Raw genomic sequence first — 124,633 nt, 5'->3', positions numbered from 1 at the left:
AAATTATCAAAATGTACGTAAATCACGATACTGTAGTTTATTACTTTAGATTACCAAATATACAAACCCAACTATCTTACGAGCATTCAGACTTTTCATAAATTCCCAAAATACCAACTTTTTAAGCATTTCGCTTTTCGCTTTTGCCAATCTAGTCTATGAGAGGGTGTCGATTACACACTGTTTGCGACGATATCTTGACGAGATCCACACACGAACCACCTACAATTGGATTACTAACACGTTAATCTAACTATTCAAATACGAACTACGTATTAACCCCATACAATGTAACGCCCCAATTTTCAGGAATTCAGTGAATGTTGGCATAGGTTTAATTATGTTAGTGGGCCTCTAGAAGGCCCAAGCTTAATATAGAACCCGGCAATTTTAGTTAATTTTTTTGTTCCATAAGAAAAAGGGGGTGAAATTATGAAATAGGACCTATGTGAAAATGTTTGAAAATGCTATAGGCTAAATTGAAGTGGCCAAATAAATAGAAGTGCAAAATAGGAGGATTTGCATGACAAACCTCCCATTTTACACGAAGTGGCCAGCCATCATGTTGTTGTAGACAAAATGTGCACTTGATATCCATAATTTATGGTACAAATTGATACAAATTGATAATGGGTTAGGTAAATGTTCCATGATAATGGGTTAGGTAAATGTTCCATGATGGGAATTTCATGTCTTTTGTATTAAAGAATTAAATGGATGAAATATGAAATTTTATTAAAAGAAAAAGGGGTGAAAAGAACAAAGTTTTGTCCATCTTTGTTCATCATAGCCTAAAGTTAGAGAAGAGAAAGGAGAGGAGAAAGCTCTTGAATGTTCGGTCACTTGGGGAAGAAAATTGAAGGTAAGTTCATGGTAGTTTGCTTCTATCTTGATGTTCATGAGTTCTTCTTGATTCCACCTTAACTCTTGAAGCATATTTTGGTTTTTGGTTGTGTTGTGAGCATTTGGTCATGAATTGAAATGAAGGAAATGGTTGTTGTTTCATGTTCTTTTGATGAAAAATGGAAGATAGGTGAAGTTGAGCCAAACAAATGAGCATGCATGTGCCTTAGATGCTAAGGGGAAAAATCGGCTAACATTTTGTGATTTAAAATGATGAAATGGAGAATATACTTAAGTAAACTCATAGATATGTGATGATTGATTGGTGATATACATGTTTAAATAACATGCATGCAAGTTATGTGTGAAAGAGTGATTTGACAATAAATCTGCTTGGGACAGTAGCAGTAACATGATTTTGGAAAATCACCATAAATTGTGAGAGATGAGTTAGAATATGGATAAATTATGTAATTAAAGCTTAATGAGTCTATTTTCAAATGAAATAAACAAGAACATATTTTGAATTCTGTACAATGAGAAATTTGATTCGTAATGAAGAGTGGTCAGATTAGTCAAATAGTGAAACATGGGAAACTTTAAGAAAAATCTGGTATTGATTGACTAAACCAAAAATTCTAAAAATTTTATGGATAGAAGATATATGAGTCTATTTTCAGGTAAAATTAATGGCACTTGATTTGGAGTTTCGTAGCTCCAGTTATAAATGATTTAGTGACTATTGTTCAGGAGGACAGCTTGCAGTGAGATTATGATTATGTGGTAAACATTGACAAAAATTTGTTAATGAGTTGCTTATTGATTTCTTATAAGCTTACTATGATCTGTAGGTGTGGTTGGCCGAATATTGTAAGGGGTTAATACGTAGTTCGTATTTGAATAGTTAGATTAATGTGTTAGTAATCCAATTGTAGGCGTTAGTGTGTAGATCTCACAAGATATCGTCGCAAAATGTGTGTAACTAACACCCTCTTTCTTAGTCCGGATTGGCAAAAGTTGAAAAGTCAAATGTCAAAACCGGTATTTTGTAGATTTGCGAGTGAAAACGAATGCTCGTGAGGTAAATCGATTAATGTTTTTGGTAAGCTGCAAAATTTGGACGCAAAGTGCATGATTTACGTGCCCTCGATATTTTGGTTGTTAATGGGCCAAAATTGGAATGATGGGCCAATGGGCCCAATTTGGTAAGAACCCTCGATGCGTGATTTCGTTAGTACGTGAAAAGTAAGAATATGCATGAAAAACCCTAAAATAGATAAATTATGAAATACCTTTAAAAGTGGAAAATTTACGGTTTACCTAGAAGATAAATTACCAAATATCCCTAGGGTTAAATTGACCTAAATACATGTTTGATTGTTGTTATTTCTTGTATGCCATGTTGTTATTATCGATGCATGGGATTGGGATATTGACGAGGAATCATCGAAAGTGGCTTGTCCACGTCTTGGAGGCTTTGCCTCAATTTATCGTTAATCGAGAAATAAGGTGCAAGAATCGTGGAGTGTTAAATTTGGGTGGGTTGAGCTATTCCCCACATGGAGTTTAGGCTGGGATGCAGGTGGAGTGTAGTGGTTGGTGGGTTGAGTAGTCTCCCAAATGGGCTTGCATATGTTATTGATGTTGCATGTATTTTGAAATGGGCACGTAGGCGTCATCATTATCTGAATAAAGGGCTAAGGCCCGCTTTATTATAATCTGAAAAGGGCTCGTCCAAGAACATCATATCGAATAGGTTTAGGCCCACTAGGCTTAAGTGACTTGGGCTTTGAATGGGTTTTCCTTACACACCGAGTTTCCCCAAACTCACCCTTTTATTTTCATCCATGCAGAAATCTCCAACCATAGTGGGCTTGGAGTGTGAGGGAATTTGAGTGGCCACCCGCTCGAAAGTTTGATTTTCTTCCGTGAACTGGACATCCTTTGATTTACGTTTGAAGTTTTGGGTTTTAAATGTAATAAGGTCGCTTAATTATTTTTGATGGTTTTAATATGTATTACTAAGATAGGTATTACTTATTTTAACTGTTGAAATTGGATAGCTTTAGGCGCGTTTTCAAAAACAAAGAATTGATTTCAAAATAACACGACAACAAATAAAGCTTCCGCAATGAAAGTATTTTCCAAAATTAATCACTTTTCCTAAAAATGACTTAATCAAATCGGTTTCCTAGAAATATCCATGACGTTAAGGTGTGGCAATGGCGGTATGCATGTCTAGGATTGGATCCGAAGGGAGCTTGGTACTTAAGCAGTCCGATGGACTCACCACCTATTTTTCAGTTTCCTACCTGGTGCATAGCTTCCATTCACTTTAACCTATAATGAAATTATCTTTTAAAACACTAAGTAAGTTTTTCTAGACCAACAATATAAAATGTTTTGAACGCTTTGATGTGGCATGTCAGATCCGGTCATAACGTTTGAGCCTGGTTTGGGGTGCTACATTTAGTGGTATCAGAGCCTAGGTTGCAATAACTCGGCTGTGGAATGGGTTTACAAAAAAAACAAAGATTTTCAAAAACAAATTTTTTTTTTGCGAAAAACTCGATTTTCAAAATTTAGATCTTTAGAAGGTGGCATTCCGAATCTCCGGCCCAATCCTGTAAGTATTACTCTAAACTTTTTTGAATATTTTCCTGAATTATCTGTCTGTACTGAAACCCTATTAGGATACTCTAGATAGGAAGATACTGAAACCATAGGAAAATCTAATAAGAGACTGAAACTGTAGCTAGACTTTGATTCTGCGAAAACAAACTCGACGAACTCTTTATCGATTCATAAAATATCCGTAATAAACTTTGGAATATTAATTGATGCATAAAAATTGTAATCAAGATAATACGATATGAGTACAATAGGCCGTGGACGGAGCCGAGGAAGTGCTCGAGCGAGATCTTTGTCTTGAGACATATGCGTGCGGTGGATGCACCGGTACCACCAAGCAATAGAGGTAGAGTCTCATGATCATGTGTCGAGGATGATACCTTGTCACAGGAAATGCTTCGTGCTCTGGAAAGGGTTGCCGGGGCAAGTACGGGCAACAGAATTTAGGGATCTATTTCTGAATGACTTCGGGCTAACGGAGCGGAGATCTTTAGGGGCATGTCTGGTATAGCCCCGAATGTGGCAGAATATAGGTTGTGAGGCCTATTTGGCATTTGTAAGTTAGTTGAAAGAGGAGGGATTGTCAGTGGATAAGGTTAGGACTGTAAAGGAGTTCCAAGATGTTTTTCTAGAGGAGCTTACAGGATTGCCTCTGAACCGAGAAGTTGAGTTTGGAATAGATTTGTTGCCTGGAACGGCGCCTGTGTCCATCGCACCGTATAGGATGGCACCAAAGGAGTTAGTGGAGTTAAAGGCTCAAATTCAATAGTTGTTGGAGAGGGGCTTCATTAGGCCAAGCGTGTCTCCATGAGGAGCACCGGTACTATTCGTGAAGAAGAAGGTTGGTACAATGCGGATGTGAATTGATTATCGCCAGTTGAACAAACTGACAATTAAGAATAAGTATCCACTGCCAAGGATTGACGATCTGTTTGACCAGCTTAGAGGGGCTTCTGTATTTTCTAATATCGACCTCCAATCTGGATATCATCAGTTAAGGTTCAAGGAGGTAGATATCCATAAGACGGTATTCAGGACTCGGTATGGTCATTACGAGTTTCTGGTTATGCCATTTGGACTAACGAACGCTCCTGTAGCGTTTATAGATCTGATGAATCGTGTGTTCCAACCATGTTTGGATCAGTTCGTAGTCGTCTTTATTGACGATATCCTGGTATATTCTAAAACTGAAGCGAAACATGATGAGCATCTCCGTATAGTGCTGTGAGTGTTAAGGGAGAAGGAACTCTTCGTGAAGTTCAGCAAGTGTGAATTTTGGTTGAGGGAGGTAACCTTCTTAGGATATGTGGTCTCTGTAGAAGGATTAAGGTGGACCTCGAAAGATTGAAGCAATTTTGGAGTGGAAGCCACCTAGGACGGTGTCAAAATTTGAAGTTTCCTAGGGTTGGCGGGATACTGAAGGTTTGTGGAAGGTTTTTACGTGATGGCGGCACCTCGACAAAACTCATAAGGAAAGGGTACCGTTTGTATGGTGAGACCAGCAGGAGGCTTTTGAGAAGTTGAAGAATGTTCTAATCAAGCACTGTGTTAATTCACCGAGTGCGGAAAGGATTTTCTTGTGTGCTGATGGACGCATCACACGTGGGTTTGGGCTGCGTGTTAATGCAAGAGGGTGAGATGGTTGCATATGCATCACAACAACTTAAACCTCATGAGGGGAACTATCCGACTCATGATTTAGAGTTGGTAGCAGTGATATTTGCACTTAAGATTTGGAGACATTACTTGTACGGAGAAAGGTGTATTATATACACTGACCATAAGAGTCTTAAGTATTTGTTGACTCAGAAGGAGTTGAACCTTAGGCAGAGGAGATGGATTGAGTTGTTTAAGGATTATGACTATTCGATTGAGTATCACCAAGCAAGGCTAATGTGGTAGCCGATGCTCTAAGTCGTAGAACTGTATCTGATATGAGAGCAATGTTTACTCGTCTGAGTCTGTATGATGATGGAAGTCTATTGGCTGAGTTGCAAGTGAGGCCAACCTGGATGGATCAAATTAAGGAAAATCAGTTGAACGATGAGTCTTTGGTTGCTTGTTTTCAACAAGTTAAGGAAGGGGAAACTTCTGAGTTCGGTTTAAATGGTGATGGAGTTTTGTGTTTCCGAGAAAGAATTTGTGTTCCGAGGGACTCTGATTTAAGGCAGATAATATTGAAGGAAGCTCATGGGGGACTATGTGCCATGCATCCTGAAGGGAATAAGTTGTATCACAACTTGCGAGAATTATCTTGGTGGCACGGACTTAGCGAGAAGTAACTGAGTTTGTAGGAAAATGTCGACATGCCAACAAGTGAAAGTCGAGCATCAATTACCTTACGGATTTATTATGACCGATGAAGATACCACTTTGGAAGTGGGAAAGGGTAACCATGGACATTGTGAGTGGGTTGCCTTTGACACCATCAAAGGAAGACTCGGTGTGGGTGATTTTGGATAGGTTGACCAAATCAGCCCATTTCATACCTTTACGCATCGACTTTTCGCTTCAAAAGTTAGCCAAGTCAGTATGTGGCGGAGATTGTACGACTTTATGGAGTCTCGGCCGATTGTCTCGATAGGGATCCCGATTCACATCTCGATTTTGGAAAAAGTTGCATGAGGCGTTGGGGACGCGATTGAATTTTAGTCTGACTTTCCATCCCTGCATCGATGGTCAATCGGAAAGGGTTATTCGATTCGAAGGACATGTTGAGGGATGCGTGATTGAATTTTGAGGTAGTTGGGAGGATTACTTGCCGTTGGCGAATTTGCATACAATAACAGATTACAAAGTAGTATCGAATGGCACCGTATGAAGCATCAGATGGGCCGAAGGTGTCGTACACCTAGTTGTTCAATCGAACTAGGAGAGCGACAAGTTTTTGGACCGAGTTGGTAGGCGATCTCGAGGATAAGGTCGAATAATTAGGGACCGGTTAAAGAAGCATCGATAGGCAAAAGTCGTATGCTGATTTGAAGCGTAAGGAGATTGAGTACTCGATGGGTGATATGGTCTTCTTAAAGGTTTCTCCTTGGAAAAAGATATTAAGGTTCGGTAAGAAGGGCAAGTTGAGTCCGCGGTTCATTGGGCCTTATCAGGTTTTGAAGCGAGTAGGCCCAGTGCCTTATGAGTTGGAATTGCCTCCAGAGTTAGACAGGATTCACGATGTTTTTCACGTCTCCATCTTAAGGCGTTATCGTCGACCTCGCTCATGTCCCGCCGATTCTGCGTAAATTGAAGTTCGGACTTATTTGACCTTTGAGGAGGAGCCTGTGCAAATATTGGCTCGAGATGTTAAGGTTCTCAGAAGGAAATCTGTCCCGTTAGTGAAAGTACTTTGGCGTAATCATGGAAGGGAAGAAGCTACTTGGGAATCAGAAGAAACTATGCGTCAACAATACCCTCAACTAGTTGGATCAGGTAAATTTCGAGGACGAAATTTCTTTAAGGGGGTAGAGTTGTAACGCCCTAATTTTTGAGAATTCTGTGAATGTTGGCATAGGTTTAATTATGTTAGTGAGCCTCTAGAAGGCCCAAGCTTAAGATAGAACCCGGCAATTTTAGTTAATTTTTTTGTTCCATAAGAAAAAGGGGGTGAAATTATGAAATAGGACCTATGTGAAAATGTTTGAAAATGCTATAGGCTAAATTGAAGTGACCAAATATATAGGAGTGCAAAATAGGAGGATTTGCATGACAAACCTCCCATTTTACATGAAGTGGCCAGCCATCCTGTTGTTGTAGACAAAATGTGCACTTGATATCCATAATTTATGATACAAATTGATACAAATTGATAATGGGTTAGGTAAATGTTCCATGATAATGGGTTAGGTAAATGTTCCATGATAATGGGTTAGGTAAATGTTCCATGATGGGAATTTCATGTCTTTTGTATTAAAGAATTAAATGGATGAAATATGAAATTTTATTAAAAGAAAAAAGGGTGAAAAGAACAAAGCTTTGTCCATCTTTGTTCATCATAGCCTAAAGTTAGAGAAGAGAAAGGAGAGGAGAAAGCTCTTGAATGTTCGGTCACTTGGGGAAGAAAATTGAAGGTAAGTTCATGGTAGTTTGCTTCTATCTTGATGTTCATGAGTTCTTCTTGATTCTACCTTAACTCTTGAAGCATATTTTGGTTTTTGGTTGTGTTGTGAGCATTAGGTCATGAATTGAAATGAAGGAAATGGTTGTTGTTTCATGTTCTTTTGATGAAAAATGGAAGATAGGTGAAGTTAAGCCAAACAAATGAGCATGCATGTGCCTTAGATGCTAAGGGGAAAAATCGGCTAACATGTTGTGCTTTAAAATGATGAAATGGAGAATATACTTAAGTAAACTCATAGATATGTGATGATTGATTGGTGATATACATGTTTAAATAACATGCGTACAAGTTATGTGTGAAAGAGTGATTTGGTAATAAATTTGCTTGGGACAGCAGCAGTAACATGACTTTGGAAAATCACCATAAATTGTGGGAGATGAGTTAGAAGCTGAATAAATTATGTAATTAAAGCTTAATGAGTCTATTTTCAAATGAAATAAACGAGAACATATTTTGAATTCTGTACAATGAGAGAAATTTGATTCATAATGAAGAGTGATCAGATTAGTCAAACAGTGAAACATGGCAAACTTTAAGAAAAATTTGGTATTGATTGACTAAACCAAAAATTCTAAAAATTTTATGGATAGAATATATATGAGTCTATTTTCAGGTAAAATTAACGGCACTTGATTTGGAGTTTCGTAGCTCCAGTTATAAATGATTTAGTGACTATTATTCAGGAAGACAGCTTGCAATGAGATTATGATTATGTGGTAAACATTGACAAAAATTTGTTAATGAGTTGCTTATTGATTTCTTATAAGCTTACTATGATCTGTAGGTGTGGTTGGCCGATTATTGTAAGGGGTTATCGTAGTTCGATTTGAATAGTTAGATTAATGTATTAGTAATCCAATTGTAGGCGTTAGTGTGTGGATCTCACAAGATATCGTTGCAAAAGTGTGTAACTAACACCTCTTTCTTAGTCTAGATCGACAAAAGTCGAAAAGTCGAAATGCCAAAACCGGTATTTTGTAGATTTCTTGAGAAAAGCGAATGCTCGTGAGGTAAATCGATTAATGTTTTGGTAAGCTGCAAAATTTGGACCGCAAAGTGCATGATTTTGCGTTCTCGATATTTTTGGGCTTAATGGGCCAAAATTGGAATGATAGGCCAACGGGCCCAATTCGTAAGAACCCTCAAGACGTGATTTCGTTAGTACGTGAAAAGTAAGAATATGCATGAAAACCCTAAAGTAGATAAATTATGAAATACCTTTAAAAGTGGAAAATTTACGCTTTACCCTAGAAGATAAATTACAGAAATACCCCTAAGGTTAAATTGACCTAAATGCATGTTTGATCGTTGTTATTTATCGCATGCCATGTTTTTATTATCGATGCATGGGATTGGGATATTGATGGAGGAAGTACTGAAAGTGGCTTGTCCACGATCTTGGAGGCTTTGCCTCAATTTATCGTTAATCGAGCAAAGAAGGTCAAGCTGTGGAGTGTTAATGAGTGGGTTGAGCTATTCCCACATGGAGTGTAGAAATTGGTACGGGTGGAGTGTAGTGGTTGGTGGGTTGAGTAGTCTCCCAAATGGGCTTGCATATGTTATTGATTTTATATGTATTTTGAAATGGGCCTATAGGCCATATCGTTATCTGAATAAAGGGCTAAGGCCCGGTTTATTATAATCTAAAAGGGCTCGTCCAAGAACATTATTTCGAATGGGTTTAGCCCAATAGGCTTGAGTGACTTGGGCTTTGAATGGGTTTTCCTTACACACCGAGTTTCCCCAAACTCACCTCTTTTATTTTCATCCACGCAGAAATCCCCAACCATAGTGGGCTTGGAGTCGTGAGGGAATTTTGAGTGGCCACCGCTCAAAGTTTGATTTTCTTCCGTGAACTGGACATCCTTTGATTTACGTTTTAAGTTTTGGGTTTTAAATGTAATAAGGCCGCTTAATTATTTTTGATGGTTTTAATATGTATTACTAAGATAGGTATTACTTATTTTAACTGTTGAAATTGGATAGCTTTAGGGCGCATTTTCAAAAACAACAATTGATTTCAAAATAACACGACAACAAACAAAGCTTCTGCAATGAAAGTATTTTCCAAAATTAATCACTTTTCCTAAAAATGACTTAATCAAATCGGTTTCCTAGAAATATCCATGACGTTAAGGTGTGGCAATAGTGGTATGCATGTCTAGGATTGGATCCGAAGGGAGCTTGGTACTTAAGCAGTCCGATGGACTCATCACCTCTTTTCCGGTTTTCTACCTGGTGCACAGCTTCCATTCACTTTAACCTAAAATGAAATTATCTTTTAAAACACTAAGTAAGTTTTTCTGGACCAACAATATAAAATGTTTTGAACGCTTCGATGTGGCATGTCGAATCCGGTTATAACGTCTGAGCCGGGTTTGGGGTGTTACATACAATATTCGGCCAACCACACCTACAGATCAGAGCAAGCTTATAAGAAATCAATAAGCAACTCATTAACAAATTTTTGTCAGTGTTTACCACATAATCATAATTTCACTGCAAGCTGTCTTCCTGATCAATAGTCACTAAATCATTTATAACTGGAGCTACGAAACTCCAAATCAAGTGCCGTTAATTTTTCCTGAAAATAGACTCATATATCTTCTATCCATAAAATTTTCAGAATTTTGGTTTAGCCAATCAATACCAGATTTTTCTCAAAGTTTCCCATGTTTCACTATTTGACTATTCTGACCACTCTTCATTACGAATCAAATTTCTCATTGTACAGAATTCAAAATATGTTCTTGTTTATTTCATTTGAAACTAGACTCAATAAGCTTTAATTACATAATTTATTCAGCTTCTAATTCGTCTCCCACAATTTATGGTGATTTTCCAAAGTCACATTACTACTGCTGTCCCAAGCTGATTTATTACCAAATCACTCTTTCACACATACCTTGCATGCATGTTATTTAAACATGTATATCACCAATCAATCATCACATATCTATGATTTTACTTAAGTATAATCTCCATTTCATCATTTTAAAGCACAACATGTTAGCCAATTTTTCCCTTTAGCATCTAAGGCACATGCATGCTCATTTGTTTGGCTCAACTTCACCTATCTTCCATTTTTCATCAAAAGAACATGAAACAACAACCATTTCCTTCATTTTAATTCATGACTAAATGCTCACAACACAACTAAAAACCAAAATATGCTTCAAGAGTTAAGGTAGAATCAAGAAGAACTCATGAACCTTAAAATAAAAGCAAACTACCATGAACTTACCTTCAATTTTCTTCCCCAAGTGACCGAACATTGAGCTTTCTCCTCTCCTTTATCTTAGGCTATGATGAACAAAGATGGACAAAACTTTGTTCTTTTCACCCCTTTTTCTTTTAATAAAATTTCATATTTCATCCATTTAATTCTTTAATACAAAAGACATGAAATGCCCATCATAGAACATTTACCTAAATCATTATCATGGAACATTTACCTAACCCATTATCAATTTGTACCATGAATTATGGATATCAAGTGCTCATATTGTCTACAACAACATGATGGCTGGCCACTTCATGTAAAATGGGAGGTTTGTCATGCAAATCCTCCTATTTTACACTCCTATTTATTTGGCCACTTCAATTTAGCCTATAGCATTTTCAAACATTTTCACATAGGTTCTATTTCATAATTTCACCCCTATTTCTTATGCAACAAAAATTAACTAAAATTGCCGGGTTCTATCTTAAGCTTGGGCCTTCTAGAGGCCCACTAACATAATTAAACCTATGCCAACATTCACAGAATTCCCAAAAATTGGGGCGTTACATTTAAGACTTTTATGATCCGTGTAAATGTAGCATTTTTCACCATATAGGTAATGCCTCCAAATCTTCAAAGCAAAAATTATTACAGCTAGCTCCAAGTCGTACGTCAGGTAATTACGTTTATGTGGTTTTAACTATCAAGATGAATAAGCTACGACCTTCCCTTCTTGCATCAATACACAGGCTAGACCGCTCAGAGAAGCATCACTATACACGACAAAATCTTTTCCGGACTCTGGTAATGTTAATACCGGTGCCTCTGTCAACATTTGCTTTAAAGTCTCAAAACTCTTCTGGCACTGATCATCCCAGATAAAAAGAACATTCTTCCGCGAGAGTTTAGTCATTGGTAGTGCTATCTTCGAGAATCCATTTACAAACCTCTGTAATACCCAATTAAACCGAGAAAAGCTGCGTTCCTCGATACATTCTTTGGCGCCTTCCATGAACAATTGCTTCGATCTTTTTGGATCAACTCAATTCCATCTGCAGATACTACATGTCCCGTAAATACCACTTCTGATAACCAGAACTCGCATTTACTGAGCTTTCCATATAGCTGTTTCTCTCGTAAAATTTGTAGAACTATTCGAAGATGCTGATCATGTTCTGCCTTGATCTTCAAATATACCAATATATCATCAATGAAAACCACCACAAACTGATCTAAGTACGGCTGGAAAATGTTGTTCATCAGATCCATGAAAGCAGCTGGGGTATTGGTCAATCCAAATGGCATTACCAAAAATTCATAATGGCCATAACGCGTATGGAAGGCAATTTTAGACACATCACTTTCCTTCACCTTCAGCTGATAATACCCGGATCTCAAATCAATTTTTGAAAATACTGAAGCTCCCTTAAGCTGATCAAACAAATCATCTATACGAGGCAACGGATACCGGTTCTTGATCATCACTTTATTCAACTGTCGATAATCAATGCATAACCGCATAGAACCATCTTTCTTTTTAACAAACAACACTGGAGCTCCCCAGAGTGAAATGCTTGGTCTAATAAATCCACGATCTAGTAAATCTTGTAACTGCAACTTCAACTCTTTCAACTCAGTGGGCGACATTCGATACGGAGGTATAGAAATTGGTGTTGTACCGGATACACCTCAATAGCAAATTCAACCTCTCTCGTCGGTGGTAAGCCGGTAATTCTTCCGAGAATACATCCGAAACTCACATATAGTCCTAATCGATCAGACCGACTCCCAACCGAATCGTAATAAATAATGTATGCCAAGTATCTTTGGACAACCCTCTGCGATAATTTATTAGCCTTCATCATTTGAAATAATGCATGTCGAACCACTGGTACGGATGCCATTCACTTCAATTCTATTCCCATTTTCTGTCTGAATACTAAACCTCTTTTTATAGCAATCCAAAACTACCCCATGTTCATATAGCCAGTCCATACCCAAAATGATATCAAAATCACCAAAAGGCATGATCAACAAGTCCACAAGAAACATTTTATCATGTATTATTAACGGGCACCTCTGACATACTCTATCTACTAACACCGTTTGTCCCAAAGGGCTAGATACTTCTATAGAAACTTTAGACATTTCAGATTCTAATTTTCCCGATTCGACTAGTTTTGAATTTATATATGAGTGTGACGAACCCGGATTAATTAAAGCATAAATAGGCTCAGAATACAATAGAAATATACCTGTAACAACATCATGTGCATCGCCCTCCTCACGGGTCCGGACTACGTACGCTCTGGCCGGTGCTCTGGCCTCTGACTGTTGTGTAACTATATCGTTGTTTCTTCTGACACCTTCACCTCTAGACACAGAACCCGAACCACCCCTACTAGATCCTCTGCCACGAACAGTAGGTACTAATCTTTGAGATGTTACAGGTGTGGCACTTTCACCTTTCGGACAATCTCGGATGAAATGATCTGTGGCCCCACATCGAAAACATCATCGAGTTATCCTCCAACATTCACCTAAATGTTTCTTTCCGCAATGCTCACGATGCGAATTTCTATACTTGGGATGGACCTCTCACACTACTAGTAGATACCGCCATCATTTACCGCTTCTACCACCTCTCTCGAACTAAAGCTGGATCTCCAGTCACTTTTTGATTCTCTGAATCTCCTCGGTAATGGATTAGAACTAGTAGTTCCCATACGTTTCCCAGCTGATTTACCAATTTTTGATTTTTTATCCAGGCCCAGTACTTGTTTTATCATTTTTGCTCGCTCAACTAGATCAACAAGTTCAATAATTCTGAGACTTACCAATTGAATCTTGATTTCATCTCGCAGTCCCCGTAGAAAACGTTTACAACTATCAGCCTCGGTTGGAACATATTCTAAAGCATACCTGCTCAATTTAGAGAGCTCTCGCTCATAATCCAGTACTGACATATTCCCCTGTTTCAACACTAAAAACTCTTGCTTTTTCTCTTCGATGTACAATTCCCCAATATACTTCTTCTGAAATTCTTTTTGAAACAAGCCCCAAGTTACCTGATCATCCGAAAAATGTCTAACCACAGATTCCCACCAGAGATATGCTTCTCCTTGTAACAGTGATACAGCATATATCAGACTCTCTCGGGGGGTGCAGTCTAATTGTTGCAAAACTCTTTTTGTTGTTTCTATCAAATTTTCAGCAACGGATGGATCAGCTCCTTTTAATCCCTAAAATTCTGTGGCACCATATTTTCGTAGCTCTTTAATCGGGGCTCGTCTCGACAAGAGGGATGTATGTAGTAATGTATAGTTCTCACTATATGCTGTAATGCATCAGCTATATCTTTTAACACTTGTGAGGTACTTCTTTCTCTCCCTACGTTAGGAGATTGATTATTTAACGGATTCACACTAGGTGTAGTGATTCGCCTCTAATTCTCGACTTCCAAAGATACATTTCGCTCAACATTATCCATTCTTTCATCGACATTTTATCTATAAAACAAAATCAAATAAATACATTAGCATCCAAAAATCCCGAATCAATTTCGACTCGACAGTGGCATGTACTTCTAAACTCACTTCCGAGCCCAATTTAGCCCTAGAATCGGCTAAACCTTCCTCTGATACCAACAACTGTAACACCCCCTAACCCCAAACCATCGCCAGGACGAGGTTATGAGGCATTATCGGACATATCAAACAATTTACGAATAATTTACAATTAATATAACTTTCATAGTATAATATAATAATTAAGTTCCTATCTTGGACTCTCGAAGTTCAAACACGTATTAAAAGTAGAACGAGACTTGTTCGAGTATTTCGAATTTTTTTTATAAAATTTCGATAGCATTTCTGCTTATTTTTACCTAAACCTCCTGCAAATTCAAACCAAAACAACCAACACCAATGTTTCACATTCATATAACTAATATTTATATCATTAACAAAATTTTAACTTAATAACTATCATAGCATCATTCAAAATTGATTAAAAACTTCATTCATTTAACAACTTAATGTTCATGTATCAAAATATCATGTACTTTCCTTACCATTCCATTTAACCATCTAAATCTTATAATTCATCCTTCACTACCCAGAGTAACATACATATTCAAGTGACTAAACAACACCTATGTACATGACACCTTTACCCAAAAGAAAATATACATCACCAAGTTTGTGTTGAGTCGGGATTGTTCGGATGTTGAGTAGGACACTTGACTTCTACTAACTCGCAGACGGAAACAACCGTGACACTGAGTATGGATATACTCAAATGGTATTACTATAAATCAAGACTATTTAACATTAATAAATTACAAACATCAACCATAAATTTTATAATTATTTAAACTACTTTTATATATAATTATTTTACTTCATAAATCTTAAATTCATAATTCATTTTCTCATACTAACTCAATTCATAATTTAGTTCCTACATTCTTTCTCGTACTTTTCAATAGTGCTAAAACAAATAATCTCATTTTCAAAATTTCATTTCAATTATTTACCCTATTAACAAAGCTCGGACTATGATGTATACACGGATTCCATCCAAACACACCGAATATCCAACCCAAACACACGGAATATTGTAAATCCTCCATAACACACCAAGATAATATATCCTCCCAAACACACCAATAAGGCATTAAATGCCTCTTCAGATAAACCGAAGTATATAATAACAGAAACATCTTCTCGGCCGAACTACAAATCCCCTCATCCAATCACAAATCCAATGGCATGCCATTTGTATCAAATCTAGTCCGACATATTAATAGCGTATTATTTTACTTTTTCTAATTTCAATTTCATTTACACAAAAATTTTCAATACTCAATCAATTTAAATATTTATAATCTTAATTCATATACAAATTAATTTTCACACATATTTATATTTAAATTTAAATTTAATACTTACCTTATCTTAATTATTCCATAAGTATAAATTCAATATACATTTAATAAATAGTTTGAGTTATAGTAATACAAACCTGGAATACGAATTTACTCCTCAACGATCTTTTCTTTTCCTTTGGATGCTGATGCCTCGTTTTCCTTGTTAGCTACGAAAAAAATAATAATAACAATTTACATTATTAATTACAGCATTAATTTAATAATTAATTGACTTTTTATTCAATTTATTCCCTAATTCTCATTTAATCCTAATTAACTCTTTTATTTGTTTAACTTAATTTATACTTCATTTTATTCAATTTCCTTCCATGTTCACCCTAACAATCTAATGTTCATTATAAAACCCTAATTTAAAATTTCTTTGAATTTAATTTCCTAAAACACAAAACTTATAGCTTTTTTTACAATTTAATCCCTTTATCAATTCTAACCTAGGATTCATTCAATTAAATCCCTAATTCCATAATTTGTCCAACATGAACCATATTTGGAAACATATGAACTCTTGAACTATCAACTTAATTTCATCAAAATCTTGTTTTAAAGCTTCTAAAACATCAAAATTAACTAAAAAGGACTTAATTGACTTACCAAATTAACTCCAAGCTTCAAAAACCCTATTTTCCCTTTTTCTTTCTTTTTCTTCTCTTCTTTCCCCTGTTTCGAATGCTCTCTGTAACTTTCTTTCTTTTTCTTTTTGTTTTCTTTTGCTTTTCATTTGTTTTATTTCTTTTATGTTATATTTTATATTTAATTAATCTATTTTCATAACAAATACTAATATTACAATTGGATACATATTTATTTTTACATTTGTACCAATAATTTTATTACCATTGTCATTATTTAATTTGTTTCTCAAACAAAAATCTCATAATTTTAATAATTTAATTATTTATTTAACAAATATCTTTTTACTTAAATTATAAGTAATTAAGTATTTAAATTACAAATGTACCAATGTAATTTTTACACATGTATATTTTTATTACCATACAATTATCTACTATTTAATTTATTTAATAATAATGCTAATAGTAATAATCTAATATAAAACCATAATGTTAATTAATAATTATAATAATTTAATATAAAACCATAATAATAATCATTATAATATATAAAACCTAAAAAATCTTTGATTTTATTTCACCAATATGTCACTCATTTGTAGTCAATGGCTTAATTGCCATTTTAATCCTTTTATTTTCTATTGTTTTATAATTAAACTTTTACCCTTTATTCAAATTAGTTCTTTTTACTAATTTCTCTAAATTAAGCTAAATTCACCTAATTAGATTCTAATTAGACACACCACTAGGCTCATAAATATTTTTAATAATTATTTTCAAACTTATTTCACTAAGATGGAGGCCCTATAACTCATTTTTCCGGTGCCCGTGAATTTCGGGTCATTACAGAAAAGCTTTTAATTTAGGCACTAACGTTTGGATTCGTTAAATTGATAATAGAAAATGTTGGGTGTGCCTAACATTTATCAGACAATTTGTGATGTGTCGTGAAACTAACTAAAAATTTGACTAAGACAAGCGCACCTATCAATTAATAGTATTGCTATGGGGAGCAAATATATCATTCCACAAAGACTAAAAGTACTAATAATTACTGCCTTTTCTATTATTGAACAGAATAATTCGAATGATTTATTAAACCTAAAATTAACTAATTTAATTACTAATGAACACGACAAAGAACAAAATAGGAAAATAATCGATTAACAACCAACAAGCAAAACAATACCCAGGAAATAATTAACTAGGTTTCATCTGTCACTGTAGCACCCCAAACCCGGCCCAGACGTTTATTGGTCCAGAAAAACTTATTTAGTGTTTTAAAAGATAATTTTATTATAGGTTAAAGTGAATGGAAGCTGTGCACTAGGTAGGAAACCGGAAAAGAGGTGGTGAGTCCATCGGACTGCTTAAGTACCAAGCTCCCTTCGGATCCAATCCTAGACATGCATACCGCCATTGCCACACCTTAACGTCATGGATATTTCTAGGAAACCAATTTTGATTAAGTCATTTTTAGGAAATACTTTCATTGCGGAAGCTTTGCTTGTTGTCGTATTATTTGGAAATCAATTATTGTTTTTGAAAACGCGTCTTAAAGCTATGCAATTGCAACAGTTAAAATAAGTAATACCTATCTTAGTAATACATATTAAAACCATCAAAAATAATTAAGCAGCCTTATTACATTTAAAAAACCCAAAACTTCAAACGTAAATAAAAGGATGTCCAGTTCACCAAAAGAAAACCAAACTTTCAGAACGGGTGGCCACTCCGAATTCCCTCACAACTCCAAGCCCACTATGGTTGGGGATTTCCTGCGTGGATGAAAATAAAAGGAGTGAGTTTGGGGAAACTCAGTGTGTAAGGAAAACTCATTCAAAGCCCAAGTCAGCTCAAGCCTATTGGGCTTAAGCCCATTCAGGTAACAGTGGTACTGGGCCAGAGCCCTTTTCAAATTACAATAAACTGGGCCTTAGCCCCTTATTCAGATAACAGTATGGCCCATAGGCCTATTTCAAAATACATGCAACATCAGTAAACATATGCAAGCCTATTTGGGGAGACTACTCAACCTACCAACCACTACACTCCACCCGTACCAGCCATACACTCCATGTAGGAATAGCTCAACCCACCCAAATTTAACACTCCACGATTGCGTTTCATGCTCTCGCCAGCTTATCATAGAATTGAGGCAAAGCCTCCAAGACGTGGACAAGCCACTTTTAGTACTTCCTCCGTCAATATCCCGGTCCCATGCATCGATAATAACAACATGGCATGCAGATAAATAACAACATCAAACATGTATTTAGGTCAATTTAACCCTAGGGGTATTTGGTAATTTATCTCCTAGGGGTAAAACTATAAATTTTCCACTTTTAAAGGTATTTCAGTAATTTATCTATTTTAGGGTTTTTCATGCATATTCCTACCTTTCACGTACTAATGTAATCACTCTGAGGGTTCTTACCGAATTGGGTCCGTTGGCCCATCATTCCAATTTTGGCCCATTAAGCCCAAAAATATCGAGGCACGTAAATCATGCACTTTGCGGTCCAAACATTGCAACTTACCTAAAACATTAATCAATTTACCTCACGAGCATTACTTTTCGCAAATCTACAAAATACCGGTTTTGGCATTTCAAACTTTTCGACTTTTGCCGATCTAGACTAAGAAAGAGGGTGTCAGTTACACACATTGCTTATGACGATATGTTGATGAGATCCACACACGAACGCCTACAATTGGATTACTAACACATTAATCTAACTATTCAAATACGAACTACGTATTAACCCCTTACAATATTCGGCCAACCACACCTACAGGATCATAGTAAGCTTATAAGAAAACAATAAGCAACTCATTAACAAATTTTTGTCAATGTTTACCACATAATCATAATTTCACTGCAAGCTGTCTTCCTGAGCAACAGTCACTAAATTATTTATAACTGGAGCTACGAAACACCAAATCAAGTGCCGTTAATTTTCCCTGAAAATAGACTCATATATCTTCTATCCATAAAATTTTCAGAATTTTTTGTGTGGCCAATCAATACCAGATTTTTCTTAAAGTTTCCTATGTTTCACTATTTGACTAATCTGACCACTCTTCATTACGAATGAAATTTATCATTGTACAGAATTCAAAATATGTTCCCGTTTATTCCATTTGAAACTAGACTCATTAAGATTTAATTACATAATTTATGCAGCTTCTAACTCATCTCCCACAATTTATGGTGATTTTCGAAAGTCATGTTACTGCTGCTGTCTCAAGCAGATTTATTACCAAATCACTCTTTCACATCTAACTTGGATGCTTGTTATTTAAACATGTATATCACTAATCAATCGTCACATATCTATGATTTTACTTAAGTATAATCTCCATTTCATCATTTTAAAGTACAACATGTTAGCCGATTTTTCCCCTTAGCATCTAAGGCACATGCATGCTCATTTGTTTGGCTCAACTTCACCTATCTTCCATTTTTCATCAAAAGAACATGAAACAACAACCATTTCCTTCATTTTAATTCATGACTATATACTCACAACACAACTAAAAACCAAAATATGCTTCAAGAGTTAAGGTAGAATCAAGAAGAACTCATGAACATCAAGATAGAAGCAAACTACCATGAACTTACCTTCAATTTTCTTCCCCAAGTGACCGAACATTCAAGAGTTTTCTCCTCTCCTTTCTCTTCTCTAACTTTAGGCTATGATGAACAAAGATGGACAAAACTTTGCTCTTTTCACCCCTTTTTCTTTTAATAAAATTTCATATTTCATCCATTTAATTCTTTAATACAAAAGACATGAAATGCCCATCATGGAACATTTACCTAAACCATTATCATGGAACATTTACCTAACCCATTATCATGGAATATTTACCTAATCCATTATCATGGAACATTTACCTAACCCATTATCAATTTGTACCATGAATTATGGATATCAAGTGCTCATATTGTCTACAACAACATGATGGCTGGCCACTTCATGTAAATGGGAGGTTTGTCATGCAAATCCTCCTATTTTGCACTCCTATTTATTTGGCCACTTCAATTTAGCCTATAGCATTTTCAAACATTTTCACATAGGTTCTATTTCATAATTTCACCTCTTTTTCTTATGAAACAAAAATTAACTAAAATTGCGGGTTCTATCTTAAGCTTGGGCCTTCTAGAGGCCCACTAACATAATTAAACCTATGCCAACATTCACGAATTCCGAAAATTGGGCGTTATAACTCTACCCTCCTTAAAGAAATTTCGTCCTTGAAATTTACGATCCAACTAGTTGAGGTATTGTTGACGATAGTCTCTTCGATTCCCAAGTAGATTCTTCCTTCCATGATTACGTAAAGTACTTTCACTAACGGGGATGATTTCCTTCGAGAACCTTAACATCTCGAGCCAAGATTTGCACAGCTCCTCCTCAAAGGTCAAATCATCGAACTTCAATTTCGCAATCGGCGGGACATGAGTAGGGTCGAACGATAACGCCTTAACATGGAGACGTGAAAACATCGTGAATCCTGTCTAACTCTAGAGGCAATTCCAACTGATAAGCCACTGGGCCTACTCGCTTCAAAACCCGATAAGGCCCAATGAACCGCGGACTCAACTTGCCCTTCTTACCGAACCTTAATATCTTCTTCCAAGGAGAAACCTTTAAGAAGACCATATCACCTACTGAGTACTCAATCTCCTTACGCTTCAAATCTGCATACGACTTTGGCCTATCAGATGCTTCTCTTAACCGGTCCCTAATTATTTTGACCTTATCCTCAGTATCAGCTGCCAACTCTGGTCCAAGAATTTGTCGCTCTCCTAGTTCAGTCCAACAACTAGGTGTACGACACCTTCGTCCATACAGTGCTTCATATGGTGCCATTCGAATACTCACCTGGTAACTGTTATTGTATGCAAATTCTGCCAACGGCAAGTAATCCTCCCAACTACCTCGAAAGTCAATGACGCATCCCCTCAACATGCCCTCCAGAATCTGAATAACCCTTTCTGATTGACCATCAGTCTGGGGATGGAAAGCCGTACTAAAGTTCAATCGTGTCCCCAACACCTCATGCAACTTTTTCCAAAACTGAGATGTGAATCTAGGATCCTAGTCAGAGACAATCGAAACTAGGACTCCATGAAGTCGTACAATCTCCACCACATACAGCTTGGCTAACTTTTGAAGCGAAAAGTCAGTACGTTCAGGTCTGAAATGGGCTGATTTGGTCAACCTATCCACAATCACCCACACCGAGTCTTTCTTCGATGGTGTCAAGGGCAGCCTACTCACAAAGTCCATGGTTAGCCTCTCCCACTTCCAAAGTGGTATCTTCCTTTGGTCGTAATATCCGAAGGTAATTGATGCTCAGCTTTCACTTGCTGGCATGTCAGACATTTCTCTACAAACTCCGTTACTTCTCGTTTAAGTCCAGGCCACTAGTACAATTCTCGCAAGTCGTGATACAACTTATTTCCTCCAGGATGCATGGCACATAGTCCCCCATGAGCTTCCTTCAATATTGTCTGCCTTAAATCAGAGTCCCTCGGACCACAAATTCTTCCTCGGAAACACAGAACTCTATCACCATTTAAACCGAACTCAGAAGTTTCCCCTTCCTTAACTTGTTGAAAACGAGCAACCAAAGACTCATCTTCTAACTGCTTTTCCTTAATCTGGTCCACCCAGGTTGGCCTCACTTGCAACTCAGCCAACAAACTTTTATCATCATACAGACACAGACGAGCAAACATTACTCTCAGATCAGATACAGTTCTATGACTTAGAGCATCGGCTACCACATTAGCCTTGCCTGGGTGATACTCGATCGAATAGTCATAATCCTTAAGCAACTCAATCCATTTCCTTTGCCTAAGGTTCAGCTCCTTCTGAGTCAACAAATACTTAAGACTCTTGTGGTCTATGTATATAATACACCTTTCTCCGTAAAAGTAATTTCTCCAAATCTTAAGTGCAAATATCATTGCTGCCAACTCTAAATCATGAGTCAGATAGTTCCCTTCATGAGGTTTAAGCTGTCGTGATGCATATGCAACCACCTTACCCTCTTGCATTAACACGTAGCCCAAGCCTACATGTGATGCGTCACTGTACACAGTAAAATTCTTCCCAGACTCTGGCTGAATCAACACAGGTGCTTCAGTCAGAACTTTCTTCAACTTCTCAAAAGCTTCCTGCTGCTTCTCAGTACATACAAATGATACTCCTTTCCTTATGAGTTTTATCAGAAGTGCTGCCATCACAGAAAAACCTTTTACAAACTTTCTGTAGTATCCTGCCAACCCTAGGAAACTTCGAATTTCCGACACCGTCTTAGGTGGCTTCCACTCCAAAATTGCTTCAATCTTTCGAGGGCCCACCTTAATCCCTTCGGCAGAGACCACATGTCCTAAGAAGGTTACCTCTCTCAACCAAAATTCACACTTGCTGAATCTTCGCAAAGAGTTCCTTCTCCCTTAACACTCGCAGCACTATATGGAGATGCTCATCATGTTTCGCTTCAGTTTCAGAATATACCAGGATATCATCAATGAAGACGACTATGAATCGATCCAAGAATGGTTGGAACACCCAATTCATCAGATCCATAAATGCTGCAGGAGCGTTCGTCAGTCCAAATGGCATAATGTAACGCCCCAAAAATTGGGCCTAGAAGAGTTGGGCTTTGAGTCTGGGATTCGGATAGAAGAAAACACGAATATTGAGAAGTTTTAAATATTACTAGTGTTTAAAAAATATATATTGATAAAATATTTATGTTATTACTAATATTTTAATTTTTATGAAAATTATTATCATTATAATTATTAGATACAAATATATTTATAAAATTATTGTTGTTAATTTAGTGTTTAAATTAACATATTATTAGAAAATTTTATTGTATCTATTTTTATTGATTTATGGAAATTATAATTATTATTATTAGGAAAATATATATTATCGTATTTGAAATTTTCATTATTATTATTATTATTATGATTATTATTTTAGTTTTAAATAAATTACAATGGATTTAAAGTGTGGGAAAAATTCGGACCAAGACTCTAGCAAAAAAAATATTATTTTTGCTCCTTTAGGGATCTGGGCATTAAGGTTTATTAATAAGTTCGCTAAATTTTGACATAAGGAGGAGTCGGCCTAGTGGTTAGGTGTGTTAGCAGTAGGAAGGAGCAGGGCTCGATTCCTGCGTGCGTTAAATGTGAGTTTTATTTTAGAAAACCAAGGGCCGTCCTGGTAGGCCTTATTAATTGTTCAAAGCTAATTCATGTCGAAGCAAGCATCGGCCTAGTGGCTAAGTATGCTAGGAGGCGTGGAGGAGCCTGGTTCAAGACACACAGCGCAATTTGTGTGTTTTTTTAATATGCGATCGCGGCTAGATAAGGGTTAAGATGAGTTGCAGTATAATTTAACACAAAAGAGCTTATGGTACAAAGCAAGTAGCGTTAAAGGGACCGAGAGGGCTCGAGTTCAATCCAGTGTTTGGTGTTATTTTGGTTTGTTTTAGCGGACCAAGACTTCAGCAGTAAGGTTTATAATTAATCGTGATCAGATATAAGTAAAGAGAGAAGCATGGTGCAATGGCTAGTAGCACGGTGAAGGCACAAGAGCAAACGGAGGTGCGAGGTTCAAGCCTCACCTCGCACGGAAGGCTTGTATTTTGCTGCTCACATGGGGAGAGTCGAGTTTGACCGAAACTCTACTAGCCATGGCTTGAGTCGGTCAAGCGGTGGACTCTGCGATGGTGCAAGGAAGTTGGATAGGATTTAAATTGGTGGTGGCTGAAATTAAGGAGAAAATAGGAATTTAAACTTGGGAAGGATTTGTATGCGAAATAGGATTCATGGTGGTACCAATTGGCTATAGGCAATTAAATGCCGAAAAAGCTCTCAAATTTTGGCTAGGATGAATTGTTTGTTTATTTTTTTCAGCTCAAATTCTCTTATCATATTTTCTTTATTTTATTTTATTTTCTCAAACTTCATTCCTTTTGATTCATCTTTCTTTTCTTTGCCGAAGCCTAAATCTTCTATTGCTATTCTTAAAATTCTTTTCCCTTTTCTTTTCTTCCACCGATCTCTCTCAAACCATTGCTAACAGATTACCCTTCGAAAGGCTGAACCACACTACGTGATAGCCGAATTTACTCCTTAACCGAATCCTCTATTCTTTTTCTTTGTTATTCTTCTATTTTCTTCTTAACTCGAAATAAGCATACCTAAGAATAAGTTCTAAAAAGCCGAAAACCCCATAGTCTTAGGAGCATAGCCGAATCTTTAGACCAGTAAAGGATCGATTTCTGCTAAGCTTTGAGGGTTAGATCTATATCAGAATTGAATAAGAACTAAAGTGGAATCGTTGGCTGAAGGAATCGGTGGTAAGTTTTTGAATCTATTTCTTTATTTCAGGAATTAAGAAAACCCGAAACCCCTAAGGGTGGCTAGCGTTTTGGTCTAAGGGTTTTTTTGCCTCTTTCTTTTGATTGTGTAAGAGTTAGCATAGACAAGAGGACAAGAGGATGTACAACGAAGGGCTTGAAGACTAATTCAGTTAGCTTTTCAGATCTAACCCATATTTCGGCAAAAGGTAAAAAAAAAACTCTGGGATCTAAGGCTGTGTTGGACGAGTATGGTAAGAGGTTAAATAAGTAGTTTGTTTTCGATATTTAGATTGATGTGGTAGTAATCCAATTGTAGGCAGTTCGTGTGTAGATCTCGCCAACGTATCGTTCTAAATTAGGTGTGTAAACGACACCCACTCATAGACTAGATCGGTAAAAGCCGAAAAGTCGAAAAGCCAGCATTTATGAACTTGCGGCGTCGCGGCGCTTGTGAGTGGTTTGGTTGTTAATTTTGATAATCGTAAGCAAAGATGATTGCAAAGTGCGTAATTTCGCACTTCGGTATATTTGGGCTTAATGGGCGAAAATAGGTTAGTGTAATAACAGCCCGATTCGTAAAAACGCTTCGGTAAGTGCTTACATTAATGTGTTAATGGTTAGAATATGTATGTAAACTCTAGAATAGTAAATTTTATTAAACTACCCCTAAGTATGAAAATTACCGTTTTACCCTAGGTGCTAAATGACCGTTATACCCCTAGGGTTAGTTTTGACCGAAATACATGATATTTCGATTACATTTGTTATATGCCGGGCATGTATATACATTGCATGGGGTTGGGTTTTGTTATGGAGGAAGAACCGTTCGGTGGTTGTGCCACATATTTCGATATAAGCGACTTTTTTGCGGATTATAGTTAGTCATAATCGGTGCTAACACCGTAAGTGTAGGGATGGCGTGGGTGATTTATTCCCAGGGAAGTGTAGGATGGACGGAGGCAAGTGCGTGGTTGGATGGGGTTATCATGCATTAATCATATGAGACTATTTTATTATGGGCCAACTGTATTAAAATGGGCCCAACTGTGTCAATATGGGTAAGGCCCAATATATCTCGACTTGTAATAGGGATACGGCCCGATCGACATCGATATGGGCTAGGCCCAGATGCTCGATATTGTAATAGGGCTATGGCCCGATTAATCTTGATATGGGCTAAGGCCCGATTAACGATTTACGAATAGGGCTTAGGCCCGAAGAAAGCTTGAACCGATTTGGGCTCTGGTTGGGATACTTTACACTCGATTTTTGAAACTCACCCCATTTTCCCATCTTTGCGGTGAGCCTTAGATCGATGGACTTGAGTAGGCGGGATTCGAGTGGCTACGAAGATTAAGTTTTGTTTTCTTTAAAATAAGTTTCGCATTTATTATTTTGGTTATTTTTATTCGGTTAAAGTTGTAATAAGGCCGTTTTTTTATTATTTTTAATATTTTGGGTTATTAAATTGGTTAGCTCTAGGCGTGTTTTATAAAAGTTACTTATTTTAAAATATCACGATAACGAGCAAAGCTTCATAACGTAAATGTTTACAAAGGAAATAAATATTTTAAATAGACTTAAACTTAATTTGTTGTTCGTGGACAAGTAATAAGCTTAAAGTGTGGCAATGGATGTATGCATGTCTAGGATTGGATCATGGAAGAGCTAGGTACTTAGCAGTCTAATTGACTCACCTCCTCTTTCTTGAATCCTACCAGTGCGTAGTATCCATTCACTTTAAGCCATGACAAAGAAGGTTTGATTTTTTCGATACTTAAGCTGTTTTTTTAAAATAACATGTTTCTGCCACTACAAAGGTTTACAAGTTTTCAAAGTTACCCATAAGATTTAACAAGGTTGTTAACAATGCTTTGATTATTACAATGAATCACATTTTGGAAAAAAAATAAGGCTAAGGTTTTATTCAAGTTTAAACGGTAAAAGTTTCTAAACATCAAGAAGGGTTTTCAATGAAAACATGGTTTTCGAAAAATACTTCAATGTGACACGTCGGATTCAGTCATAACGTCTGAGCCGGGTTTGGGGTGTTACTCATAACCAAAAACTCGTAATGACCATACCGAGTCTTGAATGCCGTCTTATGGATATCCGCCTCCTTGACCCTTAACTGATGATATCCAGATCGGAGATCGATCTTAGAAAATACAGAAGCCCCTCTAAGCTGGTCAAACAGATCGTCAATCATTGCCAATGGATACTTATTCTTAATTGTCAGTTTGTTCAACTGGCGATAATCAATGCACATCCGCATTGTACCATCCTTCTTCTTCACGAATAGTACTGGTGCTCCCCATGGAGACACGTTTGGCCTAATGAAGCCCCTATCCAACAACTCTTGAATTTGTGCCTTTAGCTCCACCAACTCCTTCGGTGCCATTCTATATGGTGCGATAGACACTGGTGCCGTTCCAGGCAATAAGTCGATTCCAAACTCCACTTCTCGATTTGGAGGCAATCCTAGAAGCTCCTCCAGAAAAACATCTTGGAACTCCTTTACAGTCCTAACCTTATCCACTGTCAGTCCCTCCTCTTCCGACTGACTTACAAATGCCAAATAGACCTCACAACCTTTCTGAATCCACTTTTCGGCTCTTATGCCGACACCACATTGGACAAATAATCCCTTCGCTCACCTATCACCATAACCTCCTCATCCTTTGTGGTCCTTAACACCATTCGTTTAGCAGCACAATCCAGAGTCGCTTTATGCTTAACAAGCCAGTCCATTCCCAAAATGAGATCAAACTCTCTGAACGGTAACTCCATCAGATCTCCAGGGAAAATCTTACATTGAGTTTCTAAGGGTACATCCCTATACAGTTTGTCTACCCTAACCGAGTGACCCAAAGGACTTAGTACAGATACCCCACTCACAATCTCCTCAGAGCAGTCCAAGTTGTCCATAATCCGTTCTGTGGCCTCTAACCAATACTCCGCCACATTCGGGGCTATACCAGACACGCCCCTAAAGATCTCCGCTCCGTTAGCCCGAAGTCGTTCAGAAATAGATCCCCAAACTCCATTGCCCGCACTTGCCCCGGCAACCCTTTCCAGAACACGAAGCATTGCCTGTGACAGGGCATCATCCTCGGCACCACGGTTATGAGACTCTACCTCTGTTGCTGGTGGTACCGGTGCATCCACTGCCGGCATATGTCTCAAAGACGAAGATCTCACTCGAGCACTTCCTCGGCTTCGTCCACGGCCTCTTGTACTCATATCGTATTATCTTGATTACGAATTTTTATGCATCAATTAATATTCCAAAGTGTTTATTACGGATGTTTTATGAATCGACAAGAGTTCGAGTTTGTTTTCGCAGAATCGAAGTCTAGCTACGATTTCGATCTCTTATCGATTTTCCTATGGTTTCAGTATCATCCTATCTAGACTATCCTAGCAGGATTTGAAGATGCAGATGATAAGTCGAAAAATATTGAAGAGTTCGAGTAATACTTACGGGCTTTGTAGGAGATTGAATGCCACCTTCTAAAGATCTAAATTTTGAAAATAGAGTTTTTCGCATTCTTTATAAAATTTTCGTTTTCAAAAATCTTTGGTTTTGTAAACCCATTCCACAGCCAAGTTGCTGTAACCTAGACTCTGATACCACTAAATGTAGCACCCCAAACCCGGCCCAGATGTTATGGTCGGATCCGACATGCCACATCGAAGCATTCAAAACATTTTATATTATTTGTCCAGAAAAACTTATTTAGTGTTTTAAAAGATAATTTCATTATAGGTTAAAGTGAATGGAAGCTGTGCACCAGGTAGGAAACCGGAAAAGAGGTAGTGAGTCCATCGGACTGCTTAAGTACCAAGCTCCCTTCGGATCCAATCCTAGACATGCATACCGCCATTGCCACACCTTAACGTCATGGATGTTTCTAGGAAACCAATTTTGATTAAGTCGTTTTTAGGAAAAGTGATTAATTTTGGAAAATACTTTCATTGCGGAAGCTTTGCTTGTTGTCGTATTATTTGGAAATCAATTGTTGTTTTGGAAAACGCGCCTTAAAGCTATCCAATTTCAACAGTTAAAATAAGTAATACCTATCTTAGTAATACATATTAAAACCATCAAAAATAATTAAGCGGCCTTATTACATTTAAAAAACCCAAAACTTCAAACGTAAATAAAATGATGTCCAGTTCACCAGAAGAAAACCAAACTTTCAGAACGGGTGGCCACTCCGAACTCCCTCACAGCTCCAAGCCCACTATGGTTGGGGATTTCCTACGTGGATGAAAACAAAAGGGGTGAGTTTGGGGAAACTCAGTGTGTAAGGAAAACCCATTCAAAGCCCAAGTCAGCTCAAGCATATTGGGCCTAAGCCCATTCAGGTAACAGTGGTACTGGGCCAGAGCCCTTTTCAGATTACAATAAATTGGGCCTTTGCCCCTTATTCAGATAACAGTATGGCCCATAGACCCATTTCAAAATACATGCAACATCAGTAAACATATGCAAGCCCATTTGGGAGACTACTCAACCCACCAACCACTACACTTCACCCGTACCAGCCATACACTCCATGTGGGAATAGCTCAACCCACCCATTAACACTCCACGATTGCGACCATCTTTGCTCGATTAACAAAGAATTGAGGCAAAGCCTCCAAGTGGACAAGCCACTTTCAGTACTTCCTCCATCAATATCCCATCCCATACATCGATAATAACAACATGGCATGCAGTAAATAACAACGATCAAACATACATTTAGGTCAATTTAACCTAGGGGTATTTGGTAATTTATCTCTTAGGGGTAAGCGTAAATTTTCCACTTTTAAAGGTATTTCAGTAATTTATCTATTTTAGGGTTTTTCATGCATATTCTTACTTTAAACGTACTAATGTAATCACTACTGAGGGTTCTTACGAATTGGGCCGTTGGCCTATCATTCCAATTTTGGCCCATTAAGCCCAAAAATATCGAGGTGCAAATCATGCACTTTGCGGTCCAAACATTGCAAATTACCTAAAACATTAATCGATTTACCTCACGAGCATTCACACACTCGCAAATTTACAAAATACCGGTTTTCGGCAATTCGACTTTTCGACTTTTGCCGATCTAGACCAAGAAAGAGGGCGTCAGTTACACACCTGTTTGCGACGATATGCTGATGAGATCCACACACGAACTGCCTACAATTGGATTACTAACACATTAATTTTACTATTCAAATACGAACTACGTATTAACCCCTTACAATATTCAGCCAACCACACCTACAGATCATAGTAAGCTTATAAGAAAACAATAAGCAACTCATTAACAAATTTTTGTCAATGTTTACCACATAATCATAATTTCACTGCAAGCTGTCTTCCTGAGCAACAGCACTAAATTATTTATAATTGAAGCTACGAAACTCCAAATCAAGTGCCGTTAATTTTCCCTGAAAATAGACTCATATATCTTCTATCCATAAAATTTTCAGAATTTTTGGTATGGCCAATCAATACTAGATTTTTCTTAAAGTTTCCCAAGTTTCACTGTTTGACTAATTTGACCACTCTTCATTACGAATCAAATTTCTCATTGTACAGAATTCAAAATATGTTCCCGTTTATTCCATTTGAAACTAGACTCATTAAGATTTAATTACATAATTTATGCAGCTTCTAACTTATCTCCCACAATTTATGGTGATTTTCCAAAGTCACATTACTGCTCATTGTCTCAAGCAGATTTATTACCAAATCACTCTTTCACACCTAACTTGCATGCTTGTTATTTAAACATGTACATCACCAATCAATCATCACATATCTATAATTTTACTTAAGTATAATCTCCATTTCATCATTTTAAAGCACAACATGTTAGCCGATTTTTCCCCTTAGCATCTAAGGCACATGCATGCTCATTTGTTTGGCTCAACTTCACCTATCTTCCATTTTTCATCAAAAGAACATGAAACAACAACCATTTCCTTCATTTTAATTCATGACTAAATGCTCACAACACAACTAAAAACCAAAATATGCTTCAAGAGTTAAGGTAGAATCAAGAAGAACTCATGAACATCAAGATAGAAGCAAACTACCATGAACTTACCTTCAATTTTCTTCCCCAAGTGACCGAACATTCAAGAGTTTTCTCCTCTCCTTTCTCTTCTCTAAATTTAGGCTGTGATGAACAAAGATGGACAAAACTTTACTCTTTTCACCCCTTTTTCTTTTAATAAAATTTCATATTTCATCCATTTAATTGTTTAATACAAAAGACATGAAATGCCCATCATGGAACATTTACCTAAACTATTATCATGGAACATTTACCTAACCCATTATCATGGAATATTTACCTAATCCATTATCATGGAACATTTACCTAACCCATTATCAATTTGTACCATGAATTATGGATATCAAGTGCTCATATTGTCTACAACAACATGATGGCTGGCCACTTCATGTAAAATGGGAGGTTTGTCATGTAAATCCTCCTATTTTGCACTCCTATTTATTTGGCCACTTCAATTTAGCCTATAGCATTTTCAAACATTTTCACGTAGGTTCTATTTCATAATTTCACCCCTTTTTTTTCTTATGGAACAAAAATTAACTAAAATTGTCGGGTTCTATGTTAAGCTTGGGCCTTCTAGAGGCCCACTAACATAATTAAACCTATGCCAACATTCACAGAATTCTCGAAAATTGGGGCGTTACAGTCACTATCAATCTAAATTACACAATTTATTTACTTAGCACCTTGATTCGTAGAAATCCCTGACTTATGCTAATCATAAGAACAACTAACTCTAGGTTGATTAATTGAAATTTCTTTCTAATTAAAACCCTATTATCAAATTAATTTGACTCTAGTCCGGTAGATTTATGTCATTCTATTTCTAGGATTGCATGCAACTCTATTCAATTACGCAAGACCTACTATTAAACAATGCTATTCAACCTCCAATTTAAGCACATCAATCACGGATCAATACTCAAGAAATATTAAACCAAGAATTAAACACACATAATCGAGAACAAAAAATTAAGTCTTTATGTAATAACCTATTTTCAATGAAATCAGAATAGTGGTTTCGGGACCACTGATGGTCATGAAACTAACTATAAATTCAACTAAGGCAAGCGCACCTATCGAATAGTAATATAGTTTTGGTGGGACCGGAAATATCGTATCCACGAGGACTAAAAGTACTAGTAATTGCTATCTTTTTATTATCTAGCCTAGGAATTAAAGTGTGTTTTTAAACTAAATCTAATTATCTAATTAACTAAGATTACGACAAAGATGAAGTTTGAAAAATACTTTAGGAAAAATTGATGGAGAAGACAATACCCAAGGAAGAATCCATCTAGACTTCACTTATTACTTTTGAATTAGACAATTTATTCACTTAACTTAATCCGTATAAATCCCTAATTTATGTTAATATCTTTCTCGAGACTAAGAACAACTGACTTTAGGTTGATTAACTGAAATCTCTTTCTAATTAAAACCCCTATTGTCGTATTAATTCGATCTATGGATTCCCTTATTAGATTTGACTCTAATCTGATAGATTTATGTCTTCTTATCTCTAGGATTGCATTCAACTCCGATTAATTATGAACGATCTACTCTTAAACAGGGACTTTTGCTTCACTGAGTAAGCACATCAAAACCTGAATTAATACCCTGGAATATTAAAACAAGAATTTAGAACTCACAATTAAGAATAAGAATAAGTCTTTATCATATAATTCAAATAGTAATAAGATTCATCATAGGTTTCATCTCTCTTAGGTATTTTGGGAGTTTAATTCATAATAATAAGGGAAAACATCTCAAAGATTGGAAAACAACAAAACATAAAGAACCCAAAGAACTTCTAGGAAATTGGATGGCAATCTTCATTCATGATATAAATCCTCCTTCTGAGCTGAACCTCCAACTCTGTGTGTCCCCTTTAATCTTCCTCTAAGGTGTTTATATAGGCTTTAGAATGCTTCAGAACCCTCTAAAGTGCCCTTTTTCGAGTAGAATTAAACTTGGGCTCAACAAGGACACGTCCGTGTGCCACGCCCGTATGCAAGTGCTTCAAACCGTGTGCAATTTTGACTTGGATTAATGTCGACACAGCCATGACACACGGGCATGTGGTCTACCTATGTGCCTCACACGGGCATGTGGATTGCCCGTGTGGAAGTGCCTAGGTCATGTGAAACACTGTTTTAAGCCCAATTTGTCTGTTTTTTGGCCCGTTTCTCGCTCTTTTTGCTATCCTAAGCTCTCCTGAGTATAAAACATGAAATTAAAGGATTAGGAGCATCAAATTCACTAAAACCAAGGAAAAATCATTCATAAATAAGCCAAGCATGGGGTAAAAGTATGTATAGATTACGGTTTATCAACCACAAATCCGAGTTAGAAAGAAAAATTATTAACTTTTTTTTTCATGGTCTGCATTATGACAGGAATAATGTATGAAAATTTGTTAGGAAAAATTTTACCGATTTCATGTTTAATTGATAAAAGGACCAATTTGCATAAAAATGTAAAAGTTGAGTTATAGTAGCTATAGTAGCAAATTGCCATGGAATTCAAAATTTGAGGTCCTTATATGGTAATTAGACCATTAAGAGAAATTAGTAGATATTTATGATGATCTATCCATGGAAAGTTAAGAAAAAAAGGACTAAATTGGAAAATTAAATAATAAAAGATGATATTTTAATTAAATAGAAAATATCATCATTTTATATCATCTTCCCCAAATTTTCTATGATAACCCTAGTTAAGAGAGAGAATTTCAAGCAATCTTAATTGGGTAAGTAATCATGTCCTGTTTTTAGTAATTTTTACATTTCCGAGATCGTAATAACCTAATTTATCTATTTTGGGGATCAATTTGCAAAGTTATCAAAGTAGTAAAATTTTTCCATGGATGAGTATGCTGAAATTTTGAAATTTATGGTAGAAAACGAAAAGTTTTTGATAGATAAACAACTTTTGTAAAGCGAATTTTCATGAAATTGTGATTTAAGGACTAAATTATAAAGATGTACAATTCATGGAAAATTTCTAATTTTTCTGAAATACATGAGCTATAAATCTTATATGTAAAAAGCAGCTAGGCTTGGAATAAGGACTAAATTGCATGAATTTCACTTTCCAAGCCTAAAGACGAAATTAGAATTAATAAAAAATATAGGAGCAAAATGGTACTTTTGCCTAAGAAGTGAATGGGGTTGATTTGAATATGAAATATAATAAATTGATGATTAAATTCATTTATATAGATCCGGAAAGACTAAATATGGAATTGGAAAGAGGAAAATAAAAAGTATCGGATTAGTAGATTTTCGTATACGAACAAGTATCGAGGTAAGTTCGTGCAACTAAATTGTGTATATTTTCATGTTTAAATTGAATCTTATACATGTGAATTATGAATTTGTTACGTATATGAAATAATTATATATCCGACATGCTTGAGAAATGTTAAGTCCTATTTGAATAAATTAGATTTGATGGATACAAGTTTCCCAATTGGTTGTGATCTAGCATATGTTGCAGACACAATCATAGCTCAAATGAGTATCCTGTTATTAGCCCTCTCGAGCTTCCCATTATATGGTTCTTGCGAGCTTCCTATTATAGCTCTTCAGAGCATCCCGATAGGTTGTGCTCCTACATGTGTTGTGAACATACCTTAGCTCTTATGAGCGTCCCGATATATGACTCTTCATGAGCTTCCTAATTAAAAGCTCTTAGTAAGCTTCCTGATTAATGGCTCTCCAGAGCTTCCCGATATTGGCTCACTTGAACCTTCCCGATATTGGCTCATATAAGCTTCCTGTTATTGGCTCTTCGAAGCTACCCGTTATTGGCTGGCATGAGCTTCCTAAATATGGCTCTTATGAGCTTCACGTAATATGGCTCGGGAGTGTGCTTCCTGATTATGTGCTCTATTGAGCACTCCCAAATATGAATTGAAGGATTATAGTTTCGTACACTTCGAGTGTACTACCGGTGTATCCATTGAAATTTCAAATAAATTCAACAGGCAAAGTTTCAATATGAGATAATCTTAATTTGAGATGAATTATTTTAAATGTATAAGTTATATGGATATATAATGTGGAAAGCATATGTATATGAAATTTTTATATGATGAGCTCATCTTTGTTATATGAAAATTACTTAGAATTCATGACTAGCTTGCTTGATGAGTATATGTGTTTAGGCAAATGGCCAATTTGCTTTGGATGCATATTATTTGTATGTTTACTTTAAATGAACATGAGTGGTAAGTTAAATTCTTGTTATACGAACTTACTAGGTGTTAAAATGCTTACTTTATTTTCTTTCCTCTGTTTTATAGTGCTCGAAAAGATCGTGGAAGTTGGAAATCAATCGGAGCATCATCACACTATCCTTCAGCTTGTTTTAGTATAAATAGCAAACTTATTTTGGTATAATGGCATGTATAGCCTAAGTTGGTCAATTTGGTCAATGAGGTTATGTAAATGATTGGTTGTAACTAGCCATTGGAATGGCTAGTGATGGCATGTTGGATGTATATGTATGAAGTTATATCATGTTTAATATATGTGTATTTAGTATGGTTGGATTGAATTTTGGTAAACTTAAATGATTACATAATTAGGTAAGTTTTGAATACATGAACATATGTGATGATATGTTATGCATAATACTTGTATTTGGGTATGGGAGGGGAATTCACTGCATCTCATCCTCGTGTTTTTCCCTTTGCTTCATTATTGTAGGCAAAACCACTATGCGGAAAAGGAAGAAGTACTGCTCTACTTCTCTTCATAATCTAAATTTCATCCCATTCTTCTAAAAAAACAAATTTATTTACAATAAAACCTACAGAAGTTATTTGAGCTTGGTTATTCATCCTTTTATCTCCAAATTGTCGATTATGCATCAATGTTGTAACATCCTAAATTGTCTAATTGACAATTAAACCAAGTTTAAGGATACTGGTGATTTTGTTTATATTACGTATAATGATTTATTTGATCTTTCAATTTAAGTAAAAAAATTTATCATATATAATATTTTTCGTTTTTTTAGTCATTGAACTTATATTGTTTATCTATATATTTTGAATTTTTCCACTATACTTTATTTTCATTAATATTCATAGCTATATTTTAAATTTTGTGTAAATTTATCAATCAACTATTATGTGATTGAATTTTACTATAAATTTTCAATTTTATTAAAATTTTCACCAAATTAATTTTTAATTAATTTTTACCACTCAATATTAATTTGATGATTTTAAAACATAATATATATAATAAGAAAATTCCTTTCAAATATTTTATTTTAATAGTTAACAATAATTTAACTTATAAATATTAAAATTAACAAATTAAATTAGAATTTCTATTTTAATGACTCCATACCTCATAAAAGAGGAAAAAATAAATTTATTTTATAAAATAACTATTTTATTTAAATTTAATATTATATTAATTAACTTATTATTGTTAACTATTAAAGTGAAATATAAAACTATTTTTTATACAATTTGGCCTTCAAGTTATTTTAAATTTAAATTGAATAGAAAATTCAACAAGTTATTTTAAATTTAAATTGAATAGAAAATTCAATAAAAAAATCTAACTTTAGTGGCAAAATTCAATTCAATTAAAGTAAAGCAATAAAATTTAATCTCAAATATCAATCAAAGAGAAGTATAATGACAAATTTGCACATTAACCCTAAATCCTTTTATTACTCATTTATTAAATCATTAATGAAATGTTAATGTGACTTGAAAGATCTATCTAAATTCGTTTCATAGATTGAAGCCCAAAAACATTAGGAAGATGTCCAAAATGGCCTAAAAGTTTGATGCATAGATAGTCGAAAAACCTAAAAAAACTATTTTTTACTTTGACTAGAACCGAAGTCATTCACGATAGAGCTTCCTTCCCTAGAAAGTTTCATTGAAGTTAAAAAGGACGAGGTGGAAATTCTTGAGACTTTTGATAAAGTCGAACAGAAAATAGAAGATGAAGTTATGAGGGAAGAGGTTAGGATGAAATAACAACGCAAGATAGCTATTTTGTTAAGCCTATACACATTGATTTTATCTTTGTTCCAAATAGCTTTGAGCCTCACTAAAAATCGATAATACTAGAATTTCTTTCATAAATTTTTAGTTTTAATACTTGATTTATTTTCAACTATTTTTTCACTATAGGTTATGTCAAACAGCCACCATTCATTCAACTCAATCACATACTTTTAATGTATGAGAATTATAATTAGGTGTAAGAACCAAACGGGGATCAAAACTTTCAAGTTGCCTCGACTTTTAAGTTGTTCCTAATGTTCAATTTGACTAAGTCAAGATGTTATTCGAATCATTCTGTGGTGAAATAACATTTAAAAACATCTAGCCAAAGATGTTAAACAAAGGCACTTACGGAGAGGCAACTCCATGGTTAAATAATATTTATTTATTTGTTTATTCATTGCATTGCATTGTATATAGAATGCATATCTAGGTTGCATGTGAATTTGCATTTTCATGTGCACTAGTGTTTGTTTTGTTTGAAGAAAAGCAATTGGTCAAGTGTAATAAGTCCTCTTAATTCATATATTTTAGACCTTTATTGCTTTACTTTATATCCTCTCAGGTAGGGGTGAGTATTCGATCTAGTCGAGTCGAATCGAGTCAAAAAATTTTGAGTTAGTCGAGTTGACGAATCCTATTTTAGCAACCGAACTCAATTTGAATTTTTTTCGAATCGGATCGAATCAAGTAAAATATATTCGAGTCAAGTCAAGTCGAGTTAACATCTTATTATTTATACTCAATGTTGTGTTTATATGAACCGATTATTTAACTAGCAAACGAAGTATAAAATTATTTAACTACATAAATAATATAATGGTTTTGCCTTTTAACTTAATGAGTAAACATTTATCAAAACAATGTAGTTTTGCCTTTTAACTTTAAAAAAGGTAAACATTTATTAAAATAGCAAAGTTTTACCTTTTCTTATTTGGATTTTCAGATAAACCGAAAATTTACTGTTTAAACCCTTTAAAAAATTACTATTTAGAATGAAAAATTACTATGTGAAGTTGGTAGGGCCCTTAAAATGAAAAATTACTATTTAGACCCTTTAAAAATTTAAAATTTAAATTTAGTAAAGGTAAAATTACACTTTGGTCCCTAAAATTATAAAAATTTAATTTAATCCTTTAAAATATAAAGATATAGACTATTAAAATTAAAAATTCATTTCAGCCCCTAAAAAATTTTCTGGCTTCACCGATATATATGAAAATTCTTGGAATACAAAATAATTAGTATGATAAACTTGAATTAATAAGTTACTTGTTTAAGACCTCAAATTTATTTTATTAATTTTAAAAAAATATAATTTAATATTTTTATATATTTTTAAGCTTTTAATTCTTTGAATTTATATGTATTTATAAAATTTTGGGAAAATATTTTATAAATATCGTGAGTTTTAGAAGATCATTTTGAATTTTTTTAATTTTGAGGGGATCAATTTATACATTTTAAAACTATCAGTGACCCAAGAAATATTTACATTTAAGTTGTAAAATTGAACTTGACTTAAACTTGAAAAGCGTAATCACTCATTCAAGTTAATTTTAAAAATCAAATAATTGATTAAATTAAAATTTTAAAAAGAAATTCTATTTCTTGAAATTGCTCACTGCTAGTAATATTTTATGGTTTTCTTTTAAATCGTGTTTGTCATATCTAATTTTGATGTGAATGTAGGGCTCAGAAATAAACATATATAAAACCATGACTTCACCAAGGCTTCAAAAGACATTATATCACCCATATTATATACAAGTCTAAATTATAAACTAATTATTAAAATTGGTCGAATTATCATTTAAAATAATTATTTAATTTTTATATAAAAATTTTAAAAATTAAAATCTTTGAAAATATATATTTTTTAATTATTAAACTCATTGTTATAATTATTCTCTTTGAAATCATCCGGGTTTTCAATAGAGTAATATATCAAAGGTAAATTTTACTTTAATTACTTTTTCTTTTTTTGGTTGATGAAAATTGATAGAATAATATATTTGTGAAAAACCACTTGAAGAAGATCAATAGCATCTTCCCAACATGATAAAAGCAGGCTAGATGTGAAGATTTCAATAGTTTTAATAGATTTCTCAATTTCCAACCTTAATTAACATATGGTTTGAAGCTAATTAATCATAAGAATATATAAAATATCTACGATAATAAAATAAAAATTAAATTAATTTGGGAGTAGAAATGAAATTTAAAAACATAAATACATCAAATTAAAAATATTAATTAAATGCACTACAATTGTCTATCTAAGTGTTGTCCTCAATTGTCGGTTAGTATCGAGTTGACTTGTGATATCAACTTAGTCAATAAATTTAGTAATATTTATATAACTGATGAAGATAATAAATTGTGTATATTAAAATAAAAATATATATTATATAATAAAAATAAAGTTTTGATTGAGTGGTAAATTTAAGATTTTATTTCAAATCCCATCATATTCATATTTTTATTGATTTTTGACATAAAAGATTAATATATCCTCAAATTAAATAATATAATTTATTTGAATTATAGAATGATATTTTCATAATTTCTCGATTAAATTGGTGTTCGATTGACTCATGATATTAACTCAATCAATGATTAAATTTTGTTAAACAAAAGAGATTTCTATTTTCGAATTGAATTTTTATTTATAGCTTGAACAACCTTGAACTACCCAAAAAGAGATTTCTTTTAATTCATATGTAATAAATATATTTTTTGAAAAATCTCAATATAGATTCTAATCATATCTATTTTTTTTAGACAATGTCTAGAACTATCCATAACTCCTTTCCAATCCATAAATAAGAGAATAATGTACTTTAGCACACTCGAACCCATGTTCACCTACATCGTGTTGTTTATACCACTACAAGAAAACAGACTTTTAGTGGCGTTTTTAGCAGCGTTTATCCAAAAAATGCCGCAATAGTTATACATTAGTGGCGCATGAAAGAAAACGCCGCTAAAGGTCAGAGCTATAGTGGCGCTTGTTAAAAAACGCCGCAAAAGATCACTATTAGCGGCGCTTATGAAACAAACGCCGCAAATAATCGAGCATTAGCGGCGTTTTTTATGAAACGCCGCAAAAGTGTTGACAAAATGACGACGTATGCTAATGAGCCATAGAGGCATTGTGGCGTTTCACGGAAAACGCCGCAATATACCAGAATTCACGGCGCTTTTATAAAAACGCCGCAAAATTCTTGAGAGAAACGACGACGTAACTATAGAGGCTTTAGTGGCGTTTTACTAAAACACCGCAAAACATAAGAATTAGCGGAGCTTCTTTGAAAACGTCGCAACAGCGGCTGTAGATGCACTAGTGGCGTTTTATATAAAACACTGCAATATATCAGCATTAGCGGCGTTTGTCTTAAAACGCCGCAAAATTGTTGAGGAAAATGGCGTCGTTATATAGAGGCATTAGTGGCGTTTTTATATAAAACGCCTCAATATATCATAATTAGCGGCGTTTGTATCCCGAAAATGATCCACTATCCTACACGGAGGCGAAAACCTCACGAAGGCGTAACTTCTCACTCCCACTTAAGGGTGTGACCACTACGGTCATGCAAATGCAATGCGTATCAGAATATAGCAACACATGCAATAATACAAACACATGTAATGCAAAGAGGATTAAATTATAAAATTTTTAATTTCCGACATTAAGACAAGAGATAATCAATTACATGGCTTGACTCTCTTATTAGTCCCCAGTGGAGTCGCCAAGCTGTCGAAACAATTTTTAAATCGAGTTTTGGAAAATGGGAATCGACTTTAAGAAAAATGAAAATGGGAGTCGCCACCAATCTTTTTAGGTGTGATTGGATCACCTTATAAAATGTTTTGTTTTAAAATCATTAGTTTTGGTCTACTAAATCAGAAAATGGGTTCGGGAGCCGGTTATGTATGAGGAAGGGTTAGCACCCTCGTAACGCCCAAAAATTGGTACCTAATTGATTATCAAGTGTCTTTAATGTCAGAAATTCAAAAATTTTAAGATGCAATCCTCTTTAGAATATTTTGATTTAGAAAATTGAGATTCACTTGTATCAAAATATTGACACTAAGTTAGCCCCCCTTTTTGAAATCCTTATCTCGAAATGACAAAATGCCACATCCAATAAGTTAGGACACAACGCTTTGAAATTCCAAGACAGCTTGCTCGTATTTTGAAAACCTTAAAAAATTAGAAGGGTACTTGACTATTCGAACTCAACGAGAAAAGTTGCAACCCAATAAGTTAGGGCACTACTTTTCAAGCTTCCAAACACCAAGCATTGCCTTTTATTTTTGAAAACTTTGAAGTCTCGTTTTTAAACCGATGCATGAAGGAGCACATTAACATAATAAAACATAACATACAAGATAACATATTATAGAAATAGGTAAATAAAAGCATAATAACAATAACATAAATGTCATACATTAATTAATATATATATAAGAAATATAAAATATGGCAAATTTTAAATAAGTAAAATATACATACAAAAAAACAACATATATTAAAGAAGAATGTAACACCCCAAACCCGGCCCAGATGTTATGACCGGATCCGACATGCCACATCGAAGCGTTCAAAACATTTTATATTGTTGGTCCAGAAAAACTTACTTAGTGTTTTAAAAGATAATTTCATTATAGGTTAAAGTGAATGGAAGCATGCACCGGTAGGAAACCGGAAAAGAAGTGGTGAGTCCATCGGATCGCTTAATACCAAGCTCCTTCGGATCCAATCCTAGACATGCATACCGCCATTTCCACACCTTAACGTCATGGATATTTCTAGGAAACCGATTGATTAAGTCATTTTAGGAAAAGTGATTAATTTTGGAAAATACTTTCATTGCAGAAGCTTTGCTTGTTGTCGTGTTATTTTGAAATCAATTGTTGTTTTTTTTTTGAAAACGCACCTAAAGCTATCCAATTTCAACAGTTAAAATAAGTAGTACCTATCTTAGTAATACATATTAAAACCATCAAAAATAATTAAGCGGCCTTATTACATTTAAAACCCAAACCATAACGTAAATAATAGGATGTCCAGTTCACGGAAGAAAACCAAACTTTCGAGCGGGTGGCCACTCCGAATTCCCTCACGACTCAAGCCCACTATGGTTGGGGATTACTGCGTGGATGAAAATAAAAGGGTGAGTTTGGGGAAACTCAGTGTGTAAGGAAAACCCATTCAAAGCCCAAGTCACTCAAGCCTATTGGGCCTAAGCCCATTCAGGTAATAGTGGTACTGGACCGAGCCCTTTTCAGATTACAATAAACTGGGCCTTAGTCCCTTATTCAGATAATAGTATGGCCCATAGGCCCATTTCAAAATACATGCAACATCAATAACATATGCAAGCCCATTTGGGGAGACTACTCAACCCACCAACCACTACACTCCACCCGTACCAGCCCTACACTCCATGTGGGGAATAGCTCAACCCACCCACCCAACACTCCACATTTGACTTTCTTTGCTCGATTAACGATAGAATTGAGGCAAAGCCTCCAAGACGTGGACAAGCCACTTTCAAGACTTCCTCGTCAATATCCCAATCCCATGCATCGATAATAACAACATGGCATGCGATAAATAACAACATCAAACATGCATTTATGTCAATTTAACCCTAGGGGTATTTCAAGAATTTATCTACTAGGGGTAAAATTGTAAATTTTCCACTTTAAAGGTATTTCAGTAATTTATCTATTTTAGGGTTTTCATGCATATTCCTACTTTTCACGTACTAATGAATCACGCATCGAGGGTTCTTACGAATTGGGCCGTTGGCCCATCATTCCAATTTTGGCCCATTAAGCCCAAAAATATCGAGGGCACGTAAATCATGCACTTTGCAGTCCAAATTTTGCAGCTTACCAAAAACATTAATCGATTTACCTCACGAGCATTCGCAGACACTCGCAAATCTACAAAATACCGATTTTGGCATTTCGCTTTTCGACTTTTGCCGATCCGGACTAAGAAAGAGGGTGTTAGTTACACACATTTGCATTTATATCTTGATTGAGATCCACACATGAACCGCCTACAATTGGATTACTAACATATTAATCTAACTATTCAAATACGAACTACGATTAACCCTTACAATATTCGCCAACCACACCTACAGATCATAGTAAGCTTATAAGAAATCAATAAGCAACTCATTAACAAATTTTTGTCAGTGTTTACCACATAATCATAATTTCACTGCAAGCTGTCTTCCTGAGTAACAGTCACTAAATCATTTATAACTAGAGCCACGAAACTCCAAATCAAGTTCCGTTAATTTTCCCTGAAAATAGACTCATATATCTTCTATCCATAAAATTTTCAGAATTTTTTGTATGGCCAATCAATACCAGATTTTTATTAAAATTCCCATGTTTCACTGTTTGACTAATCTGACCACTCTTCATTACGAATCAAATTTCTCATTGTACAGAATTCAAAATATGTTCTCGTTTATTCCATTTGAAACTACACTCATTAAGCTTTAATTACATAATTTATGCAGCTTCTAATTCATCTCCCACAATTTATGGTGATTTTCCAAAGTCACATTACTGCTGCTGTCCCAAGCAGATTTATTACCAAATCACTCTTTCACACATACCTTGCATGCATGTTATTTAAACATGTATATCACCACTCAATCATCACATATCTATGATTTTACTTAAGTATAATCTCCATTTCATCATTTTAAAGCACAACATGTTAGCCGATTTTTCCCTTTAGCATCTAAGGCACATGCATGCTCATTTGTTTGGCTCAACTTCACCTATCTTCCATTTTTCATCAAAAGAACATGAAACAACAACCATTTCCTTCATTTTAATTCATGACTAAATGCTCACAACACAACTAAAACCAAAATATGCTTCAAGAGTTAAGGTAGAATCAAGAAGAACTCATGAACATCAAGATAGAAGCAAACTACCATGAACTTACCTTCAATTTTCTTCCCCAAGTGACCGAACATTCAAGAGCTTTCTCATCTCCTTTCTCTTCTCTAACTTTAGGCTATGATGAACAAAGATGGACAAAACTTTGTTCTTTTCACCCCTTTTTCTTTTAATAAAATTTCATATTTCATCCATTTAATTCTTTAATACAAAAGACATGAAATGCCCATCATGGAACATTTACCTAAACCATTATCATGGAACATTTACCTAACCCATTATCATGGAATATTTACCTAATTCATTATCATGGAACATTTACCTAACCCATTATCAATTTGTACCATGAATTATGGATATCAAGTGCTCATATTGTCTACAACAACATGATGGCTGGCCACTTCATGTAAAATGGGAGGTTTGTCATGCAAATCCTCCTATTTTGCACTCCTATTTATTTGGCCCCTCAATTTAGCCTATAGCATTTTCAAACATTTTCACATAGGTTCTATTTCATAATTTCACCCCTTTTTTCTTATGGAACAAAAATTAACTAAAATTGTAAGGTTCTATCTTAAGCTTGGGCCTTCTAGAGGCCCACTAACATAATTAAACCTATGCCAACATTCACAGAATTCCCAAAAATTGGGGTGTTACAAAGAATAGATAAAACATATAAACATGTAATTCAACATATATTTAAACATATTAATAAACGAGAAAATGATGCATGATGTATGATTGTATAAAAACAAAACAAGACAAACAAATACAATAATATATAAAATAAAAAAATAATAATAATAATAATAATAATAATAATAATAATAATAATAATAATAATAATATAGTAACATATGTTATCAAGCAATCAACACTCTATAAAATCATGAAAATAGCATTTAATACATGGACAATTTATAATATAAAAATATAAAAGGTTTAATAAAATAAAGTGAGTAATTTGGATATATGTGTATATAATTAAAATACAATTTAGAAATGGGTGATAATAATATGTTATAGATAAACTTTAATTTTAAGATAAAATAATAAAAAATATGATATTGTATTATATCAAATAATATAAACATTTAATAATACATAAAATATAATATTTAATAGTGAATTTTAAAATACATAATATATGATAGTATATAAAAATAATAATAAATGAAATAATTTATAATATATAATATAAAATGTAAGTTTTAAAATAATGTATAATATAAATAAATAAATATATAAGATATATAAGTTAAAATATAATATATAATAATAATTTACAAATTTTGAAAATATAAATAATATAATAAATAATATATATAATAAATTAAAAATAAGTTTAAAAGTATATAAAAGGTGAAATTAAAAAAGTTGAAAACTAAGATAGACGAAGAATAAAATAAGAACAAACCAGAGAGAGTAAGAACGCAAGAGGGAGAGAAATTTGAGTGAATGCTCTCAAGAATTCTTATTGCTTCCCAAAACTTCAGTCCCTTTACAATGAAGGGAGAGGCCTCTATTTATAGTTGAGCCTCCCCAAATCCAACGGTACAGATCAATTAAATCAACGGTTAAGATTAAAGGATATCTACAAATTAAATCTCCAAGATTACAAAATCATATCTTCTAAGATTGTATATCATATCTAAGATTGCAATCATATCTAAGATTGTATCATATCTAAGATTGCAATCATATCTAAGATTGTATCATATCTAAGATTGCATATCATTGAAGATTATATTTCCATATGAGTCAAGCTTGTAGATGGACCTTAAATCTTTTCAAGTAATGGGCCATTCCGATCGGGCCAAATTATATTTGTAATTCTGCACTGAACTTGGACTTCGTTTTTTTTAGGGTTTATTATTTTAAATACTGAAATGGGCCGGGCAAAATTGAGTGTCTACAGCTGCCCCTCTTTGCTCATTGCTGTGTAACAGGAATAGAGCAAAGACTATAAAAGGACCAATTTTGCCCGGGTTCGCCGAGGCTTGATTTCTTCGATCTGCTCCCCGCCGAATATAGAGATGCAAAATCTTCTTCTTCAATTCGTTTCAAAGATGCTAAGTTAATCTTAGATTTGTTTCAGCGCGAATACGTGAAAGCCAAATCTACTTATGTCTTTGATTTGTTCCTTGTGAGTATAAGGATGCCAAACCATCTTGAGTCTGCTCCCTGTTGAAGTGGAGATGCCTGACTTCGATTTGTTCTCTGACAATACAGAGACGACAAATCATCTTAGATTTTCTTTCGTAAACATGTGAAAGCCAAATCAGCTATGTCTTTGATTTGTTCCTTGTAAGCACAAGGATGCCAAACCATCTGGAGTCTGTTTGAGAACATCTGAGAGTCAAATCTACTATGTCCTCGATTTGTTTCTTGTAAACACAAGAATGTCAAATCACATTGGATCTGGCTTCAGTATAAACATCTGAAGGTTAGATCTGCCATGTGTCTGAGAACATCTGAGAGTTAAATCTGCTATGTCCTCGAATTGTTCCTTATAAACACAAGAATACCAAATCATCTTGGATCTGCTTCAGTATAAACATCTGAAGTTTAGATCTGTTATATGTCTGAGAACATCTGAGAGTTAAATCTGCTATGTCCTCGATTTGTTCCTTGTAAACACAAGAATACCAAATCATCTTAGATCTGCTTCAGTATAAACATCTGAAGTTTAGATCTGCTATATCTTAGAACGTCTAAGAGTCAAAATCTATTATGTCCTCGATTTGTTCCTTGTAAACACAAGAATAACAAATCATCTTGGATCTGCTTCAGTATAAACATCTGAAGTTTAGATCGGCTATATTTGAGAACATCTGAGAGTCAAATCTGCTATGTCCTCGATTTGTTCCTTGTAAACACAAGAATACCAAATCATCTTGGATCTGTTTCAGTATAAACATCTGAAAGCTAGATCTGCTATATTTGAGAACATCTGAGAGTCAAATCTGCTATGTTCAACTTGTTCCCTATAAACACAGGGATGCTATGCTGAATTCTTCGATCTGCTTCGCTGTAAGCACAGGAATGTCAGATGTGCTATCTTCAATCTGTTCCCTATAAACACAGGGATGCCGAATCTTGTTTCTTTGATCTACATTGTCTCATAAAAGACATAACTTGTAGAATGCGTATGAGTTCATGCCTAATAATTAGGATCTATGATCGAAGTGAGTCAAATTCTCCTAATTAGACATGTTATAATGCAAAATGTTATGAAAATGATTCCTATTTCGGATGTCATCACTCATTCCCTCATCGAAGTTTTATCTTTACTTCTCTCAAAGTATCATTCCTGCTCAGCCTGTAGGCTTGTATCATTCTTAAAATGCTACGACCCATTGAGAATATCTGTAAGATGATCTTTTCTTAAGATCAGTGTACAAGCCCAATTTGGGCCCAATACCCAAAACCCACTAAGCCTAAACCCCACCTAACCCTAGCCCACTAGCCTAAACTCCTTCAAGAAACCCTAGCCACAAGACATGCTCCCTCTGCTCCACCACCGACGCCTGCAAGCACCACCACTGCATCACCGCCCCACTTGCGCCGCAACATTCAAAAAGAAGAATAGACAAATATTAAAAAAGAAATGTAGTGGCTATTTAAAGCCAAATCAGAGAACCATGTAAGGGAGAGGACATTCGGATTCTTTTAGAAATAAAAAGCAAACAATATTCGATTTCAAAAAAATAGAGACTTTAGCAACATCAAAAGCAGGGAATACCCTCATATCAAAGATCGGAGAACCAAAAACAGCAAGCCTAAGGTCTATTTTCTTTTTTTCTTTTCAAATTTATTTACATATATTATCCCCATTTTTAACAAAACAACACATATATTCAATAAATAAAAAAATATAAAAAAAAGAGGAAAAATCTACCTACGGCGATTTAAAGGCCACAGTGTACGGTGGTGGAGCGACGGAACACGGGCATGGCGCGGCTGCACCTGCTTACGGCTTCGGGCGGAGAATGAGAGAGGGAGAGAGGATTTGGCTTTTTAGGAGAAGAGGGGAGAAATGAAAAAATTAAAAAATAAATGTCTTATATAGGTAGGCAAAGCGGTGCGTTTTGCTTACCATTTTCAAACCTGTAAGCAGGCGCTGTTTAGGCGCAACTCAAGACCCGACCAGTCCTACCCTGGGATCCGCGTGTTTTTGCTCTGATGGTCTAATTACGCGCGAGGTTCTTCCGCTTTTCACACGTTTTGTAATCAAGTTTTCATTTCTTTTAAATTAGACCTGAAGTTTATCGCGCTTTGCGATTTGGTCCTCCCTTCATTGACGCCGTTTTAAGGACTTGGGAAAATTTCTCTTTTGGCCCTCTCGAGTCGCACGCGTATTCAAATAGGTCCCCTTTTTATATTTCCTTTCAATTAGGCCCAAAACTCTGCTTTTAGTTTGGATTTGATCCTTTTTTTAGATTTAATCTAATTTTTATATTATTTTACCTTATTTTCTATTTTGTAGCATTATTTATTATTATATTAACTGTTATTGTTATTATTATTATATATACATGCCTTTTATTATTATTCATATACATATATTTTAAATATTATTACTATTATTATTATTATCACTTACATGGTTACATTATTCTATTAATATATATACTTTATTGCATGTGTACGTATATACATTTCTTTATGTGTATAGTATTATTTTAATTACTTATTTACTATCATATTATATTTACTTTTGCATTTTAACATTATTATTATTATATTTTTCTTTTGCAATCACTTATATGCTACTATTTTTATACTAACTAATTTAGTATATACACATATATATATATATTTTGACGCACCTATTTTGCTTATATATACCATTACTCTTATTATTATTATCATTTCATCACCTATTTATTTGCATCTTTTATAAATTATTTCAAACTTTGAATCATCCATTATTTGTATTATCATTATTATTACTAACATATACATACTATATAATTTTATTACGTATACATTTTTATATACTACGATACATATCCTTTAATATTATACTATTATTATGTATGTATATATTTTTATATATTTCTTATTACTTCATTATTATGTATGTACCTAAATACATATATGTATATACTCTTTTATCATCCTTATCATTACCATTGTCATTTTATTTTACCATTTTTTTTTACATTCGGTTATTTATTAATTTGCTTGTGTGTTCGATTATTTCATTTTCCTCACGTATGTGTTCACATTTTCATATTTCTAAGCTTCACTATTGTTTCATCTTTTATAATTGTTTTTTGACGCTATTCCATCTATCATTATGTCATTATACATATTAATACCATAGCATTTATGTTTTATTATAAATCACGTTTTTTTACTCAATGTATTAAAATAATTCTTTCATAAAAGCGACTTCCGGTATTAGGTAATTTGAGATAATTGTGCTCTAACTTACTGGGTTTCGATTTTTTCTCATTTAACCTAAATAACGGAATACTCTTTCAAATTACTATACGAGTTTTGAAAAATATTCTCGAAGATGCAAAGTGTCGTGCCCTAACTTACCGGGTATGATATTTTGTCATCTCGAAATAAGAATTTTGCTTCAAATAAAGGCAATATTCGTGTTTGAAAATTCGAGAAAACGTGCCCTAACTTATCGGGTTTCACTTCTCTCGCTTATTCTAAATAATCGAATACCCTTTTAATAAAATACAGATTCCATGAAAGGCAAGCTCGCTCTCGAAAATTCAAGATGTCGTGTCCTAACTTCTTGGGTGTGACATTTCATATTTTGAGACGAGAAGGTTTTAACACTTGAGCTTTTTATAAAGAAGGATCGTATTTTAAAATTCTTTCAAGTTTTCTAATTTTGACACTAAGACACTAATTAATCAACTAGGTACCAATTTTGGGCGTCGAGAGTGCTAATCCTTCCTTGAGCGTAACCGACTCCGAACCTGTTTTCTTGATTTATGAGACCAAAATTGTTGTTTAAATAAATCAAAATATTTATTAAAAAACAACCGCTTTTACGAGGTGACCAGATCACACCTCGTCAAAAGGATCGTATGGCGACTCCGTTCTTTTATTTTCAAAATCCAAGTCGATTCCGCTTTTTTTAAAAAATGGTTACGACGACTTGGCGACTCCATCGGGGACACGAATGAGAGAGTCAAGCCACAAGTTGATTAACTCTTGTCTTTTTATCGAAAATTGAAAATTTGGTTTTGAAATACGATCCTTTCATTGCATTTCATCAGCTATTCTTGTGGTCTAAATAATACCTGTTACGTTGGTCCGATTCTTTAAATAGTGTTGCATATTGCATTGCATGACTGTTGTGGTCACACCTCTTAAGTGGGAGCTGAAACTATTCCTTCGTGAGGTTTTCACCTCCGTGCAGGATAGTGGATTGCTTTCGGGATACATCCGTACCTATGTCTTCGTGAGATTTTCATCTCCGTGCAGCCATAGGGAAATGTATTCCCCTGAACTGAACTCGGTCTATATGAGCCTATAATGGGTGAAGATCGAGGAATCTGCTGGTTCAGGTACCCCTATTCTAGAATCAAACCTCATGTAGCGAGCCTTAAGAACCCACCCTAGGTAGAGCCACTCCGAAACCCTAGTGGTTACCTGAGCAAGTGCTATATTTATTATTCTTCGTTTGCTTTGAACTGTGCATAAACTACTGACCTGCTTTGTTTTACTTTCATTGTATTTGCATGGCATTTTCATCATAAAAGGTGTTGATTCGTGTTTGGTTCCTAAATAGATAGCTTATCATGGAAAAGGGGTTTTTTGATAAAGTAGAAGACAACGCGGCTGTCCGAATATGGGCTGAGACAACACAACAAAAGAAAGGTGATAGTCTTACCAAGGGGTATGTGTCAGAGCTATGGAATTTCACTCGGATCAGTGTAACCCAGAATAATCTCCAAGAATTGAAAGAAATATGGAACCAGTGGGACGACGAGGTCAAACAATTATTCTATTGTCATTACGGTGATTTACCTTATCTGTTTGATGTCAAGGTAGACGAACACTTGTTTCGAGCCCTTGCCCAATATTGGAATTCTGCTTACATTTGCTTCACTTTCGGGAAGGTAGATTTGGTACCTACTATAGAAGAATACACGACCTTGCTCTGTTGCCCAAAGATTCAAATAGATGAATTTATACCGGACGCCAACGCCCCAAAGATTTTCAAAAAGCGATGAACATCACGGGGATGAGCGAACAGTGGGTGACAACCCGGATCAAACAAAAAGGAGATTGTAAATGCATCCCATGGAGGAATCTGAGGGATCTAATCTTAGCGCACCCCGACGTGAAGAAAAGGGTAGATGTCTTCACCTTGAGCATCTATGGACTGGTCATCTTCCCCAAGGCTTTGGGGCATGTAGACGAGGCTGTTGTTGACCTTTTTGATAGGCTTGGTAAAGGAACCACACCTGTACCCGCAATCTTGGCGGAAACTTTCAGATCATTAAATGCTTGTAGAAGAGCAGGTGAAGGGAGATTTATTGGATGTGCACAGCTCTTGCTATCCTGGTTCCACAACCATTTTTGGAAAGTGGAAAAGGTCTCATATCGTATGTTCTCTGAAAATTACTCTCCGCTGAAAGAGTTAGTGGCTACACCGAGGCGAGATAATGTAACAGATGAAAATTGGATGACGGTTCTCCAAAATCTGCAAGAAGAAGATGTTGAATGGAGAGCCCCGTGGATGGTCCCTGATGAAATATTATATCGATGCGGAGATTTTGATTGGGTTCCCTTGTTGGGAGTATGGGGAGCCGTCGGACACGCTCCTCGCTTGCATTGCGACAATCTGAGATCGCGACGGTTTACACCACCAACATACGGGTTGGCCCAAAGGCGAGTTCACGTTCACAGGAATAATTACAAAAAGAAAGTTCGCGAGATATCAAATGCCGGAACCAGACTCGTAAAATGAAGAAGTTTGCTGCAAATCCCATGACTACTCCTGAGTACGACCGATGGTGGAATCAGAGGATTAACGACAACATCCCTACATCAGATCAAGGGAATCGGTAGAAGAGCACTTGAAAGTAATCCCATCTGAGCTGGAAATCATCAGGCAAGATTTCGAGAGAAAGAGTCTAGAGCTAGAAAAAAGGATCGAGCATTTGGAAGAAGAAAAGATGCGATTAGGGTTAGACGTCGATGCCCGTAAACTAGAAGTGAAAGACTCGTAAAAGGGAAGAACAAGGTCAAGAGGACTTAGACAGTTTGAAAACAGACTATAAGAAGTCTGCAGATCAATGAGAACCATTGGGTTAGGAAAAACATCCGAACAATGGCGACATGAAGTTAAAGAAGAACAAAGCAAAGCCAACCAGTGGGAGGAAAAATTTTGCGATGCTCAAGCTCGAGAAGGTACTCTGAAAAGAAGTTTGATAGAAAGTCGAATGAGAAAGAAGGGTTAAAGATCCGGATATCGAGTTAGAGAGGTTATTGTACCAAGATCGTCGCGTAACTCGCAATCGAGTTGAAAGCTAGTCGAGCGAATCAAGAATTAAAAAGAATATAGAAGAACTCAAACAGTACTGCAAAATCGTGAACTTCAGATAGAACTCCTCAAGTAAATAACGAGCGATGGAAGGAGCAACTTCATCAATCCCAAGACCAAGTCGAGCGGGGACTACATCATGGGCGAGGCTTTGACTCAAGAAACGAGAAGTGGTGACCACTTGCAAGCGTTAGCGATACAAGCCGATGTCTTTGAGTTTAAAATACGAGTCGAGTCGGACCGAGGCCAAAAGCTAGCTTGGCTTCTTAGACGAGTTAAGGCCTTAAGTATCGAGGCCAAGCCTTATATGTAATCTATTTTATGTAAAGAAACTTGTTTTCTAGAAAAGTTACTCTAATGAAATCGAATTGGAATCAACGCTTTTTTTGCATCCATCTCATTCATTGCATTCATGCATCAGCATTGCATCATGCGTACTAAAACTTACAAGAAACCCTAAAAATCATGGCAGTTACCCTGGAACATCGTTACGGTACAAGAGGGAAAACAAAAGCAATGGATCAAAGGTTAGAAAGATTAGAACAAATGCAAAAAGAGATGCAGGATCAACTACAAACACGTATGCAAGAACAGCTGGCCAAAATCCAGCAAGATGTAAGGGACCAGATGCTGGAGTCCCAAAGGAGTATGATGGATCAATTAACGCGTCTATTGGCTGGTGGATTAGAAAAAGGGAAAAGCCCCATAATCAATAATGGAGATGACAACGAAGATCCGTCTACCTCGGGGTTTGTCCCAATGGACGCTCAGACACAACCCGATGTGTACCCAAGAAGGCCATCAGTCACTATCAGGCCTCATCCATTTCAAACCGGTGTCTCGGCACAGATGAATTATCAGACTGGTTCGGGCTCTAATCCTGGGGACAATCCGACCAACCCTCTGGTCTTCAATCTCGATGAAGTAATAGAAGCAGAAAAGACAAGGGTAGAATTCCCGAGAGAGCTTGAAGAAAGATGTAGATGGTTGGAAGAAAAATTTAAAGAAATGGAAAACACCGACTATCGTGGTGGAATCGATGCTAAGGAATTAAGTTTGGTTCCAGACCTGGTACTCCCTCCCAAGTTCAAGACCCCAGAATTTGAGAAATACAACGGGACTAGCTGTCCCGAGGCTCATATCACTATGTTCTGCAGATGAATGGCAGGCTATGTCAATAATGACCAACTATTGATCCACTGTTTCCAGGAAAGTCTAGTTGGGGCCACTTCTAGATGGTACAACCAACTGAGTCGTAACCAGATCAGTTCATGGAGGGAATTAGCACAGGCTTTCATGAAGCAATACAGTCACGTGACAGACATGGCTCCTGATAGAGGAACATGGAGAAGAAACAAAATGAGAGTTTCAGGCAATACGCCCAAAGATGGAGAGAGGTAGCAACGCAAGTTCAACCACCTCTTCTGGAGAAAGAAATGACCATGCTCTTTATCAATACGCTGAAGGCTCCATTCATCAACCACATGCTAGGGAGCGCTACTAAAAGCTTCTCAGACATAGTAATGTCTGGAGAAATGATAGAGAACGCGATAAGATGTGGAAGGATTAAAGCAGGGGAAAGTGCTAAGAGACCAGCCCCGAGAAGGAAAGAGAATGATGTGAACAACACGAGTATACATAATAAGCCAGTCACTATGAGCCAACCAAAAGTGGTGACTACTAGCCATCGTGGCTTCGCAGAGGCGAGACTTCAACCCAAGGCCCAACACGGAAAGGGTCCGTTTACGCCTATCCCGATGTCCTACAAGGAATTGTACCGAGCTTATTCGATGCCCATGTAGTGTCGCCTTCTATCTAAAGCCGATGCAACCCCATTCCCCAAATGGTACAGCATAAACGCCCAATGCGAATACCATGCAGAGCCACAGGCACTCGATGAAAATCGCACCACTTTCAAGAAGTGGTTGAAAGACTCATCAACATGGGCATCGTGAAATTTGATGATACACCTAGTGCAGAAAACCCATTACCGAATCATGGGGATAAGGGTATAAATGCCATAATCGAGAGTTCAGGGAAGGAAATTAAGATGAATGTTGCAGAAGTGAATACCCCGTTGAAAGAAGTGTGGAAGAAAATGGTAGAAAGAGGTTTGATGGCGCAGAATTCGGGGGTTAGGCCTCGAGAAGTGAAGAATTATTGTGAGTTCCACGATCAAGAGGACCATGAGATTCAGAAATACAGCCAATTCAGGGCTTTAGTACAAGGATTGATGGATAATAAGGAGCTGGAATTCTTCGAATATGTCAGGAACCAGGAAGAAGCAGACGTGTATGCCTCCGAAGAAGGGTCGACGAGAAACGCTTGTAAAATCAACCACCCATTGGTTATCATATCACGCTTAAGAACTAATGAAGATGGGACACAAGTCGCACCCAAAGTCGTGATCCAGAAGCCCGTTGCTTTCCCTTATAAAGATAGCAAGAGGGTACCATGGAATTACAGCTGCAATGTGACGATCCCAGGAAAGAAGAGCCCGGCCAGTGCTTCACAAGAAAACCAAGATGTAGGTTTTTTTTACACGTAGTGGGAGACGTTATGTTCCCGAAGGTACAGGAACCAAAATTGCCGAAGAAAAGGTCCCGACAGTAGAGCAAAGGAAAGGAAAGATGGTCGAGCTCAAATCGCCAGTCAATGAGTCAGTAACCGAGAATGAAGCTAGGGAATTCTTAAAATTTTTAAAACACAGTGAGTACAGCGTCGTTGAACAGCTACATAAGCAACCAGCTCGCATTTCGGTGCTAGCATTACTCTTGAACTCAGAAACGCATCGGAGCGCGTTAATGAAAGTACTGAACGAGACATACGTCGCGCATGACATCTCTGTCAACAAACTGGACCGCCTGGTCAACAATATCAGCGCTGACAATTTTATTTTCTTTAACGAAGACGAAATACCACTAGGAGGCATGGGGTCCATAAAGGCCCTGCACATTACCACGCGTTGCAAGGGATACACATTACCGGGGGTACTGATCGATAATGGATCAGCACTAAACGTCTTACCCCTATCCACACTGAATAGGTTGCCCGTGGATAGTTCCCATATGAAGACATGCCAAAATGTAGTAAGGGCGTTTGACGATACTGAAAGAAACGTAATGGAGAGGATTGAATTACCCCTTCAAATCGGTCCTAGCACGTACGAGATAGACTTCTTAGTAATGGACATCAAACCCTCTTACAATTGCCTATTGGGAAGACCATGGATCCACTCGGCAGGGGCAGTGCCGTCATTATTACATCAGAAGCTTAAACTTATAACGGAAGGTCGATTGGTGACCATAAATGCGGAGGAAGACATCATTGCATCTGTTACCAGCAACGCACCATATGTGAGGACAGATGATGAAGCCATAGAATGTTCTTTTCGATCGTTGGAGTTTGTAAATGCGACCTTTGTTGTCGAAGGAAATAAAGTCCCGACACCCAAACTTTCCAAAACCACAAGAATGGGACTACAACTAATAGTTGGGAAGGGAGCCTTGCCAGGGAGAGGACTTGGAAGAAGCCTACAAGGAAGGGTCAAAGTACCTATGCTCACAGACAAACGGGACCGCTTTGGCTTAGGATTCAAGCCAGATGCAAGACAAAAGAAAGAGGAGCAAGAGAAGAAACAAGAAAGGAGAAGAGCACGTTTGAACGGGGAAGAGGTTAAATGGAAGCCAATGACCTTTCCCCATATATCCAGAACATTTGTGTCGGGAGGAACTATTTATGCCAAAGGAAGATCGGCAGGCCAAGAGTCCACTGAAGAAATATGGGAAAGCTTAAGCATCAATGCCACGTTCGAAGGAGGAACTGGAGAAGAGAATGGGGCGGGCATTCGCCCTTATGAGCCAGAAAGTGTTTTGAATAATTGGACTGCGGAAGAGATTCCTGTAGTCTTTAAAACTAACACAGAGTAATGCCCAAAACACACTTATTACCCTAGGCCTAGGAGTAATAAGTGTCTTTTTGTGAAATAGGCCTATGTTCGAAATCGTTATTTCAATGAAATGCATCCTTTCGTCTTATTCAGTGCAAATATTCTTTTATTATTTCATTCATAATCATACCATACATGCCATTGTTCTTAGATTCTTTTGTTCTTTGCATCTTCCTTTCTTCCCAAAACAGGTCTCCAGATATCAACGATGTGAGTGACCTTGCTATTAATTCGGAATCTCCTTTTGAGCGCGATATGTGTTTAGAGGGATCCGAGGATTTTGGAGATGACAATGATTGTAACTTATCCCCGATTTGTTAAGAATGGTAGAACAAGATGAGAACAGATTTTACCTCACAAGGAGTCAGAGAAATCGTGAACTTGGGAGATGAACTAGAAAGGAGAGAAATAAAGATCGGAGCTTGCATCACCACGAGACAAAGCGGCACCTTATTGAGTTACTCCAAGAGTTCAAAGATGTCTTTGCATGGTCATATCGAGGATATGGTGGGCTAAATATCGACATTATGGTACACAGCTCCCCATCAAAGAAGAATGCAAGCCGGTTCAGCAAAAGCTTGAAGGATGCGGCTGATGTTACATTGAAAATAAAAAAGGAGGTCAAGAAGCAATTTGATGCTGGTTTCTTACAAGTAGTCAAGTACTCAGAATGGGTAGCCAACGTCGTCTCCGTCCCTAAAAAAGATGGAAAGGTACGGATGTGTATAGACTACAGAGACTTAAACAAAGCCAGCCCGAAGGATAATTTCCCGTTGCCTCATATTGACACCTTGGTGGATAACACGGCAGGTTTCTCACTCTTCTCCTTCATGGATGGTTTCTCGGGGTACAATCAGATTAAGATGCATCCTGAAGACATGAATAAAACCACATTTGTGACCATGTGGGGAACCTTTTGCTATAAAGTAATGCCGTTTGGATTGAAAAATGCGGGAGCAACATATCAGAGAGCCATGGTTACCCTATTTCATGATATGATGCATAAAGAAATTGAAGTTTATGTCGACGACATGATCGCCAAATCTCGGATGAAGAAGAGCATGTGCAAGTCTTAAGAAAATTATTTTTGAGGTTGAGAAAATTCGGTTGAAACTCAATCCCATAAAATGTACCTTGAGCCGTGTCGGGAAAACTGCTAGGATTCGTGGTCGGTGGAAAAGGGATTGAGATCGACCCAGACAAAGTCAATACCATACAAGAATTACCTCCACCACGTACTTAGAAGGAAGTTCGAGGATTCCTAGGAAGACTAAATTACATCGCTCGGTTTATTTCACAACTAACCGAGAAATGTGACCCCATATTCCGTCTCCTTAAGAAACACAACCCTGGTAGTTGGGGTGAGGAATGCCAGAAGACTTTCGACAAGGTTAAGCAATATTTGTCTAATGCCCCAGTGTTGACACCACCTAATCCAAATAAGCCATTGATACTGTATTTGACAGTGTTTGAAAATTCTATGGGATGCGTGTTTCGCCAACACGATGAATCGAGAAGGAAAGAAAGAGCGATATATTACCTCAAGAAAAGTTTATCGAGTGTGAGACGAGATACTGTTCATCGAAAAGTTGTCTTTGTGCTTTGATTTGGACAACCCAAGATCGAGACAATACATGTTGTACCATACAACTTGGCTGATCTCTAAAATGGATCCTCTGAAATACTTGATGGAGTCGACTGCCTTGAATGGGAGAATAGCCCGATGGCGATTCTACTTTCTGAGTTCGATATAGTCTATGTGAACCGAAGGCCATAAAAGGAGTGCGATAGCGATTTCCTAGCCAGCAGAGCCCTAGAGGACTACGAGCCTCGAACTTTGATTTCCCAAACGAAGACCTAATGTGCATAGCAACCACTGAAGAAGACCCTCAAGAAGGTCACCCTTGGAAGCTAAACTTTGACGGAGCATCAAATGCCGTGGGTAACGGAATCGGGCGATCTGATATCCCGAACGGAGATCATTATCCATTCACTAGTAGATTGGATTTTGATTGCACAAACAATATGGCGAGTCTGAAGCATGCATCATGGGAATTCGCGGCCATGGAACGTAAAATCAAGGTGTTAGAAGTATACGGAGATTCGCCTAGTGATTTATCAACTCAAAGGTGAATGGGAGACAAGAGATCCCAAATTGATCAATTATCAAGGTGATCCTTGAGTTAATTAAAGAGTTTGATGATATTGTCTTCTACTACCTTCCACGAGAAGAAAATCAGATGGCCGACGCCTTAGCAACTTTGGCTTCTATGATCAAGGTGAACCAACCAGAAGATGTGAAACCGATCCAAATAAGCATTTACGAGGCCCCGGCTCATTGTTACAACCTTGAAGAAGAAGAGGAAAATGATGATCATCCTTGGTACCACGATATCCTACGATATGTGAAGAATTGTGAGTACCCCGACCAAGCTACTAAGAACGACAAGAAAACGTTAAGAAGACTGGCTAGTGACTATGTCTTAGATGGGGAGATCCTATACAAAAGAAGGAAGGATCAGGTATTATTAAGATGTGTAGACGCCATTGAGGCTAAGAAAATCTTAGAAGAAGTCCACGAGGGCATCTGCGGGACACACGCTAATGGTTTTATAATGGCCAGGCAAATTATGAGGTTCGGTTATTATTGGTCCACCATGGAAGGAGACTGTATTAACTACGCCAAAAGATGTCATAAGTGCCAAATCTATGGAGACAAGATTAATGTGCCTCCCTCATCTCTGCATGTCATGACCTCGCCATGGCCTTTCTCGATGTGGGGCATGGACGTGATTGGGCCAATTTTGCCAAAAGCTTCAAATGGGCATCGTTTCATCTTTGTGGTCATCGATTATTTCACCAAATGGGTGGAGGCCTCTTCATACGCCAATGTCACTAAATCAGCAGTTAGCAAGTTCCTAAAAAAGGAAATCATCTGTCAATATGGAATGCCAGAAAGGATCATATCTGACAACGCATTGAATTTAAATAACAGCACGATAGCGGATGTCTGCAGTCAGTTCAAGATCAGACACCACAACTCGTCACCGTATCGCTCGAAGATGAACGGTGCAGTCGAAGCAGCCAATAAGAACATCAAGAAAATTATAGAAAAGATGACAGAAACTTATAAAGATTGGCATGAGAAGCTACCATTTGCCCTCTATGCTTATCGAACGTCTATCAGAACTTCTACTGGAGCAACGCCTTTCTCATTAGTCTATGGGATGGCGGCAGTTTTACCTATCAAGGTCAAAATCCCTTCCCTTAGAGTCTTGTCAGAGGTAAAGTTAGATGAAGCAGAATGGATCCAGTCCCGATACGATCAGTTGAATTTGATTGAAGAAAAGAGGCTACGGGTTATTCGCCATGGTCAGATGTACCAAAAGCGAATGATGCGAGCTTACGACAAAAAGGTTCGTCCTAGAGAGTTCCACGAGGGAGACCTAGTACTGAAAAAGATCCTTCCCATACAAAAAGACTTCAGAGGAAAATGGATGCCGAATTGGGAAGGGCCTTATGTGGTGAAGAAAGCCTTTTCTGGTGGAGCATTGGTATTGGCTGAAATGGATGGCAAGACCTTATCCAATCCTGTAAATTCGGATTCAGTTAAGAAATACTTCGCCTAAAAAAAAAGAAAAAAAAAGAAAAAAAGAAAAAAGGGAGAGGCCAGGGTGAAAACTCGCAAAGAGCATCTTGAGACCAAAGGGATTTTGAATTGAAAACCCGTAAAGGGCGATTCAAATTTTGAGCAAAGGCGGGGCATGCGATGGTCTTATGGTGCCTAAACTAATAAGGAGGAGAGATGTTACATCTTGGGGCATCTGCAAGAGTACCCTAGATCCCTTAAACACATATTGGGCAAAAAGGAGCCCTCAAGAAGTCAGTACAGAGAAACTCACGCTGCAGTATCTAGGGCACCTATTCCCTTTTATTCGTTTTGTATTCCAGCAATGTTTGTTAACTGCGGTTAATATATTCCCTTCAAATGTTGTTTTTGATAAATTTCAGTTTTTGTCGTTGTTATAATCTCTTTCAAACATTTTGCATTGAAATGATGATTAATGGACTAAAACCATTTTTGCAAAAAGAGTTCTGCACATTACTCCGAAAGTTTCTAAATAGTACAGGGACCTGAAACAGGACTATTATTTAGAACTAACCAAACTCAAAGATTGGAAGCATCTGAGAAGAAAGAGTTTAAATTGGGGCTACCTCTTCGGGTTTTTCTATTTAAAATTTGAGCTGAACAAGAAGACAGGATACCATTTCAGTAAAGGAACCTTGATGAACAAAGAGCAATGGCAACCTAAACAGGGATTCATGCTCACAACATGCTGCACTCATACATTCATAGATCATTCATAAGTGCATCTAATTAGGAACATTTGATTCATTTTGATCATAACATCCTAATTCTTTGACATAAGCATATATATGAGGAACCGATTCTCTGGTCATGTCCTAGAATCGATGAATTCATAAGCCTTAACCCCCAAGCAAGTAGGGTAGCAGTGAAGATTTACTGATCTTAATCCCCTAAGCAGTAGGGAAACAAATCGAAGACGAAGGGTCTTAAACCCCTAATCGGTAGGGTAACAGACCGAATTGCAGATCCTATCTCCTTAAGCAGTAGGGAAACAGATCGAAGATGAAGATCTTAACCCCTTAAGCAGTAGGGAAACAGATCAAAGATGATGGGCTTTAACCCCCTAAGCAGTAGGGTAACAAGCCAAATTTACAAGCTTTAACCCCCGAGCAAAGAGGGTAACAGTCAAGATTTACAGATCTTAACCCCTAAGCAAGAGGGAAACAGATCGAAGACGAAGGGTCTTAAACCCTAATCGGTAGGGTAATGCACCAAATTGCAGATCTTATCTCCTAGCGGTAGGGAAGCAGATCGAAGATGAAGATCTTAACCCCCTAAGCAGTAGGGAAACATATCAAAGATGATGGGCTTTAACCCCCTAAGCAGTAGGGTAACAAGCTAGATTTACAGACCTTAACCCCCTAGGTAGTAGGGTAATAGGTTGAAAATTACAGATCTTGCCTCCTCGAATGCAGTGAAGCAGATTCAAACCATCAAGCTTTAACCCCCTAAGCAGAAGGGTAACAAGCTGATGTTCATAGGGTCTTAAACCCCTAAGCAGTAGGGAAACAGACCAAATTGCAGATCTTATCTCCCTAAGCAGTAGTAGAGTAGATCGAAGACGAAGAACCTTAAACCCCTAAGCAATAGGGTAACAGGTTAAATTGCAGATCTTATCTCCCTAAGCAGTAGTGGAGCAGATCGAAGACGAAGAACCTTAAACCCCCAAGCAGTAGGGTAACAGGTTGAGTATACAGATCTAAAACCCTAGGCAGTAGGGAAACAGATCAAAGATGACAAGCCTTAATCCCTTAAGCAGTAGGGTAACAGGCTGAAAATTAAATGTCTTCTTCCTAAAACAGCAGTGGAGTTGATCGAAGCCACAGCAGATCTCCTTGAAGTTTCAGTGGAGTAGATTGAAGTCACATGTCTTAGCTCCATAGAGCTGCGGTAGAGCAGTGAAGCGGAGTGAAGCAACAAGATTGGAATGAAGCTACTTGGGGAAAAGAAGCGCTAGACAAGTCCAGACATAGTGAGACCGGGCAAAATTGGTCTTTCTCAAGTCTTTGCTCTGTTCTCGTTACACGACAACAAGCAAAGAGGGGCAGCTGTACAAGCCCAATTTGGGCCCAATACCCAAAACCCACTAAGCCTAAACCCCACCTAACCCTAGCCCACTAGCCTAAACTCCTTCAAGAAACCCTAGCCACAAGACATGCTCCCTCTGCTCCACCACCGACGCCTGCAAGCACCACCACTGCACCACCGCCCCACTTGCGCCTGCAACATTCAAAAAGCAGAATAGACAAATATTAAAAAAGAAATGAAGTGGCTATTTAAAGCCAAATCAGAGAACCATGTAAGGGAGAGGACATTCGGATTCTTTTAGAAATAAAAAGCAAACAATATTCGATTTCAAAAAATAGAGACTTTAGCAACATCAAAAGTGGAATACCTCATATCAAAGATCGGAGAACCAAAAACAGCAAGCCTAAGGTCTATTTTCTTTTTTTCTTTTCAAATTTATTTACATATATTATCCCCATTTTTAACAAAACAACACATATATTTAATAAATAAAAAAATATAAAAAAAAGAGGAAAAATCTACCCACAGGCGATTTTCGGCCATGTGTACGGTGGTCGGGAGCGACGGGACCTGGCGGGCTCGGCTGCACCTCACGGCCTGGGCGGCAGACTGAGAGAGGGAGAGAGGATTTGGCTTTTTAGGAGAAGAGGGGAGAAATGAAAAAATTAAAAAATAAATGTCTTATATAGGCCGGCAAAACGGTGCATTTTGCCCGGCCATTTTAAAACCCAGAAACGGCGTCGTTTAGGCGCGACCCGAAGACCCGACCCGTCCTACCCTGGGATCCGCGTGTTTTTGCTCTGATGGTCTAATTACTCGCGAGGTCCTTCCGCTTTTCACACGTTTTGTAATCAAGTTTTCATTTCTTTTAAATTAGACCTGAAGTTTATCGCGCTTTGCGATTTGGTCCTCCTTGATGACGCGTTTTAAGGACTTGGGAAAATTTCCTTTGGCCCTCTGTGTAGTCGCGTATTCAAATAGGTCCCCTTTTTATATTTCCTTTCAATTAGGCCCAAAACTCTGTTTTAGTTTGGATTTGATCCTTTTTTTATAGATTTAATCTAATTTTTTATATTATTTTTACCTTATTTTCTATTTTGTAGCATTATTTATTATTATATTAACTGTTATTGTTATTATTATTATATATACATGCCTTTTATTATTATTCATATACATATATTTTAAATATTATTACTATTATTATTATTATCACTTACATGGTACATTATTCTATTAATATATATACTTTATTGCTTGTGTACGTATATACATTTCTTTATGTGTATAGTATTATTTTAATTACTTATTTACTATCATATTATATTTACTTTTGCATTTTAACATTATTATTATTACATTTTTCTTTTGCAATCACTTATATGCTACTATTTTTATACTAACTAATTTAGTATATACACATATATATATATTTTGACGCACCTATTTTGCTTATATATACCATTACCCTTATTATTATTATCATTTCATCACCTATTTATTTGCATCTTTTATAAATTATTTCAAACTTTGAATCATCCATTATTTGTATTATCATTATTATTACTAACATATACATACTATATAATTTTATTACGTATACATTTTTATATACTACGATACATATCCTTTAATATTATACTATTATTATGTATGTATATATTTTTATATATTTCTTATTACTTCATTATTATGTATGTACCTAAATACATATATGTATATACTCTTTTATCATCCTTATCATTACCATTGTCATTTTATTTTACCATTTTTTTTACATTCGGTTATTTATTAATTTGCTTGTGTGTTCGATTATTTCATTTTCCTCACGTATGTGTTCACATTTTCATATTTCTAAGCTTCACTATTGTTTCATCTTTTATAATTGTTTTTGACGCTATTCCATCTATCATTATGTCATTATACATATTAATACCATAGCATTTATGTTTTATTATAAATCACGTTTTTTACTCAATGTATTAAAATAATTCTTTCATAAAAGCGACTTCGGTATTAGGTAATTTGAGATAATTGTGCTCTAACTTCTGGGTTTCGATTTTTCTCATTTAACCTAAATAACGGAATACTCTTTCAAATTACTATACGAGTTTTGAAAAATATTCTCGAAGATGCAAAGTGTCGTGCCCTAACTTACCGGGTATGATATTTTGTCATCTCGAAATAAGAATTTTGCTTCGAAATAAAGGCAATATTCGGTGTTTGAAAATTCGAGAAAACGTGCCCTAACTTACTGGGTTTCGACTTCTCTCGTTTATTCTAAATAATCGAATACCCTTTTAATAAAATACACAGATTCCATGAAAGGCAAGCTCGCTCTCGAAAATTCAAGATGTCGTGTCCTAACTTACTGGGTGTGACATTTCATATTTTGAGACGAGAAGGTTTTTAACACTTGAGCTTTTTATAAAGAAGGATCGTATTTTAAAATTCTTTCAAGTTTTCTAATTTTCGACACTAAGACACTAATTAATCAACTAGGTACCAATTTTGGGCGTATCGAGAGTGCTAATCCTTCCTCGAGCGTAACCGACTCCCAAACCTGTTTTCTTGATTTGCGTAGACCAAAATTGTTGTTTAAATAAATCAAAATATTTATTAAAAAAAATAACCGCTTTTACGAGGTGACCCGATCACACCTCGTCAAAAAGGATCGGTGGCGACTCCCGTTCTTTTATTTTCAAAATCCAAGTCGATTCCCGTTTTTTTTAAAAAAATGGTTACGACAATCAGTATTGCTTAAAACGTTCAACCACCTTTTGGACTGAAGAAGAAAATCTCTCGAGTATCTCCAACCCATACATATGAGAATTCCTTAAACAATTGTCTTGTTTCAATCTATTGTATTATCTAGAAATTTCCAGAGTAATATGTAAAACTTCATTTGTAAAGATATTTTAGTTCATCAATCATTATTTCAATGCAACATGCTTTATGAATAATGGGAGACAAATAAATTGATCCTGAGGATAATTAGATTTGAATAAATTTGTCAAAAATACAAAGGAAATTAATCTAAAAGCCTATCTTTGAGAAGAACAAGAATCTAAAGATAGCAAATAGGACAAAAGTTAGATGCCCTAGATATCGCCACTTGAGCGTTTATATGCGAGCTCTATGAAGACTTTCTTGAGTTCAACATGTGTTTAAAAGACCCAAAGTACTTTGTCGATGCCCCGATATGCAACGCGCCTCACTCTTCGTTGAATCAGATATAGCAAGATTACCGTGTGACTTTCTAAATTTGAGCTGCCCTTTCGGGTTTTCAACTCAAAACCCCTTTGGTCTCAAGGCGCCCTTTGCGGGTTTTCACCTTGGCCTCTCCATTTTTTTTCTTTTTTCTCTTTTTTATTTTTATTTTTATTTTTTTCTTTTCTTTTTTCTTTTTTTTTTGAAATAGAAGTCCCAAAGTGCCCTTTGCGGGTTTTCACCTTGGCTTCCCTTCCCCTTCAGACAAAGTACTCCTTGACCGAGTCTGAATTTACTGGATCAGATAAATTCTTCCTATCCATTTCTTGTTAAAATCAGTGCACCTCTAGAGAAAACCCTCTGCGCAACATATGGCCTTTCCCAATTCGGCATCCTTTTGCATGGGAAGGATCTCTTTCAGCACAAGGTTTCCTTTATGAAATTCTTTTGGACAAACCTTCTTTGTCATAAGTCTGTGTCATCCATTCTTGGTATATTTGCTTAGGATGAATACTTTCAAGTTAAGTTTACTAGAGGTATTCAATTCTTGACTCCATCAAAGCTTGGAGGAAAAATCTTGATTCATAAACCCCTGAGAAAGGGATTGCCCCAGTAGCAGTCCTGGCTGTTATTTGTCAAACCCTACAAAAAGATTGTTCAATGATTCTCAGTAGACAAGAATAAAGTTGCTGACTTTATCCTTCAACCTCGAAAGCTGAGGTACAAAGATTATTCCCAGTGCATACATCCCACCATGACTCGATGATGTTTCTGAAGTATCCCTAATCTTCATAAATTGCCCCCAACTGTGAAGTTGCCAAATGAGCGTAACAAATAGGAGCCACAGCAAATATGGCTGTGGTGCTCCTTTGATACATATAGGATAGAGAATGAACAAACTCTTGCAGATCATCAGCCAAAAACCCAGCCTGGACTAAGAGAACATGATAGTGGGTCTGCCTCATGATTCCAATCATTCCAACATGGGTACCAAGGTAAGAATCATTGTTCTTTGGATGGCATACTTTGTTGTCAATGATAATACCATGTAGCCCATTGTTAGGAGATCCCTGCTGAAAAAAAAACTTGGTATGATGGTTTTTCGTACCACAATTGTAACACCCCTATCCCGTAACCGTCGCCGGAATAGGTAAGGGGCATTTCCGTACCCGAGACCGTTTCCGGAGTCGAACACGAGGTATTTACGGACTTATTTCATTTACTTACACAGTTCATTTTTAAATTTCCAGACATGCTGGTTAACTACATCACAGTCACTTTAAAAATCATATCTTGAGTTCTGAAGCTCGAAAACTGATTCCGTAAATTTTTCCTGAAACTATACTCATATATCTATCTACAAATTTTTTTCTAGGATTTTTGGTTGGGCCAATTAGTACAGTTTATTAGTTAAAGTCTCCCCTGTTTCAGGGTTCGACTACTCTGACCTTCATGCATTACGACTTAGATATCTCCCTGTACAGGGCTTCAATACTTATACTGTTTGCTTCTAATGAAACTAGACTCGAAGAGGAATCTGTAAATATAGGGCATGACTTCTAATTATCTCTGGTTAATTTATAGTGAATTTCCAAAGTCAGATCAGGGGATCCAGAAATTGCTCTGGCCCTATTTCACAAAAACTTAAACATCTCTTAAATTACGACTGATACGATCGTTTCGTTTCTTCCATATGAAAATAGACTCATCAAGGTTCGATTACATAAGTTATTCACTGCTTAATTCTATTCCTACTATTTTTAGTGATTTTTCAAATTCACATCACTGCTGCTGTCGGCACCTATTTTTTAAGGTAGACTTTACCTATTTCATAATTTCCATGATTCAACTAGCCCTTTAACATACATAGCACAAAAATATGATCGTGATTAACCATTCCAATGGCTAATCATTGCCAAGCATTTCCACACCTCTCAATAACCATATATATATACAAAATGATTATAACGCTATGCTCAAAATATATAAGCCATTTTCGCATGGCTATCCAAATATATACAATACCAAAGTACTTGACTAACAACAAAAGGGCAGCCCTATACATGCCATTATCAGAGTTCAACTAAAAGAGTACCAAAAGGGCTTTGATACTGTGGGCGACTTCGACTTTGACACTCCCGAGTCCGATAGATGACGAACCAAAATCTATAAAACAGAGAATCAAAGAAACGGAATAAGCATTTAATGCTTAGTAAGTTTTAAGCAATGAAATTAGGAACAACTGAAGTATAGCATTCATATGACTAAACGGATAATTTCATATACACATATTCTCAAAATCATACCGCTTCACATTTCCAACCCTTATATTCATACATAAGGGATCAACTTAACCAAAGGCGGAAGCTTATTAATCGATGGCGAATACTATTTAAAAGGAATCAACTATTCCAATGCATAGACGAAACATACCTCATCGTTGAGATTTTTGGCGTATTAATTGAAATTATTACAGCAAGATCGCTCACTTCCAAACCCAAGTATCTTGGATTTAGCGGATATAACAACTCGCACAAATGCCTTGGTCTTAGCCGGATATAGTCACTAGCATAAATGCCTTGGGACTTAGCCGGATATAGTCGCTAGCACAAATGCCTTGGTCTTAGCCGGATATAGCAACTCACACAAATGCCTTGGATCTTAGTCCGGATATAGTCACTAGCACAAAAGCCTTGGGACTTAGCGAATATCATTCGAATAACCATGCACATATATCAATAAATCATGACACATCCATATTTCATTTTCATTACTAAAGCTCAAACACAAGACACTTATCACACTTACCAATTTCGCTCAATAGCCACATACAAAGAGCATGATTTTGATTGACTTTATAACATGATCTCTATACACATTCGGACTACCGTCATAGGCATAAACTAATCACCTCAATATATAATTCAAGTAGAATCATTATATCACCGTTTATTTGTTATGCTTGTATGTCATGACTTAATCAAATCATAAACTAAGTTTCATTACTCGACGACTTACCTCGGATGTTGTCGAATGATTTCAACGGCTATTCGATCACTTTTTCCTTTCCTTATCCAACTTTGATCCTCCAAGCTCTTGAGCTTAAGTTCAACAAATTTTAACTAGTCATTAATCGACCATTCAAGCATTACTTTCAGAATATAATACATATGGATTCGACTTTCACACATATAGTTTATAGTAAGCTTTATAAAAATCAATAATTAATTCATTAGCAAATTTTCATTAATGTTTACAATATAATTACAATTTCCTTATAAGCTAACTTCCTGAACAATAGTCACTAAAGTTTTTATAACTGAGCTACGAAACTCCAAATCAATTGCCGTAAATTTTTCTTAACAGAAGACTCATTTATCTATTATCCATAAAATTTTCAAAATTTTTAGTTTAGCCCAACAATACCAGATTTTTCTTAAAGCTCACCTTGTTTCACTGTTTGACTAAACTGACTACTCTTCACTTTGAATCAAATTTCTCATTGTAAAGAATTCAAAATATGTTCTCGTTTATTTCATTTGAAACTAGACTCATTAAGGAGTCTAAGCATATAAATTTTATCTTAGGGCCATTTTTGTACAATTTATACTGATTTTATAAAAACAGAACATGGAATCTAGTAGTCATTTTGACTCAGCCCCACAATACTTCAAATATCTCAAGATCGGTAACTCTTTTGTTTTTATGGTTTCTTTTCTAAGAAACTAGACTCTTCAAGATTTAATGACATAATTCATTCAGCCTCTAACTCAACTCCTACAATTTATGGCGATTTTCCAAAATCACCTTAATAGCTAGCTTAGCAAACCTTAATTTAACATATAATTGTTCATAACACAATTAAAGCATCCTCTCCATTCCTTCAATTCAAAGCACATAAATTGCCCAATAATATCCAAAATCATATCCTCTCCATCTAACTACCAATTTTTTCATCCAAATAACATGAACAACAACCATATTTCTCTTCTACTTCCTACCATGGCGAATGCTCAAGACACCCTACCATTTCAAGTTTGGTCATGGGTTAAGCAAAGAGCTTAATGACTAACTCAAAAAATGCTAGAAATCCAAGAATCATCCTTGAACTTACCTTGATTTAGCTAACCACCATAGCTGAATTTTTCCAAGCTTTTTCTCTTCTAGTCACGGCAATGAGGAGCAAAGATGACAACTTTGGTTTCTCCTCCCATTACCACATGTTTTATTATTCTTAATTCCTTATTTTATTTTGTAAACTAATAATGCTAATAGAAAATACATATTATCATTCATGACCCATACCATGGCCGAGCACTAGCTATCATAAATGGAAATTTGACATGCAAACCCCTCATTTATATAACATGCATTAATAGGTCCTTATAGATTAACCTATCACCTTTTAAAAGTGCCACACATAAGTCCTATTAATTAAATTCACATGCAATCGACTAAATCGAAGCTTAAAACTTTCACACATTCATATTCACATATTTTAGACAATAAATATCATATTCAAATACTTCGGTGACTCGGTTTAGTGGTCCCGAAACCACTTTCCGACTAGGGTCAATTTAGGGCTGTCACAACTCTCCCCCACTTAAGAAATTTTTGTCCCCGAAAATCTTATCGGTAAATAGGTTTGGGTATCATTCTTTCATAAAGTTCTCAGTTTCCCAAGTAGCTTCTTCGATCCCGTGTTTGAGCCATAACACCTTTACTAACGGAACCCTTTTGTTTCGCAACTCTTTCACTTCACGAGCTAGGATACGAATCGGTTCTTCTTCATAACTCATATCGGCTTGAATTTCAACCTCGGAGGGATTTATTATGTGCGAAGGGTCGGATCTGTAACGTCGGAGCATCGAAACATGAAAAACGTTGTGAATCTTCTCGAGGTCAGGGGGTAAAATCAATCTATGCCACTGGGCCAACTCGTTCGGATATTTCATACGGCCCTATGAACCTCGGACTCAGTTTGCCCTTACGGCCAAATCTGAGTATCTTTTCCCAAGGCGAAACTTTAAGAAACACTTTATCTCCCACCTGATACTCAATGTCTTTTCGTTTCAAATCCGCGTACAACTTCTGAAGATCTGATGCTGCCTTCAGACTTTCACAAATTATTTTTACTTTCTGCTCAGCATCTTTAATCAAATCAACTCCGAAAATTTTACTTTCACCGAGCTCGGTCCAAAACAATGGTGTACGGCATTTATGACCGTACAAAGCCTCGTAAGGTGCCATCTTAATACTTGATTGAAAACTATTGTTGTAAGCGAATTCGATCAAAGGTAAATACCGTTCCCATGAACCACTAAACTCAAGGATGCAACATCTCAACATATCCTCGAGTATCTGAATTATCTGCTCGGATTGACCATCGGTTTGGGGATGAAAAGTGGTGCTAAAATGCAACTTGGTACCCAAAGCTTCTTGTAATTTCTTCCAAAATTGCGAGGTGAATCTCGAATCTCTATCCGACACAATAGAAATGGGTACCCCGTGTAATCTCACAATCTGAGAAACATACAATTCAGCTAGTTTATCCAATGAATAATCCGTGACGACGGGAATAAAATGAGCCGACTTAGTCGGTCTATCAACAACAACCCAAATCGCATCTTTCTTACTCACGACAATGGTAACCCAGATACAAAGTCCATCGTGATTCGTTCCCATTTCCATTCGGTATCATGATCGGTGAAGTAAACACAGAGGCACTTGATGTTCCGCTTTCACTTGTTGGCATATTAAACATTTCGAAACGAAATCGGAAATGTCTCGTTTCATACCATGCCACCAAAACTGACGTCTCAGATCGTTGTACATTTTCGTACTCCCCGGGTGAATTGATATTCGGCTACAATGAGCTTCGTTCAGAATTATCGAAATAAGTTTCGAATTTCTTGGAACACACAAACGACTTCTGAACCTCAAACAATCGTCATCATCAATTTGAAACTCTGATTCCATATTCGAAACACATTCAGCCCGTTTTGCAACTAATTCATCATTGACTTTCTGAGCTTCACGAATTTGATGAATCAATGATGGTCTAGCCTTTAATTCCGTTACTAACACATTGTCGGATAGAACAGACAAGTGTACATTCATCGCTCGTAAAGCAAATAGTGATTTACGACTTAAAGCATCCGCAACCACATTAGCCTTTCCCGAGTGATAGTCAATGACAAGCTCATAATCTTTTAACAACTCGAGCCAACGTCTTTGTCGCAGATTCAAGTCTCTTTGAGTCATCAAATATTTGAGACTTTTGTGATCCGAATATACATGGCACTTCTCACCAAATAAGTAATGTCGCCATATTTTCAAAGCGAATACGATGGCAGCTAGTTCGAGATCATGGGTTGGATAATTTTTCTCATGTGGCTTCAATTGTCTCGACGCATAAGCTACAACTCGACCCTCTTGCATCAATACACAACCCAACCCAAGTAAGGATGCGTCACTGTAAATGACAAACTCTTTGCCTGATTCAGGCTGCACTAGCACTGGAGCTTTAGTCAAGTAAGTTTTTAGTTGATCGAAACTTTTCTGACATTTTTCTGACCATTCCAACTTAACATCTTTCTGAAGTAGCTTCGTCATTGGTGTGGCTATCATCGAGGAGTTATGAGGCACTGTGTGTGCAAGTTCTTCAACCGAGCACTATGTGTGCCAGATCAGTAGTTGAGGCACTATGTGTGCGAGTTCTTCAATCGAGCACTATGTGTGCGAGATTGGTAATTGAGGCACTATGTGTGCGAGTTCTTTAATCGAGCGCTATGTGTACGAAATCGGTCCAAGGCACTTTGTGTATGCGAAGTGTGTTTCATGTATGACCTCGTGTGAGACGATGGCATTGATTTGTAATAGTAAGTAAGACCTAAAGAGAAAATTCGTTAAACGGACTAAACACTGGTGAACTAATTAGAGTTGGAGATTATACAACATTGTGCTAAATTGGTAATGAAATAAGTTCGAGACATTAAATTGACAAGGTACGTGATATATATATACATTATAAATATGAGATTCTCGGTATATGCAGTTATATGTGCTATTGTGAATAAACACTATTTTGTTAATCATGTTCAAGAAATTATTTTGACTAAGTTTCGACATTTGAAAGTTGGTAAGAATTTCTGATGAATGGTGATAATTTTGGATATTTGAGTTATTCAGGCCTTGTGCCTAGTAGGTTTGGGACCGGTGAAGTGTTTACTAGGCTAATAGCCTAATTAGTTGATGGCTGTCGAGTTTATTCGGACTTTGGGTTAAGTAGGCTAGAACCTGTGTGTAGGGTTTGAGCCTATACCTAGTAGGTTCAGACCGATGAGTAAATTGTGATATACCTATGTGTGTTATTACCGAAATGAAAAGTAAGTGAGTAAGTGTCAATTTTTTGGATCTCTGTGAATTATTATGATCAAACTAAGAAAGTTTTGTTAGATAAAGCACTGAAGCGTAAGTTCAGAGTTGAGGAAACTAGGTGGGATCTAGAGAACTCAACGAGAGAAAGTTACCCTATCCTATTTACCGGTAAGCTTTTTGGGGACGAAAATCCCTAAAGGAAGGGAGAGTTGTGACAGCCCTAATTTGACTTTAGTCAAGAAGTGGTTTCGGGACCACAAAATCGAGTCACAAGAATAATTAGCTGTCATATTTGATGCTTATTATATGTATATATGCATGTGTGAAAATTTCATATTTGAATTTTGTTTAATTGTAGGTGAATTTTATTAAATAGGACTTATGTGAGAAAATTTAGAAATGTGCTAGGCAAATGTAAAGTGGCCTATTAATGCATGTTATAGAAATGATGGGTTTGCATGTCAAATTGCCCAAAATTTGAGCTAGTGGCCGGCCATGCTATGGGTCATAGCATATTTTAAGCATGGTGTGTTAATGTTTCATGTTGGAAAGAATAAAATAAAAGAGTTAGTAATAAAATAAGGGGATGAAGGGTGAAGAAAAGAAAAAAAAAGGTATCACCTTGTTCTTCTTAGCTGTACAAGAAGAAGAAAAAGAGGGGGGGCATTCGGCCTTTTGAATGAAGAGAAGGTTAGTAAATTTTGCTAATCTTTCTTTTGAAATCTTAGTTTGTTCAGGTTAATCATCATGTTTTTCTTACCTAGCTATACTAAAATTTTGAATTCAGAGGGTTGGATGGAACTTTCGGTTATGGTATGTGTGAGAAGAACTTGATTTTTTTTTCTTTCTTACCCTTAAGTTTTGATGGATAAAGAAACAAAAAGATTGTTGATGAAAGAAATTAATCTTGTTAAAACTTTAAACTAATAACACCCATGTGTGTGATAGCCGAACATAGACTTTATTTAAAGTCTTGATCAAAGGCCGGTTAAGTGTCTTGAAATGGATATCTAAGGTGTTAAATAATAAAACTCTTGATGACTTGGGTTAAATAGCATTCGGTCATCTTAGGTTAATATTAAGGTAAGGAGCTTATACTAGTGATAGCCGAATTAAAGAATGCTTGATGTCATGAGTAAATGTTGTTCATGTTATTTGGATTGAGAAATGGTAGTTAGGTGAAGTAGAGTCTAGCAAATGAGCACATATGTGCATTAGTTGCTAAATGGAGAAAAATCGGCTAACAAGTGTGTACTAAGGCCGAATATGACTTGGAATATTATTGAGTGATGTATGTGTTTTGAATTGATGGAATGGAGAGGATGCTTTAATTGTGTTATGAACAATTATATGTTAAACTAAGGTTGGCTAAGCTAGCTATTAAGGTGAAGTGCAAATGTTAGTATTTGATTACTAGTGTATATATATGTGTATTCGCCGAGTTTTGAACTTGAAACAAAATGGTATTTAGTCAATGCAAGTAACCATATTTGTGGAATGTATTAAGTAAATAATCGGCCTCAACATAGACATGCATATTCGGCCACATGAATGAATACATAGATTGATGTTGTACGTTCAGCTATAGGTAAGCATATTGATGGCCTTATCTTGACTTAGAAAATCGGCTAAAAGAGAATATTGGCTAAAATGTTGAATTTGATTCATGATTTCATACATATATGACTCTAATGCCTAATATATATATGGGCTAAGTACCTTAAATTCCTCCTTGATGTTCAAAATGATTAAATCAATTTATTTGTTAAATTAAGCTCAAGAGCAAAGGGGGACTAAATCCGATAAAGGAAAGGAAAAGGTGATCAAATAACCGTTGAAATCGTTCGACAGCATCCGAGGTAAGTTTTCGAGTAATGGAACTTAGATTATGACTCGATTAGATCATGTTATATAGCGAATCAAAACCATGCTCTTTGTATGTGGCTATTGAGCCGAAAATGGTAATGGTAGATAAGTGCCTTGTGTCTGAGTTCTAGTAATGATAACGAAATAAAAATGTGTTATGATTTGTGGACATATGTGCATGATTATTCGGATGATAACCGGGCTAAGACCCGAAGGCATTTGTGCGAGTTACTATATCCGGGCTAAGACCCGAAGGCATTTGTACGAGTTGCTATATCCGGGCTAAGACCCGAAGGCATTTGTGCGAGTTGTTGTATCCGGGCTAGGACCCGAAGGCATTTGTGCGAGTTGTTATATCCGGCTAAATCCCGAAGATACTTGGGTTTGGAAGTGAGCGATCTTGCTGTAATAATTTCAATTAATACGCTCATAAAATCCAAACGATAAGGTATGTTTCGTACATGCATCGGAAAAGTCGATTCGTTTTAAATAGTATCCGTTAAATTGATTAATGAATTTTCGGCCTTTAGATAGGTTTGATACCTTGTGTATGAATATATTGGTTGAAGTGTAAAGTAAGTATGATTATGAAAATGTGCATATATGAAGTTATTCATTTAGCTATATGAATGTTATACCTTAGCCGAAACTAATTTCATTATTCAAAACTTACTAAGTATTAAATGCTTATTCCGTTTCTTTGATTCTCTGTTTCATAGATTTTGGTTCGTCAGCTATCGGACTCGGGATTGTCAAAGTCGAAGTCGTCCACACTATCAAAGTCCTTGTGGTACTCTTTTAGTTGAACTCTGCTAATGGCATGTATAGGACTACCCTTTTGTTGTTAGTCAAGTACTTTGGTGTTGTATATATTTGGATAGCCATGCGAAAATGGCTTATATATTTTGAGCATAGTGTTATAATCATTTTGTATGTATATGGTTAATGAGAGGTGTGGATATTCTTGGCAATGATTGGCCATTGGAATGGTTAATCATGATCATATTTTGTGCTATATATGCTAAAGGGCTAGTTGAATCATGGAAACTATGAAATAGGTAAAGTCTACCTTAAAGGCAGATGCTGACAACAGCAGTGATGTAAATTTGAAAAAATCACTAAAAATATTAGGAATGGAATTAAATAGTAAATAAATTATGTAATCTAACCTTGATGAATCTACTTTCATATGGAAGAAACAAAACGATCATATGAGTCGTATTTTAAGAGATATTTAAGTTTTCATGGAACAGGGCCAGAGCGATTTCTGGATCCCCTGATCTGACTTTGGAAATTCACTATAAATTAACCAGAGATAATTAGAAGTCATGCCATATATGTATAGATTCCTTTTTGAGTATAGTTTCCTTAGAAACAAATGGCATAAGTATTGAAGCCCTGTACAGGGAGATATATAAGTCGTAATGCATGAAGGTCAGAGCAGTCGAACCCTGAAACAGGGGAGACTTTAACTAATAAACTGTACTAATTGGCCCGACCAAAAATTCTAGAAAAAAAATTGTAGATGGAATTATGGGTCTAGTTTCAGAAAAAATTTATGGAACTGGTTTTCGAATTTTGGAACTAGAGATATGATTTTTAAGGTGACAGTGACGCAGTTAGCCAGCTTGTCTGGAAATTTTAAATGAACTGTGTTTTACAATGAAATAAGTCTGTTAACACCTCGTGTTCGACTCCGGCAACGGTCTCGGGCACGGGGCGTTACAACAATCTTTAGGGTCCCACTTCTCGTCAAGGAACGTGCATGCCTCAATAACTTGATCCAAACTTGATTGAATTGAGACTCGCTAACTCCATCCCTAAAAATAATGATTTGATCAGGTTTCCTCTTTGTATAGAAGCCTAAGAGAGCTTCCTTCATGATACCGTCATCCGCTTTGTCAGAAACTAGTTTTGAAGAAAGAATCTATCATTTTAAGCTTCAGAGACAGTGTACGGCCTGATGCCCCATAGCTGGAAATCAATGGCCACCGCCTCGAGCTAACCATCGCAGCTATTGACAGCACATCAGACTGCTCAGGAAAGCCAAACAATGTACCCATTCCAAGGATGACGGTTGGAACCTTTGAAACAACTGGAATTGAAGGTGTTTGCCCCAGCGTAAGTATAGAGAGTAAGCAGTAGTTTCTTATGCCAATTTTTACCAGTCTCGGTCATCTTCTGTAATTTATTTTTTTTTCTTTTCTTTTGGCAACCTTTGTTGTACCGTGGTATGGCGCATTATCTTTGAAAAGACAGCAAACTTTTGGCAATGTGCAGTTATAATCTCTTTTTTTTTTTTGGAATGGATGACTTTTGACTTTGTAATATTGGCATATGAAGCTATCTCCCCCCTCTTAATGGAGTAGTTGACGTCCACAAAGATGAGTCATTGTCAGCTTGAAACTCTTGACGAGCTCGGGCCCATAACATACATGCCCCATAAGTCTTGACTCCTTTAAATTTTGCATTCATTATACAACTGATACTATCCCTTTCCATGGTGGACCAACAGTACCCCAAAACCTCATGTTTACCCTGGCAATTGCAAATGCGTCTTTAGACCACATTTTTGAATTCCATAATAGTCTCAACAAGGTCTTGTTTTGTCTCCTCAGCTAATTCCAATTTCATAATCTTTCTTTCCTCTAAGGCTATATTTCCTACCACCACTTCATGGGGTAAAAACTATTTTCAACAAATTCAAAAACAAGTCACAACTTCTGTCATCTTCAAAGTACTGAGATTCCTCTAAACACATATCACACTCAAAAGGAACTCTGAATCTATAGTATCGTTGCCCGTGTTATTGATATTTAGGGATCTATGATAGGCACACAAAAGAATATACAAGGAATAAATAAATTCAAGAATGACTATTTACATGAAATGAAAATTTATAAAGAATGTCAAAGGTCAAAAGAATCAGAATAAAAGAATATTTACTCGAATTAATCATGAAAGATATGTTTTATTGAAACAATGATGTCCGACCATGAGCCTACTTCACAAAATAAATCTCATTACTCCTAGGCTTTAGAGCAATGAAAGTGTTCTGAATATTACTCCGTAAAATTCCTAAAGATTACAGGAAGTTCTTCTGCAGTCCAATTGTTTAAAGTACTTCCCGGTTCGTAAGGGCGAATGCCCTCAAGGTCTCTTTATTCAGTCCCTTCCTCATGTATGACATTGATGGGATGATTTTTATTTCCAAACACCCCTTTCTCCGGGTAAGCTATCCCTCCTGACTCAAAAGTCGGGGATATGTAAAGGAACATCGTTAATTCCCATTCAACTTCTTTTTTTTTCACTCAGCCGTGACCCTCTTCTCTCTCTCTCTTTTTCTTTCTCTTTTTAATAACTTTAACTAATTAGGGTCTTTTATAATTTTGAATGCATGTGATGTGATGCAATGCAAATGCATGAATGCAAAAGAAAAGGAGATGTTGATCTTGAATTCAATTCCATTAGAATAACTTTTCTAGAAAACAGATTTCTTTACATGAAAATAGATTACATATGTGGTCTTGTCTTTCATAGTCCAAGTAAACACTGATCTTTTCTTCATGGTTAAATCCTGTAAATTCTCTAAAAGATGCCTTTGCTAGCTCCTTGCTGCTTAATCTGAGCCTCGATCTCTTGCTCACTTATCTCCATGATACTCATCAAAAAGTGCCGGCTCTTGGATAATCTTCGTTGGCAATCAAGTCATGTATTCCTTCGTGGACTTCCGGCTTTCTCTCGTCGTGCTCTTGGATAACCTTTGTTGGCTTGAATATCTGGCAATCACATCATGTACTCCTCCATGGACTATCAGCTTTCTCTCGTCGTTTATTTGGACTATATTCAGACGACCGCACTATAATCTACTTTATCAAGAAATTCATTTCCTTATGACAAACTATTCTATTTAGGAATCAAATTTCAAATCAACACCTTCTTTTCTTTGATGTAATGTAATGCAAATGCATGAATGCAAAAAGGTATCGATCTCGATTCAATCTCATTTAGAAAATTTTATTTAGAAAAAGAATATCTTTACATATAAATGGATTACAAATATGCTTTCGCCCTAATGCCCAAAGTTTTAAAACAAACTTTTAGCCACGATCTGATTGTATCTCATATTGGTACTCAATATGTCAGCCTATACCGCCAATGTCTGTAAATAATCAGCTACCTCCTGAGTTTGAGCTATGACCTCACTTGTGGGGTAATCCGTGCAGCTAGGGTCACCTCCTCCAATACCTGTGAAATTATTCTGATTATCTTGGGAGAGAAAATGGTGAACAAGCAGGCATCACTGTTCCGCAGTATGCTACCTTAAAATGATATCCTATATCCTCAATACTTCTTGAGAGTTTTCATATTTCTGCTCCCGCAGAGCATTGCTTGTATGGGTATCCTCGTAGCATAGGTAATCTCTACTTTAAAGGTCTTTAAATGATATGGTCTTCTTTAATCTCATTGTTTTGCGTCCATTTTGACAGACCATCAGGGCTTGCATTTCCATTGTCTCTGATAAGTGCAACATAGTAAACTCATGCTTGTTGTTTGGTAGCGATCCTTATAGTAAACGAGCTTTTTACCATTATAGGAAAAATTCTTTCCATCCAACTCATTTTTGTAGGTCTCATGCACTCTATCAATCACTTTCCTTCCAATACCCTTACCATCCACATGGCAACCGTCTTCATATGAAGGAGAAATGCTATAATGGTAGAAGTGTCCATCAATACTCCCACACTCACTTTGAATTGCTCATCTATCCTCCTGTCAAGCAAATACTGCAAGTCCCCTTAGTTATTGTAGAACAACTACTTGGCTTTATTACTCCATTGATCCCATATTTCCTTTAACTCCTAGAGATTATTTTGCGCCATGCTGATGCGAGTGTAACCCCATAATTCTGATGTGTATCCTTCAGCGTTTCCTTTGACCATTTATAGACGTTAGTGTTGCCCTCCACTCTATCAAGAAGTCTGTTTTCCATAATAAAACTTTCTAACTTAGAAACTGACCGTAAATCGATACCTTTTAAATGCAAAATGACATGCACAAAAGAAAGAAAACAGTCAGTATCATATGATATTAATAAACATAAAGATAACCTAAGTATAATTCTATCTATATTGAGCTCTTACGGTTGTTCTATATGTGGTTTGTTTCTAAAGTTTGAGGTACCCAAACTAGCAGATTCCTCAATCCTCACCTATTATAGGCTCATTTGAATCGAGTTCAGTTCAGGGGAATACATTTCCCCATGGCTACACGGAGGTGAAAATCTCACGAAACCATAGCTGCGGATGTATCCCGAAAGTGATCCACTATCCTGCACGGAGGCGAAAACCTCACGAAGGTGTAGCTTCTCACTCCCACTTAAGGGTGTGACCACAACGGTCATGCAAATGCAATGCGTATCAGAATATAGCAACACATGCAATAATACAAACACATGTAATGCAAAGAGGATTAAATTTTAAAATTTTTAATTTCCGACATTAAGACAAGAGATAATCAATTACACGGCTTGACTCTCTTATTAGTCCCCAGTGGAGTTGCCAAGCTGTCGAAACCATTTTTAAATCGAGTTTTGGAAAATAGGAATCGACTTTAAGAAAAATGAAAACGAGAGTCGCCACCAATCTTTTTAGGTGTGATTGGATCACCTTATAAAATGTTTTGTTTTAAAATCATTAGTTTTGGTATACGAAATCAGAAAATGGGTTCGGGAGCCGGTTACATACGAGGAAGGGTTAGCACCCTCGTAACGCCCAAAAATTAGTACCTAATTGATTATCAAGTGTCTTTAATGTCAGAAATTCAAAAATTTTAAGATGCAATCCTCTTTAGAATATTTTGATTTTGAAAATTGAGATTCACTTGTATCAAAATATTGACACTAAGTTAGCCCCCCTTTTTGAAATCCCTATCTCGAAACGACAAAATGCCACATCCAATAAGTTAGGACACAACGCTTTGAAATTCCAAGACAGTTGCTCGTATTTTGAAAACCTTAAAAAAATTAGAAGGGTACTTGACTATTCGAACTCAACGAGAAAAGTTGCAACCCAATAAGTTAGGGCACTACTTTTTCGAAGCTTCCAAACACCAAGCATTGGCTTTTTATTTTTGAAAACTTTAAAGTCTCGTTTTTTAAAACTGATGCATGAAGGAGCACATTAACATAATAAAACATAACATACAAGATAACATATTATAGAAATAGGTAAATAAAAGCATAATAACAATAACATAAATGTCATACATTAATTAATATATATATATAAGAAATATAAAATATGGAAAATTTTAAATAAGTAAAATATACATACAAAAAAACAACATATATTAAAGAAGAATAGATAAAACATATAAACATGTAATTCAACATATATTTAAACATATTAATAAACGAGAAAATGATGCATGATGTATGATTGTATAAAAACAAAACAAGACAAACAAATACAATAATATATAAAAATAATAATAATAATATAGTAACATATGTTATCAAGCAATCAACACTTTATAAAATCATGAAAATAGCATTTAATACATGGACAATTTATAATATAAAAAATATAAAAGGTTTAATAAAATAAAGTGAGTAATTTGGATATATGTGTATATAATTAAAATACAATTTAGAAATGGGTGATAATAATATGTTATAGATAAACTTTAATTTTAAGATAAAATAATAAAAATTATGATATTGTATTATATCAAATAATATAAACATTTAATAATACATAAAAATATAATATTTAATAGTGAATTTTAAAATAGATAATATATGATAGTATATAAAATAATAATAAATGAAATAATTTATAATATATAATATAAAAATGTAAGTTTTAAAATAATGTATAATATAAATAAATAAATAAATATATAAGATATATAAGTTAAATATAATATATAATAATAATTTACAAATTTTGAAAATATAAATAATATAATAAATAATATATATAATAAATTAAAAATAAGTTTAAAAGTATATAAAAAAGGGGTGAAATTAAAAAAAAAGTTGAAAAACTAAGATAGACGAAGAATAAAATAAGAACAAACCAGAGAGAGTAAGAACGCAAGAGGGAGAGAAATTTGAGTGAATGCTCTCAAGAATTCTTATTGCTTCTCAAAACTTCAGTCCCTTTACAATGAAGGAGAGGCCTCTATTTATAGTTGAGCCTCCCCAAATCCAACATGCAGATCAATTACATCAACGGTTAAGATTAAAGGATATCTACAAATTAAATCTCCAAGATTACAAAATCATATCTTCTAAGATTGTATATCATATCTAAGATTGCAATCATATCTAAGATTGTATCATATCTAAGATTGCAATCATATCTAAGATTGTATCATATCTAAGATTGCATATCATTGAAGATTATATTTCCATATGAGTCAAGCTTGTAGATGGACCTTAAATCTTTTCAAGTAATGGGCCATTCCGATCGGGCCAAATTATATTTGTAATTCTGGACTGAACTTGGACTTAGTTTGTAGCACCCAAAACCCGGCCCAGACGTTATGACCGAATCCGACATGCCACATCGAAGCATTCAAAACATTTTATATTGTTGATCCAGAAAAACTAACTTAGTGTTTTAAAAGATAATTTAATTATAGGTTAAAGTGAATGGAAGCTGTGCACCAGGTAGGAAACCGGAAAAGAGGAGGTGAGTCCATCGGACTGCTTAAGTACCAAACTCCCTTCGGATCCATGCAAACCACCATTGCCATACCTTAACGTCATGTATATTTCTAGGAAACCGATTTGATTAAGTCCTTTTTAGGAAAAGTGATTAATTTTGGAAAATATCTTTATTGCGGAAGCTTTGCTTGTTTTCGTGTTATTTTGAAAACAATTACTGTTTTTGAAAACGCGCTTCAAAGCTATCCAATTTCAACAGTTAAATATAAATATTACCTATCTTAATAAAACATATAAAAACCATCAAAAATAAATAAGCGGCCTTATTACATTTAAAAGTCCAAAACCTCAAACGTAATTAAAAGGATGTCCAATTCACCAGAAGAAAATCAAACTTTCAGAACGGGTGGCCACTCCGAATTCTCTCACAGCTCAAAGCCCACTATCGTTGGGGATTTCCTGCGTGGATGAAAATAAAAGGGGTGAGTTTGGGGAAACTCAGTGTGTAAGGAAAACCCATTCAAAGCCCAAGTCACTTAAGCCCATTGGGCATAAGCCCATTCGAATAACGATGGTATTGGGCGAGCCCTTTTCAGATTACAATAAGCGGGCCTTAGCCCTTATTCAGATAATGAGTATGGCCCATAGGCCCATTTCAAAATACATGCAACATAAGTAAACATATGCAAGCCCATTTGGGTAACAATGGTCTTGGGCGAGCCCTTTTGATTACAATAAAGCGAGCCTTAGCCCTTATTCAGATAACAAGATGGCCCATTGGCCCATTTCAAAATGCATGCAACATCGGTAAACATATGCAAGCCCATTTAGGAGACTACTCAACCCACCAACCAATACACTCCACCGTACCACCATACACTCCATGTGGGAATAGCTTAACCCACCCACCCAACACTCCACGATTGTAGCCTTTTGCTCGATTAACGATAAATTGAGGCAAAGCCTCCAAGACGTGGACAAGCCACTTTCAGTACTTCCTCCGTCAATATCCCGGTCCCATGCATCGAGATAATAACAACATGGCATGCGATAAATAACAACAATCAAACATGCATTTAGGTCAATTTAACCTAGGGGTATTTGGTAATTTATCTACTAGGGTAAAACTATAAATTTTCCACTTTTAAAGGTATTTTAGTAATTTATCTATTTTAGGGTTTTCATGCATATTCTTACTTTTCACGTACTAACGAATCACGTCGAGGGTTCTTACGAATTGGGCCGTTGGCCCATCATTCAATTTTGGCCCATTAAGCCCAAAAATATCAAAGGCACGAAATCATGTACTTTGCGGTCAAATTTTTGTAGTTTACCAAAAACATTAATCGATTTACCTCACGAGCATTCGCACACTTGCAAATCTACAAAATACCAATTTTCGGCATTTCGACTTTTCGACTTTTGCCGATCCAGACTAAGAAAGAGGGTGTTAGTTACACACCTGTTTGCGATGATATGCTGACGAGATCCACACACGAACCGCCTACAATTGGATTACTAACACGTTAATCTAACTATTCAAATACAAACTACATATTAACCCCTTACAATATTCGGCCAACCACACCTATAGATCATAGTAAGCTTATAAGAAATCAATAAGCAACTCATTAACAAATTTTTGTCAATGTTTACCACATAATCATAATTTCACTGCAAGCTATCTTCCTGAGCAACAGTCACTAAATCATTTATAACTGGAGCTACGAAACTCCAAATCAAGTGCCATTAATTTTCCCTGAAAATAGACTCATATATCTTCTATCAATAAAATTTTTAGAATTTTTGGTTTGGCCAATCAATACCAGATTTTTCTTAAAGTTTCCCATGTTTCACTGTTTGACTAATCTGACCACTCTTCATTACGAATCAAATTTCTCATTGTACAGAATTCAAAATATGTTCTCGTTTGTTTCATTTGAAACTAGACTCATTAAGCTTTAATTAAATAATTTATTCACCTTCTAACTCATCTCTCACAATTTATGGTGAGTTTCCAAAGTCACATTACTGCTGCTATCCCAAGCAGATTTATTACCAAATCACTCTTTCACACATAACTTGCATGCATGTTATTTAAACATGTATATCACCAATCAATCATCACATATCTATGAGTTTACTTAAGTATATTCTCCATTTCATCATTTTAAAGCACAACATGTTAGCCGATTTTTCCCCTTAGCATCTAAGGCACATGCATGCTCATTTGTTTGGCTCAACTTCACCTATCTTCCATTTTTCATCAAAAGAACATGAAACAACAACCATTTCCTTCATTTTAATTAATGACCAAATGCTCACAACACAACTAAAAACCAAAATATGCTTCAAGAGTTAAGGTAGAATCAAGAAGAACTCATGAACCTCAGAATAAAAGCAAACTACCATGAACTTACCTTCAATTTTCTTCCCAAGTGACCAAACATTCAAGAGCTTTCTCCTCTCCTTTCTCTTCTCTAACTTTCGCTATGATGAACAAAGATGGACAAAACTTTTTCTTTTCACCCTTTTTCTTTTAATAAAATTTCATATTTCATCCATTTAATTCTTTAATACAAAAGACATGAAATTCCCATCATGGAACATTTACCTAAACCATTATCATGGAACATTTACCTAACCCATTATCATGGAATATTTACCTAATCCATTATCATGGAACATTTACCTAACCCATTATCAATTTGTACCATGAATTATGGATATCAAGTGCTCATATTGTCTACAACAACATGATGGCTAGCCACTTCATGTAAAATGGGAGGTTTGTCATGCAAATCCTCCTATTTTGCACTCCTATTTATTTGGCCATTTCAATTTAGCCTATAGCATTTTCAAACATTTTCACATAGGTCCTATTTCATAATTTCACTCCCTTTTTCTTATGGAACAAAAATTAACTAAAATTACCGGGTTCTATCTTAAGCTTGGGCCTTCTAGAGGCCCACAAACATAATTAAACCTATGCCAACATTCACAGAATTCCTGAAAATTGGGGCGTTACATCGTTTTTTTGGGGTTTATTATTTTAAATACTGAAATGGGCCGGGCAAAATTGAGTGTCTACAAAAAGTGATTTAGCGTGCACATGATTGTGAAATATTAAAGCAATTATTGTTATAATTAACATCATTTTTATTTAATTAATTTATATATATAAATTAATGCTTAAATATTTATAAATATTTAATCTAAACCATTTGATATATTAAAATAGTAGATTTAAAAAAATTGATAAACAAAGAAAGGACGCTATTTTTTAAAAACGCATAAAAAGATTATGTTATTTTAAGGTTTAGTGTAACACCCAATTTGGGCCTAGAAGTATTGGGCCTTGAGTGGGGGTCCGTAAGGAGGTTGTATATAGGTATTTAATTGTGCAATGAAATGAAACAATTAAATGTTTGCTATTAGTGGTTAATGGCTTTGAGAAGTGTTGGAGAAATCTTGGGTTCAAACTTGGGCTTTAGCAAAAATTTTGGTATTAAGTGAAAAAAACACGGATGCTTGGATGAGGGTTTTAAATTATTGTGTTAAATAAATGACACAAGGAAGCTTGTAGTCTAGTGGTTGTGGCGTCATTAAGGTTGTATGGGAGCACTGGGTTCAAGCCTTGGCTCTTGCAATTTATTTTGTTTTTTTAAAGGAACTGGACTTTGGCCTTTAGACCTTATAATTAATTGGGGATAAAATATGACACAAAAAGCCTTGTGGCTTAGTGGCAAGTAGCATGTGGAGCATTTAAGGGAGGCATAGGTTCGAATCCCATGGCAAGCAAGGAGCATTTATTTTGCTAACGAGGGGCAAGAGTTGGTGTTGAATTTAAACTCTAATGTTGGAGGATCCCACATCGGAAGCTAACATAAGAGTGGTTGTGAAGTCGGCTTTAAATAGAGGAACCATGAAGAGAGTAAATGTACCTTTCTTGGTGATCCCTTTCGCTATATGGCGTGCTCGTTTGGGTTGGGCGTCGGCTAAGAGTGCTCTGAGTGTGGATTAACTCAGGTCTCCTATCGGTGTGTATTTCTTACTACTCTAGGCTGTAGGATGGCTACTTCGGGCCACGATGGGTCGAAAGGGGTCATGTGGGCCTAATGGGCCTACAAGCCCAATTGGATAAGTTGTTTGATTGTGTAGTAAATTTGGGCTAGGCTAGGTGAATCTAATATTTGTGGCTAGATTTGGGCTAAAAGGGCCACACGAGCGTGTGGGCCCATTTGGGCCGAGAATGGGCTTTAGAGCCATTAGTATTGTTATCCATGTTTAAAATACCCTTGGTTTATAAAATTACCAAAATACCCCTAATTTGTAAAATTACTAAAATACCCTTGGTTTATAAAATTACCAAAATACCCCTAGTTTGTAAAATTACCAAAATACCCCTAATTTGTGAAATTACTGAAATACCCTCGACCTGTAAAATTATTGAAATACCCTCGACTTGTAAAATTACCAAAGTACCCTCGATTTATAGAATTACCGTTTTACCCTCGATTTGTAAAATTACCGTTTTACCCTCGATTTATAGAATTACCGTTTTACCCTCAGTTTACAGAATTACTATTTTACCCTCGATTTATAGAATTACCGTTTTACCCCTAATTTACATAATTACCGTTTTACCCCTGATTTACATAATTATCATTTTACCCTCGACTTACAGAATTACCGTTTTACCCACAATTTACATAATTACCATTTTACCCCTGATTTACATAATTATCGTTTTACCCTCGACTTACAGAATTACCGTTTTACCCTCGATTTACAGAATTACCGTTTTACCCTCGATTTATAGAATTACTATTTTACCCTTGATTTACAGAATTACTGTTTTACCCTCGATTTACAAAATTACCGAAATACCCTCAATTTGTAAAATTACCAAAATACCCCTGATTTACAAAGTTACAGAAATACCCTTGACTTTTTAAAAATTATAGAAGTACCATTGGTTTACAAAATTCTTGAAATACCTTTGGTTTGTTGATTTACCAAAACACCCTTGTAGGATGAAATGACTAAAATACCCCTAAAAGGTAAAAAGACCGTAAAGCCCCTGTAGGGTAAAGTGACCGTAATACCCCTGTATGGTAAAATGACGAATATGCCCTTATGTTCCGTATGGTGATGTGCTTAGGATTTACATATATTGATATTGGATTAGTTAAGTTTGAGTGGCGGTGGTGGTTATCGTAGGCGATTGATTTTGGAAGCGTTTCAACTTCAACCCGTAATGTGTGTACTAACCTCGTAATAGCTTAGATTAATATTTCTTTGAAAAGTCGAAAGCTTCATATTTTAGTGATTAGGAATTAATATTTAGATCTATTTTCTACGCACGTTTAAGTTGGATTCTAGCGGATATGGGGTAGGAAGGTATTTGGAGCGTTCTTCAATGAGTAGATCTCTTGGTAAGTATTGAACCTTCTTTCCATTTGTATCTTGTGGTTTAAGAAAAGTGAAAACCCTACGTCGACCAAGGCTAAAAGGGTTTTGGTGTTATTTTGTTTGTTGGTGCTAGTGAGGATTAAAGGCTACCGATCGAGGAGTGTGTGAAAAGCTTGGATCATCGGATGACTAAATCTAGTCATCAACTTCGGCAAAGGTATGAACCAAGGGCCATTGTGGATGGTGGTAGAATGTGTAAGTGATGATAATAGGTAGTTTTCGATTTGGTTTAATATTAACATGGTCTAATCTATAAGTGGTTGATTATAGGAGAAATCGCATAGGAGATCTCGTCAAGGAATATCGTAAATCAGGTGTGTAACGAACCCTTTCATAACTTAAAGCGATAAAATCTTTGAAAAGCGAAATGGCGAAATTTCGGCATTTCGAGGACTTGTGAGCAATGACGCTCACTAGTTAGTTAGAATCGATGAGACGGTGATCGAGAACGATGGAAACGGTAAGAATGTGATTTTTGGCGTTCTTGGTAAGTTGGGCCTCGAGGGGCTGAAGTGGGGCCCATTGGGCTTTCGGGCCCATTTGGGTAAAATTGGTAGAAAACGAAAATCTGTTAAATTGCATGATAAGACTGTTAAAACCGTTATGGAATATAGGCTAAGTGGGCCTAGACGACAGAATTGGCTAAGTAGGGCCCATTAGGGGTTTTAGGCCCAATAACTCGATTCGCTAAAAATGGGCCAGAATCACTGTTTGCACCCATGGATTGTTAGTAATCGTTAATGAACATGGAAACCCTAATTTTTGGTAAAATTACGAGATTACCCTTATAATATGAAAATGACCGTTTTGCCCCTAGGTAAAAATGACCATTATACCCTTAAGGTTTATGTATGATTTTAATACATGGGATTTTGATAAATATGGTATGTATGATATGCACATGAAATGTATGCTATGCACATGATATGTATGATATGCACATGAGGTAATCATAAATGCATTGGGTTGGGTTTTATATGGATGGAGGAAGTGAAAAGGGCTTATGCCCGATTATCAAAAGGGCTTATGCCCTGATTATCGAAAGGGCTTATGCCCCGATTATAAAAGGGCTTATGCCCCGATTATTGAAAGGGCTTTTGCCCGATTATTAAAAGAGGCTAGGCCTCCGGTTATATGATAAAGCATTATCTTTGCCAATGGAGAGTTTGGCGGGGTGGGTCGAGTTAATCCCACATGGTGTGTTGGTTGGTACGGGTGGAGAGTAGCGGATGGTGGGTTGAGTAGTCTCCCCAAATGGGTTGCATTCTTTCATTGAAATTATATGTGACATTGAAATGGGCCTAAGGGCCATACAGATTTCTGATAAAGGCTTGACCCGAGAATATGAAATATGAAAAGGCTTGCCCAATAATATGAAATATGAAAATGCTTGCCCAATATTATGAAATATGAAATATGAAAAGGGCTACTGACCCGATGCATGATTGAGATTGGATTTGGGCTTAGACCCAACAGCCGTTATTGTTTTGGGCTCTGAAAGGGCTTGTTGCACTGTGAGTTTCCAAACTCACCCCCTTTCCTTAACCTTGCGGTGAGCCTTGATGTGGGGACTTGGGCGGAGGGATTCAGAGTGGCCACGGTGATTGTCTTTGGACTTTTAAATAAGTGTTGGTTTTCATTTAATTTCCTTTAACTATTATTTATTTTTGGATTGTAATAAGGCCAATTTTAACTTTCCTTTTATTTCTTTTGAATTATTTTAATTTTAATAACTTTAAAATTGGTTAATAATTATTCAAATGGGCTAGACTTAGGGCGTGTTTTCAAAATGATACTTGTTTTCAAAATATCTCAACACCACGATTAATCGATTTATCAAAGACGTCCACTTAAACAAATTTAAACTCGATATAACAAAGTGTGGCTATGGTTGTGGGCATGTCTAGGATTGGATCCAACAAAAGAGCTTGGTACTTAGCGCCTTCATGGCTCACCTCCTCTGTCTCGGATACCTACCTGGTGCCCAGCTTCCATACACTTTGTTAACTCAATAAAATGTATGGTTTTAGAACACTAAAACGGAACGTGGGTTTTCAACTCCAATGTGGCACGTCAGATTCGGCCATAACGTCTGGGCCGGGTTTGGGGTGTTACATTTAGGGGTATGTATTTTAGGTTTAATGTATACGATTAAATTAGTATTTTAGGGTTTATGATATAATTTTTATTATTTTGTGTTATGGGTTTATGTTTTAGATTTTTTAAGTTTTGGGGTTTATTGTGTTTTAGGGTTTAGGTTTTAATATTAAAGTTCATGGGTTAACGATTTTTAGAGTTTATAGTTTGGGCTTTATGGTCTAGGATTTATGGTTGGTTTAGGGGTTACGGCGTATGGTTTTGGGGGTTTAATTAGTCTGGGGTTTGAGGTTTGGTGTTTGAGGTTTAGCTAGTGTTTAGAGTTTAGGGTTTAGGATTTTAAGTTTAGGGTTTAAGCTTTCGGGTTTAATTAGGATATAATTTTGGATTTTAATTTATAAGATAAATATATATAAATTATTATTTTAAAAGGATATATATCAAAATGGTTAAATCTCAAAAGCATACATGAAAAGTGATTTAGCGTGCACATGATTGTAAAATATTAACGTAATTATTGATGTAATTAACATCAATTTTTTATTTAATTAATTTATATATATGAATTAATGCTTTTATATTTAGAAATATTTAATCTAAACCATTTGATATATTAAAATATTAGCTTTAAAAAAATGATAAACAAAGAAAGGCACTAAAATGTAATAAAATTTGTAAAAACGGCACCGTTTCAGTATAAGTGAAATAAATTTAGTGGCGTTTAGCCTTAAAACGCCGCAAATATGTTTTTTATTCCACAAAAACAATGCAATTTCAGTTTATATTTAGTGGCATTTCTGAAAAACGCCGCCAAATTACATTAGCTTTTGTCTTAAACAACTGCGTTTCAGAACAAATTTTTAGTGGCGCTATCACAAGCGCTGCAAAATTCAATACCAAATTGCCAACTGCGACGCCGTTTTGAGTCAGGGAACTAAGTTTTAGTGGCGTTTTTGTTAAACGCCGCAAAAGTGAAATACCTATTAGCCTTGTACGACGTCGTTTCACTACATGCAATTAAACTTTTAGTGGTGTTTGTGATATAAATGCCGCAAAGTTGCATCCCAAATTCGAATTTAAAGGCGTCGTTTCGTTACAAACAAATTAAACTTTTAACTTAAACATTTTCATCAGCTTGTTTGCCCCGATTCTGTAATCCCCAATTTCCCTAAATTCTTAAATCCCAAATTTCCCTAAATTCTGAAATCCCCAATTTCCCCATCTCCTCCGTCGCCTTCGCCATGTGCCATCAAGTGTCCCCTCTGCTGCGTCACCATCCTCTACCACCACTAATCAGTAAGTATTTTCCTTTAATCATCATTCATGCCATAATGATTCATGGAAAGGAAAAATATATATACACATAAGTTTCTGTATATAAACCTTTGATTCATGGAAAGAATTTTAATCTTTATAAATGAACTATTGCTTGGGATTTACTCAAATAAGAGATTGAAAACCCTCACTCTCAAATCTCAACATAGAAAACCCTAGTTGCTTGCTCATCTCCCCCATTCGCCGTTGCCCATCGGTCTCTGATTATTAACCATAATTTTACCAAATTCCATTGATTTTGATTGTTGAATGATGGGATTTTCCCAACCTGCCATAAAGACTTTTTTCAAGCATATATTTTTTATTTCTTTAATATAGTCTGTTAAACTGTGTAAACAGAACACATCATTGATAAGGTTATTTGCTCTTGCAGCTACACATTGTATTTGACCATCAGCACAATATTCTGTCAGGTTTGTTCTTTGTATTTGCCTTATATCATATTCGTTATTTTCTAGTATCTCTACAGAATTAGTCTTTACCTTCTTTTATATTTGCCTTGGTGCCATAATACCTTTTCCAGTTTTACGAACCTCTTGAAGTCTAGCTAAAAGCTGTGTCACTAGCAAGTTGTGCAGTACAAAAACTTAATGAAAATTAAAGAGAGACAATAGTTGTCTCTGTCTCTCTCTCTAGAAATATTGACATCACCTCTTTTTCCAAGCATTCATCACTTGGGCTGCTAATGTCTCATTTTAGGTTGACATGAATTAGTGTCATTTTAATTATTCTGGATTTGAATTAATCAAGTTCAAGCTTTTGGTCAAATTTTAATACTTGGTAGGGTGGCCTAAATTTAAACCCTTTGGGACAGAAATTTGGACAATTTCTTTGACAATGAGTTCTAATGATTTTTGTCTTCAAGTCTTTATGGCAGTTTGGCCTAAATTTAAACGCCGCTTTGAAAGGTTGGCAATTCTAACATAGTATATCATTCAATTTAGTTGACAACAACATTACAATGATTTATCTGATAATTCTCAAGATGTAATTTGAGGATAGTAAAGACTTCAATGCACACAGTCCTAACGGGTCAAACCTACTCTGATGGATTATGATAAGCATATAAAAAGTGTCATGGCTAATAAGATAGAGAATTTTTCGCCTAAACATTATTTGAAGAGTATTTGGTGATTAAATTTGTGATTAATTGAAAATTATTTTGGTGACAATTCAAGGATATCGTATTGATAATTAATATGGTAAAAATCAAGAACGAAATAATATGTTCATCTCATTTATTTCTTGTTTGGTACTGAAGTCTTGTAAGCCTGTAAATAGGCAATGTAGTCGTAAGATTGAGGGAAATCTAGAAGCACAACAATTGAGTTCGAGCATTTTATGCTTTTTATTCACCTCTAACTGATTTGTTTTTGTAACGCCCCAATTTTCGGGAATCCTGTGAATGTTGGCATAGGTTTAATTATGTTTGTGGGCCTCTAGAAGGCCCAAGCTTAAGATAGAACCCGGTAATTTTAGTTAATTTTTGTTCCATAAGAAAAAGGGAGTGAAATTATGAAATAGGACCTATGTGAAAATGTTTGAAAATGCTATAGGCTAAATTGAAGTGGCCAAATAAATAGGAGTGCAAAATAGAAGGATTTGCATGACAAACCTCCTATTTTACATGAAGTGGCCAGCCATCATGTTGTTGTAGACAAAATGTACACTTGATATCCATAATTTATGGTACAAATTGATAATAGGTTAGGTAAATGTTCCATGATAATAGGTTAGGTAAATGTTCCATGATAATGGGTTAGGTAAATGCTTCATGATAATAGGTTAGGTAAATGTTCCATGATAATGAGTTAGGTAAATGTTTCATGATAATGAGTTAGGTAAATGTTTCATGATAAGAATTTCATGTCTTTTGTATTAAAGAATTAAATGGATGAAATATGAAGTTTTATTAAAAGAAAAAGGGGTGAAAAGAACAAAGTTTTGTCCATCTTTGTTCATCATAGCTGAAAGTTAGAGAAGAGAAAGGAGAGGAGAAAGCTCTTGAGTATTCGGTCATTAGGAGGAGGAAAATTGAAGGTAAGTTCTTGGTACCTTGCTTCTATTTTGAGGTTCATGAGTTCTTCTTGATTCTACCTTAACTCTTGAAGTATATTTTGATTTTTAGTTGTGTTGTGAGCATTTAGTCATGAATTAAAATGAAGGAAATGGTTGTTGTTTCATGTTCTTTTGATGAAAAATGGAAGATAGGTGAAGTTGAGCCAAACAAATGAGCATGCATGTGCCTTAGATGTTAAAGGAAAAAATCAGCTAACATGTTGTGCTTTAAAATGATGAAATGGAGATTATACTTAAGTAAAATCATAGATATGTGATGATTGATTGGTGATATACATGTTTAAATAACATGCATGCAAGATAGGTGTATGAAAGAGTGATTTGGTAATAAATCTGCTTGGGACAGCAGCAATAATGTGATTTTGGAAAATCACCATAAATTATGGGAGATGAATTAGAAGCTGAATAAATTATGTAATTAAAGCTTAATGAGTCTAGTTTCAAATGGAATAAACGACAACATATTTTGAGTTCTGTACAATGAGAAATTTGATTCGTAATGAAGAGTGGTCAGATTAGTCAAACAGTGAAACATGGGAAACTTTGAGAAAAATCTGGTATTGATTGGCTAGACCAAAAATTCTGAAAATTTTATGGATAGAAGATATATGAGTCTATTTTTAAGGAAAATTAACGGAACTTGATTTGGAGTTTCGTAGCTCCAGTTATAAATAATTTAGTGACTGTTGCTCAGGAAGACAGATTGCAGTGAAATTATGATTATGTGGTAAACATTAACAAAAATTTGTTAATGAGTTGCTTATTGATTTCTTATAAGCTTACTATGATCTGTAGGTGTGGTTGACCGAATATTGTAAGGGGTTAATACGTAGTTTGTATTTGAATAGTTAGATTAACGTGTTAGTAATCCAATTGTAGGCGGTTCGTGTGTGGATCTCGTCAGCATATCGTCGCAAACAGGTGTGTAGCTAACACCCTCTTTCTTAGTCTAGATCAGCAAAAGTCGAAAAGCCGAAATGCCGAAAATCGGTATTTTGTAGATTTGAGAGTGTGCGAATGCTCGTGAAGTAAATCGATTAATGTTTTTGGTAAGCTGTAATGTTTGGACTGCAAAGTGCATGATTTCTGTGCCCTCGATATTTTTGGGCTTAATGGGCCAAAATTGGAATGATGGGCCAACGGGCCCAATTCGGTAAGAACCCTCGGTATGTGATTCTGTTAGTACGTGAAAAGTAGGAAAATGTTTGAAAAGGGCTCTTGCCCAGTACCACTGTTACCCAAATGGGCTTGCATATGTTTACTGATGTTGCATGTATTTTGAAATGGGCCTATGGGCCATACTATTATCTGAATAAGGGGCTAAGGCCCAGTTTATTGTAATCTGAAAAGGGCTCTTGCCCAGTACCACTGTTACCCAAATGGGCTTGCATATGTTTACTGATGTTGCATGTATTTTGAAATGGGCCTATGGGCCATACTATTATCTGAATAAGGGGCTAAGGCCCAGTTTATTGTAATCTGAAAAGGGCTCTGGCCCAGTACCACTGTTACCTGAATGGGCTTAGGCCCAATGGGCTTGAGCTGACTTGGGCTTTGAATGGGTTTTCCTTACACACTGAGTTTCCCCAAACTCACCCTTTTATTTTCATCCACGCAGTAATCCCCAACCATAGTGGGCTTGGAGTGTGAGGGAATTGAGTGGCCACCCGTTCGAAAGTTTGATTTTCTTCGGTGAATGGACATCCTTTTATTTAGGTTTGAAGTTTTGGGTTTTAAATGTAATAAGGCCGCTTATTTATTTTTGATGGTTTTTAATATGTATTACTAAGATAGGTAATACTTATTTTAACTGTTGAAATTGGATAGCTTTAAGGCGCGTTTCAAAAACAACAGTGATTTCAAAATAACACGACAACAAGCAAAGCTTCCATAATGAAAGTATTTTCCAAAATTAATCACTTTTCCTAAAATGACTTAATCAAATCGGTTTCCTAGAAATATCCATGACGTTAAGGTGTGGCAATGGCGGTATGCATGTCTAGGATTGGATCCGAAGGAGCTTGGTATAGCGATCCGATGGACTCACCACCTCTTTTCGGTTTCCTACCGGTGCACGTTTTCATTCACTTTAACCCTTAATGAATTAATCTTTTGAACATCAAGTACGATTTTCTAGACTTAGAATGGAAATTTTTTTTACGTTTTTGATGTGGCATGCCGGATCCGGCCATAACTTCTGGGCCGGGTTTGGGGTGCTACAGTTTTCAAGTACTAAAAGAGTTATTTTTTGCGAGGATGAGTTTATACTAAATGTACTTTGATGAGGCTGCAATTATCTAAGGATTAGAATAGATGACGCTGGAATTCTTGGCATATATACAAAGGCATATTAGATTTTTCTTTAGATTGCTGCTTCACTAAAAAACCACTTTCTATTTGGACCAGATTCAGCATCAGTTACTGCTTCCTACTCCTCCTGCAACTATTGGTTCAACTGAAGCTGCCATTTAATCTTCGAATTAATATTTGGTACTGATATTGATAAAGTTTTTATATTTTCTTAAACTGAAATATATTTGGTGCTACTCTTATAATCTTACATTTGTTCTAGGTACTCTCGAGCACCTGAATTAATATTTGGTGCAACTGAATACACCACAACCATTGACATCTGTTCTAGGTACATGTTTCGTTGCTAATTTTTTTCCCTTATTTCTATGCATTTTCGGTTTAACTTACTTAACAAAGTTTACTTTTTTGACTCCAGCCTCTGTTTGCTGGTGAGAGTGGAGTAGACCAGGTTGTTGAAATTATTAAGGTACGTTTTACTTCAAAATTCTAATCAATAATAGTTTTATTATGATTATTTTGGAAAAATTAATATATTGGGGCTGCGATTTTGTATAGATTTAATTGCTGGTTGTGTTTCAAGCAGAACTATTTTGTTTCCAAATTATTTTTAAATTTTTGTTTTTGAAAATATTTATAAATTAGTTACGATAATAAGATTTTAATTTGATATGTTTTCCTTTTTAATTGAACTCGAATAATTTCACTCAATTTTATTAAACCGACTCAAATTTAATTTTACTTAACTCGATAAAATATTAAATTTAGTTAAGATACTAAAATAATACTTATCATAAAATATTACTTAACTCAAATTTTTCGTTCAAAAATTACTTATCAAAAATAAAATTCAGTTGATTAAATGGAATACTCGCTGATGATTGCATTAGAAAAGCTGGACGTATGACAAACTTGCCTATATCATAGCCATTTTTAGTATGAATAAGTATGAATAAGTTTTTATATATGGTTCAACTTAATTATTATTTGATTCAACTTAAGTATGAATAAGTATGAATTAATTTTATTACCATGTAGCTTGCTTGTCCATTAAAATTACAACAATAGCTGACCTTCTCTCCAACATTATTTTAAATATTTTAAAGAGTCAAAGTATATAGGCTGGAAACCTGACAGGTTGCCTTATATCGAGCTGTAAGATATAATGGATCCTCCCAAGGTGTAACAACGCCACTTATGATGAATCTTAAAAAATTCAAAAAGACTTGAAAAAAGTTCTATCGAGCTCATTTACTATTAAATATTTATTACCATGTAGCTTGCTTGTTCATTAAAATTACAACAATAGTGACCTTCTCTCCAACCTTATTTTAAATATTTTAAAGATTCAAAGTATATAATTTGGAAACTTTGACGGGTTGCCTTATATCGAGTGTAAGATATAATGGATCCTCCCAAGGTGTAACAACGCCACTTATGATGAATCTTAAAAAATTCAAAAAGACTTGAAAAAAGTTCTATCGAGCTCATTTACTATTGAATATTTATTACCATGTAGCTTGCTTGTTCATTAAAATTACAACAATAGTGACCTTCTCTCCAACCTTATTTTAAATATTTTAAAGATTCAAAGTATATAGGTTGGAAACTTTGACGGGTTGCCTTATATCGAGTGTAAGATATAATGGATCCCCTAGGTGTAACAACGCCACGTATGATGAATCTTAAAAAATTCAAAAAGACTTGGAAAAAGTTCTATCGATCTCATTTACTATTGAATATTTATTACCATGTAGCTTGCTTGTTCATTAAAATTACAACAATAGTGACCTTCTCTCCAACCTTATTTTAAATATTTTAAAGATTCAAAGTATATAGGTGGAAACTGACGAGGTTGCCTTATATCGAGTATAAGATATAATGGATCCTCCTAGGTGTAACAACATACATATGATGAATCTTAAAAATTCAAAAGACTTGGAAAAAGTTCTATCGATCTCATTTACTATTGAATATTTATATAACCTTAATTAATTTCCAATTTACTTATAAAAATTAAAATACGATTCTTTTTGATATTATTATATTCAAATTACTATTTTTTATATTAATAATGTTTGATTTTAATATTTAATATTTTTAAATGTCTTTAAAAGTTATAACTAATTTTTATCAAAATAGTATTAATATTGACCATTACTTAAATAAATTACATAACTTACATAACTCATATAACTTACATAATTTACATAACAACTTATATAACTCACATAACTTACATAATTTACATAACAACTTACATAACTCACATAACTTACATAATTTACATAACTCATATAACGTACATAACAACTTACATAACTTAACTAATACATGTAGTTTAATCTAATAATAATTTCCCTAAAAGCTTATAGTTTAAAGTTCAAATTTCATAACTTACATAATCTACATAACTTACATAATCTACATAACTTACATAAAACATAAAAATATATCATATCAAGACTTACATAATAAACAACTTATCTGTGTAACTTATTTCCAACTTTAGACTTCAACAACTACGAAATGGATAGGACTTGGATAAATTTCTCAAGGGCAAGCAACGAGTATCAAAATGGTGTGCAATCTTTTTTAGATTTTGCATTTCACAATTCAAGCCAAGAGAATATGATTCTTTGCCCGTGTAAGAAGTGTGGCAATATCTATTGGCATTATCGTGAAGTTGTCTACGAACATCTAATTGTTGATGGCTTCATTCGGGGGTATAAAAAATGGATTTTCCATGGAGAGTGTACACCTAGTAGAGCCTCTTCGACGATTAATCCGGGTTATCCTTATAGTGGTTACCGTCAGTATGTTAGAGAAGATGACATGGAAGGTATGATGCGGGATGCATTTAATATACGGAGTGAAGGTTTCCATTCATTTCCACCAAACTATGTTGAATCCGATGATTATAACATCGATGGGAATACTTTTATGGAAACGAGAAGAAGTGTACTGGATGAACAACCGAATGAAGAAGCGGTGAAGTTCTACACGTTACTTGGTGAAATGAATGAAGAACTTTATGAGGGATCAAAATTTTCAAAAATGTCATTCTGTATTCGCCTTTTCCACTTAAAATGTTTGGGAGGATGGACCGGAAACTCTTTGACAATGCTGTTAGAGCTTTTGAGAGAAATGTTCCCGTTTGCAAAAATCCCTCAATCATGTAAAGACATGAAGAAAGTGATAAAAGATTTGGTCCTTGGGTACAACAAAATTCATAGTTGCCCACATGATTGCATGTTGTATTGGGGTGATCGGAGAAATCAACAGTCTTGTCATATTTGCGGTAAATCTTGTTGGATGAATAGAGATGCAGAAAATGTTAATGAGGATGAATATGGGCCACAGTCAATAAGGAAGCCGAACAAGATTTTGCGATATTTCTTGCTAATCCCAACGCTTCAAAGGTTATTCATGTCGTCAAAGACAGCCGAGTTTATGACGTGGCATCATGATCAACGAACGGATGATGGATTATTAAGGCATCCTGCAGATTCTTTAGCATGGAAATCATTTGACAATAAATTTCCAAGCTTTGCAAGTGATCCTCAGAGTGTAAGGCTCGAGTTAGCATCTGACGGATTTAATCCTTTTAAAATCATGAGCACCTCGTACAATACTTGGCCTGTGGTCCTTGTTCCTTATAATTTGCCTCCATAGCTCTGCACGAAGCAATCTTCTTTGATATTATCTATGATTATCCCCGGAGAGAAAGGCCCCGGAAATGATATTGACATATATCTACAGCCACTTATTGAAGAGTTAAAACAATTATGGGCGGGTGTTGGGGCGTATAATGTATTGAGAAAGGAGAACTTTTACCTACGTCTTTGCTTTCTTTGTGGACAATTAATGATTTCCCCATATGCGAATTTATCGGTTGGAGTACCGAGAGGGCGTTATCGTGTCCTTGTTGTCTTTGCTCAAAGCGTGTTCAAGTGGTTATATAATGGGAAGAAGTTCGCTATATGGGGCATCATCGGTGGTTAGATGAAAATTATAGCTATAGATTTCGAGGGCTTTATTTGTGATCTTGAAGAGTTGAAAAAGCTCTGAAGCGGACCATTGGATCTGAAATCTTATTAATGTTAAAAGATATGGATTTCGATTCACGGAAGTGAATCAACCATCTAACAGGAAAACAAATAGACGATCAAAGGATGAATCTGATGATGAATCTGACGAGGAGGATGACCCTAATGACGCGGACTTGTGGAAGAAAAGAAGTATTTTTTTTAGTTGCCTTATTGGGAGCATCACATATTACGCCACAATCTTGATGTGAAGCATATTGAGAAGAATGTCTGCGAGAACATCATCTAGACAATTTTGAACATCGATGGTAAATCAAAAGATAATCTTCAGAGTCGACTTGATTTAGTTCACATGTGAATTAGGCGTGATCTTCATCCCCATGTACTTCCTAATGGAAAATATTGGTTGCCGCCTACAATTTTTGCAATGTCAAAGGAAAAGAAAGAAATGTTCTGCACGGTGTTGAAGGATATAAAGGTTCCGAATGCGTATGCATAAAATATATATCGATATGTAAGTCTTAAAGATCAAAGACTATATTCATTAAAATCACATGACTATCACATCTTGATGCAAGATCTACTTCCAGTTGCTTTACGGTGCTGTATGTCAAAGAAGGTAACGTCCTGTATAATTGAACTGTCCAATATAATGAAAGCAATTTGTGGAAAAGTTCTAAATGTTGAAGAACTTGAAAAAGTACAAGATCGAGCCACTTTGACATTATGCAATTTGGAGAAGATCTTTCCACCTTCCTTCTTCACAATTATGGTGCACCTTGTCATTCATCTCCTTCGTGAAGCAATAATTGGTGGGCTGGTTTTCTATCGTTGGATGTATCCAATTGAAAGGTGATAATTTATTTCAAAGGCATTCACCTTTATACCTATAATTACTAGTTTTGATAATGTTGTATATGGTGTTTAGGTTCCTAAGAAAATTTAAGTCTTATTGCCGTAACAAGCGTTATCCGGAAGGATCAATTGCTGAAGACTACTTGGCAGAGGAGTGTATGACATTCTATTCTAGATATTTAGAAGATGTTGAAACAAGATTGAATAGACCAAGTAGAAATGCTGGACCCAATGATCCTAGCTTGGCCGAAACTTATTTATTTCAAAGTTATGGAGAACCAATCGGCAAAGTTGAAATTGCAGAATTAGATGACCGATCTTGGATACAAGCACAAAGATATGTTCTTTTCCACCATGATGCACTTGAACAATTACACAAGTAAGTTCTAGAATATGATAAATATTCATTTTTTATTGATTTGTTTATTTTTTAACGAATTAAACATGTTTTTAACATAGTGAGTACAAACAAGTCTTAAGATCTCGTTCACGCTCACGAAGATTACAACATCGTGAGATTAATAGGTTATTCGTAGAATCTTTTCATGAATGGTTAAGCCAAACGGTATGCAACTCAACATTTTATTGACAAATAATAATGTCTTCTCATAACATTTACAATTACTCAATTTACTTTTGATTCAATAGGTTTGGAGTGGGAATGTCGTTAATGACGAAGTTAAATGGCTTTCTCAAGGTCCGAATTGAGTAGTAAAAAGATATAGTGGCTTCATCATGAATAGATTCAGATTTCATACCAAATATTGCGAGAGATTGAGGAGAACTCAAAATTATGGAGTAGTTGTTAATTCTTTAATTACAAGTTACACTAGTGCTAGGGACAGTAATCCTGTCGAGGGAAATGTGGAGTATTACGGACTTCTAAACGACATTATTGAGTTGGATTACTATGGAAAATGGAAAGTTGTCTTATTTTGATGTGATTGGATGATGCTAATATTGCTTTCATGAATTAAAATGATCAGTTTGGTTTTACAATGGTGAATTTCTCTCGATTAATTCACACTAGAGAACATTTGATAGACGAGCCGTATGTATTTTCTTCTCAAGTTAAACAAGTTTTTTACTCGAAAGATCCAATTGATGAGGGTTGGTATGTTGTACTCTGAAACACCCCTAGAGACTTGTTTGACATGAGGAATGGAAGTAGAGATGACATCTTTGAAAGATCAGAAACTTTGCCTTTTCTAGAACAAAACTTAAATGAAAATATCCCTAGTACTAGTACACAATTTCAATGGGTTTGTCAGGATGTGGACGAAGATATTTACGATTTATGATGTAGTAAGATTTTATGATTTTTTTTTATATGTAATGTTATAATTTTAACATTTGTCATGTTATATAATTTAACTATTTTATATTTACTATTGTTGTTATTTCTTACAAAAATTTTAACTATTTTATGTGTTGCAGGAAAAATGCCTAGAAGAAGATTAAGAGATCTTAGTATTGTACAGAATACTACAAATTCGGAAGAAGTAAATACTGAACAGCAGACAGTTGTTGGATCTTCAAGCGTGCCGGGGACACTTGACGAGTCTGTGGAATTTCAAAGTAATGTTAAGTTTATTTTACAAATTGTATTAAATTTTATTACTAATTTATTTTTAGATTTCAATATAGTAATAATATATTATTTTTCAGCTGAAAATGGTGGGACGCGCAGAGGTTGAGAACATACGCTCCTAATAGATTTATATAACTTAAATTCTGTCGAGCGTGTCAAAGTAACTAGAAACAGCCATGGTCAGCCTGTTGGACAAGAAGCTCGACTTTTAGCAAGCTATTTGGGCATTATAGCATGAAATGCCAATATGTTGCCCATCAACTACGAATCATGGCATAACATGCCTGATAGCAATAAAAATCAAGCTCTCTCTAATATTAAGGTAACAAAACGTTAATGTAATTTATAATACTTTGGTTTAAGTTTCATTTATATTTAATTTCTAAACTTGTGTTTTTTAGGAGAGGTTTGCTTTAGAGGTCTTTGATGCCTATATCAAGAAGACATTGGGTAAAAAATGGAGAGACCATAAAAGCAGTTTGAAAAAAGAATATTTTAAAAAACCCATAAGCCTCGAAGAAAAATTGCAAAATGTCCCACCGGGAATGCTGAGGTACCAATGGGAAGATGCGGTTCGAATTTGGAATTCGAAGAAAAGAGAGGTATTATGTACTTGCAAACTCTTATAAATTTTTTGGTTTATAGTATTTACTATATACGTAATAATAATTTCATTACGTAGGACCGTAAGCGAGTTGGAACAAGCAGCAGGCAAAAACAAAAATTTATGCACACGGTAGGGTCGAGAAGTTTTGCTTGTGTAACTCAGGCCGCGGTACTATGGATTTATTAATTCTATCAAGTATTAATGACTTTTTACTATTAAATAATATTTTTACTACTATATTGTAGGAAGCCTCATCTGGTCAAAAAGTTGGACGCCTTCAGCTTTTTGACATTACGCCTAAGAAAAAGATGGAACTCAGATGACATCGAGGTGCGAAATTATGGTATATTTACTTAATAAAATTTGATTTCATTATAAATATTTATAATATTTAATTATAATGTTTTAATTAAATGCGTTTTATTAGTTTAATTTAAATAATGTTATGTTGTATTCCTTTTATTGTATATTTCGTTTCTAATTCTTTGGTGATTTATTAGGAGAAACTAAAAGATAAGAAGCGAGTATGAAGCATCGCTTGATTGATAGTTTTGTTAATTTTGAGGATATTGATAATGTAATTATTAATGAAGTTTTGGGTCCTGAAAGGTATGGTCGGGTTAGATTTCAAGGATCTAGTGTTAACCCGACCCAATATTTTGGATCCACCTCGCACCAATACATGCATTCCGGGAGTCAAAGTCAAACTGAAGTTCAGAGGCTAAAAGATCAGATAGTTCAGATACAAGCTACCACAGATGAGCAAATTTTTCAACTTAGAACGGAGGCAGCAGCGCAGGAGGCGGAGGCAGCAGTGAGGGAGGTGGAGCAGAACAGAAAATACAATGAACTCCAGCTACAGCTTCAGTCTATGATGACTATGTTCTAGCAATTTCAAAATCCGTCATCTTAGACATTTGTTTTCTTGTAACTTTTAACATTATTGTAAGAATATTTTGAATATTCATTTACAATTTATATAATATATTTTTCGTATAATTTTGTATTATTTAAATTTGCGGGTTTTGATTGGATTTCATGGTATATTTGCTGTTTTTGGTTGAATTTCTTGCAGAATGGTTGGATATAGGTGCAAAAATACATATTACAAAACTGGGCAAATTAGCAGCATTTTTTATAAAAGCGCCGCTAAAGGTCCCGGTTTTTGGCGGCGCTTTTATAAAAACGCGCCGCTAAGGCGTTACATTAGCGACGTTTTTTGCGGCGCTTGGGAAAGCGCCACTAAAAGTATTAGCGGCACTTAAAAACGCGCTAAAGGCAAAAAAAAATGCCGCTAAAAGTCTGTTTTCCTGTAGTGTACCAATCGAGCTAATACTCAATCGATAATAAATAAATTTTTTAAAATGTGATGACATAATGACTTTGGAATTTTATATAGCTTGGGATCACAAATCCAAATAATACAGAAAAAAAAAAAAAGGAAACAAAATCCATGTACGGTAGACAATTGATCCATCACCATTGACAATAAATGTGGGGTATGCTCATTGACATTACCTCCCGATTATTGGATCTTCCTTAGTGTTTTTCTCTTTCCTTCATTATTGTACCCAATTTTTACCATAGTGTTTTTCTCTTTCCTTAATTATTGTAGCCAATTTTTACCATGTGAGGATTAACCCTTTCTCAACTTTCTTAATTACACAAGGCCTTTATTTACTTATTTACTTATGAGTAAACGTTGTTTGATAAAATAAAAAAACTATAAAATTAAATATTAAATTTAAGTTATAAAATCTATTTGGCTTATTACTTAAATTTAATTTTGAAAAATAAATATACTATTTATTAATTATACTTTTTAAAAATAGGGATAAAAGGATAATAGTGAAAATAAAATAAAAATAATTGAAAACAATGTTTACATTAAGCATATGTTTGGATAAATGTAAGGGTAAATTATTAAAATAGTCACTTTTATTTACATTTTAGTCACTTATGTTTCAAATGTTATATTTTAGTCACTGAGCTATTAATTTCAATTAACGGTGTAACGATAAGCTGATGTGATATGTTAAATCATCTTTCAAACAAAAATTTTAGGGTGATTTGTACAACTTATCCCCATATTTTTTCGTTTTGAGCAATTTAATTTAAATTTTTTTTATGTTCTTTTAACTTTCCTTTATTTTTTATTCTCTTCTGCTTCTCCTTTTGTTTTCCTCCCTTTCCCATTTCTTTTAATGTTGTTTTTCTATATTTTCCATTTATTAAAATTAGTACCCATATATATATATATATATATATATTAAACAATTTAATTTTTTCGAATGAGGCGAGCTTGTGGACTTGTTTTGCTAAAGCTGTGAGAAGGAAAGAAAATGAATTATTTTACTTTTACTTTTTAATTTTAACAGTTCATAAATAATATATAATAAAAATTAAATCACAAAAATAAAATTATAGAAAAATATCAATATTTTCAATATAAAATAATAATTAAAATGTTAACCAATAATATGTTGGTATATTCTTTTTTTAATAAGCTTATTTGATCAAAGTAAATGTAATGGCCTAAATTTTCAAAGTGGTGTCGAACAGTTATTCGAGATCACTAAATTCAACAAATGAGTAGAAAATATTATTAATTTAGTGAGTATAAGTTAAATGTGAAGTTAGGAAAATTTTTGAAGTAGTGAATAGTGTACTAGAAATAAATATTAAAATAATTAGAATCGAAAATGAGGTATCGAGACCTTGAAAATTTTAAACCAAGCCATAAATATTTTTATAAATATTTATAGAGTGTTAATAAGTTACTATTAAAGTTTCGTCAAGAAATTTTTAAATTTCAATAGTTAGTTGAACAAAAAGGACTAAATTGTAACAAATGCAAAATTATGAGAAATGATTAAATAGCTTAAATGATAAAAGAAAGAGGGTTTAAAAGGAAAATAGACCCAAGGTCTATTTGGGCTGGACAGAAAGGGCATGAAATCAGCAAGAAAATAAGGAGAATTAAGGGCAAAATTGAAATATTGCAAAATTTACTTAATAAAGCTAGGATTAAAGTGGAATTATCTCGATTTCTCTTTATTTTTTTGCATTCTAATAAGCAAAAACACCATGGAAGGGTTTCCTTAAGCTTTTTGTTTTCATATTTTTACTGCAAGTAAGTTCAATTCTTGATTATTTCTTGAATTGTTTGTGTTTTTGTGACTTTTACAACTAGGTCCACTTGTTGAATTCATTAGTTTTTGATTCTATGAAAGAAATTGAAAGTTTCTATGAATATGTGCTGGAAGTATATGGTGATTTAGCATGGAATTAGAGCTTTAAATTGTTTATATACTTATTTTATTGAAAGAATTGAATAAAAAGTGAATATTTGGGACCTACTTGTAAAAGAGTTTGAAGTTAGGGTTTTATGTGGAAATTCTAAATTTCAATAGTTGTGAAATAACTTATAATGTCTAGGTAAAGTATTAATTGAGAAAAATTAGCTTAATTAAGGGGTTAATTGAGCAAGTACTGAATTGTATGAACTGTGAAATTTGTGGCAAAATAGAAATAAACATTTTGCACTAAAACATTTTGGACAGCAGCAGTAGTCTAAATTTGAAAAATCACCAAAAACTTTATAAATTTAATTAGAGAATGAATAAAATATGAAATTAAAGTTTATTGAGTCTAGTTTCTTATAGAAGAAACGGTGTAAGCAATGGAATTGTAAAACATGAGATAATAAATTTTGTTAGACAAGGTCAGAATGATTTCAAGTTCCCCTATTTTGAATTTGGAAAATCATAAAAAATTAGAGAAAAATAATTAGGGGCTTAAATGTATATGTTTAAAATCATGAATGAGTCTATTTTCAAGAGAAACAAATGATAACATCATCCGAATCCCGTATGAGGAGCTAATTAACTTTTAGTGAAGAAGGGTCAGAAGTATCAAACAGCAGACTAGGGGTGACTTTAAAGAATAAACTGTACTTATTGGCTAAACTAAAAATTCTGAAAATTTTATGGCATGAAGATATGTGAGTCTAGTTTCAAGAAAAATTAGTGGATCCTAATTTGGAGTTCTGTAGCTCAAGATAAAAATAATTTAGTGACTATGCAACGGATGGACAACATTGAATATACATAAGTAAATAGTGAAATTATAGATAATGTTACTTATAAGCGGGTTATAAACATTAAGGATGTGAAATAGAGTGAAGGTGAAGTCAATACTGATAAGTGAATGGTTTTACAATGATAGATCGAGAACCCGAAGCAAGTCAAGGAAAAGAAAAAGTAGCTGATTAGTCCCTGAACTTTCACAAATTTTGCAAATCGACCCAGGCAAGTTCATATGGCTGAAATTTAATGATTAAATGTTAATTTCATGAGTTATATAATGTATGATGAGATATATTTATTGATAAATTGAGAATAAAATAACAATGCGAAAATCATATAAATGATCAAATTGAGCGGAACATCGGATTTGAGTACTTCTGATCAGTGACAACTGATAAGTGGTAGCCTCAGCTGCACTTATCTGATCAGTGACAAGTGACAAGTGATAAGTGGTAGCTTTAGCTACACTTATCTGATCAGTGACAAGTGACAAGTGATAAATGTGATTCGTGTAAGACCGTGGCAGGGCTATGGCTTCGAAAAGTGATAAGTGATCGTACGCAAGACCATAGTTATACTATGGCAAAGTGGAAGTGAAGTACTCAATTTTCCATAACCATTCCTAATTTAATTAAGAATGGTAAGTGACAAATGGGCCCAAAAGAATTAAAGTAAATGGATAATTGGTAGTGAGTTTATACAAGGGAACTCATTAATGATTGTGGTTGATAGGTGAACTTAGTAATTGTGTATATTGTATAAGTGTATGAATGTTTGGTAAGATTTATGTTTTATGCCTATGAACTTACTAAGCTTCTATAAGCTTACTTGAATATATTCAATGTCTCTTGTAGATTGACGTGAAAAAAATACGGAGGATTGGAACTATCCAGATGATCTCCGGTAGCTTTTGTAAATTTCCTTTTTGATTTATATGACATGTATATGGTTTGATGATTATATAAATCCTAAGACTTGTTTAATGAATATGTATTAAAGTAAAGAGTGATGAATATGCTAAATGGTATAATTATAATAGAAGTATGATTTGGTATCAAATTGGTTGAAATGGATTGGTTGGTTTGGATTGGTCTTGGTTTTAAAATTTCAAGGAAGGTTGGATATTTATAAAAGGGTTATGTTGAGCTTATAAAAAAAAAAATTTGGGACTTTGCGAAAAATTTCCTATGGTTTCGATTTAATCCCGTTTGGTCCAGAAGTATGTTTTGGGTTTTGGAGGCCCATCTAAAGGACGTCATGACATGTTTTGGTAAATGAATAGTATTTAACTCGTAATAATGGAAAATTAATTTGGTAAACTCCGGTAATATCTCGTATCCTATTCCGGTGACGAATACGGGTAAGGGGTGATACAGTAAAAAAAGATATCTTAACCAAATTACAGATGAAGGATTCCTAATAATTTAACAAAATATTTAATAAAAAATATTGTTAAAAATTTTAAAAATAAATATTGAGATCTAATAATTCAAAAATATATATATCAAACAAATTTAAAATTAAATATTTCTAGTAACCTAAAAATAGAAAATAAAAATAAGATTGTTACAAGTTAAAAAAAAAAAGAAAGAAAGAAGAGATAATAATGTAAAGTATAAAATTTTATCAATTTTTAGCCCATAATAAACTGATTTGGAGGGAACGAAAAATCTAGCTAAAGTTATTTACAGATGAAGCCTAAAAGCATCAGGAAATTACCTAAAAATGTCATGGAAGTTTGAGGATAAATTTATTGGAAAATCTAGAAAAATTCTGTTTAATGAAATTATGGGCACATTTGTATTTTCCATATTATTTTGCCTTATAAATAGAGGTTAATATAGGGGAGATGGGGACTTATTTGTAATTATGTTAGGCAGCCGCATGGTTATCAAGGACGACTCAATTGGACCACTCTCCCATTGTCGACGGGAACCTAATGGGTCCATTCAACATAGAATTTTTATCTACTGACAAGTTGGTCTATTCTGTCAAATTTATGTTGTTTTTGCTTCTCTTTTTTAAGGTTTGAAATAGAATGTTTTTCTACTTGTGAAAAATTATAAAATAAAAATTTAAATGTTAAAATATGTTCTAAGCCCTTAAATATTTTTATATTTAAATTTTGGTCTTTATTTTTATTTTAAGAATTAATCTTTTATTTTTGAATTTAAAATTTAAATTCAGTAGTATTAATATTCTTCTATTAAAATTTTTATGTGATATTTTAAAATTTTAAAAATAATACTTTGAAAATATAAATTAGTCATTTCTTCTATTCATATCAAAATAGTTTAAATATTTTAAATTAAATATCTTAAAATGATGTTTTAATCGATCACATTTAAGTACTTAACATATTTGGACTTGATACTTATATAGAGAAAGATAGATGATATATCAATCAATATTAATAATCTCTCTCTATAATATATATATATATATATATATCAACTCTAAAATTGAAAATAGTAACTTGTGTGAAGTGATGGTTAAAATTTTTATCATACACCCATTTAACAAAGTATTTATAAACAACCTGTTTGTCCAGGCCCGACTCGACTCGAGATATGTGCTTCCCATCTTATCCAAATATAGCCCATCTAAAATTAAAAGAATTCAGGCTAGGTTCAATCCTCCCATATTTACTTTATTATTTTTTCCTCAAAACTTAAATAAAACATTAGGTATTTAATAATGGGAATAAATTATATTAAGATTGTTAAATATGACTCCTATTTTCAGTCAAATTTGAAAAATAATCTTTCAGTTAAACTCTGTTTACTTGTTTCAATCAAACATTGGTTAGTTTAGATTATTTTATTATTATTTGATCTATGAAGTTAGCCAACCATAGAAAACATATACCCATTAGAGATTAGAACTCATAACACATTTAGAGAATTTTGTGTTTACGTTTTGTAGGTTCTTTATTTTCGGGTTTTTGGGGTTCAGTTTTTATCTCCATCTTTTGTACTATTCGTTCTTTTGTCATTATAGTAAAATTATCTTTGCCCGTGGTTTTTATCCTCTTTGGAGGAGTTTTTTTACGTTAAATTTGTGTGTTCAATTTCTCAATTTATTCCGCTATTTTCTTGTTCGTTGCTTAATCGGATTGAAATCATAACAAGTGGTATCAGAGCTAGTTCAATTTTCATAGATCAGCCCGTTCAGAGATGGCAACAACAAGGTTTGAAATTGAGAAGTTCGATGGTGAGACAAATTTCAATCTGTGGCAAGTTCGGATGATGGCAATTCTAGTTCAATCAGGCTTGAAAAAGGTTGTTACCGGGAAAAAGTCTGAGAATCTAAATAAAATAGAATGGGAAGAACTTGATGAAAAGGCTTTGTCTGCAATCCAGTTGTGCCTCACGAATACGGTATTACAGGAGGTATTGATGGAGAAGACCTCATCCGCCTTGTGGAAAAGGTTAGAAACTCTTTATGCGACTAAGTCTCTGACTAATCATTTAGTGTTGAAACAACGTCTATTTACCTTTCGCATGAACGAAGATGAGCTTCTTAGAGATCACATCAGTCAATTTATTACTCTTTTAAATGATTTAAAAAATGTTGAGGTTCATATTGACGATGAAGATCAGGCTATGCTATTATTATGCTATTTACCCCCTTCATACAAGTCTTTCAGAGAGACTCTGATTTATGGTAGAGACAACCTCTCGTTCGAAGATGTGACGGGTCATTTGTTGAGTAGAGACAAACTCGACAATGAGCTTCATTTGGATAGCAAGACAGATAGGCAAGCTTCTGTTTTGGTAGCATCAAAGAAACGAGATAAAAGGTGTCGCTATTGTAAAAAGTTAGGTCACGTCAAAGCAGATTGTTATAAACTGCGAAATAAAAAAGCTGCTGAGAGTAACGAGAAAGATGTAGCTGGTGTTAATTTGGCCGATGAAAATGGTGATGATTTCTTGTTAGTGTCAACAAGCGATAACACCAAGCTCACGTCCGAGTGGATCCTAGATTCAGGATGTTCTTTCCACATGTGTCCCAATAGAGAATGGTTCTCCACATACAGTTCGATTGAAGGTGGAGTTGTGCGCATGGGAAACGATTCATCTAGTAAGGTAATTGGTATTGGTACTGTTAAAATTAAGATGCACGATGGGACGATTGGGACACTCTCAGATGTTAGGTATGTACCTGATTTACGAAAGAATCTCATCTCCTTAAGTATTTTAGACTTGAAAGGATGCAAAATCAACATCGAGTTGAGCGGCATTAAAGTATCTCGTGGAGCTCTTGTTTTGTTAAAAGGTAAAAGAACAGGCAGTCTTTATATTCTGGAAGGTTATACAATGACCGGTGAAATCGGACGTCCCTCGTCCGTTACGGAGTTGAAGTCAACTTGTTTGGAGCGAAGGCAACTTGGTCATAGGAGGGAAAAATGTATGACTATTTCGTTGAAAAGAGGTTCTCTTTTGGATGTAGGTTTTGAAAAGTTAGGGCACTGTGTTCGTGAAAATCAGACCCGGGTTAGTTTTGATTTCGTAGTGTACAAGTCGAAGGCTAGAAGTCTTCTAGTTTCTAAGCACAAATTCGACTCAGTTAATTCCCTGCATAGTTCAAGATAGGTTCGTGGCGGACTCTGACAAAGATTGCGTTGTGGAAATATAAGTCATGGTAGAGATTTGTTAAATATGACTCCTATTTTCAGTCAAATTTGAAAAATAATCTTTCAGTTAAACTCTGTTTACTTGTTTCAATCAAACGCTGATTAGTTTAGATTATTTTATTATTATTTGATCTATGTATTTAGCCTATAAATAGGCTCTTTTACAACCTTAGAAAACATATACCCATTAGAGATTAGAACTCATAACACATTTAGAGAATTTTGTGTTTACGTTTTGTGGGTTCTTTATTTTTGGGTTTTCGGGGTTTAGTTTTTATCTCCATCTTTTATACTTGCCGAGACCATTTTTAAATCGAGTTTTGGAAAATGGGAATCGACTTAAAAAATGAAAACGGGAGTCGCAACCAATCTTTTTAGGTGCGATTGGATCACCTTTAAAACATTTTGTTTTGAAATCATTAGTTTTGGTCTACAAAATCAGAAAACAGGTTCGGGAGCCGGTTACGTACGAGGAAGGGTTAGCACCCTCGTTACACCTAAAAATTGGTACCTAATTGATTATCATGTGTCTTTAATGTTGGAAATTCAAAAATTTTAAGAAGTAGTCCTCTTTAAAATATTTTAATTTTGAAAATTGGGGTTCACTCGTATCAAAGTATCGACACTAAGTTAGCCCTTTTTTGGAAATCCCTATCTCGAAACAACAAAATGCTATATCCAATAAGTTAGGACATATTGCTTTGAAATTCCAAGATAGTGGCTTGTATTTAGAAAACCTTTAAAAACTTAGAAGGGTACTTGACTATTCGAACTCAATGAGAAGAGTCGCAACCCAATAAGTTAGGGCACTACTTTTCTCGAAATTTCCAAACACCAAGCATTGCCTTTATATTTTTGAAAACTTCGGAATTTTGTTTTAGTTAATGCATGAGGAATCACATTATCGTTATGGAATAGAATATCACAATTATAAATGAACAAAACATATATTTAAACGATACAGTGGCAATAATACAAAACCATATATTAGATACATACATATAAAATAATATACATATCAAATGCATTCAACGACATACATAGCATATATTGAAAATGAATAAACAAAACATACAAACATACAAAGTAATAATTAAAAATAATGCATGATATACAACAAAGTAATACAATATCAATGTACATGTTCATAAAATGTAATATCAAATAATAAAATAACATTTAGCACATGATATATGCAATATAGAATAAAATGAAATGAGCTATTGTTAACAAAATATACATATAACACAAATAAAACAGGATATTTAATAATAATTTTAAAATAGTATTTAATATACAATATATATTAACAAAATATTTATAAAAGAATAATAATTATATATAAAATATATTGGTTTAAAAGTATGTAAAAGAATTCATAATATAAAAATATCGGTTTAAAATGAAATAATACATAATAAATAAATAATTAATAATTAAATATATGTGTATAATATGAGTTAAAAATATAATTTAATTTACAAATTTTAAAATTATAAATAATATAATGAATAATATAAACATAAATAATATAATAGATAATATATGATATACATAACATATAAAAAAATAAGTAATCTGAGAATAAAAATAAAAAATATAATAAATGTTATGTAATAAAATATATTTTAAATGTATAGGAAATAAGAAATATGATAGTATAACCATGACATAATGTAAAATAATGAAAGTATATATGTAAAAATAATGTATAAAAATAATTAATAAATATATATAATACAAGTAAAAATATAATAATAATATAAAAATAATGATGTAAAATAATAATAATTTGTGAAAAATAATAGATAATAAATAATATTAATATATATAATAAAATAATCTTACAATATATAATATAAAAGTAAGGTTAAAAAAAACAAATTACAATATATGAAATATATATATAATAATAATAAATATATAGGGCTAAATTTAAAGTTCAGCAAAATTACTGGGCGAATTCAAAAGAAATAGAACTGAATTTAGGTCCTAATTAAAACGCATGCAAAACAAAAGGGACTCATTGGCAAATTTCCCTATTCCCAAAACGACTGCGTTTTAAACTTGGACTTAAAGCAGCTACTTCAGGGATTAAATCACAACTGAGACAAAATATTAGGGTTAAATCATAAATAAAATAAAACTTAATTGTAAACACGAAAAAAGGTAGAAGGATCAATTGGGTAATTAACCCAATCCTCAAAAACACGCGGATCCTCCCCGAGTAATCGGGTCAACGCGCAGATCCTGGGGCCATGAAACGATGTCGCTTTGTCAAGGCTATATAAGCCAACTTCTCAGCCTTAAACTCATTTGAAACTCGATTTTTTTTTTTAAAAAACCTAAAATTTTCTCTGAAAGAGAGAGAGGAGAGAAGCTCCGGGCTCTGGCCTCCGTAGGCCTCGCCCCGGTCGTCGGCCTCACGCTCCCACGCGCCGCCCTAAGGAACACCGCGCACGGTGGCTAGGGTTCGAAAAACCCTTCCTTTCCTTCGCCAATCGTCAGGTAACCTCCCTTCTCGTTTATTTTCTTTTATTACATCTAAAATCTGTGCGCTCAGGTTAGAAAACAAATAGGTAAATGAAAAATAAAAAGAATGATTCGATTACCGTAAGAAACGAAAAAGAACTGCTTTTTATTCCTTCTGCTTTGAATGAATACAACCGCTAGTAAATCTTTATCTCTGTGTTTTTTGTATTATGTATATTCTCGTAAAAAAAAGGGTCCCCCATTTACAGATTTTGCGAAAGGCTTTATAGCCTCAGACTACTGCCTATTTTGGAAAGAAATCGGAAGATTTCTTTCCATTTCCTGTTCTAGTATATCTATTGCCTTTTTGCTATGATTTCTTTCCTTTTCTTGCAGGTACCTCGAAGATCTCAATGCTGGAAGGGTTGTTGGCATTGATAGAGGCCTGAAGTCTAGTGGTGACGGAGCCGAGAAATCACGGCGTGCTTGGTGGCGACGATTGGGCCGTTGAATCTGTGAGATGAAAGGTCACGTCGTTTGGAGTGCCCGAAACTTCCAGAAACTCCTTGCGGCGCTGCGTTCTCAAGAAACCCTAGGGTTTTCTTATGCATTTTACCGCTTTGGGCCTTTTGGGCTACTTTAGTCTAGGGTCTGTTATTTAGGCTTGGGTGTAACCTGGTTTGGTTTAAGTTGGGCTACTGGTGGATTTTGGGCATATGGATAGTGGGCTAGCTGGGTTTTAGGTAGTAACCGGTATGGGCTATCAATGGACTTTAAAATAAATAAATACTTATTTATTTAACCTTTTTTATTCTATCTTCAGCCCGGTCAAATTTGGGCTACTACAGTACTCTTCGTTCTTTTGTCATTATAGTAAAATTATCTTTGCCCGTGGTTTTTTTATCCTCTTTAGAGGAGTTTTTTCACGTTAAATTTGTGTGTTCAATTTCTTAATTTATTCCGCTATTTTCTTGTTCGTTGCTTAATCGGGTCGAAATCCTAACAAGGATGATCCTAAAAAGCATAGTTTTTAGGTAGCAGTGTCATGTCATTAAATTTTAAAGATAATAAATTATTATTATTATACACTCATGTATATCTAATATATTCTCCAACTTAATTTAAATTTAATTAAATTACTTAAATAATTAGTTTTTAAAATTATAAACAAACATATTTTCTTTTCTTTTTATTACAAATTTTAAACATTTTTTTCATAAGTTAATATTTTTTATTTTTGTGCAACCAATTTTTAAAAATATTAGTAATTTTTCATGTATTTTTTTCATGTTATTGGCATATAATTTTGGTAATTATTTTACTTTAAACCTCGAATCCCGAGGTTCAAGGTTCAGATTGAGGGTTTAAAGATTCAAGATTTAGAGTTTGAATTCAAGATTCAAGGGTTCGGTGTTTGGGTTCAAGGTTTAAGGATTTAGGGTTTAAACTTTGGGTTTGAGACTTGAGGTTTAGGATTCTAGATTCAGGGTTCAGAGTAAAAAATTATCAAAATTATGTGTCAATAATATGAAAAAAATTGTTGAAAGAGACCATGAATAATATGGTGGAAATGATCCAGAAAATAATTTATCTATAGATGAGTGTATAATAATATTTTAATGTCTTTAAAATTTGATGATGTGACAAAATTTTATTGGTACATAAAAACTTTAGCTTTTAGGATGTTATTCCCTTTAATAATATATATTATACTCATTAGAATTATAAAATAATATTAACACACTCAATTTTTTTAAAAAAAATATAAACCACTTAATATAAACTTGATTTTATTTGTGGATGACCATCACCAATACAAACCCGAAAACTTCGTTACGGTCTCGGAGTTTAGATCATACGGACCCACTAAGCTGGACCATACATAAGACCATGTAGACAATGTTAACGATTAGTAAGAGGAAGAAGAATTTTGGTTTCGTAATGTTTACCCTCCTGCAAACATAAAACATTGTCTGGTATGATACAAGGACAACTAGCAACGTTGAGAAGAGAACATTACAAAAGGGGGCTACATCATATAATAAGTGTGCGTTTTTATTGGAAAACCCATATGAATGTTTCCATGACCGTGAGAAAACATCAAATAAATTCATGTAAGATCTCCCAAAGAAGGAAAGTGTTAGGAGAGCCAACGAAGAGAATGAATGGGGTGGTAGGAGAAGTGCTGTTAAAAACACTGCTGCCCAAAAGGTCACAGTGTTGTAAAACCAAAACGAGGAGTATCAAATGTCCAATCATCTTTTTTGGAAACGTCCACTGTGGAGGGACCGGGTATGGGTTCAGTATTGATGTCGGCTTTATGCAAAAATATGTGGGAAGTGAGAGCCTGATCTTTACTTAAAGAGACTTGGAATTTCATGGATGGACTTTCATCAGGCTTCTTTGGAGGGTTTAGAGAGGCTTCGTAAGTGGTTGTTATAATTAGCACTGTCGCTACTAGAAATGTGTTGCGCATCTCATGTGCCATACCCTTCTTATATTGACCTAGTCTTGTTGCCCATTTTTGAGACCGTGACATCTTGTCTTTTAAAGATTCGATGTGGAATGAAGAGATGGAGGTATTGGGAAGCGAGGAAGAGGAACCACTCAAACCGCCTGCTTTGCTTAGCATATCTATAATCCTATCCGCTTGCCTTTCATTCCATGGGTATTGGGATTGGAAATCTAGTGCTGTCAATCCCTCCAAATTTTTGGCATTGATTTGGTCTCGGCATGTGTTCCAGCAATACTTTTACCACCTATCAATTAGAATATTCCTATAAGTAACCCTTTTATCATGCATATATGCACATCAATTACTGGCTTAATGACAATAATTAGCATATACCCATGGTCTGTTTCTAATAGCTGCAATGTGTAAAACAGTGTTGCCATCGATGTCTGGCTAACTCAGTAATTCTTTCTTCCAATGGGCTGGCTCATGGCGGCTTCTCATAAGCCACCCCACCAAGACTTGGAAAGCTTCAAACATGTCGTTTTTCACAGCAAGATGGAATATTGTCTCATCTCGAACAGTCACATCTGCAATAGCCTCAGGACAAACCTTAAGTAACTTGATCAAAAGATATATCAACATTTCCCGTTTGAAAACTTTAACAGTTTTATAAAAATGGTATAAAAATATAAAATTTATAAGAAAAAAAAACTTAAAATTATTTACCAATTGATGGGATAAAGTTGAAAGCTCCAAAACCCTATTTCTTTCGTTTAGAAATGGTGGAGAAGAAGATGGAGAGAAATTTTTAAATTTTAACTTTTATACTTTAATTAAACTTAACTAATTATAATTAATTTAATTAAACTTTAATTAATAAAACTTTAAGCTTAATTAGCTATAGTCCATATGATGAATTAAAATGGTAGTTGTTTAGCAAATTAAAATTTATAGCTATTAAATTTTACAATTTAATTTTGTATTTTAATTAATCATTAATTTAACAAAATTATTTAATCAAATTTAATATAGTACTATATTAACTTCATAAATATTAATATTTAATATTTATAGATTTGGAATCTGAAAATAAAGATCCTAAATTATATTTTCGACACTACTAAATTTAAGTCGTTATAAAAATAAATTTACACTAATAAATTAAATTGTTGCTAAAAACACAATATATTTGAATTACAATATATATAATTAAAAATAACTTTTTAATTTGTAAAATCGTTGCATATACTTTAAATAATGAAGATATACACAACAACCCCACCACGACTTTTATTGTTACAATAAAATTTTAGAAACAATAATACAATATTTAGTAACCACGATTTTGTCATCATCTAATACCATATGATGAGTTAAAATGGATTATTTGTCATTTTGGTCCTTTAGAAAAATAAAAATTTATAGTGATTGGATTTTTACAGTTTAGATCCTATACGAATTAATCATCAATTCAACAAAATTATTAGACCAAAATTTAATATATTATTATATAAATCTAGTAAAAATTAATATTTAATATTTACGGACTTGAATTACAAAAATGAGGTTCAAACCGTATTTTTTGACACTATTAAATTTTGAGTCGTTACAAAAACAATTTTACACCAATAAATTAAGTTGTTTCTAAAACACATTTTATTTGAAAACAAAAAAAGTCATTGAAATATATATAATTAAAAAAATATTTTTTTTTATTTCTCAAAGTATCTATTAGAGCGAGTCCATTAATTAATTCTTCGCATTCTGTAAGCCTATTAAGGGATAGATGCTAGTCACGAATTTTAAAAACAACTTTTTTAATTTATAAAATCATTGTGTATACTTTAGACAATGAATGTCGAGACCATTTTTAAATTGAGTTTTGGAAAATGGGAATTGACTTTAAGAAAAACGAAAATGGGAGTCGCCACCAATCTTTTTAGGTATGATTGGATCACCTTATAAAATATTTTGTTTTAAAACATTAATTTTGGTCTACGAAAGTCGAGAAAACGGATTTGGGAGTCGGTTACGTACGAGGAAGGGTTAGCACCCTCGTAACGCCTAAAAATTGGTACCTAATTGATTATCAAGTGTCTTTAATGTCGGAAATTTGAAAGTTTTAAGATGTAAACCTCTTTTAATTAGAACGTTTCAATTTTAAAAATTAAAGCTCACTTATTTCAAACGAGTCAAAACATCACATCTAGTAAGTTAGGATGCAACATTTTAAAACCTTCGAAACTAAGCTCGTCTTTCGAAAATTTCTATCCCGAAATAACAAAACGCCATATCCAGTAAGTTAGGACACTATGTTTTGAAATCTCGAAATAATTGTTTAAGTTTTGAAAACTCAAAATCACTTAAAAGGGTGCTTGACTATTCGAATTCAACGAGAAAAGTTGCAACGTAAGTTAGGGCACTACCTTTCTTGAAGTTTCCAAACATCAAGCATTGCCTTTTATTTTTTTTTTTAAAAAAACATTGAAATATTATTTTAAATGACGTTTTAGAATGACATATTAATGCATCATGAAGCACAGATGTACAAAATATTCTAACATTTCCATACAGATATAAATAACATCATTAAGACAAAACTAAATAACATGAACATACGTTTAATCAAAAAATCATACTAGGGTAAATATAAGATAATAAACAAATAAAAACATGAGTAAACTAAAAGAAAAACATAATACATGCAAAATTATACAACAATATATATCATAAAATAGCACATAAAAGAAATAATTAAACATAGCATATAAAAAAATGAAACTATGCACAAATAAGATAAATGACATACACTAAAAAATGAATAAATAGAACATTTACAAATTATAAAAATATAATGCAATAGTTCAAAATACATGAAAATATAATATATATACATGCATAGAAAATATATATTTGAAAATAAACTATATAAAAAGGTTACATATTATAATATATAAAATACAAAATCAAATGTATAAAAGATAGGAATAAATATACATATTTGAAAAATGAAGAAATTAAAATAAAAAAAAAGGTTGAAAAACTAAGATAGACAAAGAATAAAATAAGAACAAACCACATAGAGTAAGAACGCAAGAGGGAGAGAAATTTGAGTGAATGCTCTTAAGAATTCTTATTGCTTCCCAAAACTCAAGTCATTTGCAATGAAGGGAGAGGCCTCTATTTATAGTTGAGCCTCCCCAAATCCAACGGTACAGATCAATTACATCAACGGTTAAGATTAAAGGATATCTACAAATTAAATCTCCAAGATTACAAGATCATATCTTCAAGATTGCATATCATATCTAATATTGCATATCATATCTAAGATTGCATATCCTTAAAGATTATATTTCCATATGAGTCAAGCTTATAGATGGACCTTAAATCTTTTCAAGTAATGGGCCATTCTGATTGGGCCAAATTATATGTTTGTAATTTTGTACTGGACTTGGACTTTGTTTTATTTTTATTTTTTGGGGGTTTATTATTTTAAATACTTAAATGGGTCGGGCAAAAATGGGCTATTACAGCTGCCCCTCTTTGCTCATTGTCGTGTAACGAGAATAGAGCAAAGACTATAAAAGGACCAATTTTGCCCGGTCTCATCAGCTTCAGACTTCATGGTCCTCAATCTGCTCATTGCAAACTTAAGATTTTCATGTTGATATCTTCGATCTACTCTCTGTCGTACACAGAGACGCCAAATCTGCTTCTTCGATTTGTTTTTTGACAATACAGAGATGCCAAATCATCTTAGATCTGCTTCAGCGTAAACACGTGAAAGCCAAATCTGCTGTGTCTTCGATTTGCTCCTTGTGAACACAAGGATGCCAAATCATCTTGGATCTGCTTCAGTAAAATCATCTGAATGTTAGATCTGCTATGTATCTGCTCTTCGTCTAAATGAAGATGCCAGATCTATTATCTTGGATCTGCTTTGGTGTGAGAACATCCGAAAGTCAAATCTGCTATGTCTTCAATTTGTTCCTTGTAAACACAAGAATGCCAAATCATCTTGGATCTACTTCAGTATAAACATCTGAAGGTTAGACCTGCTATGTACCTGCTCTCCGTCGAAATGGAGATGCCAGATTTGTTATCTTGGATCTGCTTTAGTGTGAGAACATTTGAAAGTCAAATCTACTATGTCTTCGATTTGTTCCCTGTAAACACAGGGATGCCAAATCTGCTATCTTCAACTTGTTCCCTATAAAAACAGGGATGCCATGTTAAAATATTTGATCTGTTTCGCTGTAAGCACAGGAATGTCAGATCTGCTATCTTCGATTTGTTCCATATAAACACAGGGATGCCAAATCTGCTATCTTCAACTTGTTCCCTATAAACACAGGGATGCCATGCTGAAATCTTCAATCTGCTTCACTGTAAGCACAGGAGTGTCAGATCTGCTATCTTCGATTTGTTCCCTATAAACACAGGGATGCCAAATCTTATTTCTTTGATCTACATTGTCCCATAAAAGACATAACCTGTAGAATGCGTATGAGTTCATGCCTAATAATTAGGATGCTATGATCGAAGTGAGTCAAATTCTCCTAATTAGACATGTTATAATGCAAAAATGTTATGAATATGACCTCTATTTCGGACGTCATCACTCATTCCCTCATCGAAGTTTTATCTTTATACTTCTTGATGTATCAATCATACTCTGCTTTGTATGCTTTGAATTAACTTAGTCCTATTGTACCATTCTCCAAATGTTGTGAGCCGCTGGAGATGTTTATGAAATGATCCTTTCTTAAAATCAATATTGCTTAAAACTTCCAACCACCTTTTGGACTGAAGAAGAAATTTCCCCGAGTATATCCGACCCTTAAATATGGAAATTCTTTAAACAATTGTCTTGTTTCAGTTTCTTGTATTATCTAGAAATTTTCAGAGTAATATGCAAAACTTTGTTTGTAAAGATATTTAGTTCATCAATCATTATTTCTATGCAACACACTCTATGAATAATAGAGGACGAATAAATTGATCTTGAGGATAATGATTTATCAAGAAAAAACAAAGGAGGTTAATCTAAGAATCTATCTTTGAGAAAAAAGATAATCTAAAGATAGTAAACAGGACAAAAAAATCAGATGCCTCAGATATCGCCGCTTGAGTGTCTATACACCAACTCCATGAAGACTTTCTTGAGTTCAACATGTGTTTAAAAGATCCAAAGTAATTCGTTGATGCCTCGATATGTAACATACTTCACTTCTCGTCGAATCCGGTATAGCAAGGTCACTGCATGACTTTCCAAATTTGAGCTGCCCTTTCGGGTTTTCAACTCAAAACCCCTTTGGTCTCAAGACGCCCTTTGCGGGTTTTCACCTTGGCCTCTCCATTTTTTCTTTTTTTTTTTCTTTTCTTTTTTTTGAAATAGAAGTCCCAAAGTGCCCTTTGCGGGTTTTCACCTTGGCTTCATTTCTCTTTCAGACAAAGTACTCCTTGACCGAGTCCGAATTCACTGGATCAGATAAATTATTCCTATCCATTTCTTTTCAAAATCAGTGCACCTCTAGAGAAAGCCCTCTTTGCAACATATGGCCCTTCCTAATTCAGTATCCTTTTGTATGAGAAGGATCTCTTTCAGCACAAGGTTTCCTTTATGAAATTCTTTTGGACGAACCTTCTTTGTCATAAGTCTGTATCATCCATTCTTGGTACATTTGCTTAGGATGAATACTTTCAAGTTAGGTTTACTAGAGGTATTCAATTCTTGACTCCATCAAAGCTTGGAGGAAAAATCTTGATTCATAAACCCATGAGAAAGGGATTACTCCAGCAGCAGTCCTGGCTATTGTTTGTCAAACCCTACAAAAAGATGGTTCAATGATTCTCAGCAGACAAGAATGAAGTTGCTGACTTTATCCTTCAACCTGGAAAGCTGAGGTACAGAGATTACTCCTGGAGCATACATCCCACCATGACTCGATGATGTTTCTGAAGCATCCCTAATCTTCATAAATTACCCCCAACTGTGAAGCTGCCAAATAAGCGTAGCAAATAGGAGCCATAACAAATATGGCTGTGGTGCTCCTTTGAAACATATAGGATAGAGAATGAACAAACTCTTGCAAATCATCAGCTGAAAACCCAGCTTGGTCTAAGAGAACATGATAGTGGGTTTGCCTCGTGATTCCAATCATTCCAGCATGGGTACCAAGGTAAAAATCATTGTTCTTTGAATGACATAATTTGTTGTCAATGACAGTACCATGTAGCACATTGTCAGGAGATCCTTGTTGAAAAAACTTGGTATGATGGTTTTTCGTATAACAATAACCACAATCTTTAGGATTCCACTTCTCATTAAGGAACTTGCAAGCCTCAATAACTTGATCAAAACTTGATTGAATTGAGACTCACTAACTCCATCCCTGGAAATAATGATTTGATCAGGTTTCTTCTTCCCTGAACTTGTATAGAAGTCTAAGAGAGCTTCATCCATGATACCGTCATCCACTTTGTTAGAAACTAGTTTTGAAGAAAGAATATATCATTTTAAGCTTCAGAGACTGTGTACGGCCTGATACCTCATAGCTAGAAATCAATGGCCACTGCCTGGAACTAACCATCGTAGCTATTGACGACACATCAGACTGCTCAGGAAAGCCAAACAATGCACCCATTCCAAGGATGATGGTTGGAACCTTTGAAACAAGTGGAATTGAAGGTGTTTGCCCCAGCGTAAGCATAGAGAGTAGGCGGTAGTTTCTTATACCAAATTTTTTACCAGTCTCGGTCATCTTCTGTAATTTGTTTTTTTCTTCTTTTTCTTTTCTTTTGGAAACCTTTGTTGTACTATGGTATGTCGCATTATCTTTGAAAATACTGTAAACTTTTGGCATTTTGCAGTTATATAATCTTTTTTTTTTTTGAAATAGATGACTTTTGACTTTGTAATATTGGCATATGAAGCTATCGCCCCCTCTTAATGGAGTAGTTGACGTCCACAAAGATGAGTCATTGTTAGCTTAAAACTTTTGACGAGCTCGGGCCCATAACATACATGCCCCATAAGTATTGACTCCTTTAAATTTGGCATTCATTGTACAACTGATGCGATCCCTTTCCATGGTGGACCAACAGTGCCCCAAAACCTCATGTTTATCCTGGCAATTGCAAATCCTCTTGCATGCGTCTTTGGACCACATATTCGAATTCCTATAATAGTCTCAACAAGGTCTTGTTTTGTCTCCTCAGCTAATTCCAATTTCGCAATCTTTCCTTCCTCTAAGGCTATATTTCCTACCACCACTTCATGGGGTAAAAACTATTTTCAACAAATTCAGAAACAAGTCACAATTTCTGTCACCTTCAAAGTACTGAGATTCCTCTAAACACATATTGCACTCAAAAGGAACTCTGAATCTGTAGTATTGTTGCACATGTCATTGATATCTAGGGATCTATAATAGGCACACAAAAGAATATATAAGGAATAAATGAATTCAAGAATTACTATTTACATGAAATGAAAATTTATAAAGAATGTCAAAGGTCAAAAGAATCAGAATGAATGAATATTTACTCGGATAAATAATAAAAATATGTTTTATTGAAAATAAAAATGTCTGAACATGAGCCTACTTCTCAAAAGAAATCTCATTACTCCTAGGCTTTAGAGCAACAAGAGTGTTCTGAATATTATTCCGTAAAATTCCTAAAGATTACAGGAAGTTCTTCTGCAGTCCAATTGTTTAAAGAACTTCCCGGTTCGTAAGAGCGAATGCCCTCAAGGTTTCTTTGTTCAGTCCCTTCCTCATGTATGACATTGGTTGGATGATTTTCATTTCCAAACACCCCCTTCTCCGGGTAAGCTATCCCTCCTGACACAAAATTTGGGGATATGTAAGGGAACGTCATTAATTCCCATTCAACTTCCTTTTCACTCAGTCGTGACCCTCTTCTCTCTCTCTTTTTTTCTTTCTTTTTTTAATAACTTTAACTAATTAGGGTCATTTTATAATTTTGAATGCAAATGATGCAATGAAATGCTATAAGATGCAAATGAATGCAAAAGGTATCGATCTCGATTCAATCTTATTTAGAAAACTTTATTTAAAAAAAGAATATCTTTACATATAAATGGATTACAAATACACTTTTTCCCTAATGCCTAAAGTTTTAACAACAAAACAAACTCTTGGCCACGATCAGATTGTAGCTCATATTGGTGCTCAATATGTCAGCCTATGTCGCCAATATTAATATTTAATATTTATAGATTGGGAATACGAAAATATAGATCATAAATTACATTTTCGACACCACTAAATTTCGTGTCGTTACAAAAATAATTTTACATCAATAAATTAAATTATTTCTAAAAACACATTATATTTGAAAATAACAAAATTTATTACAATATATATAATTAAAAATAACTTTTTAATTTGTAAAATCGTTGCATATACTTTAAATAATGAAGATATACACAACAACCCCACCACGACTTTTATTGTTACAATAAAATTTTAGAAACAATAATACAA

At 34.8% G+C, this 124,633-nt stretch overlaps 2 protein-coding genes and 2 long non-coding RNA genes across 4 annotated transcripts; 2 read left to right on the top strand and 2 right to left on the bottom strand.

Moving 5' to 3' along the window:
• Positions 1–11,514: 11,514 nt before the first annotated feature.
• Positions 11,515–13,777, bottom strand: LOC108488202 (uncharacterized). Its single transcript, XM_053020339.1, has 4 exons — positions 13,429–13,777; positions 13,067–13,303; positions 11,759–12,088; positions 11,515–11,636 (listed from the first exon to the last, which is right to left on the bottom strand). The coding sequence occupies exons 1-4, from the start codon at positions 13,775–13,777 to the stop codon at positions 11,515–11,517; spliced, it is 1,038 nt and encodes a 345-aa protein (XP_052876299.1).
• Positions 13,778–17,889: 4,112 nt separating this feature from the next.
• Positions 17,890–83,622, bottom strand: LOC128282271 (uncharacterized). The gene is made up of 2 exons (XR_008272492.1): positions 83,531–83,622; positions 17,890–18,112 (listed from the first exon to the last, which is right to left on the bottom strand). It is a non-coding gene; the product is annotated as an uncharacterized LOC128282271 (long non-coding RNA).
• Positions 83,623–92,815: 9,193 nt separating this feature from the next.
• On the top strand, positions 92,816–94,434 carry LOC128282267 (uncharacterized). The gene is made up of 2 exons (XR_008272485.1): positions 92,816–93,015; positions 93,934–94,434. It is a non-coding gene; the product is annotated as an uncharacterized LOC128282267 (long non-coding RNA).
• Positions 94,435–97,907: 3,473 nt separating this feature from the next.
• On the top strand, positions 97,908–102,595 carry LOC128282265 (uncharacterized). The gene is made up of 4 exons (XM_053020433.1): positions 97,908–100,647; positions 101,706–101,846; positions 101,937–102,181; positions 102,261–102,595. The coding sequence occupies exon 1, from the start codon at positions 97,996–97,998 to the stop codon at positions 99,037–99,039; it is 1,044 nt and encodes a 347-aa protein (XP_052876393.1). The 5' UTR covers positions 97,908–97,995; the 3' UTR covers positions 99,040–100,647; positions 101,706–101,846; positions 101,937–102,181; positions 102,261–102,595.
• The last annotated feature ends 22,038 nt before the right edge of the window (positions 102,596–124,633 follow it).

This window comes from Gossypium arboreum, chromosome 10 (genome assembly GCF_025698485.1).
Source record: "Gossypium arboreum isolate Shixiya-1 chromosome 10, ASM2569848v2, whole genome shotgun sequence".
NCBI classification, from domain to species: domain Eukaryota; kingdom Viridiplantae; phylum Streptophyta; class Magnoliopsida; order Malvales; family Malvaceae; genus Gossypium; species Gossypium arboreum.
The sequence above is the reverse complement of the archived record's forward strand: the minus strand, read 5'-3'. Positions and strand labels throughout refer to the sequence as shown.

What these genes read in the sequence shown, in the direction of transcription:
- LOC128282265 (XM_053020433.1), top strand. Translation starts at nt 97,996, where the DNA reads ATGATTCTTTGCCCGTGTAAGAAGTGTGGCAATATCTATTGGCATTAT.
- LOC108488202 (XM_053020339.1), bottom strand. Translation starts at nt 13,777, where the DNA reads ATGTCAGTACTGGATTATGAGCGAGAGCTCTCTAAATTGAGCAGGTAT. An exon ending in AGAAGCGGTAAATGATGGCG is followed by an intron (nt 13,304 to 13,428) that starts GTATCTACTAGT and finishes GTGGGGCCACAG; the next exon opens with ATCATTTCATCCGAGATTGT. An exon ending in TTTAATTGGGTATTACAGAG is followed by an intron (nt 11,637 to 11,758) that starts GTTTGTAAATGG and finishes AAATGTTGACAG; the next exon opens with AGGCACCGGTATTAACATTA.